Raw genomic sequence first — 144,179 nt, forward strand, 5'->3', positions numbered from 1 at the left:
TTTACAATCTATATGGAAAGCTTGGCAAATAGTGTCTGAATTTGTAAGATGGAAAGTTAATTTGCTGCAACATGGGTTTGGTTTTACTTCTTCGTCCATTTGGTGGAACATGCTAATTCAATACCAGGATCAACCCCTTGCTAGTTTTATTTCTCTAGTGCCTGCAGATCTAGTTATCAAACTTTGTATCCCTTTACAATGCAATTTCTGCAAGGATTGGGTGTGGTTAACAAAGTCTCCTTTCTATCATTTTTCTCTTAAGAAGATTTATTTATGTGTTCTTCCCAACATACCTTCAAATGCAAGACTTAATAAAAAAATGGAAATGTAGACTTCATGAGAAGATATGGAAGAGGGTAAGTGACCAAATTTGGAGATCTCGTGCTGATGCCAATGCACAAATGTTGGCTTGGAAGATCCTTCATTTTAAACTTCCTATAGGGGAGAAGTTGAAATGTTTGATTATTCAACCTAACACTTGTCCATTCTACCATGGTATTGAGAACTTAAAGCATATTTTTTGGGCATGTCCATTTGCCAAGTCAAAATGGAAGGTTGTCCTCTCTCTCTCTCTCTCTCTCTCTCTCACACACACACACACACACACACACACCTATGGTTTTGGATCATGGCTTGAGCAAGAAATCTGCTATTCTAGGGCTGGGTGTTCATGATAATGTGGTTGCTAATTCCATGAGAAACACTATTCTATTTAATATTTGGAAATGTAGGTGTTTGGCTGTTTTCTCTAATCAACTAGTTCAATAGGGGATTAAAATACTAAAGTTTTACTCAGATATCTTGTTTCTAATTACTGCACTAAGTTTTCATTTACAGGGGGTTACTAAACAACAACCCAAGATTAGAAAATTGTTGGACAGTATCAAATTTCAACTTCTCAAAGTTCATAGGAAAGATTTTCTCTGTTCTACCCAACTGCAATACTACTTTAAATTTAATTTATAAACAATGTTTGGTCATGTTCGGTAGTGCTTGGTATAGGTTGTTTCTACTATCATTGTTTGCAAGTTGCCTTCTTATGTGTTCAGGCATGTGTCATCTATTTATATTTGTACGACAATCTTTGATGCCCTCGTATTTTTTTTCTCCTTGTATTATTCTTCTGCAATATATGCATTATTTCAATAATTTTTTTTTTAATAATATAACATCAAAGGGAAAGAAAATATGAGGGAATAACACACAATGGAATTAGTTATTAACATAACATAAAAGAGAAAGAACATCCTATAGAAATAGATCTCCTTGCTATAAATTATGGAAAAGGACTTTACTTCAACATAGGCACCCTTTGCATTTGCTTTGGGTAGTTTTAATCTACTTTGGGCCTTTTGGAGGGTTATACTTGAAGGTCCCTCTTTTACTTTGGCTAATGCACATCTAAAATTAGAGATTCAATTAAACCTCTTAATCTCTATCTCATATATTCATTGTTCTCCTAATTTTTATGTTATAATATTATAAAAAATGATTCATTGATAGTCAATGAAAAAATCTTTATAACACAACTTAATACACACAACTTAATACCATTTTGATTAAAATATATATTATTTTGACTAGAAACAAACATAACACAAAACATTTATAAAGAATAATAAGATTTCTGTGAGAGATAAACACATATAAAGATTCCTTGAATAATAAGATAAAAGTGTAATATATGACAAGGGTACTTAAATCCATTCAAGTTCTAGATATAAACTATTCAATAAATTAAATATTTTCTAGAATTTGTCTTATTGTTTAAAGTTATTAAATATACCTAATATAATAGTAATATACTTTATAATTATAATATTTATCAAAACTTACTACTTTTAAAACATAATTGGATAAATTGCATTAAACTTTTGAATGATTTTTTAAATTAATTATTCTACTTATTAAAATTTAATCTAATTATATATTTTACTTTAAATAAATATTAATTTATTAAATTATCACATTTAAAAAAGATAAATACCAAATATATAATCTAACATTTTTATGGACAATAGATGTTTTCTACATATAAACATATCCCATCCAAAATGATAGTCTTCACTTGAATGTTAATGTTTGACCTTGCATCAAATTTTCACGCATAAAAAAACAATGCTTATATGAGACAAAAGGGAACTGCAAAACGGCTTATCCTTGAACAAATTAGACCTCATTTCTTGCTCATTACTTTGTGTGCATCCGTAGGGGAGTGAGGATGAAATTCTTTACTCATTTCTTTGCTTTGTTTGCTTAGTTGGATCATATATATCTATATATCTTTATCTAACGAAGATAAACATAAAATTAAAAAATATAGAAAATGTTGATGTAATTTAAACATAAAATTAAAAAGTCCAGAAAAATGTTGATGTAATTTAAGTAGCAAATGAAAACAAATTTCAAGATTTGAGTCATTAAATAATGGCAAAATAATAATAATAATAATTTGTATTGAATTTTTATTGAAAAATATTTACGTGACACTTTTATAAAGTAAGGAGAAATCTATCAAATTAAAGGTTTCTTTAGTTTATGATAAAAAAGATAATAATAATTTTTAAACTATGTTTTTTGATTGGTGAAATTGATTATTATTATTAAGTTGTAGATCTTTGCCTAAACTATCTATTAATTTTAGTTTTTAAAAGTTGATTAATTAAAATCATATTGATGTTGAATTTAAAATTACAAATTTTTACCTTTTAAATTGAATAATATTTAAATATTTATTTTAGAATAGGTAAGTTTTCTTTAAAAAAAAATTGAAACACTATTTAGATGTTTAAAATATAATCTTTGAAATTAATTTTTTTATTATAGTAAATATGTTATAAATTTTCTATGATACAAGTATTTAATCTACTATTGCTATGCTAAATTATATGAATGATAATATGATGGATTCTTGTGCTTTCTTTGAGACTATTTTACCATTGTTAGACAATTTCAATTAGTTTTGACTTACATTGTAATTGTTTGGTCAAAATAGATACTAGTTATGAATTTTTCTAAAAAGTGAATAAAATGTGCTATTGACAAAACATGGTTGGTAAAATTTGTTCTTTTATATATAAAACAAAGTTAGCAAAATTTTCTATCATAAAATAATGTTAGCATATGATTATACAATACTCTCTAGTATGAAAAAATAGACTATTACATTTTAACTTTTAAAGAGCATCAAAATAATATTTAATAAAATTTATTTTATCTTGAAAAAAGAAAAATACAAGTAAGAAGAATATTTCCATTATAAATCTTTTCACCTTATAAACTAAGATAAGATATTCATTTAAAACTTCCAAAAAAACACAAATTATAGATTAAAAACAAAAAAAACTATGCATAGGTCCCTATGCATGATAGCGAGTCTAAGAATCAGCGCAAGAAAAATTATTATTTTAAGATAAAATCTAATTAATATAAAATGAAAACCTTTTACCAAATTTGAAATAAAAATAATAATAATAAATTAATATTCAGATACAATTTCCTATGAAAATCTATACGTAATTAATACAAAATATTTACCTAATTTCAATAATAACAATAACAAATTGATAAATTTGAGGTGGAATCTCGAATTGATTAATAAAAACATTTAGAGATTTGATGTAAAGGGACCTCTACCTTAATAATAACAATTTCCAAGCGGGAAACAGGAAAGGTGTAGATTCAATCCACATATCTTGGAGTGCATTCCATAGACCTCGGAGTGCATCTTTACCGTACTATCGGTGATTTCCGACAAGGAAATTTGTGCAGATTGAGATAATTATTTAGTTGCAGGGGAGCGTTCAACCGATAAAGGAATGTCTGGCAAACCGTACCACTCACTCCACAATGCCAGAAAAAGATGCCATTGTAATGTTGTGAACAGGAGTCCACATCAAAGGTCCATGTCTTGAAGCAAATTTCAATGGATATCTTAGGTTTTTGGAAGCAACTTTCAAAGGATATCTAAGGCTCATCTGTGAAATGGCGTCTAGTACTCGTCAATCGCAAAATTTGAAAGGATATCTAAGGTTCATCTGTGAAATGGCGTTTCGTACTCGTCAATCGCCACTACCTCGCACAAAACACGACACCGCCAACATCAACACTGTCAGCAAATTCACCGGATGGAGAATATCCACTTTTGAAGTTCCATTTCCCACTTTCCCACCATTACATGCACATCTGTACACTTTACTCTTACCTGCTCAACGACTATTTACCATTCCATTCATGTGGATGTACAAACATTTCAGTTGCAAGTTCTGCGCACCCAATTCATGATTTTCCATTAATCGGACATTAAAGAGGAGTTGTTTGTCCCGGGTCTAATAGTTTTAGGCACATCACGATCGATCCTTCCCTTAATTCGGCATAAAATATAGCTTTTTATTTGATTGGGCATCGGTCTGAGGTGTTGTTCGTACATGGTTTTGACCAGGACTGTGTGTTGAGTTATGGGTTTGCTTTATTGATTTTCAAGCTGTTTTTCTCCCACCATGGAAGTGCTCAAGAAGCTCATGTTAGCGCTATTATGGGCATTTTTTCTGACCAAGATTATTCAAATGCAACATGTTTCTGGTGCAAATGTTAGCTACGATAGCCGAGCTATAGTGATTGATGGAAAGAGAAGAGTTCTGGTCTCTGGTTCTATTCATTATCCTCGCAGCACGCCAGAGGTATTCGTAGTTTACTTTATTTTCCATGAGTGAAATCTGGCAAAATTTAAAATAAAACACTTGTTATTGTAAGCGAGTTTGCATCAAATAGTTAAGAAATCCATTTATTTGAATAAATTCAAGCGGGTTTTTTAAAACTGCGTTTACATCATATTGAAGTATTGTTGGTTTGGCAGATGTGGCCTGATCTTATTCAGAAATCCAAGGACGGAGGGCTGGATGTCATTGAGACTTATGTGTTTTGGAATGCCCATGAACCCGTACAAAATCAGGTGCTAATATCTCTAATTTCTTCGGAATAAATGTTTCGTCTTAGAGAAATTTCTGCGTTCTTCCACTAGGACTTTAGATTCTGTCTTATTGGGGATGTTAAATATTGATCCAAAAGATCAGATTCTGAAATGTGAGCAGAATGTTCAGCGTTTATCCAAATCCAATTTTGTGATGTGATGTGTAATATTTTGTCCCTCATGTTAAAAAACGATCCTTGCTTTCCTGGACACAGCCTGATTGCAATCTTAGTAACAGTGGAAAAAAGTTTCCAATATATACCAAGTCTTCATAAAAACATTTTAAAACATTTAAAAGATATATCCCAATCTAGGTCTTCCATAGTTTTGTTAGTAGCTTGTATAGAAAGATATATCCCAGTTGAGGTCTTCCATGGTTGTATTAATAGCATTCTGAAAACTTCATAGTTTTGGACATATTTTGCAGTACAACTTTGAGGGACGATTTGATTTGGTAAAGTTCATAAAGACAGTTCAACAGGCTGGACTGTATGCTCATCTCCGCATCGGTCCCTATGCATGTGCAGAATGGAATTATGGGTAAGTCTCTTTACCTTCTTTGCTATACCATTTCATTTTTTCTCTGTGTTTTGGTTTTACTTTAGGCTGAAATTGCCTTTGGTAGTTTAATTTTTTTTGTATGGGTGGAGTGAAGTCAAGACAAATTGCTCAGGAAATGTGGTTCGAATGTTCTGTTGCATATTTGGTGTCAACTGTTTGAAACCGAACCTTTTTCTAAGTCCATCGTCAACATATACACAGTAACCCCAATCTATGCTTCCAGGTGCTGTTTTTTCTTAAAAAAATGCATACCGAAAGCTCCTTCCTTTACGGAATCATTATAGGCTACTGAGAAATAAATTGTTAACTGCTTTCTGTTCACATGCAGGCCCTATCATGTCTAAGGGCAAGCCTTCTCCTCTCTAGGCACTCGAATACACTCACCGCAAGATCTCTATATTTAGTTTCTCTATTCATCGTTCAGTTTTTTCTGGTTTTTTAATTTGCCAGTTTTGCGCTTTTTTCTGTGGTTCATTTTTTTCACTTCTCTTCCATACATCTGCTGCAGGGCGAAGGAAATATAGTTTCTGGAAGATGACCTTCCTAAGTGCTTGTGATATAAATGATGTCCTAGATTCTTCTAGCTTATTAGATACTCAATATTTTCTATACCAAGTGCAATACATTTCGGTATGCTGATTTAGGGATTCCCTCGGTCAAGGTCTTGACAATAATAAATTCCAAGCCATCAAAGAACAATACCATTTCAGAAGCATGGATACTCATTCAAACTGTAATTTAAAAACTGAGGCAAGGGATGTCTGTTGCACACACATCTGGTGTTGTCAACTTGACTGAAATGGGCTCTGATAACTGGCACACACACATGCATACACAGTATCGACAATCCATCTAATTTAGCTAAGAAGATTTAAGAAATGATCAGTCAAATCACATTGTTGTTGATTCAATTTGATACAGAGGTTTCCCAGTTTGGTTGCACTTCATTCCTGGAATCCAGTTCCGAACGGATAATGGGCCCTTCAAGGTTCGCCACTTTCTTTTCACGTCTTCCATCATATGCAAATGATTTTATTTTGATTTCCACTCTGCGATTTAGCACTACGATAAATGCATAAAGTGAATATTTGTCAATCTATTGGGAACTAAATTGGACCACTTTCTCCCTATTACGGTTGTTTGCTTTCTTCTGTAGACTGAGATGGAGCGTTTCACCAGAAAAATTGTGGAAATGATGAAGCAGGAGAAACTCTATGCCTCCCAAGGGGGGCCTATTATCTTATCTCAGGTCATTTTTCTATCTGTATGAATATCAATTTTTATCAGTGTCTGTTTTATTTGTCTTTGTCTCTATTCAGTATTGAACATGCTTTGAAATAAAGTAAGAAAATATTATCTTGAATATTCCCATAAATTATGCAATCTCTCAGTCTGCAATTGATTCAGTGTTAGGGTTTTTTTTCTTCCAGTCGTGTTCATATAGTGAAATGTGCATGCCTGCTACATTACTTCACTAGAGAAAGCCCATAAGAGACGAGAGAGCTGCCTAGCTTTCAGTTAATAATTATCTTAGTGCAATTTATCTAATATTGTAGATAGAAAACGAGTATGGCAACGTTGCTCAACCATATGGAGAAGCAGGGAAGCGATATGTAAAATGGGCAGCATCCATGGCTGTTGGTCTAAACACGGGAGTCCCTTGGGTGATGTGTCAACAAGCAGATGCACCTAATCCAGTTGTGAGCACATGCTTAACCTCTTTGGACTGTGCTTATATCAAGCTACTTTTGCAAACATCTTGTTTGCATGTTATTGTGTTCATATTAATATCTTTTCTTGAGAGTATTCGAATCTGGCAGCTTGAATGTAGTAAAGTGCATAGGGCAAGATCATATTACATTTATGCAAAAATGTTCCGCCACAGAGTTCACTGTGAGCATTGCATGGAAATTAAATAATGTTTTTGAGCTTTTGCATTTTCAGATTAACACTTGTAATGGGTTCTATTGTGATGCGTTCACTCCAAATTCTCCAACCAAGCCTAAAATGTGGACAGAAAACTGGAGTGGCTGGTAAAATCCTTATCTTATTAGGACTTGTATTTTTAGAAGGAATCAATTAAGAAATTGTAGAATATTTCGAGGTCTTTGGGAAAGCCATCTCCAGCTGCCTGAAGTGAATAGATTTATATTTGTGTTGGTCGATTTCAAGCGTGCACGCATTGGTATTCAAACTTGTAACATATATTGTATGCATATTTATTTATCCATTCATTGGCAGGTTCCTATCATTTGGGGATCTTGTTCCTCATAGGCCTACAGAGGACCTTGCTTTCTCTGTTGCACGGTTCTACCAAAGCGGAGGCACATTTCAGAATTATTATATGGTAGGCCTGTTTCATATAGTGAATTTATATGCTTCAAGACAAGGGCTTTATTTGTAATTTCTATTGAAATAGAGATATACTCAATGTAATAACATAGTCCAGACGTGGAAAGTACCGCAGGACAAAAAAATAATTTACACACCACATTTCCGTGTTTGCAGTACCATGGTGGAACAAACCTTGGTCGCACAACAGGAGGCCCATTTATTGCTACAAGCTATGACTATGATGCTCCCATCGATGAATATGGTAAACGTTTTATCAATTCAAGGTGTTTGCGAAAAGGTTACTAGTATGTATGTATGCTTGTGTATTTTATGTTTCTTTGTTTCTGCTATTTGGACAGCAAAATTGATCTTGTTAGAATTGCCTCCGATCATGAACTTAGTCCAACTAACCAATTCAGGCTACACATCTGTTCAACTATATAACTGACGGTAGCAAAAATCTTTCTTGTGAGTAAATGAGGAAGCCAATAGAGAAAGATTTTTCCAATTAATTGGAGACGAAGTGTTTTACGTGTAGGGGGAAAAAGGGCTTGGATTAGGTAAAAAGCTTAAAAAATGTTTCAGCAAAAATGAAGGAAAAATCCCATAGGTAAAATTTTATGATCATTCCAGATAAAATTGCCAAATTACAGGTAAAAAATTGGCTCGACCAATTAAATGGAAAAAACAAATTAATCATGATAAATCAGCAATTTTTAAAACTGTCGTAAGCATGCAAATCTGGATCAAATCATAGACTAGATAATACCTAGTTGCCCAAGCTTGCTTGATTGAATAATATTATATTATGCTAGTGATATTAAGTATGATAGCTGATGATCGCGATCCAAGGGGCAATTTGGAGGAGAGCCATGGTAGCTTTCCATTTACATAACAAAAGTGGAAATGGAATTCTATTACATTGGTTCCAAACAGAAAAAGAAAAGAAAAAGAAAAAATGGAAATTTTGAAAGACTAAAATTTAATGAAAATAGAAGACTCATTTGTTATTTCTTGTTAAATATAGTGTATAAAGTAAATAAAGCAAATGTATTAAAAAAATGCATAGAATTTTAAAAATTTAATTACTTCCAACAGAAGATGGTTAACGAGGACAAACAAAGGGCATTAAGCATGGTTTACTATTTCTCTGCTATTTCTTTTGAAATCTTCATGAGTTTATAAATTAAAAAACCTTCGTTAGAGACAGGATATTTCTGTGATATTTCCATCATTCACATAATTAAATAATAAATAAATAAAATAATAATAATATAATGTTAATAATGGTATAATTATAATTTACTAACATACTATAATATACTAATATTAAATATGAGAATTAAGTATTATTATATTAAACAATAAAATATAATATTTAGATTTATAATCTAAATAGATAACAAATATATTATGTATTATGTAATAATATTAATATTAATATTATAATAAGAAATGTAATTGATACAATCTTATTAGTATAATTATATTATCAATATAATATAATTATTATTTATGAAAAGACATGACTCTAAGAAAGAAAGAAAATTATATAGAATATTGATTTTGAGAAATCATCATTTAAAAAAAAATGGAGAATAATTTTTTGTTCTGACAAAATATATAATAAATTATTTAATTCCTAGCAGGGCACATTACAATTTTCTTTTTATATTAATCAATTTTGTATGCTACGAGATTAAACTTGGAGATTTTTTAGACATCAATATTTTAGATTATATTCCATATTCAATCATTAGGGTGGAGAAGAAAAAAGAGTAGCAAATTATAGAGAATAGTTTACTAAATGTGTTCATCAATATTTTATTTTATTATTTAGTAGATTTTCCAAATATTATGTACTTCAGATTGTTTATGCTAATTTGATTATTTATTTATAGCGTATGAGATCATATTTGTTGTGTTCTTGGATATGGTTATGGCTTTCAGCCCTTTTGAAACTCCTATTTGTTTTCATTCTTTCTAATTTGGGACAATCCCTCTTCCTTTTGTCCTCTTTTCTGTTTCCGATCTCTTTGCCCTCTTCTATTTAGCAATCATAGCTTGCAATGTTCTCTAATGGTCACATTTTCTGTTGTCCTACTTCCTCTTCCTTTTCTATTTGGCAAGCTAGTGCCTGCAATTTAGTATTTTATTTCTTTTTGGATCATGCTGTGTTATTTGAAATGTTGATGTCAAAATCTCACAGTTTAATTCAAAAGCAGACAGGAAACCCTTCTCAGGGCTTAAAATCTTACTAGAGTTTTGAGGTCCCAAAGACCCAAACCCCCGCACTCCTTGGGAGTGCAACACCAATCCCAAGACACATTATGTCTCTTCTTATTCCCTTGACTATCTGACCATAAAAGGTCCCTTAAAATCCTTTCCAATTTATTATTCTGGTAATTAAGAACAATCATATAGAAGCATAGTATATTACTATATAAATATTTTGCACAAACTGTACCCTCCCAGCTAGGGAAAGTATATGTGTCTGCCATTTGAGATGTTTCTTTTCAATCTTAGCAAAGATCCACTCCAACATATCTTTCAGAGAGGTGCTAATAGCAAAAGGGATCCCAAGATATCTGACCACCTTGGATGGTCTAGCCCAACCCCACCCTTTCTTAGCAAGCCATGCAGGAGAATTCTCAGACCAACCAATCATAGTAGATTTCTGGGGGGCCACCTTAGCACTAGATACCAAGCAAAAGAATTCTAATTTTCCAAAACATTGTCAAAATTGGCCTCACTAAGCTCTCAGGGATTAAGGCAGTGTCATCAACAAATTGAGCATTGAGCAAAGTATTATTATTGGGCAATCTGATCTCCTGAACCGGTGGTCCAAGTTTAGATGCTCTGATAGTATAGTATAACGCATCAGCAGCAATAACAAATAAAGGAGCAATGAGACATCCCTGTCTTATCAACCTTTGGAGTTTAATAGGTTCAGAGAAGCATCAATTAATGTCTATAACTGAGGCGGAATCTTAAAATAATATTTCAATCTATTTACAAAAGTATGGGGGAAAGCCAAAGGCATTCGACACACCAAGCAGAAAGAACCGCTCAATTTTCTTGAAGGCCCTTCCAAATTCTCATAATATTGTTGCTACATTCTGACCATCTTCTTTAGCGCAATGCATAGCTTCCCAACTAGTAATCAGGTTTTCTAGATTGTATCCTCTCTTTTATAAATCCAGTTTGAGTGATAGAGTGGATCTTCCCTAATACACTTGCAAGTCTCCTAGCAAGGGTCTTGACAATGATCATGTAAGACAAATTCAGAAGTGTAATTGGTATCCAATTATTGACCCGTGCTTTGTCTCCCCCTTTAGGGAGGAGTTTAATCATCCCCTAATTAATGTTTTGCCCAAGTGTAACTTTCTGAAATGCCTCTATGAACTTCCATTAACTCCTGTCCAATCAACTCAATGTTTTCAATTCCTTCAATAGACAACTCCCTAGACAACATCAAAGCATCCTCATCAGAGTTTTCTAGGCATCATCTTCATACATTTCTCCATCTTAGACATATCTTCTTATTTTCATTCTTAAGTACAGAGAGACTGGTAACAGTAAAAAAATGGCTTTACTGATTGCTTCTGGATTATTGGTGAGGTCACCATCTAAAGTAATTTCCTCAATCCTTTCTCTCTTTTTTCTAATAATTTTGACGAAGTAGTTGGACCCTCTATCTCTATTCTTCAACAATTAACTCTAGGTTTGATGCTTTGCCCCTTGGTTCTGGTATGCATATTTCTGCTGGAGTCCATTTTTGTCTTAATCGGTTTCTCTTCTAAGGAGTGGTCATGTCCTCTGTGTTGAAGACAAGCTTCCACTATATTTACTGTTGGAAGTCTTAATGGGAAAGTAAAATACTGAGAGGGGGGGGTGAATCAGGATCTACAAAACTTTTAATTCCTTGAAACAAAACAAGTACATTCACCATTCAGCCATCCCATATCTAGATCATATACCATAAACTGTAATATTGAAATAGATATAAGTATGCATCACATCTCTATCAACATGAAAAAATGTAAACACATAACACATAAGATTTGGTTACCCAGAAACCCTCCAAGGTGAAGGTAAAACTAGGGTGGGGATAACACCCACAAATCTTCACTATTGTAGCAATAACGTGTGCCAGTTAAGGCTACAGTGTTTGATCATTTCTGGTGATCTACCCTATTAAATGTTTGCCTTGTTAGGAGCTTACAAGTCTTGTTCAGTCTACCTTGATGAAAGGATTTAAACTTACAGCTAAGTAAGCACTTTGATAGGAGATTTGAATAGGTTTGTTAAAACCACTTTGTTAAGAGATTTACCTTGTTCCACTTGTTAGAATGTCTCATTACCCGATCCTTCAGTTAGCACTTTATGCCAGATTACAAATCTTCTCTTTCCTTGACTGATTTGATCTCCTTATTTGATATAATCTGTTGTTCCCTTCACTACTAGGTTGCTTTGTTTGATCTTTGCTCTTGATCATCAAACATAGCCTTTCTTCATTCTATCCTTGACCTTATCGCACATATACGATCATTCTAATGATTTAGGGCTTAACTCTTCTTAAATAGACAATTGGAGAAGGTTCTAGATTAGGATCAATGATCCAGAGTTCTCCCTTTTACCGCTTAGTCCTAATTTTCTGATTCTGCCTTCCAAGGGATTGATGTCCTTTGAGAAAACGTGTAATTACCTCCTTAGTTGTCTCCACAATCCTAAAATCTTGCATTTAAATCAGCCAAAAACAATATGTCAAAATTCGTTTACTCGACACTTGAATATCCTGACGCTTGGTCATAATTGATATTCATGTTGCCCCTCGGCTTTTGTATGCTCGACAGTAACTGATTCACTCAACATATACTATCTTTGCTTTGCTTGGCATTCTCTATCTTTACTCGACATATACTATGACTTGGTCCATATTGGGGTGCTCGACAACCTTATACTTGCTTGGCTTATACTGAAATATAAACAAGTGCATAAATACTCGACCTTCATTGGGTGGCTCAGTCACAGTGATGACCGACCAACTCTGCCTAGAAAATGACTAAATGTTGGACACTAATAGGCAACATGACTTAGAGATCAACAATTTACTTTACTCTGAAGTGCCTCTTCTAGTTTATACCTATCTTTAGCATTCTTTTCCCCTACAAATTGGAACATTTTCCTCCAAAGATTAACAAGCACATTCCATTTCTCAATAGCACACATGCCTTGATCGCAAAGCTTGGAGAGACAAGTAGCCATTTTAATAACCCCAAGGGTGTCATCATATTTGAGAAAAGATGTATCGAGTTTGAACACTTTCTTCTTCCTATCAAATGTAGTATGTTGACACCCACCATTCTCAATAGTCGTAGCAATGGGAGAATGATCAGAGATAGTGACAGGGGTAGCAATGATAGGGTTATTGTTCCTATCACAGCCAAAGGAAAAAGCCAAAGCCTCCACATATATTTTATCTAATCTACAGTAAATGTGTTGCTAATAGGCTTGATTGTTACACCATGTAAACCAAATCCCTTTAGATCCATATTTTTTTCTTTCTAGGGCAACATTCAAATTGAGTCTCCTTTTACATTTAGCCCAAAAGTATTAAAATTCATTGGTCTTTCCACTCATGTTTCAGTCCACATACCTTGTCTTCCCTAGGTTCAATCATATTAAAATCACCCAAAAGGATCCACTATGCTCTAGGAAAGTTTGTGGCCAAGCAATCCCACAGTGTAGTCCAATCTTTGTAATCATTAGGGGCATATGTATTACGTATGCCCCCTTTAACCTCTTGATACTTCAAGATGATCCAATAGACTCTATTACATTGTGAAACATCATTTTGAATAGTCATATCAGCCCATCTTGGACTATCCAAAGTTGTAGATTCTCCTTCACCTTTCTAATGATCAGTGCATAAACTTCTTGCTTGGTTCCAAATGAATTTAAATATATTCTGAGCATGGTAGCTGACAGTTTTGACTTCTTGGAGACAGATAATATCTTTGTACTCGATTTTGTTGCAGCAATCCCTAACAACTAGCTTTCTATCTTTCATCTCATACCCTTAGACATTCCAACTGGCAATATTTATCTTCATTTAGGTGTATGGTAGGGGTTTGTCTGGTTCATAAAAAGCCTATTGAAACTTTATGGCATCTCCCCATTCTTTTTTGTACTAGGTTTATTAGAATTGTTCTGCAAATGCTTTTCTTTTGAACTTCCACATAAGGTGGGAACTCATAAGCTTTTGGAGCCTCTTCCATAACACTTTCATATACAACAATCTCCTTACCAATACCTTTATCCATATTTGAGAGTTCAACATTAGGACCGTGTTCCATTTGATTACTAGCCATGTTATTGCGAGCCTGCTATGCTCTTTCACTCATAGTGGCTGATGCAAGTTTTGTGCATTGTGCCATCCTTGAACATCCCTTCCAATGGGGGTTACCTTAGATGACTTTCATATACAACAATCTCCTTACCAATACCTTTATCCATATTTGAGAGTTCAACATTAGGACCGTGTTCCATTTGATTACTAGCCTTGCTATTGCGAGCCTGCTATGCTCTTTCACTAATAGTGGCTGATGCAAGTTTTGTGCATTGTGCCATCCTTGAACATCCCTTCCAATGGGAGTTACCTTAGATGCGCCATCTTGGTTGACACAAGAACCCCAACAGGTATCTTATCAAAATCCTCATCAAATAAAGGATTGATAAGAGAAAATTTACAAATGCTGATAATATCCTCTCCCTCACAAGAATTCATCACTTCCTCACAATCCTTTTCCTGCAGAACCCTAGTAACTGGAATTTTATTAATATTAAGACCAATGTTACTATTAATGTGAGATGGGTCGCTATTATGTTAATTATTCTATATAACAACGAAGGATTCTCTCATTTTTGTTTTTTAATAGAGGGTATTCTTTTTGATTATTTCCATTCCTCTTACAGTGAAAACAAGCATTAAAATACCCAAAACTTGCACATCCCAACATAATACTACTTCAAATTCAAAGGAAATTTGTCCCAGATTATTAATTTAAGGGTTAAGTGCTATAAGAACCCTTACATTTAAATGGGGGAAGGTAACCCTCAATTCTTCAATTTGAAGAATGTTACCCAACGGTTTCAAAGTCTAAGGTGGGAAAGACCAAAATATTGCTGACATGTTCTTAATTTCGAGCCAAATAGGAGTGGACATGCCAACTTCTTTCTCCATGCCCCCTTTGGACAACCATAGGAAGGAGTGAAATAAAGACAGCCCAAAATTCTGAAAACCTTTTTAGGACTCTCTTGCATGTCACGGGATTTAAAACAACAATGAACAAACCCTTGTGCATTATTCTACATAAATTCCCAAATCCCCCCCACCAAACATTGTTCACTCAATCATCCAAAAACTTCCTCGAGGGTCAAGAATTAGGGTCCATACAAACAAAAAAGACAGAAACATTCTTAAGTATGTTCAGTTCACTTCTTACGGCTTTAATCATTTCCTCATTTGGAGTGAGGGAGTCCCTTCATAGATGAAGAAAGGTTCTTACCATTTTCCTGTCCCCTTGTCAGGGTCTCAATCGACGACGTGGCTCCATTTTGTAGTCCATGCCCTACAACCCCCAATAATCCTCTTGATTCCATTCTACCCAAGGCCACGATTCCTCGAATAAAACTAGTAGATGAAGGGCACTCAATTTTATCTCCCTCTGCCGAGAGAACGAATTTGTATGAAGGTTTCTATATATCCTTACTAACAGACTCTGCATCAACTTTTGAACTTTGTTCTACCTTAAAAAATCCATCACCTTTATTGGTATTAATGTCCTCTATACATAGATGGAGTGAATGAGCCTGGTTCGCAAGGGCAAAGTCCCCTTAAGTTGGGTGGTGGGGTGGGAGGGTTACAGAGGACACACATTGAGCATACACGAATGGGGTTTAAATGATAGGACAGAACGAAAACAACAACAAACACACAAAAACCAAGACAATACAAAGCAGGGACGACAAACACGTTACAGAGTGTCAAGAAGGCCATGGAAGAAATTGCAGGGGTAAAATGAGAGGGTGGCATAATACCTTCTCAAAGCACCCAACCTCTCTCTTATGTCCCATTTTTTCAGAGTGCTAAAATATTTGACTGTGGTCTCTAAAAAATCTGGCCTGCTAGGGCAAGAGACGTTAGCTGCTAATGTCGGCATGCATGATGTTAAATATCAAATCAATACAAAATACAATTAATAATCTTCATCTCACTCTTTGTCAAGAGCATCAAAGACATTTCTTGGGTAATTTGAACCACAAGCAACGACAATGCCATATGTACAAGCTAAATCTTGTGTAGGAGCTTCCTCATCATTTGAAGAGATTGAGGAAAGTTGTGCAATAGATGCATCCATGTCAACATGCATAGGGGTTACATCCAATTGTTTTTTGCTTGTTGGAATGTGGATAAATTATTTTTCTTTTTGGCAGCCAACCTATTGCACTTAACTGAGTGAATTAAGGAGTATGTATTCTAGTTTTATGCAAGCAAAAAATTCACAACCTATTGAAATTATTATGGTAAAATCAAAGTAACAAGAATCGGAATCGGATCGGAATCGGCAAGGCCGAATCAAATCGTGAATCGGCCATGAATCGGAATCGAATCGGCCATGAATCGGAAAATTTAAAAAACCCTTGAAATTTAGTGAGTAACTTATTTCATAAACCCTTTATCGCTGATTCGATTCACCGATTCACAAAAAATCGTTTGGCTTGAATCGAATCGCCGAATCGCGTGAATCGCATGAATCGCCGTGATTCTTGGAACTATGGGTAAAATAATGAATGTGTATATAAACAAAGATCATGAATGATCTACATATACAAGATACAAGAGAATGTTTCTATAATGAATGAGAGAGAGGAAATAGAAACATTCTTGTAGAGTGAAAAAGAAAGTTTCCATAACGAACAGGAGGAGTTTATGGAAACATTACAAAAAGAATGACCATTAGAAAAAGACGGAAGAGAGAGTTAATAGAAACTATCTAATATCGTAATACGCTCCCTTAATGGTCAATCTATCTTCAAAAATAGAGATTTGTATATCCTCATAAAGTGTAAAAGGCAGCCATGAGTTGATCAGAGAGGTTTGCATGTTCTGCAAAGTTGGCCTGTGGCTGGGATCCACCCTTCTTCCGCTGATCAGAAACAATGTGAGTCTTGCAATCTCGGATCCACCCTATTTCCTCTGATCAGAAACAATGTGACTTGCAATCTCGAAGCACATGACCAAATTTGTGGTAGTTGTTGCACCAAATTGATGAAGGGTGCTCCCCTTACTACCACAAACACATAACAAACAAATAAATAACAACAATTTGTGTGAACAAAATATGGGCTTCTTATTATTGTCGTAAATATGAAATTGCAAAATTTTGAAATACAATATGCAAACCCACATGGGCACCTTCCTTATAATAATTTGCTAAACAAAGCTGCGAACTACCACCCTGAGCTATCCTAGACAATCTATGGACATCCCTTAAATAGGCATCTTTACACTGCCCGAGAAGTTTCTAGATATCAAATCCTAACCCTTGAGACCAACTAACTCTAAAATTACATATAGAGTCGGTCCGATACTAAGTCACAATATTTGGCGAATCTCAATTATGAGATTCAAATATTGCCGAATTTTAATTTTTCCTAAGATAGTCGATGAAAATCGATTGTTATTTGACCACAAAAATTACGATTATTTTTTTTATTGCTATAAACATTTAGAAACTAGTACTCTCTGCATTTGGCAACTTTTTTTAGGGTTTCCAAACCATTCTTTCTTTGAATGTATAGAATACTGAAAACAGAGGTTTCAACAAGCCATTACAGCCCCACGGAGAGTGCACAGACGAAATTTTAAGCCAGCTCCTACAGACCGTAATCTGCAATTTTCCTTGTGCCATTGTCTGCAATTTTCTTTATGTCATCTCCTGGATCTGCGATTCCATCCTAGCGGAGGTCTTTCGTCAAATTCATCTTTGTTAGATTTATTTAGTTATAATGTAATAATGTATAAATGAAGACTTTGTTTATTAAATTTAATATTTATTAAGTATAAATGAGATCATGTATAAATGAAATACTGTTAATTAACTTTAGGTTTATTTTGTTCTAATGTAATAATATATATATTACATTTATTAATTTTAAATGAAGTTTTTTAAATAAAAAAATTATTAAGTATAAATGAAATATTTTAAAAGTATTGATATATTATTTTTAAGTAATATAGTTAATTCTTTAAATTTTAAAATGTTAAAGAGTAATAGGTCATTAGATATATATTTAATCAATCAATTAAGTTTATAGTTAATGTGAAATGAATTTTTTGTTTTAAATTATAAATGAAATATTTTAAAATATTGATATATTAATTTTTCAATAATATGGTCATCATGTTTTATACTTCATACTTTATAAATGTATCATCATGTTTAAAAAGTTTTTAAATCTATTAAATAATTTTAACTATTTTGATAATTTATGAGATATATTACATATATTTAAAAATAAATAAAATTATATAAGGCGAATTTAATTCGAATTTTTCTTTGAATTATTTCTCTTGCCGAATGTCATACGAATTTTATAGTCAACGAACTTGAACTCGAATTTGAACCTTGTGACTTAGGTCCGATATACATTTGACACTTATTTTGGAAATTTTGGTCTGCCCAACTTTGGAAGGCCATAAATTTCAAACTGTTTTCAGAATCAAGAGCTTCTAATCTACAGGGCGTGACTAGGGCAAGCTATAGTCAACCCCATTTCGGAGCCCATCTGGGGCCTCTAAGGTCTTCAAAACTGAGCCTAAGTTTTTATACCAAAATTGCACACCAAAAATCCACAATCAAGTGCTTAGAGGAAAGTGGTAGGCTCCACAAAAGAAGGGACAGCTTGGAAAAATCCCACCAGGATATTTAGTCAATCCCCCTTTTTGGTCCCATAGACCTTTGGTCTTGTGCACGTTAGTAAAATCATTTCATTTCATTTCTCCATTTTAGGGCCAATGGCCTCAAGCTGATCCTTGATGTCCTTAATCTTCAGAAGATGATCTTGTAAGCACATATGCTCATCCATAATCATGGAGAATAGCTTATTCTTCAAAAAGAAGGCTCTACTTTTATCTAATGTCTTGTGGAGATCCTTCAATATTTTTCGGATCTTTGCTACTGTCTTGACAGACGACACTGAGGCAGCTGATCATTAGTAACTGAAAGCTTAATAAGCATAACCGCTTTACGATTATGCTCATCAAAGTTCTCTTGAGGAGCATTGATTGTGGTAGGATGAGTCTAGGTACCCAAAACAAGCGCCTCAAGGTGACAGTACTCGAAGATCGTCAACATTCTTTGTATAAGACTGGTCAGAGATGTCATTGCAAGTTTTTCAATGAAAAAGCGTGAAAATTCAAAAAACGAGATGGCACTAACTTTGAGGCAGTTTGACGTGAGACCCATAAAATTTGAAGAGACACTCAAATAAGAACTCAAAAAACTCAAATAGAAACAGCTGTCAAATTTTGATTCTGCTGGCTTGAAAATTGAGGCACAAAAAACAATGCATCCAGAAAAAAGTGAGACTAACCCAGTTGAGATTTGGAAAAACCCACCAAGCTAATGCAAATTTTTTATTAATCTGCCATGAGAATTGAGGGTTTTCAAAAAAACCTTAGTCATATTTAAAAACTTGAAAAAAGTTGCAGAATTCTTGAACAAAGGGCAGATTTGAAAAAAAAAGGCAGTTTTTGCACAAAGAAAATTGTAAAAAAATTGGATGCCGAATCCTTAGTGGGGTTTGGAGGAAAAAAAGATGCAAATTTTGAACACACTCAGACAAATATTTTGAGAACTTTGAACTATTAATCTCAAAAAAAATAAATCTTTTTCGAAGAGGCCATGAATTTGCATACCATATTATCGTAAAATAATGAATGTGTTATTAAACAAAGATCATGAATGATCTACATATACAAGATAAAAGAGAATGTTTTTATAACAAACAAGAGAGAGGAAATAGAAACATTCTTGTAGAGTGAAAAAGAAAGTTTCCATAACAAACAAGAGTTTATGGAAGCATTACAAAAAGAGTGATCATTAGAAAAAGTTGGAAGAGAGAGTAAATAGAAACTATCTAATATCATATTAGAGATTGGAGACAAAGTTAATACAATATTTATAGTTATAAAATGTAATATATAGTTGCAAAGGAATAGTAATAGCACTAAAAAAAGTTCTTATTTTATTTTGTATCACCAAGTTGGGAGAGTGGATGAAACATAATGTTAAAATGTGCCTGCATGTTACCTTGAATAATAATCTTGTTGCTCTATCAGTTTTTCCGTTGTCCATTATGACTAGGGCAATGTTTTCGGCACCCAACATCTGTATTGCCTCTGAGAATTTTGGCTATGGAGTTTGTATCCTTTACTTGTCTCTCTTCTTTAAAAACATTCCCTCTTTAGGGCACACAATAATGCTATCAATCAAAGGTCAATTTTTACAAACTTCTCATTCATTAGAACAAAATTTTGTCTTGTTTTGGCCTGCAAATCTGTAATTGGTTATAGCAAAGTCTCAAAAAGGTGTTTTCCGTTTTTGCCAGTAATGTAGTGTGCACCTTCTCATATCTAGGAGGCTAGGACCTTTATAACTTGAGTATTTTGACTGATTGACACCACCATTCCCTGCCAATATGGTGATAACACTAGGTTGAGGGAGTCCGTTGGTGTAATCATAATGTGTAATGGGTTCAGCTTTATTTGGGACTTAATTTTGTAGACTGTACAACCTTAGACATAAAATCAACATATTTCTGATTTGTGAAGATGCAAATTGTTTTCATGCTTAATTCTCGTACCAAAATTTTCTATTGACTAGCACTTCTATTTACTTCTTTCGTATAGCTTAGATGAATTAATCGAAGCTCGTATTTCTTCTTTATAATACAAAATTCCAACACTAGAAAACATGAAACACAAACATGTGAAGTTATTCTTAATATGAAACAACTAGAATGCACTTATTGAGGGAAATATAACCAAGCAACACACTTTTGGTTGGACCTTCCTCATAGCTCACAATCTTCCATATGTTCTTGGTGCAGGACTATTGAGAGAACCTAAATGGGGTTTCCTTAAGGCGGTTCACAAGGCCATTAAACTTTGTGAAGCGGCTTTGGTAAATGCAGAACCTGTGTACACTAAACTTGGTTCTGCACAAGAAGTAAGTCTCATTTACTCCTTGTTTCCATTGTTCATGCACAATATATATTGATTATTCACAAATAGGAACACTAGTCATTATAAGAGTTGCAAAATAATGGGGTGTCGATGTTTTACCATAAATTGTGATGCTTCAAATCACTTGCACTCTGGGCAATTTTCCTATAATTTATGTCATTCAGACCATGTGTAGGTGGAATGTTATAAGAGTTGCAAAATAATGGGGTGTCGATGTTTTACCATAAATTATGATGCTTCAAATCACTTGCACTCTGGGCAATTTTCCTATAATTTATGTCATTCAGACCATATGTAGCTGGAATGATCTGTGAGTTTACCCTGCAATTACATGCACAGTTTAAAAGCCTGCAAGTACCAGAAAATAGTACTTGTGGGCTTTTATACTGTGCAAGTAATTCCAGGGTAAACTCACAGATCTCCAGGTATGGATTGCAGACAAGAAGTACTTGCTGTGTTCTATTCGTTAACAAATGGGAGATTTCTCCATAGTTTTCAATAGTACTGGGTGATTTCTGAGTTTTTCTCTTTTCTGTGAAGGGAATGAACATATAAATTTATGTAGTCTTATTTTCAGTTGGAAAATAATGAGATTGTTGAACATGTAAGTCAGGACATGAGCATTTGTCATGGTAAAATCTTTGTTGAGTGTTTTGAAATATTTAGCTTTTTAATTATCAGGTACTAAATCCCCGTTGATTCTTGAAATCTGTAAAATTTTGACTATCAGATATTACAAGTAAATTGTGGAGCATCTCAGTTTATGGCGTCTTTGAGCTGAACTAATATTATAAATCTGAACAGAGAGAAGTTAAACTTGAGAGAGTCAAATTTTAACACAAGTAGACATATTTAACATGTAGTGCTTGATAGCACTGACTAGACTAATTGCCTGTTAAGCAATCACAGATATGTAGACTCAATTTAGATAATTAGTTGTTAATTCAAAATGACTCTTCTATCTAAAACAAATCCATGAACAGTTCTTTGTTGTGGTTTGCTTATGGTCCTTAAATTTTGGCAACTAAATGTCTAATATAGGATTCCAAGATTGAATATATTTAAACTCATATTGGTGAATGCTGAATAGCTTTAGTATATTTGTGCAGCATAAAGAATGAAGTTTTATTGAAGTTTTATCTCCAACTAAATTTTCACTATTTACATGTCATAAAGTGCAATTATGCAATTTACATTTAAACTTAAGTGGCAATCTAATTTTAAAACTCATAGTTTCGTATTGACTGCTCATCAATCATTATAAACCTTCCATGTGCATGTGATTTTTTCTAGGCTTGTTGAAAATCACAGCATATTTATACTAAATTTGATAACATCTGATTTTTAATTTTCAGGCACATGTTTACTCAGCAGGGTCAGGAACATGTGCTGCATTTCTCGCTAATATAGACAGCAGTTCTGATGCAACTGTGACATTCAAAGGAACCTCATATAATTTACCTGCCTGGTCTGTCAGCATCCTTCCAGATTGCAAGAATGTCATCTTAAATACTGCTAAGGTTTTGATTCAAAGTCATTCCATAGCTATGATGCATCATTTATAGTAATGTTATGGGCTTATATGTGTTTTTTTGACAGCTTTTGTAAATCATAGAGTAAATTATATATCACGTTTTACTGTTTATTTGACCTGTATTGTTTTCAAGCCAAATGTGTAGGACTCTAGGAGACATGGACATTATTCAAATCAAAGTTGATTCCTTGAAATGTGCTCATGTTATCTTTTCTCCAAGTGTTTGACACATTTGGATTTTTTTTTGTACTTGAGATTTATGATAGTGTTGATCATTAGTTGTTCTGTACTGGAATGTCCCCCTTTAGATGATGCAGTTTGTTTTTCTGAGAGCCGGGCGAGTTGGGGGGGGGGGGGGTGTTGCGAAGGTCAAAAACTTGTACACTTTCCTTATTTATCCAGGCTTTAGGAAGTGTTAGAAACTTGCCTTGAGGGCTTTTTCCCTGACACTGCTTGCAAAAGGTATGTGAACAAAATCTATAGTGACCAAAGGGCATTTATTGCAGTTGAAAGGCCAAATCTGAAATCAGTTTTAGATCTCCTCTCATGAGCACATGATCACATTGAGGGTGAATCAGTACAATACAGTCTCTTACTTTTTCAACTCAACAATCGCAGTGTCATCAATTGCACTATCAATAACAGAACACAAGAACATTTGATTTGTGGAAACCCTTACAGGAAAAGACCACAGCAAAATTTTGCTAATGAAAAACTATTTCAAATTTTGTAGTCACCGACCTGTTGAAGACATCAATTCCCCCAATTTTATTTGGCACACCAATAAGAGAGGATAATGAGCCTATTGAAATTCAAAATGATACTGAAGATAAACAAGGTGAGGAACAAATTGGAAGTCACAGGACAAGCAGAAAAAGTAAAAATTGTATATACTGGAAATGAGGAGGAAGCACATGCCACCGATATGACACAGGCTATTGGTGAAACAATGGTAATAGAAACAACTGAGAAACAGGTATTGGATATTGAGAAGGGTAAGGAAAAAATAGTTGAAACAGAAGAAGAACAAGTTGCAAAAACACTACAGAGTATGATTGAAGTTATAGATCAGCCAGAGACAAGAAAGAGATAATCAAAATATGAAGCTATAAATCTTGATGAATGACCAGAATACGCTATTCTAAAGGAAGATCCAAATACATTAAATCACAAGGACAGGGAGATATATATTCAAAAGTTTAAAGAAAGGTTAGAAAAGGAAAAACAGATAAGGGAAAAGCAAAAGAAGAAAATTTGGAGGACTATTGATACATTTTCAAGTCTGCTACCAACAGTAACTGTTGACAAGGAAGAATCGTTCTCTGATCAATTGAAGAAATTTGTGGACACTATACGTAAGGATCAGAATCTCAAAGAACTCGAAGAAAAGATTAAGACGAAATTACAGACAGAAAGAGACAACAAGAATTTAAAGTGACAACTCACAAGTGTATTATCGGAAAAGCTAAAAGAGATAGAGAAGATATTAATGGAAGTGACAAAAATTTATAACAAAATGTGCACTAATAGAGATATTGATATGAAGAATGAAATTCAATTCACGGTGACACCAATTATAGACATAATTCAAAATCAAGTGAAGACAGTTACCAAAATGTCAACACTGGACAGTACTAAGGACATTACCGAAATGATAATAAGAGTCAAAAGCAATATCACTGTCTTAAATCAACTGAAGGAACTATGGAGTAAAATGTTGATAAACATAAGGAACACGTATCAAGACTTTTTGTAAGTTCCCCAACCACTTACAATTCTAATCTTTGCTAGTGCTGCCAAAAAGGGGCAGAATGTAATCAAAATTTACAGATGTGAACTAGGAGAAGAATGAAGGTCAACAAATGGGGAGAACAGATTGTGATAGTTAATAGGTATGTAGGGGGAGACAATCTTGACAGGTATAAAGCAATTGGAAAGGAAAAGTATAATGAGAAAATTTTGATAATGAGTTTTTCCATCAATGCTAGAGGGGGAGATTGTTATTTGACAAAATCCTCTACACATTATCAAAGAAGATTTTGATATGTTTGTCACTGCTGACAATATAGGTAAAAACCAAACAAGTCTTATTGGAGAACAAAAGTTATTTTCAGAAAGAATAAGGAAGAAGAGTTAGCGGATAACTGTGTTAGTTATTGGTACACGGGATATGAATAGGAATAGTAGGTACAAAGGAAGCACTATTGGAATCAAGGGGAGCTATCGGTAAGTGAGAAAACAATTTGACACATCGAAGGTATTATCTTTACAATGAAGGATAGAATGGAGTTGAACAATTGCATGATGGAAGGAAACATTTAGAATGAGTTGTAGATAAAGGTAAAAAGATTTGAATGATGAATTTGAGGAAGAACTAGGAAATGGGAATAAAGCTTATTGGGGACAACATGCAAAGTTGAAATGCCCAATGGAAGATTTGGGAAGAAGGTTTGTAAAAACCTATTTAGGGCAAGGAGCAAGGTTATAACAAAAATCAAGAATAAGGTGTAGAATTATGAGATGAAAGAAAAAACATGAGAAGTGCAAGTAAAAACAAAGTTCAAGAATACCGAAAAACAAAGTGAAGAATAGAGGAATTGCAGAACAAAGGAGTGGAAGGATCCGACAAGCTTTAGAAGAAAGCAATCACAGGCCAAATTTCTTGTTGCTTTATTCCTAATGGTTTAGCTACAAAATTGTAAAATCCCTTAATTGGGTAGTCTCCAATTGGACTTAGGAGTTCTACTTTGTAACTTATTGTAAATCCCTTAACTGAGTGAACATAAATGGGATAAAATCTCTTAATAGTCTTTAACAGGACTTTAGATATTTCTAATAGGGTATTAGACACTCCTAACAGGATGAAGTCATTCAGAAGATGATATGGATGTAAGCTCTTAACCGGGCACCTTATTACTGTAGTGATGAGTTGTGGGTACCATCCCCACCGAAGGTTTTCCCTCTAACCAAGGGTTTTTTGCGAGACCAAAATATTGTGTTGTGTGTTATGCATGTGATTGTTTATGTTCATGTGAAAGTTTTACAGTTCAGTAATAAGTATTTAGTTACAACATATTAGTGAACTAATTGGTAGTACAAAGGATATTGGCAAAACGGTAGTACGGTTTATCGGTTTATGATTAGAAAGTTGAACAAGTGTAAAACATTTGCGTGGTATGGATTCACCCCTTCCAGTACCCCACCTAAATCTTTCCAATAGATGGCTCATAAAATATAATCATAGATTGCACCTTGTAATGCAATACATAAAGCGACACAACTTGGAAGCAATAAAACTCAAGAATTGAGAAGAAAACCTATGGTAAAAGGATAAAAGTTTAACGAAAACTGAAAGAAGTAGCTTGATATACCTGGAAGGTTTAATAGAAGGATTGAATTGAGCTATTTTTACTGCAATTCAAATTTAAAAAGTGTATCTCTGACAAAGGGATACAAATCCGTGATACTTGTTGAAGTTGATGAAAGATCAACCCCATAACTCCCAAGAATCACCTGCATGCGAACACCTGTTGCAGAAAGAGAGAAGCAAAAGCTATGGAGGCTGAAATTCCTAGATTTATAGATGAGACATTCTTGATGAGCAATAAGAGAGATTGCTATAATCAAAAGTGAATGAATAAATTACAAAGAGATCAATCCTTATAAAAGAAGATCAAAACCCTAACAGGTAACTGACCTAGGTTGCATGATAACAATTAATATGTCTAAAGTTTAGCTTAAGTGAAATAGACTTAATGACTTAATAATTAAATCAATATGATTTAATTAATAAGTAAATACTTTATTACTCTAACAGCCCCCCTTAAGATAAACTTAGGGAGTAGCTAAAAACCTAAAAACTACTACTGAAAGCAAATATGGGTCTCGACAACAAAACAGGATGAGGTACCCAAGCACAACCAAATCTCTGAAAAGAGGAGAAATAGAGGAAACCACATGGGAAAACCCTACTCCAAAAAGAAATGGAAATAATGCTGAAAAGACCTAGTGAATGACTAAAGAAGCCTCCGAAGGGAATGTCCCAGGAGATAGGAACAAAAGATGATCATGAAGAACACCATTAAAGCATGAAGCTGCAAACATTGCCAAACTGCTGATTTGAAAAATCTCCACTGTATAGAACATGACTAGGTAGAGAAGACCAAGTCTGAAGAGCTGATCAATGAAGATGGAAGGTATCTTCATGGCCTCCAAAAATAGGAATTAAAGAATGTCTATATGGTAAATGATCCATCAAATGCATATGTATCCATAGGATCAAATACTGAATACATAGCTCACTTCATCAAACCAAGAAAACAATAGAACCAGTACATAGGATCAAATACTGAATACATAGCTCACTTCATCAAACCAAGAAAACAATAGAACCAACATAAACCCTCTATAATGCTGAGAGGTAAGACATGAACACTGAAACTGAATGCAATATCTCTTGCAGAAAGGACCATGAACATCGAGAGTGCAAAATTACAAACACCTATAATGGCATGTGTCATCGACACATCATGAGGCTAATGTCATGGAAGGAACACTTACTTGACAAAGGAAGATGGCGAATAATGCCAACATGAAACCCCCCAAGGCACTTGAAAATTTAGTGCGAGTACAACAAAACACAAAGATGTGCAAGATCTCAAAATGCAATAGAGTGATATTTTATCTTAGTGCGTTTGCAAATATACTACAAAAGATGTCAACAAAGATCAAAAGAGACATAAGGCCGATACAAGAGATATAACAACCCATGAAAAATCATTTAAAGCAACAAAAATTGATCTCCGGACCTGAAACAACCAAGATATTCACCAGAATGCAAAAATAAAAATAAAAAAATTGAATGAGATGTGCCTGGAGCAAAATTTGGAAAATAGAATGTTTCAAGATATGTCTCTTGGAGTGCAAAATAGAACTCTTGACTTCGACAGTTTAAACAACCATCAAAAGAGCACCAAAATTGAAAATAACCCGCACTATTGGAACAAGCTTGGAAGTAGCTTTCTAGCAATATCTCGTCTGCGAAAAAAGGAGATTGGATGAGAAGTTATGGCAAAAAAACCACAAGTAGGTCAAAAAAATGTTGGAAGGGCAAAAAAATCACCGCCTCGAGATCTGTGCAAGAATACCTCGGGAAGTGTGACAATTTTGTACAAAATCAACTTGATTTTCTTGCAAAATCTTGATTTGCGCGCTAAAAAATTTCGATTTCCGTGTAGAAAAAGCTTGATTCATGTGACCGAAATTTTAATTTTGTGCCAAAAAATATCAAACCGCTGCCTTGAGAAATGTGCCCAATTATGGAGCAATATTGTTTTTGCCTCAGATTCCAATTGCATCTAATTTGGTCAAATTTTATATGAAAATAGGGGTTTTTGGGTGCTTTGAGCTCAATGGTGAGGTCCATTTGGGCTCAAAGTGCACCATAAAAAGGTGACCCCCTAGATCCAATACAAAAAAACTTTGAAAGAAAAAAATACAGATCTGGAAGCCTAGCCAAACTTCACATAAACAGAATAGGGGCATGAAGATTTGAAGCTCTGATACCATGTTGAAGTTAATGAAAGATCAACCCCACATCTCCCAAAAATCACCTGCATGCAAACGCTTGTCACAAAAAGAGAGAAGTAAAAGCTATGGAGGCTGGAATTCCCAAATCCATAGACGAGACATTCTTGATGAGCAAAAAGAGAGATTGCTATAATCAAAATTGAATGAATGAATTACAAAGAGATCAATCCTTATAAAAGAAGATCAAAACCCAAGTAACTAACCTAGGTTGCATGATAATAATTAATAACAAACTTAATTATTATATGCCTAAAGTTTAGCTTAAGTGAAATAGAGTTAATAAGTGACTTAATAATTAAATCAATATGATTTAATTAATAAGTAAATATTTTATTACTCTAACAACACTAGCATTGAAATGATCCCATCCCTTATAGCTGGTCCTGAATCGAGCCCTCCTCAAAAGTGGGCTAGGCCAGTCAATAAGAAATAAACTTGCCTTCCCTTCGTCTTAAGCTTCAGGCTCCTCTTGGGAGGGTTCCTTATCGTGAAGGCTTTAGGGAAGCTGGCCCCAGTATGATATATGGTTGATGTTGGTATGGGGAAGGATAGGGTCTCTTGCCTTTCTTTATGGTATGGCCTCCTGCCTGCCTGTCTCTAGGGTCTCCTGCCTTTCTTTGCTTTGCTTGGGCCAAGCTAAAGAACGGTCCTAGCATTTAATATTCTTTGTATTTTTATTACTTCATTTTATATTCTTTCAGTCTTCTCCCTGCACTTTCGTAGCATTACATGCATGGCAGATAGCACCACAATTTATATGTTAAACTCTCTATTTTATTTGCTATCAATATCTCTATGCTATGGAAATGCCCTTAAATATTAAAATAGAAGTTTTTGTCTTTTTTTTTACAAACTTCCATTTTTTTTAATTCTGATTTTTCAGAAAATTTGCATACTTTTGGTTTGTGATTTTTTCCCTAAATGTTTTTTGCTGCTATGATTTGCTATCTTTGTACAATGTAAAGAAAGTTGCCATTAGCTGGAGGTGAAATGTTAATAAATATTTCTTATTTGTATGTGCTGATTGCAGATTAGCTCCCAGACCACTTCTATAGAAATGAAGTTACATTCAACATTGAGAGGTTCGAGTGCCATGCAAATTGCAAGCATAGAGGTGGTAAGCCCAAAATGGAGTTGGCAGCAGGAGCCAATAGGTGTTTGGGGTATTGGAGCATTCTCCAAATCTGCCTTGCTAGAGCAAATAAATACAACAGCGGATTCTAGTGACTATCTGTGGTACACAACAAGGTAAGAAGAACATTTTTCTACTGTTACATTCAGTTTACGTGCATCTTGTTTGCAAGTCAAGACTAAAAACAAGGGAAGCAAGACATGCTAATTTCTGATCAAGAGGATTTGCTGACAGTCCTCTACAGGAAAACAATATACATAATGCACACTAGACATTTGTTTTAGAAGTAACACCATCAGCTAATATTTACTTATATTAAATAAATAAGAATAATATGCAAATAATATTTGAAATGTTCATAATTGACTAAGCTTTGTATGCGGACAGTTGATCACTTCCGTTGTTGTTTGCTTTTCTACAATATACTAAAAATGAGTAACTTACTTTGACAGTGTACAAGTTGGTGACAGTGAAGCATTTCTTCAGGATGGGACTCGGCCAGTTCTTCACGTAGAATCATTGGGTCATGCTTTACACGTTTTCATTAATGGACAATATGCAGGTAACTAGAGGATTTGGTTATCAATCTTAAAAAGTATATGACAAATTAAAATGACCCGATTTACTCATAATGTCCTAGGAGTGCATAAGATTTTTTTGAGTCTGTATAGTTCTCCTTTTCTTCAAGCCAACTTCTCCTTTTTTTCGTGTTAGTTGATGATAAATGTTCTTGTTCCTCCTGCTTTGGTTTTGAACACACGCTAGAACCAGCTTTGCTTTCCATACGTGCTCTCCAACTAGGTCTGATCTCAGACCACTCCATTTTCATGTTCATATAGCAAATTTCCTTTCAAATTGTTACTTCTACTTGCCTATCATATGAATTCATCATTTAAAAATCAAAGCTACAAGATTTCCACAGTGCTCTTGTTCTCGATTCAATTGTGTGCAAGTTTTTAACATAAATCGTCAGGATGCAAGAGTGTAGCAAGAAAAAGATTTCATCATTTCCAATTTGTCTAGGATTCAGCCTTCCTAATAATGATATAACATTTTAACCTTCCTAGGTGCTATTGTACCTTGCTATACAACCATGCAGGCCTACTTTTGTCATTCCAAGAGGTAATACTTCCATATAGGTAACAGTTGTGAGCAGAAGATGTTTAAGGAGAAATTCCATGCGCTAGAAGCTTTATCAATTATGAAGCTAGAATGGGGTTCACGTTCCTATATCGACATGTTAGCATTGTGCCTTGCTTGGTACTTGGTTTTTTGGAGTTTTTGCTACCCTGCACAATGTGCCTTCTTGAGCATGTGGGTTTTCTTTATGTGATGCTTCTTAATTTATAAGCTATTTGATAGATGGTAGACACAAATATCTAAATAATAATTGTGAGAAAAAGGTGGTTCCTGAGGGATTTCAAATATCAGATATTTTACAGCGAGGAAGCTGGAATTGCTGTTATTATCTTCCCTTTCATTGGTCCTAACGTTCGCAGTATTTTCATTATTGTGCTAAATAGGCTTCCTCTAGCTTGCGATTGTTATCTCAGTGATTTTTTAATTTGATATAAATGTCAAAATAAAGGATCTATATATTATTTTTTAGTTATTCCTTTTGTTCTAGAGCCATCTAACTTTGGAAATCAATAATACTGCTTGAGATGTTTATTTCCTTTATATAGTATACTGAATTTAAATATGCTGTAAACCTCTAATTAGTTCCTGACAAAAACCTACAAATAACTCCCCAGCCTTCCTGGTGTTCAAATTTTTTTTTTCTGAGTATATATTGCAATTTGATATAAATGTAATAATAAAGGATCTAATTTTTTTTTTTTGGTATTCCTTTTGTTCTAGAGCTATCTAACTTTGGAGATCAATAATACTACTTGACATGTTTATTTCCTTTATATAGTATACTGAATTTAAATATGCTGTAAACCTCTAATTAGTTCCTGACAAAAACCTGCAAATAACTCTGCAGCCTTCCTGGTTTTCAATTTTTTTTTCTGAGTATATATGTAACTTTAATATTTAATTAATAGAGAAGGGACTATTCATCAAAAGAAAAAATGATTCTCTTCTCTGTGGTATTGAAATTTAAAATTGATATATACATCAAATGTTTAATGAAGAGATTGTCCCCTTTATTGCCCTAGCTAGAAAATTTTTGCCTTTTTGAAATGTAATCCCTTTAAGATCTTGTAGTTGAGAGCCTTACAAATCTATTCAACTTTTAGTATGCTAGGGAAAAATGCTGGATTTCATTCAAGGGCATACAAAGGACAAAAGTTATTTGTTCCTGTAATGAGAAAATCATATTTAAATTTAATTCAGTTAGATAGGAAGGCCACAATCTGTAATAGTAGGAAGGAACTGGGGTTCAAGTCACCCTATATGTTTCTGACATCTTGAAAGCATTGTTACCCAGAAGCACAGGTGATGTACAAGCACTCTGACTTGTACAGTAGCTCCATAAGGCACCCCCACTTTGATGTCTTGGGGAAGGTTTCGATGTAAAGATTTTAAGAGAACTATAACTGAGTTGCAAAAACTCTCATAACCCAAAGTCCCAAAGTCATTTAGCAGAGTTGTACATCCCATAAGACATTATAATGGTAAAGGTTCATTTTCAGATCATGACCAAGCTAGATGCCAATTTTGATTCTGAGGTCCCCCTTGTAGAATCTCAAAACATGATTTATTTCATTTATGAATTACCATATAATAATATATACTACTTAGAAGTGTTCTAGCCCCAATATTCAATGTCACGACTGCACTTGGACTAAAGTCTATTATGATCTTGGTGGGCGGCCTTCACTAGCTCCTCGGGGTTTTGGTGCAATGGTTTGTACCATGTGGTATCAAGCCTCCACCCAGGTTCGAGTCTCAGAGTGGGTGGCAATGTTGGCATTGCAGTGTTCGTTTGGGGCCCACTATATGGGCTCACATCCAGCCCAGAGTCTGGACTGCGGAACGTGGTGGGATGCTATGATCCTAGTGGGTGGCCTTCACTAGCACCTCAAGGGTTTGGTGCAATGGTTCGTATCATGTGGTATCAGAGCGTCCACTTAGGTTCGAGTCTTGGAGCGGGTGGCAACGCCAGCATTATAGTGTTCATCCGGGGCAGGTGGCAACGTCGGCATTGCAGTGTTCATCTGGGGCTCATATGGCCAAGGGAGGGCCCACCGTATGGGCACACATCCAGCCCAGAGTCTGGACTGCGGAGCGTGGTGGGATGTTATGATCTTGGTGGGCTGCCTTCACTAGCACTTCGGAGTTTTGGTGCAATGGTTCGTACCAAAGTCTAAACTAGATATTGTCAAGACACCTACACCTGGAGCATCTAAGGGATTTGGAAAGAGTTTAAACCAATTTTTTGTTTATAATCAACTAAATTGGGTGATTGATTAATTATATGTCACCAGGTAGGATGGTTAAATCCAGAGTTTTTGGCAGTGGGTGCAAAGGTCAACAAGGTTATACTGTTTCTTTATGTAGTCCTTGGAGTTCAGATATTAATTTCTGTCTTAGGTTACCTTTTGATTTGTGGGTGAAAATGCAAACAAAGAGAGCGCTGATTAAAACATTTTTGCATTTAATATTTATAAACGTAGGGAACACATTTTAAAAAATATGAAAGGGCAGTTCGCTCCTCATCCAAATCAAAGTCACAATTTGAAACTAATTTTTTTCATAGTTATCATACTTATTTTAGCTATTGATATATAGTTATGATTCTTTTGAAAACATTTGGTAAGATTCTTTGGAAATTTCATGTATTTTTCTTCACAGGTTGCTTTGCTGTCAATTCTCTCTCTTTTATATGTCATTGTTTGCTGACTTGTTTGTAAAAAATTCAAAGTTAGACCTAAGCTTGTAAAATATTTGTTCGTAATAGTATTCTGCGGATTCTATTTGTAATCTTCATTATTTGGTTCCCAAGCTTTTTCTCCCTTCTATAACTAGGTGCTCTTATAATCCCCATCTGTAGATTTTCTTTTTAAGCCCTTTCAGCTGCTCAGTTTCAAGCCATCTTCATTGACCATGTATAACAAGTAGTAAATTTGATATTCTTCTATAACGTAATCCAACATCAGTACGGTTTGTTAATTGTGAACTATATGAAGCTTAGTTCTACTTGGTTGAATATTTATCTCAAGCTAATGTATAATGGTATCTAGTGGGACAGGCTATGATAAGGTTTTACATTCTACCTTGCACAGAGATGTTTTTTATGCAACAACGCTGTTCTCTAATTTAACTGTTTCGTTTAGGATCATTTTGAGTACATTTATTGCTGTCTTAAATTGTAGGGAGAAGTGTAAATTTTGACTCTTGATAAATTTTTTAATGGTAGTTAGGCAACAAAGGAGCTTTTAATAAGTCTTAAAAACATCTAAACAATATAATTAGTAATTATTATGTTCTTTGTAAAGATTGCATTTTTTTGCATATAGTCTATCATTTGAATAATTTTCAAATTACTTGAACTATTCTTATAGGAAGTCAAACAGGGAGTAGCATCATGTCAAGTATCGCCCTGGAGATGCCCATTGTTTTGAAGTCTGGAAAGAATGATATTGCGCTTTTAAGTATGACAGTTGGCCTACAGGTTCCCATCTAAACTTCTTACACTCTTTCATTAACTAAATTTTCAGTTCTCTTTAGGTTTGAGGCCTTTTGTTCCTTGGATCTAAACATACTTTCTCTGGGCATCAGGACTATTATTGACTCTGTATTTTACAATTTAATGCATTTATTAAGCTCAGTATCTGCTGCTTTTCCGATTCTTCCGAATTTGAATATACTGGACTTATATATGGCACTCAGACCTCCGTTTTTGTTCTCTTAAGCTGGTATTAGTTAGTCAATTGAATTTCTAATATGTTGTTTGATTGGCAGATTAGATATGATCATGGCAGTCAATTAGAGTACAGTAATGGTAGTCATATCTTAGATTGGTATTTACTATTTAGCTTTTGCTTTGGTTTCATTAAAACAACTTACCGAGGACTTTTTTACTATTAATTTTGGTTATATTGTTGAGTTTTGGACTGAACATAATAAACTCAGCAAGTTGTTTATATTTGGCTTTGAATCGGTGGTTTTGACTTGAATTTTGGTTTTTGGAAGAATTGGAGAAATCTGACAGTTGACAATCACAATTTTGCTGAATATCACAAGTTTTGACCAACAGTTTTGACTGTGTGCATGAATTGAAACCATGGATTTGCAGCCCATGCCAAAGATCTGATACACGAGTCTTTGGCATTGCCTTAACATGCCAGTGTTGGTCATAAGACAAACTGTAGAGCAGAAATGATTCATAGCAGCATAAGTTCTCACACAAATTTTTAAATACATATGAATATCTTAAGACTTATTGAAGACTCATGTATGCTTCATCATTAACCATTGCAAACCATCCCTGCATTTATATGTATTATGAGAACCTGTTATGGGGAAACATTGACATGCAAACTTAAGTTACCTTGATACAGATAAGTTTATTTTCTCTATAGATACTGGGAGATGATAGTACAAATTTTAAGAGAAGACTTTGGATATGATACACCAGGGATACAATGTGCGTTCATGTGGGGTGCACAGAAAGAGATAATGCATACTAATACCAGGCCATTATTTTGGAAATAGATTTATTCCCTCAGAAATCCAATGTAAAACCTAATATAGCTGTTTTATACTCTATAAAATCTGGAGATGAAATACAACAAAAATATTTAAAATATATAACTGACAGGAAATCTGAGCAACTATAGAAATCTAAGTCTACAATGCTATAAAGTCAAATTCTTAATTGATTACTTTTTCGATGCTTTGTTTTTATTGAATTACCTATCAGCCTGCAGATGTACAGAGTAGACAGTCAGCAGTATCAAGCTTGTAACTGCTTTGTTTTTATCTATTAAATGATTCTTTTGAAATACTTTTATGCGCTTGTTGAACAGATGTCTTTCCTTTTTCCTTCATTTCCTTTGCTCCTTTGTATATAACTATTTAGCCTAACACATCCTTTTATAAGTTTCTTTTCATTTAAAATTATTAACACTCTTTAGCAAAAGAACTCAGATATACACAATTTGCTGTCAATCTTTCTTGCAAAGATACCTGCTTGGGTTTGTAATATGCATGATTATTTAGCTCTACAATTTCAAGAGTTTCTCAGTTTGACATCATTCACATCTTATTCGCTTCCTTCACATGCTGAAATGATGTATAACTCACATCCTTTCTTCATTCTATTCAAATAGATTCACCATTTAGTTTCGGATGATATCCATCATAGATGCTATTAAGTTTCATGTACTGAACTAAAGGAATTAGAAGTATATGCATATATTCCTTCGAAGTTTTTTTCTGACAAGAATTGTCCTATATACTTTAAGTATGTTTTGGACGATAATGATCAACTATGGTTTCTTGTGTCCAGAACGTTGGGTCATTTTTCGATACATGGGGTGCAGGACTCACTGGAGTGATACTGAAAGGTTTAAATGGCGGGGACAAAAATTTGTCCTCACAAGAGTGGAAATATCAGGTCTCATCTTAAGTCTTTGATTCTTATTTATTACATTTATGTTTGACATTAGCTGAAAGAAACATAAAAGAATAAGTCTAAGATGACTATATTTCGTATGCGGTTGGAAAATTCAGCTGAATTTATTGTGTTCAATTTTTGCATTTTTTCTTGCGCCAGTCTCTGTTTCAGTTATTCCAAATTAAAAAAAAGACTGCTTGTATGCTAATCTATCTGGAAGAGTAGATTAGAAGTTGAATTTTGGTCGTATCTTACAGTACAGTTATCTTTCAAGAATCTTTGACTTTCTAACAGCTATGTTATGATTTCACTCTGCATTGTGTTTGTAAGTGTAGATTGGATTGAAAGGTGAGAAGTCACAATTTTATATGGGTAAAAGCACAACTACTGCAACATGGGCTTCAGGATCGGACTTTCCTAAGAAACAACCTATGATTTGGTACAAGGTTAGGAAAATGATTTATTTCAATTATACATATGCTTTTCAGATGTAGATTGGAAATATCTTTCCTAGAAATGTCATATTAGTAAGCATTGGAAATGTTAATCATAGATTACATGAAAGTTTGGGAGTTTTTTCGTTTCTTGTTTTTGTGTGATGCACATGGCTAGGCATCTCTCGTTATCTATCTAGCATGTTAGAAAAATGCATTTGTTGTTTTTATACATCTGCTTTATAATTCTAGTTCTTAGGAATGTGTCCATGCATGAGATAGAAACCTGTAACTACTCTATTAAAAAAAAATGTCTCATCTGTTCATGACAATATGGTGTCTATGGGGAACTTTCTCCAAGATTTATTTTGGACAAAGACGATAGATTTATTTAAGAAAGGATATTTTACATTCATTTAGAACAAAATGACTTGGTGGGATGCCCATGGTTGGGCATTTCTTCTTTTCTACCTAGCATGTTAGAAAAATGAATTTGTTGTTTTTATACACCCACTTTATAATTCTAATTCTTAGGAATGTATCCATGCATGAGATAGGAACCTATAACTGCTTTAAGAAAATGAAAAACTTCATCTGTCCGTGACAATAGGTAATCTAAGGAGCACTTTGTCCAGGATTTTATCTTGGACAAAAAGGATAGATAGGTAGTCTATGGAGCACTTTGTCCAAGATTTTGTTTTGGACAAAAAGGATAGATATATAATAAGAAAGGAGAACTTATGTTCATTTAGAACATAAGGACTTTGTGGGATGCTCATGGCTAGACATATTTTCTTATCTATCTGGCATGTTAGAATTTTTTTTTCATTTTTCTACATCTACTTTATAATTCTAATTCTTAGAAATGTGTCCATGCATGAAATAGGAACCTATAACTACTCCATAAAGAAAAAAAACTCCATCTGTCCATGACAATAGGTAGTCTATGGAGAACTTTGTCCACAACTTTATTTTGGACAAAAAGGATGGATAGATAGTGAGAAAGGAGATTTTATGTTCATTTAGAACATAATGAATTTGTGGGATGCACATGGCTAGGCATTTCTTCTTATTTATCTAGCATTTTTTTTGATAATTAAAAGGCCATGAGCCCAAGACTGTGTTTAGATTAAAAAATTGTTAGAGATGGATAGATGTCCTTGGTTTAGCCCTTACATAAATTTCTCAGAGTAATTTAACTAATTTTAGCGCCTGCTTTTGGTTTCCGAATTTATAACTTTGTTCTTGATAATTCCTTGTGGATATGACCTGAAAAATAAACTTGGCTACAATCAAGTTGTTAGAACGAAAAGAAGTATTTTTCATAATAAAAATGAAACTTATCTCCTACTAACTTTAATTTTAAATTCAATTAGTATTTGAATAACCAAAAATATGTCACTTATTAACATTAAACTTCCATGATATCAGCTAAATTTAATATATTTATTTTGACAGTAAAAGTTCTAAACCAATTTTGCTTCTAGAACAAGTGTCTAACTTATACTTATCATATTAGCTTATCTTATTAGAATTTTGTTGATGCGAGTCGAGTTTTGTATCACTTACATAACATATTAGGATTTGACTATTCGATATGGGATATCAAACATGCAACTCCTCTCTTGAAAAGTTATTGCTCATGGGACATGAGTATAACTCCAATGTTCCTTACATTGTTGGATACTCGCTCAGTTTTATCGATGTGATTCGCTGGTAATCACGTAGGCGGCCTTACGCTATTCATTCAAGGATGACTTGGACTTTGGTGGAATGAAGGTGATGGTGATTCGGTTTGTGAAATGTGTGGAGGTAGATAATGTTGATGGTGTGATGAGGTAGTATGGGTCTGCCAATGATGATCTTGATGGGAAAGTGATGGTCGTGGAAGGTGAATGGATGTGTTCTGATATTTAACTTACTTTTCTAACTTGCTTCTCTCTAAACTTCGACTACGCAGCTACTCATTATTCTACTCCTACTCCTATGAATGGAAGGTTAGCAAATGGACGGGGATCAAACTTAATGAGAGTTGACCAGCGGCCTCACTTCCACAGGTGCAATGATTCGAAGGAATCATAAACTAGTTTGCCACACAAAGCTTCCCAACCAGCCGCTAGGATGCTAGTGGTCTAGTATTGATCCCTATCAAACATTTACCAATGCTACCATACAACTATCCATCTACTTCACTCCTACGTAGCAACTTGAAATGAAATTTACTTCAACAATTTGAAAGGATATCTAACTAAGTGGAAATAGAAAACATGCAATAATACCCAATGTTCTTAATCAACATGCAAATTGCAACAATGAAAAAGAGAGCAATTTTGGTATTATCTTCACAACAATTTCTCCAACACTTTACAAATGAGAGCAAATGGCCTTTTATAGGGGCCAAAAATACAACGGATGGTGGAGATTAAAACAAGATCAACGATCCAGATTGGATCCTCAAAACCCTAATCAGGGTTGCCACCCCATCGGCCAATAAGAAGTTGCCACCTCGTCAATGGACCAATGAAAAAAGTGCAAAAGGTAGCAACCAATGAGAAGGCACCAAAATGGTGGCCAATCAGAAATAGACACTTGTCCTATTCTAGAAGAAAAGGGAAATTTGCCACTTGGGCTTACATTAGATGATCTTCTAATATAACTCTTCATTTTTCTTTCATTTTCTTAGCTAAGGCAATGAACTTAGCTAGCCTTTCATTAACTTCTTCCATAGGAGGACAAGGTGTGTGCTTCGCCCTGAGTTCCGTTGACTTTGCCACGCTGCTCGCTGCTTGTAGTATCCTTTCGTGACCCTTCTCATATTCTTTTACAAATCTAATAAAAGCATTGAGAGAGGAAAGGGTGCCCAAATGCTTCTTCCTGATGACAACCTTTCCCAACTCATCCAAACTCGATCCAAAATCTGTCTCATTGATATCCTCTTCTCTAATATCCTCAAAATCAAGTGCCACCCCAACGTCGCATGTACAATTGCACTTTTGTATATCCTCTTTGCCAAAGGGGATTGCCCTTCCTTTAGTCTTTCCTTTATTCGTATCATATCCACTGTACCAATATTGGTGTCGGTTATTTTCTTCATTTTCGAAAAGAAGGGTATTTTGGGCATCATATCCTCTTTGTCTTTCTTAGTCTTGTCTGCTTGGGATTCTTACTTGCACTAACATCCTCCATGCTCGTTGCCCTATTACGGGATGGTAGAGTGGTGGACCAGAAGGCAAGTAGAACCAAGGGAAGCAATCCTAAGACTAGAACGAAAGAAGGATGTCATCGTAAGGACCCCTTGCAACTCTAGATGATGAAAATTCACCTTAACCAATAATCTTACAACAACTTTTCGGAATTAGGACTTGACCTTATGAACTTCAAATCCCTTGCAAATTAGAAATTTATCATGCAATTCACTTCCAAATAAAATTACTCAACCCAAGGCAAAAATTGCAGCCTCTTGCAAAAATCAGAATTTTATCTCCCACAAAATTTGGCCTTCCACAAAATTCGCCAAGCAAGAAGAGTGCAGTTTTGCTCTTGCAAAATTGCCAACGCCTTGAGAAGGAGAAGTGAGAAGTGAGGAAGAAATGGGAGAGAGGCCTCCTCTTATACCCAACTTTCTTACTCCCTCCAAGCTAGCCGACTTGGACTGTGAGAGAAAGAAAAAAAAATAATTAATGCAAAATTATGACCCACAATTAAATACTTAGCTAAATATTAATTTTGCCAAAATGAAAATTGTTTTTTAAAATTGCCAATAGTTCTAAATTGCAAAAGGAAATTAAATGGTGCCTTGGAGATGTTAAATATTTCCATTTAATGAGGATTTAGTAATTAGTACATCATTAAAATTGGATTTTGGCTAACCAAAAGCCATTTTTCAATATTAAATTACCAATTTCATTAAATGGCAAAAAGTTTTCAAGGCAATTTTAATCTATTAAAGCCAATTTTTTGCAATTTCTCTCCAAATCGATTTAGCTAAGCAATTTTAGCTTTTTAACACAAATAAAATTATTTCTCTAGAGCCTAAAATCGATTTTGCAATTTTATTTCACGATCACAAAAATTATTTTTTTTCACAAAAAAAAAATTAAGATTTTCCAAAAGACCAAATTTAACAAAAAAATCATTTTTTGAAAATTATCCAAATTTATACAATTATATCCAAATTTTCAAGAGAAAATGTCTAAGTGCAAAATTTACAATTATATCCCGCCAAGTTGGAATTAACTTTGAAATTTGTTCGGTGTAAGGATACAATTGGTGGCTCTGGAAAATCAAGTTGAAACTGAGTGACAAAAAGCTAAGTCTCTCCCCGAGGCGTGAAATCTTCAAATTTGAAACCTCTGGACCGAAAAATTGTTAAGGTAAGGCAATTGAAAAAAAAGGGGGTCCCTAAAATTTTGGGGCGATGGTGTGAAAACCTCACAACAAATCTTATCTCCATTTGCTGCTTTGTTAGCGAGATTATCTGCTTCTGTTTTACTATCCCTATAAATATGTTTTATGATTGTTTTTTTGAATTGATCAACAATGGCTAGGGCATATTAAAGTTTAGAATTAAGGATCCAATTTTAAGTCTTTTTTTTTAATGCATTTAGGATAATTTGCAGGTCTCCTTTGATAACTAATTTGTTGATACCTATCTCTCTACTTAGAGTTAAGCCTTCTATCTGGCCCTCTAATTTGGTTGAGTTATTAGACATTATTCCTAAAGGTTTGATGCATTGAGTAAGGCATGCTCTGTTATCCAAACAATTAATACATCTTAAGCTTGCTGGTCCCTAATTACCTCTAAAAGCCACATCAATATTTAATGTTGACCATCCTGTAGGAGGAGGTTCCCATTTACATTCTTTCCTAGTGATTTTGTTGCATTTTGTATATATAATTGGTGGATATCTCTGGTTCACTGAAAAAGAACGACAAGACATGACAAAAACAAGACAAGAACACAGATGCAACGAAACAAAGACAAGTTGGAAAAAAAAAGCAACTAACCCACTATGATACAATTGTAGGGGTTACTTGCTTCCTTTAGATTTGGTAGAGCTTTAAGTCTAGACCATTGTATAACAATGGTAAGACTTCTCCTGTTGGATACGCCAGCTTGAAGCTGTTGCATTTGTTCACCTGGTGTATCTTGAACGAACCCTTCCACAGGCTTTTGAACTTAGAATGCATCTCCTTTGGCTTCCTTTTTTTATCCTACAACAAAACTAGGTCCCCTTCTATGAATTTTTGAGGCCTTGCCCTCTTGTCAAAAATTTCCTTTACTTGTGCCTGGTGTTGTTTAATATGATCCACCATTTCTTCTCATTCTTCTTCTAGCTGAGTTAGGTACATGATCCTCTTTTCCAGTCCACCTTGTAATGTGTTATCCTCCACTAGAGCTTGCAACTTACAAATGGATAGTTCGAGAGGGAGGGGAAGGTTACCCTTTGTCCCATAGACCAACTCAAATGGGGAGATTCTGATTGCCCTCTTGAGAGTAACCCTGTATACTCACAAAGCTTCATGTAGATTTTTTTTTCAACTCCTTTGATTATCAATTTTGAGCTTTTTCATGATATTTATCATGTTCTTGTTGCTCGACTTGGCTTTCTCGTAGCCTTGCAGGCAATAATAAGATGAATGGCTCAAATAGGCTTTGTAATCATAGCAAAATTCAACGATCTTTGCTAAGGAGAAGTATGTAGCACTATCCATACAAGCTTTAATGGGACACCGAATCTCACCGATATACACTCATTCAAGAATTTGCACACTACCTCTGAGGTGGTTTTCTTGGTGGGCTTTACTTCAACCCATTTGGTTAAGTAGTCAGTTGTGGTTATGATATAAGTGTGACATGAGTTGGAAGTTGGGTTGATTGGTCCTATGAAATCTACTCCCCACTGCTAGAAAGGACCTTCAATCACTATAGGCTTCAGTGCAAGGGCAGCCAACTGGGGTTTTCTACCAAACATCTTGCACTTCTCGCACGATGACACCCACTTGTAAGCATCTCTGAACATCCCCGGCCAGTAATAACATTGCCTCAATATTTTGAAGGCCGTAATAGAAGAGGAGAAGTGCCTGCTGCATGCTTCATCATGAAAAGCTCGGAGTAACTTTGTTACTGTTTGTCTATGCATCTGAGGAATGTTCCATCAATCGCTTTCTTGTAGAGCCGGTCTTCCCAAATTGGGAGTGAGACCATCCGAGCATTCTTGGTATGCAAGAAAGTATGCTATATTGGAGAACCATGGATTTTGGACACTTTCCATTAAGACTCTAGGCTCGTTCTCATCCTCTCCTTCCACATGATTTTCCGCAATTGCTCGACACAAGCCATTTCCACTGATCAACTTGGTTGGCTTGATATCAATGTCATCCTCCGTTATCTTTGTCACCCACGCACCTCAGGTATTGCATCCTACATCTTGTTGTGTGAGTATGCTTTTTTACTATTGACTCAGACACATACAATGGCATGAGAGTGGAGGATATAGAACTTGATGTTTTTCAAGGCTCGCACTAGTGCATACAAATGCTCTTGTACATGCGAGTACGTGAGCTTGTGATCTTTGAAGGGAATGCTCATAAAAGTGATATGAGCTTGTACTCCATACTCTTGCACGAGGACAACTGACAGAGTGTGCTTTGAGGCATAGTAGTAAATGATAAACTCCTTAGTATAATTCAGATGGACCAAGACAAGAGCCATTACAATGGTGCTTTTGATGCTGTCAAATGCTTGCTTACCGGAACCACTCCATCTGAAGTTCTAACTTCCTTCAATCATATCCATTATTCACTTGTTGATTTTAGAGAAATCTGGGACGAATCTTCTTAGGAAGTTGACTTTTCTAAAGAAGGATTTAACCCCAATTGTGTTGGATGGGAGACTTAGTTGTTGAATGGCCCGAACACTATCCGGATCTATTTGGATCCCCTCTTGTGATACTATATCTTCGAGGAACTTCCTTTTTATCCCTTTGTCAAAGATTATTGTTGACACAAAAGTTGCAATCCTTGCCCACTGTGTTATCCCCGAGCGACCTTGTGTAAAATGGAAACAACCTCCAAGTGTGGGATTTGGGCTCTTAGGTTGAATCTCTAGAGAAGCCCAACTTCCTTACAATCATGATACACCCAATCTAAAACTTTGAGGGAAAATAGTGAAGGAATCCATGAAAGTAAATGTCGAAAGGGAAAAGGGGTGATGCACCAGATTGAAACATGGTTACTACCTCTTCCTATAACTGCACTACACATTAATGAAACAACCAAATATATACTATTCTCAACTCTAATCTACTTTCCAAGAAATCTTATGCAGGTTAGAATTGATCAAATGTTGAAAGGAAATATAATTTTCACTATGCAGCGATTGCCAACATGTTAAACACAACATATAAATCAAAAAAATAGAAAAGAAACATTCACTACAAGGCACATACATGCACTAGATAGCAGAATGACAAGAAGAGGTGAAAAACAAGATATTTCATTAATGGAAGGCAAAGGAATACATTTTCAAAGCATAAGCTGTTGGAAAAGAACTAGAGAAGAACCCACGAAATAATGTATAAACTTTGCTTATGTAGGGTTCAAACTTTAGGCATAATCCAAATTTTACATTTTTAGTTCAAACCCCAACCAAAGTGGAGTTATATTACAGAGGAAAGCAATAAATGAATATCAGAACAAAATCTGATCTTTGAATGCAACTTGCTCTTGGAAGTGATAGGAAAAGCCAAAATGAATGCATCCGACTAGTAGAAGAATAAATCTAATAGATTTGATCCCTACAAGCAATAAATAAGCATGGAGTGTACTGACATCGTGCATACAAGGCCCAAGGAGTCACCCAAGATTAAGAACCGACCTTGGTAACGTGACATGGCCGCAAGAAAATTCAATTCATGCTGCTGTCATAAAATGCGGGAAGGGATAACACGAAGCATTAACCCACCTGTGTACACTTGTAAAGCTGACTTGTTGACCTTCACCAGTCCACATACCAAAATCTATTGTGAAAATGCAAAAGAAAAATTGTTCAATGATCATGAAGAAAGATGCACGGCATAAAGCCTTGAGAAACATGACATAAGCATGGGATCACAACACCTATCAGCAAAGAAAAGCTCCGAAAAATCTGATAGGGCACAATTCCTCGTGAAAAAGAAGCAAAAGAGACTGCAAGAAGGGATAACACGAAATGTTAACACCTTGCCATATGGCGTAATTCTAGAACCTTTTTCCTTGAGAAAACACTACATTACCATGACGACAAGAATGGAGACACGTGGCAGAACAAAACTTGAGAACATGAAAAGTTGACTCCCGCTATGTAGACCCAACTCCATTAACCGTCAAAATGATGCAAGATGTGAAGGTTGGGACATTTAGCAATAGCGCGAGCATTAAAGCATGAAGAATGTGACCTTACCACTACTTTCTCGAAATGATGATGTGGGGCAACAAAAAACATGGGATAACATGAAATGTTAACCGCAAATGTTTCTTGTTAACCCACCTATGACATATCTAGTTCATTGAAGATTTCTTAGAGCAATTATCTATGATGCGCTGAATGGGGGCAAAATAGTCAACAATTATCTTATGCTCCTCCTATCCATAAGGCTTTGCCTTTTGATTTCTTCTTTACATTAATGGCATCATTCTTCCTATCTATAACTCTCCCTTTTTGAATCTTTCTCTTGGACTTCAATGGAAAATAATCTTCATCTATCTCTAGTTTGCCTTTTACATCAAGCTGAAGAACAATGCAATTATTAGCTCCCCCTAAATTCGTACTTCTCCTTATGAGCTTAGTGATGCTACTTGTGCACAAAGTGCATTTTGCACGACTATAGATCCTTCCTTTTTTTTGTTATCTTGCTCCTTTTTTCCTTCTCTATACTCTACTAGGCTTTCAATTTTTTGGTCCTAGTTTCCTTCATCTCGTGCTGTGTATATGGTTTCACAAAACCACTTCCACTATATTGTGTCATATGTTCATAGTTATTATATTTTTAGTGTGTGACATTTATAATCTATTGAACAAACAAGTGAGCTATGATTCCTTAAATGAGTAGATATATTATATATAATTTGTACTTGAGAATCTGTGAGGTCTTCCATTCTTGTATCAACCATAATCTCATGCGATGAGCAAAAACTATTACATGCATAGAAATAATCATGGAAAGAATTGTGGAATCTAGGCTTATGGGCTTTTCTCGGAGAAAAGGACTTTTTAAACTTGTCCTTGCTTACGTTTGGCGAATTGTATGATTTCTGTATCACATGGTTTTCTTCCTCCTTGCTTCTTTCCCTTTTGATAGGGTATTTCAGCGCTTCAATATACCTCTTTCTGAAGCTAGCAAATTTTCTCTGTCTGAAGCTAGCATATTTTCTCAATGGGGGCTCTTTGCTTCAGTTGCTTGCAATTTGGCGCTTGAGCCTTGTCTGTTCTTCTACTACAGCAAACCTTCTCTCAAGGTCCTCGTTAACTTGGGTTTGATTAGGGAGTGAATGAGAGCTTGATAATTTGGGTCTTCTTGTTGAGGAGAAGAAAAACAAGAATAATCTTTTTCTTATTGCCCTTGTTTGACCTCCATTTGCTGCTGCATATCAAACTCCTCCCTCTGTATTTTCCTAATCTCATATTCCCACTCCTGCAACTGCTCACCCGCTTGGCTTTTATAGGCCAACTACTCACTCTGTTGATGAACCTCAGGTTGACCTTCTCATTGTGTTCATGAAACTTCAAGTCCACATGCCTTTGGAATTCCAACATCATGCCTTTAAGTCATTTATATGGGGATGTTGGGATTGGAGGAGCAGGGGTGCAGGGATAATATGCATATTGGACATGTTGGCCATATGGTGATGAAAAAGAATTTTGGTCATTGATAGTATGAGGAATGAGGGATAGAATTTTCATGATATGGGGGAGAATGATAAGAATTTCTGTGAAATGGGTCCATGATTAAAACTAAATAAAAGCTACAAAATCATAGAAAATCTTGGAAAAAGATCAGAGATGATCTTTACATACCAACATTGTTTTTGCTTGGAACCAATAAATTTGCACTTAAAGTCGTCATGGTGTTTGATGAAATGCCTCCAAAGGTTGATGGCATTGAGAATAACACCAAAATTCTAAATGAATTAAGATTGAAATGGCTATCAATGTACTTATGAAACTGAAATCTTGTTTGTCCCACCAGGCGTGCCAAAAACTGTTGACACAAAAGTCCACACCCGTCTGATGTGTTATCCCCGGTCAACCTTGTGTAAACATGGAAACAACCTTCAAGGTGTTGGACTTGAGCCTTGACGTTGAATCCTTGAAGAAGGCCAACTTCTTTACAATCAGGCTGCACCTAAATTAAAACTTTGAGGGAAAAGTGAGAAATAATGCATGGAAGCGAACGCTGAAAGGGAAAGGGGTGATGCACTGGATTGAAACATGGTTACTACCTCTTCCAGTAACTGCACTACACATCAATGGAACTACAAAATATACACTATTCTCAACTCTAATCTACCATACAAGAAATCATATGCAGGTTAGAACTGATCAAATGCTGAAAGGAAAGATAATTTTCACTATGCAATGATTTCCAACAGGTTAAACACAACATACAAACCAAGAAAATAGAAAAGAAGCATTCACTACAAGACACACACATGCACGAAATAGCAAAATGACAAGAAAAAGTAAAAAACAAGATATTTCATTAATGGAAAGCAAAGGAATACAATTGAGAGCATAAGTTGCTGCAAAAAAACAAGAGAAGAACCCTCAAAATTATGTACAAACTTTGCCTTTATAGGAGTTCAAGCATGTCCCAAATTTTACATTTTTAGTTCAAACCTCAACCACTGTGGAGTTTATTACTGTATATGAGCAATGTTAGTATGCTAATAGAAACCAAATTTAAATAAAGCTTCTACAAACTAAACAAAATTCATAAACTTCAAGATAGACTAAGATGAACTCTCAATTGAGAATATGAGCCATTAATGGACTCTCTCAATGAGAAGCTCTCTTGTTGAGTGGCTTTGTCTAAATAGATAGGATGTATGCTCAAGCTTGGGCTTCAAATGGAGTTGGAATTTGGGTGTGAGTGTATGGTTTTGATGTAAAATGGCTTCTCAAAATGGCATTATGACTTTACTTCATGGATTGTGTTAAAATGGCTTGGGAGAGGATTCCTTAAATAGGCAAAGGGTTTGAGGGATCAAGGGCTAGGATGCAAGGATGAGAAAAAGCTTATGGAAGGCTCAGATTACATGAGAGGAGAGCACATGCATTGTGCTTCCTTACAGCCAATCAGGGAGTGACACATGTCACAAAGTGAGAGGATGGAAGAAAGGGGAAGGATGAGTCAACAAAGGAGGCTCAAGGGATAAAATCTTAATAAAGACCCTCATAATGACTTGTAAGAGCAATAAAAGGGCTTGAAAGTGTCATTTATGGCCTAGTGGGCTTCATAAAGTTTTATGGTTGAGATATTTTGAGGGAGATGAGAGCAATTTCGACTTGGGCTTGATTAGGAGGGTTTTAAGCTTGCTTAGGCTTGTGCAAATGATTAGAGGATGGATTAGGATGGTTTAGGATTAGCTTAGGGATAGGCAAGTGGATGGCATTTAATGAGGGTGGGTGAAGGAGGAGATATTTGTTAACTTTGGCTTGGGTTAGTAAGTCTTAACCCATTTTTAGGGAATGTGACAAGGTTAGGAGGGGATTAGGATTAGGTTTAAAGACATCTTCTAGAAGAGTCTAGACTTTGGATGAGGATAAAAACTTTTTAGAATAGTCTAGAACTTCCTAAGATGAGGATGAAGACTTTCTAGAAGAGTCTAGAACTTTTTAGGATGAGGATAAATTAGATTTTTAGGAAATAAATAAAGTTTTATTTATTTCAAGGGTTTGGGTTGAGGAGATATTTATCAAAACATTTTTAATAAACATGAGGATTAATATTTAATCTTAATTAAATATTTTGAGTTGGGATTACGGGTAGGAAATGATGGGATTAGCCTTTAATCAAAATTAAAGAAGGATTAGAAGATTTTGGAAGAGGTTAGTGGTCTTAAGGAAATTGGCCAAGTTTTGGGCAAAAAATAAATTTTTAATTTATTTTGGATTTTTTGGTCAATTTATTAATTAAATAATTAATAAATAAAGAAATAACGTTTAAATAAGATTTAAACATTTTTGGGAGGGATTCCTTAATTAAGATAAAGGGATTTAATAGCATAAAAATAAATAAATAAAAAAAAAAATTAATTATTAATAAATGATGATGTCATCAGAAATTTTTCAGAAAATAAAAATACTTTATTTTCTAAAGGTTTTTAGGTGTCTACATTTTGCCCCTCTTTGATGTGATGCCGCAAGTGGCATGGCATCAAAGATAAGAAAATAAGATGCCTAAGGCTAGAGCAGAAGAGGAGAGAATGGACTGTGAGATGCCCCCTCAAGAAGGCGGCAGGGAGAGAAAGCCAGGCTCGATGGCTTCTTGAAAAGTACAGGAATCACGGATGAGCAAGGAAACTCAGATTGGCAAAGAGAAGGGGCTGAATTAGCTCAAACTCTCACTATGGGAGAATGATAAAGGAGAATCAGATGCACAAGAGGAAGCAAGCTTAAGACTTTAGGGAAGGTGGAGGATGAAAGAGCGGAGCGCTATAAAAAGGAATCCAGGATAGGGAGATGGATGAGGGGATTATAAAGCTGATGCAATAGGATTTCAAAGAGTCAGATTGGCGGAAGATGGGTTTTGGAGATCCCTAGGACTAGGATTGTGGATCTCGAAAGATGAGGCTTGGTAGATTGATTTGGATCGGTGGATCCCTAAGACTAGGATTGTGGATCCCTAAAGCTAAAGGTGAGGAGTGATTCAAAGAGATACTGATGCATAAGCTGGGGTAGGAGAGACAGATGCTGGATATGGATGGGGGATAATGGAGATGAAGGAAAACCATTGAAGCTTTTTGAGCGGGGGGATACTTCAAAGAGAAGTACCACCATGTAGTTGAGCACTATATTTGCTATAGGACTGTTGGTTGATTGCCAAGGTTACTAAGAACATCAAGGCCTTTTCACCAACTGTCCAGAGGACTGACAAACTGACTTAAAACAAACACGCAAGGATTGCCCCAGTATCACACATGAATCTCAGAGGAAGCAGTGTGGAAACGACACTGGGTAACCCACAAGCAGAAAAGAAAACAAGCAAAAGATATGATCAAGACCTTACGCTCTGATTGCCCCATTCGCAGCATACCATGATATGGAAGATCGTGGCAACCTTGAGGAGGGAACAAGGAGATTGCTTGGAAAAGATATTTCAAGACCCAACAGGGAAGAGTCCAAATCAAAAGAAAGCGAGAATCCAAAATAGAACTGTTTGCCAACGAGATGGGTAGGACGAGGTACTAACGGACCAAGATCAGACACGAGGAAAGCTATATCCTGCAAGGACCTATCGAAGAGCACCTAAGCTGGTGGATTTGGATGAGTGATGCGTCTGGCAAGCTGAACTAAGAAAGATAACACTTTGGTGACAGGAAATCTAGCTAAAGGATGCATTGGAATAGCTAACCAAGATGTGCGATGGGTGCAAGATGCTGATCAAGGACGAACTGACACGAACACTGGATAGATACAATGGTACTAAGCTAAAGAGGATGTACAAGCTGATGGATCAAGATATGTACAAGCTGAAGCTGACCAAGATAGTTACAAGCAGGCAAAAGCTCAGGATGATAGGATAGCGAGATGGCTCAAGTCGGTGCAAGATGCAGAAGCTAAGGATGAGTTGATAGCGTAAGATATGAATGTGCAAGGATGCATCCAATGATGATGATAGATCTGCGACCAAGGATGGGGACAATGCTCGGGTTGGTGGTAGCTGAGCTGATAGATGGCGCTAGAGTGAATGGCTAATGAGAGGATGACATTGGATTTGCATGAGGATAGCCTAGAGCGAGATACCAATGACAATGGAGGATGGACAAGAATCTCCAAGGAATATAGTGCCCCTAGTCAGAAGAGGACATGTGAAAGGAGGTCTTACGATGGATGTGATAGTATTGAAGCTAGGATGGAAATGATGAAGGCGCTAGGGAGATGGATGATAACTGGGATGATGGGGTGAGGTTGCAGAAGATAAGTAGTAGCGATAGATAAAAGCTGGAGGATGAAAGATAGGTGGATAAATTGGGAGATGGAGCTGGATGGCAAGATGTGACTAAAAGAATGAGGATGATAGGCTAAGCTGGGGATGGCTAGATTATGCATGACGCTTGTTTGCCAAGTTTTCATCATGGTACTTGTCCAAAGCGCTTGAATTGCCAAGTTTTCACCAGTGGACGCCTTATTTTTCTTTACTTTTTTTTTTTTTGACTTTTTGACTTTGGACTTAGCTGGAATGATTTTGGCTTTCTTCAGCTATTTTTGGCTCATAGATGTTGGTAGGATGGATGAAAAAGGATTGGATTGAACAAGTGGAATGGTGGGTGGGAGTTTGACAGATAATGGATCGAAGACATAAGGCTTGTGGGTAAATGGATGAGGAAAATGGAAAGATCATCATTGGCACACATCTTGAGAGGTGATAAAGTAGTGGGAAAGATGGTTTTGAGCGAGGTTGAGGAGAAAATGGAGGAAGAGAAAGATAAGGACTAAAAGTAGAGTTGGAAGATGGAGGATGGGAAATTTAGGATAAGAAGCATATGGACTAAAAGTGGATTGGGGGGATGAAGGATGCTTATATGGGGATTTGGATGAAGGATGGATGGATGAGGCTCTTTGAGTAGCATGAATGGATGCCAATTGAGATTTTTCTTTGAGATGCATTTCTTTTATGAGCATCTTGGGTATCCACATGATTTTTGAATTTTTTAGCTTGGGCTTTTGTGGCCTCTTGACTTTTTCTTTGATTGGGATTAAATGTTTCTTGTTTTGAACATGTATTTTAGAAGGGACATGTTGAGACTTGGATTTTTGTGGATTTTTGGATTTATGCTTTTGTATTTTGGCATCCAATATGCTTCTATTAGCCATGGGATGGGAACAAGAGCATGGAGGAGATGGAGGGATAATTGATGGAGTGATAGGGTTTAAAGGTTGGAAGGGATTCAAGGGTGAGTGGATTTGAGGGGATGGAAGGATAGATTGGAACATAGGATATGGATGGATATAATTGCCCAAAATGGATGGAGGGAAGGAAGGATATGGGCCCAAAATAGATGGAAACGGGGAAGGTGTAGGTCCCAAAATAGATGGAGGGGATAAAGGATTCATATTAGGTATGTAAGGACCCAAAATGGATGGAAAGGGTGTGGGATTTAGATAAGGGATATATGGACCCAAAATGGAGGGTTGGAGATAAGGAGTAGGATGAGGGCCCAAAATAGATGTGGAATAAGATGGATGGGAACTTTGGGGTGGAGATGGAAGGACTTGGGACCATGCAGGAATAACGGGGATACCAACATCTAGAAATACATTTTCATTTCTTTTTTCAATAGGATGTTCATTATTTGGAACACAAGATGTGAGTCCATTACTAGCTGAAGGATTTGGAGCTTCGGATATGATAATTAGTTCTTTTTCGATGGATCTATCATCATGGATTATGGGAGATGTATGATCATGAAGAAGAGGAGATGGGAGGATAGGATCTTGAGTTGGGTGGGCTGAGGGAAAGGGATCTTGAGATGGAGTAAGTAAGATGGTAGGATTTAGATATGGAGGGGATGGTAAAAGTGTATCATGTAGGGGAATAAGTGGGATGGCGAGATTTGCTGTTCTATCGGAGGATATTTCAACATGCTTTTGGACAAGATCTTGACAGGAATGGATGGGAGTGGATGCATGAGGTTCATTATATGGGATTTGGATAATGCTTGGAGGAGGAGATGTGGATGGGATTTGGAGCGATTCGATGGGTGGTGGGAATTTGATGCTTGCGGGAAGTGGAAGGATTTTAAGCAACTTGATGGATGGTATGGGGATGATAGCTATGGGAGATGGGGGTGATATTATAGATGGGGAAGCTTCATCACTGACTACTTGACATAGTTGGATTATATGACATGTCTTATCCACTGTTGGAGGCGGCTTTTCTTGTATTTCCTCTAGGAGATTCCTTGGAGACTCGTGTGTTGAAGGTGGAGGTGGTGGATTGATAGGAATAGCTGGTGTGATGAGGGTGGAAGATTGGAAGCTTGGTTGATTGGGTGATGGAGGAGAAGCTGGGATATCAGATGACATGACTAGATAGTTTGGAATAACTCTTGGATTTTGGGGGATGGTTGGTGGAAGGCTTCTAAAGCTCTCAAGATACCTGTCATAGTCAACAAGATTTTCATCATCATTGGAATAGGATGTAGCGGGAGAAAGGACAACACGACCAAACACATCATGATAGGTTTGAGATTTCATGTTTTGATGATGAGTTGGAAGGGGATGGGGTCTTGCATATGGATGAACACGGAAGCTCATGGTTGGATTTGGATTAAGCCTAGATTTTGGATTGGCTGATGAAAGATTTCCTAGGGAGAGTCAAAGCTGCATGATAGACCTAAGGAGGATTGGCTAGAGATTTTTGGCTTTCTTGTGGATGGAAGACTTAAAGGATATGCTATCAAAAAGTGAGAGTTTTGCTTTCCTATGCGCTAGATTTGGTGGTGGCTGTGTCAACTTGAGGATAGACTAATGATCCTATGGGCATGACATGAGATTGACCACTTGTGGGTCCCAACCTTTAGCTTAAGGTGATAAGGGATGACAAGTGACAAGGCTAGATTACACTAGACAAAGCTCTGTCAGAGGGATAATCTTGGAGAGATGGGCTGATTGGTAGGATTGATTGGATATCAAAGTCTGGCAGAGTGACAACAATTCCTTAAAGGCTTGGGTGATTTTGGATTGGGTTGTTAGCTGGCTGGGGGGATGATTTGGATGGACTTTGGATTTTGGGATTGTTCTAAAGCAAAGAACTAGATAGATTTAGTTGCGGCGGGGGAGCTTGGATGATTTTCTGATGAGGCAGTGACTACGCTAAGTATGCCTTGAGCTGGGAGATTTCTGCTTTTCTGTGATTTCGACCAAAATTGGCAAACATTCATTCAAAAGCTATGAACAAACAAGCAGACAAAAGTTTTGAGTAAGCACATCAAACACACCAATATCCTAGGAAGCTTTCTACAAGGATGAAATTTGTTATAGCTAGGGAGTCCTCGATATACGCAAGGTACGTGAGGCCCAAATCCGTAGATGAAACCAAAAAGATGTCACACAACCGAGAGGAGCGGTAACCCACTTCTCCTCTTTCACTTCTCAAGGGTATAAAGTTCCTTGAGGCTTAGCCCGAGTGACAAAATCTTGATTCCAAGAGAGGCGTCTTTGGATTCACCTCCCGATTTTTATACTCCGCCGGAACGCTGGAGTTGAGGTCGTCCCAAGGGGTGATGAAATCCCCAAGCAGGCCTCCTAAAAAGTGTAAAACAAGACCACATACATGATCTTGGGCTTTAAAAGACACGTTTATTCCAATTGATGATTTAGATTTTGTAAGCTATGATTGAAGACACTTGTGATTATGGCATACAATGTTCATTCCAATTTGACAACGTTGTTAGCATAATGGAAGTCGATAGATCGTCAACATAAGAAATGCGAGCGTCATTGAAAATGCGCCAAAACCATGCGATGTTCATTGATTGTTAGGCATTCAAGATTGAGTGTGAGTTTGTTTTAAGCCCAAAACAAAGATATGTGAAACTCGATTTCTCAAGCGCGTGCCCGGAGGCCCTCCACGTCAAGAGTTTTGTTCAATTTTAATGTCCAAATGAAGTGTTAGCGAGCCTAATGTGCATTCAAAGAATTTTCTAAGTTAGAAAAATTAATAAAAACACAAATAAGTGAAGTTTGATCTTTGTGGAGTACTTAACACCCTCTTAGGTGGACCCATCCCCATAGATGGTGCTGAGATTGCAACCAATGGTTAAATTGATGGGTGATTAAAGAGGGTGAGTCCAACTACAAACTCACTTAAAGCGTCTTTATTTGGTTTTTATAATTTAGGAAGTTTCTAGAATGTAAATTCTTTTTATGCCCCAAAAGATGATTATTTGATCAATGGCATTCAAGATTGGATTTGTTGTTTTAATCATGCATTCATAAAAAAAAACAAATTTGATTTTAATCCATGACACTTAAGAGTGATTTTAGCAATATGCTTTCGAAAACAAGTGATTAAACATTCAAGTTTTTTTCCTTTGAGCATTCAAGATTGAGATTTTGTGTGTTGTTTTAAGAACTTTGAAGTGCTTTGTTTTAACCTTAGATCATTCAAAGATTGTTTTGGACTCAAAAGTGAAAATGACTTCTTTGGATTTTGGTTTTCATTCAAGATTTTGTATTCTAGTTTGCATATTTTAAGCCCAAAAATGATATTCCTAGATTGTTTTGATGCATGAAAAACCTAAGAAACATTCAAAATTTTGCAACAAGACATTTGTTTGGAACAAATAACAAAGCTTTTAGGACAATTTTTGGCAACCATTTAGGACTCTTAGTTTTCATGAGATTTTTAAAAGAACTTTAAAATATTTGCAAATGAGGTTCATTTTATTCTTGACTGATGCTTTGAGTTTGATTTAGATTTTAGTGTGTACTTAGTGTTGATTTTGAACCTTTTGAAATGGAAACTTGAAGTTTTTTTTAAATTTCCAAAAATGAAGTGTTCCTAACTTTGCATGAATGCATCTAAAACCTTGATGTTGCAAGGATGCAAATGATTGAATTGGTTTAGTTTCACTTGTTAAAAGGTTTTTTTTTTTTTTTGCAAATTTTTAGTTTTTAATGGATTTAAGTATGATTTAGGGGTTCATTTTAAGCACTAAAAAGAAGTGTGTATGATTTTGCTTCCTTAAAAAAAAAATGGCCAAGATCTCCCACAAGAAGAAGAAGAAGAAGTAGATGGAATAAGAAGAATATAGACAAGAAGAGGAAGAAGAATTCCAAGTGCTTTGTCCACCTATAAGCTTGAAAAACCTGCAAATACTATGAGATAGACTATGAGTTCCTTTGTCTTCTTCATGCTCATGTGGACTTACAAAACCAATTTATACAATCTTACCAATCACAAAAACAAGCAAAATTAGCCAAAATTAGCAAATGACGTACAAAACTTGACTAAAAAAGCTAATGAAGATGACCCATGTGGGGTCCCACCGGGTGTGCCAAAATGTATATGAGCAATGTTAGTATGCTAATAGAAACCAAATTTAAATAAAGCTTCTACAAACTAAACAAAATTCATAAACTTCAAGATAGACTAAGATGAACTCTCAATTGAGAATATGAGCCATTAATGGACTCTCTCAATGAGAAGCTCTCTTGTTGAGTGGCTTTGTCTAAATAGATAGGATGTATGCTCAAGCTTATGTTTCAAAAAGCGCTTCAAATGGAGTTGGAATTTGGGTGTGAGTGTATGGTTTTGATGTAAAATGGCTTCTTAAAATGACATTATGACTTTACTTCATGGATTGTGTTAAAATGGCTTGGGAGAGGATTCCTTAAATAGGCAAAGGGTTTGAGGGATCAAGGGCTAGGATGCAAGGATGGGAAAAAGCTTATGGAAGGCTCAGATTGCATGAGAGGAGAGCACATGAATTGTGCTTCCTTACAACCAATCAGGGAGTGACACATGTCACAAGGTGAGAGGATGGAGGGAAGGGGAAGGATGAGTCAACAAAGGAGGCTCAAGGGATAAAATCTTCATAAAGACCCTTATAATGACTTGTAAGAGCCATAAAAGGGCTTGGAAGAGTCATTTATGGCCTAGTGGGCTTCATAAAGTTTTATGGTTGAAATATTTTGAGGGAGATGAGAGCAATTTCGACTTGGGCTTGATTATGAGGGTTTTAAGCTTGCTCAGGCTTGTGCAAATGATTAGAGGATGGATTAGGATGGTTTAGGATTAGCTCAGGGATAGGCAAGTGGATGGCATTTAATGAGGGTGGGTGAAGAAGGAGATATTTGTTAACTTTGGCTTGGGTTAGTAAGTCTTAACCCATTTTTAGGGAATGTGACAAGGTTAGGAGGGGATTAGGATTAGGTTTAAAGACATCTTCTAGAAGAGTCTAGACTTTGGATGAGGATAAAGACTTTCTAGAATAGTCTAGAACTTACTAAGATGAGGATGAAGACTTTCTAGAAGAGTCTAGAACTTCTTAGGATGAGGATAAATTAGATTTTTAAGAAATAAATAAAGTTTCATTTATTTCAAGGGTTTGGGTTGAGGAGATATTTATTAAAACTTTTTTAATAAACATGAGGATTAATATTTAATCTTAATTAAATATTTTGAGTTGGGATTAGGGGTAGGACATGATGGGATTAGCCTTTAATCAAAATTAAAGAAGGATTAGAAGATTTTGGAAGAGGTTAGTGGTCTTAAGAAAATTGGCCAAGTTTTGGGTAAAAAATAATTTTTTTATTTATTTTGGGTTTTTGGGTCAATTTATTAATTAAATAATTAATAAATAAGGAAATAATGTTTAAATAAGATTTAAACATTTTTGGGAGGGATTCTTTAATTAAATATTTTTAATTAAGATAAAGGGATTTAATAGCATAAAAATAAATAAATAAATAAAATAATTAATTAATTAATAAATGATGATGTCGTCAGAAATTTTTCAGAAAATAAAAATACTTTATTTTCTAAAGGTTTTTAGGTGTCTACAATTACAGAGGAGAGCAATAAATGAATATCAGAACAAAATTCGATCTTTGTATGCAACTTCCTCTTGGAATTGATAGGAAAAGCCAAAATGAATGCATCTTTCTGGTAAAAGGATAAATCTGTCAGATTTAATCATTTCAAGCAATAAATAAGCATGGAGTGAATTGGCATTGTGCATACAAGGCTTAAGAAGTCATCCAACATTAAAGAACCATCTTGGTAATGAAGTGCGACCACAAAGAAATCAAATCATGCTGCTGTCATAAGATGTGGGAAGGGATAACATAAAGTGCTAACCCACTTGCCTACAACTATAAAGCTAAATTATTGACCTTCACCAATCCACAAGCAAAAATCTGTTGTAAAAATGCGAAAGAAAAAATGTTCTATTGACCTTCACCAATCCACAACCAAAAATCTGTTGTAAAGATGTGAAAGACAAAATGTTCTATTGACCTTCGCCAATCCACAAGCAAAAATCTGTTGCAAAAATGCGAAAGAAAAATTGTTCGTTGATCACGAAGAAAGATGCACACCATAAAGCCTTGAGAAATGTGACATTAGCATAGGTCCACAACACTTGTCGGCAAAAAAATGGCCCAAGAAATCTGACATGGCATAGTTTCCCATGAAAAAGTAGCAAAAGAGAGCGAGGGAAGCGATAACATGAAATGTCAACACGTTGCCACGTCGCGCAATTTTGAGATCTTTTCCCTTGAGAAAAAGTTGTACTACCACAACTACTGGAACAAAGACACGTGGCAAAATGAACTGTGAGAACACAAAAGTTAACTCTTGCCATGTGGACTCAACTCCGTTAACCATCAAAATGGTGCATGATGTGAAAGTTGGGACATAATGGCAATAGCACGCGCAAATAAGCATGAATAATGCAACACTAGCACCACTTCACTGGAATGATGAACCGTGGCAACAAAAAACATGGGATAACACGAGATGTTAATTGGAAATGTTTCGTGTTAACCCACCTGTGACATATCCTGGTCATTGAAGATTTGTCAGATCGGCTATCTGCGAGGGGCTGAATTGGGGCAAAAATAGCCAACAATTATCTCATACTCCCCCTATCCTTAAGGCTTGACTTTTTTGATTTCTTGTTTACATTAATGTCATCATTCTTCCTTTTTTTAACTCTCTTTCTGAATCTTTCCCTTGGACATCAATCGAAAATAATCTTCATCTATCTCTAGTTTGTCTTTTACATGAAGCTGAAGAACAATGCAATCATTAGCTCCCCCTAAATTCGTACTTCTCGTTATGAGCTTAGTGATGCCACTTGTGCATAAAGTGCATTTTGCATGATCATAGATCCTTTTTTTTGTTATCATGCTCTTTTTTCCTTCTCCACACTGTAGAAGGCTTTCAATTTTTTATGGTCATGGTTTCCTCCATCTTGTGCTGTGTGTATGGTTTCACAAAACCACTTCTACTATATTATGCCATAAGTCCCTAGTTATTATATTTTCAATGCGTGACATTATAATCTATTGAAGGAACAAATGAGCTATGATTTGTTAAATGAGTAGATGTATTGTAATTTGTACTTGAGAGTCTGTAAGGTCTTCTATTCTTGTACCAACCATAATCTTGTGCTATGACAAAAAACTATTACATGAATAGCAATAATCATAGAAAGAATGTTGGAATATAGGCTTATAGGCTTTCCTTGGAGAAAATGACTTTTTGAAGTTGTCCTTGCCTACTTTTGGAGAACTGCATGATTTATGTATGACATGGTTTTCTTCTGCCTTGCTTCTTTCCCTTTTGATAGGGCATTTCAGGGCTTCAATATACCTCTTTAATTTTTCTTTATTTGACTTCTTTGGTACATTGTTGGAGTATTCTTTATCGGCCATTTGATTCTTTGTAGCCAATACTAGTCTTAATGGATGGTAACCTCTACCCATTGATGATATCTTCTAAGGTTTCAGTACTCTCGTCAAATTTGAGACTTTTTATCAACTTGGAGGATGTGTTTTCCAGTTCCTTTCTCAAGGAAACAATCTTGTACTCCTCATACAATCTTCTTCCTTTACTTCAATTGGAGTCTCATCTGTTTTTCAATCCTTTCCCTTCTTCAATGTTAACTTTTAGATCAATGATCACCTTTTTAAGATTTTTCAAGGCTTCATACTAACTCCACATTAGATTCATTGTCCTCTTGAAGTTGTAGCTCTAGTTTTTGATTTAAGTTTCTCAATTTCCTTATAGACACAATGGAGTTGTTCAAGATTCACTTCATCTTCATGATTTTCCTCTTCTACATTCTGTTCATGTTCTTTTGACGTCTTTTCTTCTAATTTTATCTTTTCTACCTTTGACACAATGGTCTTCTTATTGAAGATATCGTCTTTTGTTTCTATTGTCAAGTGTGTTCCATTTGCCACCTCATCACTTTTGTATTTTTTTTTTCTCTCATTAACATTTGATTTTGTTTGTTGATCAATGTTCTATTTGGATTTCTTTTTTCTCTCATTAACATTTGATTTTGTTTGTTGATCAATGTTCTATTTGGTATTTCCCTTTTCCGTATTTCTTTTTGTTATTGCCATTTGTGCTCCCCGAAAGTAAAATATTATCAATCATCATTCTTCTTGGGTGGATATTTTGCAACCGACAGTTTTGGGTAAAAATCCAGTCGTAAAATAGGATGACCAGCCACAGTGTTTGAGACAGAGTCTCTCCTACCTTAAAGGGAAGGCTCCCTCTTCTCATTGTTCCTTGGATCAACTCAAGGCAAGCAAAAAGTTGAGAGATTTTATAAAATGGGTGTCACAAATATTCTTTCTTCTTATTTTTAAGAAAGAATCCACTTGCTCGTGGAGCAAGTAATGGGCAGGGGAAATCTCTAACCACACTTCTATCAAGAGCTGGAAATAGTGATAACGATAAACCTTCACTAACTCAAAGGCTAGCTGAAATTGTACCAGTTTGGCCCCAAGTCCGGTCGTACTTTTATATAGAAAAACCTTAGAATTAGGGCACAAAGAGACTTAAAAGTAAGAATAATTAACTATTTTGGGAATTAAGAAAGAAGTATAAGCTATAGACAAGGCTTCTAGCTATATATTTTCACAACCACTCCCAGTCAAAGCTTCGGCTCCAATTGCTTCTTAAATCACTATGCTCTTTTGTTGAATACACAATAATAACATGAATCAAGACAATAGGCACAAATTACAGTCCAAGCTTCTAATTTGCTCTATCACAATTGCTTCCAGTCAAAGCTTTGAATTCAATTGCTTATTTTATTCACTTTTCTCCCAAATTCGTATTACACAATTAAAGTTATGCTTGCACAAATGTGACAAAGCTTTCTTGCATATAACAAAAGATGATTTTTACAATGCAGGGGCACTCCTTTATATAGGCACAAGAGTTGAGAAAAAGGTGGAGGAAAAAGTGGGAGCAACTCAATCAACTTTGACCTAGTCTAATTAAAAGAGAAAATATAGGGTTACATGCAACTTCACGTGCAACTCGCATTACATCTTTTCATGTACATGCAACTCGTATTACATGTAATTACACATTTTCATGTAATACATGCTCTCCAAGTACAGATATGAAAGAAGAAGAAAGAAGGGGGAAAAGAAGGAAACAATCTTAGGGATTGTTCTAAAGGACCTTGTACTTGACGATGCAATCGCAGATGATCATAGGATCGAAAGTTCCTGTACTTTGTATCGCTGCATTCACCTTGATAACCATGGTCTTGCGTCTTTTGATAATCTCTGATTCTCTTGATGAATTGTTTGTTGTTATTTGAAACACTCAAGTCGTCATGAATTCTCCTTTGTAGATTGGCACATTTCGAATTCTTTGACACTTTGAAAACCTTCTTGACAATGTCTGGATGTAAACTCGGAATAATTTTCCATCAACATCTCCACCTTTTTTCGTTTTGTTTTGAAGTAACGTGCATAGTGCATGGGAATGTGTGCAAGTGGAGATTGTTGATTTTCAAATGCGACTTAGAGCTTTCAAGATGTCATTGCATGGAAAATGGATTACATGTAAATGCAACATGTAACGGGAGATGAGATGTGAATGCGGATGGAGGATGCACTTTACATAAAAATGCAAATGGAGGATGAGATGGAAAGCATGGAAAGATGCAAAAACATGTATTTTCTCACGGAGGCACAAATGCATATGGAGGAATGGAAATGGAAAATGAAAGAGGGATAATGAGCTTTATAGTCACTTTTGGTGAAAAGGTGAAGTCAAAGTACATGGAAGATGAAAATGATATCTTTTTGACTTTTCAAAAAATGACTTTTGATCAAAATCGGATCTTTGAGATGCAATTACACGTAAGGCATTTCATGTAATCTTGTTGTGCGAGTGGATATGGAAAGTGAGATGAGAAAAAATGGAAGCAGAAAATGGGATTACATGCATGTGCAGATGGGGAATGAGATGGAAAACATGTAATCACTTTTGTCGGATGAGATGTGAAGTGTTGTGACATGGAAGATGGAAGTGAAACGCGATCATACTTTTATATGAAGTGAAACAACAAGCAGTTTGTTCCCAAGAACTTGGGACTTCTTCGAAGTGGAGAAAACCGACAAGCAAGCACAAAGCACAAAAATAATCTTTGGAAAGTGACTCAAACATGTTGAGAGGCAAAACACTTTAAATATGCATGAAAATAGCAAGATAAGCATGAACTGATGAGCAAGTTTGAAAATGTCCACTTATTTAGAGGTTAAAGAGCCAGAATAGCAAGAATCATAGACCAATTCTTTTCAAATATGAATTCTCAAACAATAATTTGACTTTTTCTATACTTGTATTGAACAAAAATTAATGAGCAATGAAGGGTCGAATTTGACATGAAAATACCAAATACATTGTCTCCAAAGACATTAGCATGCATTAAAACTCAAAAACACCCCTCTTGATCCAAATGTATGGGCTGAAAATTCATTTAAAAAGTTTTTTGAACAAAAATTGTGATTTTTTAATGCAAAAATCTGAGTCGTTTTTACAAAAAGGTGGCCAAAAAATGCATGTTTTTGAGTCATTTTTGACTTGTGAATGCAAAAAAAACTTCCCCAAATGTATATACATGGATCAAAATGCAAAAAAATGACTTCAAAATGCATAAAAGTGGATTAAAACCCCAATTTTTCAGGCATTTTAAGCAAAAACGTGATTCATAGAAGGCATGAAACAAAACGTTTTTGACTTTTAAACACCAAAACATTAGTCACAATGTAGTACAATCTCAAAAAGAAGCCAAAATGATTTGCTTCGGAGTCAAAACATGTAACAAAAATGGATTTATTTGCTAATTTTTCCAAAAAAGTGCCCTAGAATGAAGCTTTGAAAAACATTTTGGAGCTTAATAAATCCGTTTTAAATGCAAGATAAGTCATTGCCAACCAAAAAGGCCTTCAATAGAAGAAATCTCATGCAAATCCATTGAGAAAATCTCAACTTATGATCAAAATCGAGTTCTTGGAAGGCAAAAACATGTGTCATTGCATATATTAAAACACGTTTTTTTGACCAAAATTAGACCTTTTTGTGTTACTTACATATTTTAAAATGTGCATCTCATCAAAATCACATTTTTTGGGTGCTATTGCATGTTTTAAAATATGTCTACAAGCAAAATCAGACTTTTGAAGGAGGATGCATGTTTTAAAATGCATCTCACTTTTTAGATGTTAAAGCATGAAAACTTCACTTTTGATGCAATAGCATAAAAAAGTCCACTTATGATGGACTTTTGATATAATGACATTAAAAAGGTCCACCAAATTAAACTTTATATGCAGTGACATATAAAATGTCCACTTTTGATGGATTTTACATATTATTGCATATACAATGTCAACTTATGAAGATTTTAAGTCATTTAATTCACTTAAAATTATAAAAATGTTGCAAAATGGGCTATAAACAATATTTATATATCATATTTAGAAATATAAAATATAATCATCATTTAAAAAGTTACATTTAAATAAACATTTGATTTTTAAAGCAAAAAATTAAACTAAAACTATATAGTTATATAGTTACTTCAAGTGAAAAATTAAAAAGTAACTCAACTTCAAAGGGCCCTTGGTCTACTGGTGAAGTTGAATGGCTCAAAGGGCCCACCAGGGATCAAGTCTTGCTGAGTGCAAGGTCCAAAGACATCAAAGGGATGAGGTTGGATCATGCCCCGGGCGAATTTGGCAGCGTGGATGCTCCTAAGTCCTCTTAGTTGAGGTTTTAGGGATGCGTGGGCTCGTATTGGGTACCTAAAATGTCTTTGTAGATGACTTCCATAAAAAAACAATTATAACATAAAGTGCACTATAGTCACTTTAAGTTAAAAATTTAAAGCTAAAGTAACTTAAAAACATAACAAAAGTGAATATAAGTTATATTTATCAAAAAGTAAAAGTCAAATTGAAAATATAACATCATATTTTTAATTCGTGCTGTTGCATCCAAAAGGTCCACTTTTGAAGCACTAGAATGGGCATAACTTTTGACTGATAACTTCGATTGACCTTTAGGTTAGATCGAATCGAAGGGAAAATCGAAAGACATGACATAAGCAAAACCAAAGGACTAAAAACCAACAAAAACAAATTCAAAAGCAAAGAAAAGGATGATGAAGGCTTCAAAAATCAAGCAAAGTCTTAATAAAAAGCAAAATGAAAAAGACTTGACGAAAGCCTTCAGTAAAATGATTTGATATACAAATTGAAATGGATGGATCGATCAACATTAAAAAATTGAATATCAAATTTAAGCTTAGAGAAATGTGAAACTTGTTTGAAAAAGTTTCGTACTGTTACCAACATTTTGTGGTGACAAAATGCAGGACAATAATTCTCTACAAAATCAAAAGTCTGATTGAGATATTCCATCCCTCCTTAAGGTGTCCGAAAATATGCTCAATGAAAATCCCGGGAGTAAACACTCACTGAGTCACTGGCAACATTTAGCATTTAGTTCAGAAAAGAAAAGAAAAAATCACTTTGAGATTACAATGTCGTAATCAAGCCAAAAGAGAAAAACATATTATCTCTGAGATTACAATGTTGTGACCAAGCCTATAAATAATATCCGCCACATCTCTCTCTGTCATTCCAATAGTAAAGCTAAACTCTTTTTTGTAGAGTTTACTAGCATCTTTTAAATGGCTTCTATCTTTGTTATAAAGTGCTTACTAGGTAGATTAGCTGAAGATGTCCAACTAATCTGGTGGTTTCATGAGAAACATGTGGTATAAGAAAGTTAGAAAAGGGATCAACAATTTGTGAATGCTCTTGAATGCTTTTAATTGGCTCGTAGGAATCCAGTGTTCTTAATGCTGAAATGTTGGAAAGTGGAATCATTCTTCACATGCGATTGTGGCATTTACTAAAGCACTCGTGGACACAGAAAATGATACGTTCCGGTGTCTAGATTGTTACAAATTATGATTTCATTCTGAAGATATTAGTTAATCAATTATCAAAATTGAATTCAAAAGACTGTATTTTGGCCTTTTTTTTCTGCTTCACATGTCACTTTTGAAAATGTTGTGCAATTGAGTGTAGTGTTCTATTTACTTTGTAAAATAGATGCATTGAAAGCTAGTATTAATATGCCATTAATGTGTCGTCAATTTCATGGCAGACCACTTTTGAGGCTCCAAATGGTAATGATCCGATTGCATTAAACCTCCTTGGCATGGGCAAGGGTGTTGCTTGGGTGAATGGGCAGAGTATTGGACGATATTGGCCGGCTTACATTGCTCCTGCTAGTGGTTGTACTGATTCCTGTGACTATAGAGGAGCTTACAGCTCTGATAAATGTCTAACAAACTGTGGCCAACCATCTCAAATATTGTAAGAAAGTCCAGCCATCCTTTACCTCTATCAATTGCTCATGCTTACAATCTTACTTTTGGAATAAAAATGTAAATTTAGTTTGCGTAGCATTGATATACATAAGTCATTCTCTTTCATTGATATTTTTAACAAGGGTTTAGAAATATATTTACCAACCAAACAGCTGCTTCCAGCTATCACGTTCCTCGCTCTTGGGTTCAACCAACCGGTAATGTACTTGTGCTCTTTGAAGAAATGGGCGGAGATCCTTCTCAAATCTCATTCACGACAAGGACTGTAAAATCTTTATGCTCCCATATATCCGAGGCACACATTGCACCTGTGGATTTGTGGGAATTAAGTGCAGAGAGTGGATCAGGAGGGACTAAACCAAAGCCACAACTTCGTTTACATTGCCCATCATCTGGACAACTCATCTCATCCATCAAGTTTGCAAGTTTTGGAACACCCAAAGGGAAATGTGGTAGCTTCATTCATGGGCATTGTAAGACCGATACTGCAATGTCTGTTGTAGCACAGGTATTAGTTCTTTCCACCTAATCCTTCTATCAAAATTTTAAATCATCTACACCATAAGAATTTATCAACACCATATCACATTAAAGCTTCACTTACGATTTTTTTTCTTTTCAATGCGGTCATTGCAGGTCTGCATTGGACGACAAAGTTGCTCAGTGGAGGTTTCAATAGACAAATTTGGCGATCCTTGTGAAGGAACTAATAAAAGTTTGGCGGTGGAAGCCATCTGTTCCTGATAAGGAAAATAGGGTTCCTGTTGATCCTGAATATGTGAATATTTATTTAAAGATAAAAACTCCCATATAGCCCACTGCTTAATTATTGATTATTGATTGGCATTGACGCTAGCTTTGGTCTTTGAATAATGTTAATATTGATTAAAAGATCAAATCTCTGTTATAGCGCAATGCTTAATTATTGACTACCATTGATGCTCGCATTGACCTGTGTCAAGTAACTGACCGAAAGCTGCATTCAATGCGCATAAATTCCGTGTAGAGCACATACAAAATGGAATCGATGATTTCAATATATTCCTAATCTAGAATTAGCCTTTCAAGAGCCACATGTTCTGAATGACCTCATAGTTCTATCGATTGCTTCCAAATTTTAAATTTTATATCTTATTGCACGCAATTAATTTTATTGGACTGGGAATTTCTTCATATTAATTTCATATCTATTTTATGACAAGATTATATATTAAAACTAATATTAGATGTATACAGCCAAATCCTCAAGAAAGATGGTGGACCAGCATCACACCCTAAAATTAGTCTGGCAAAATTAAGAACAAAAAAAAACACATGGTGTCAAAAAGGTTAAAAGCTACAATAGAGTAAGTTTATGTTTCCATAAAAGAAACAACCACCGATTTGCTAGAACATTAAAAAAATAAAATTGATATATAAAAGCTTCAAACGCATATTGCCAAATGGTTATTGCCCATTAGGTTTCTCTTATCTGCTACATTGTAATTCCTTAACTTTGTCCTTATGCTCGGATTATACAAGCAACATTATCACCATCTTTAGGTTCTTGGTAGGCTTGATTATTGTAAGCTCTAGATGGAGATTTCCTTGATCAAGAGGTGCCCAATTATGGTTTCAAGAGGATGTGTAGGACTAAGATTGTTGTCTCATTGGTAAAGTGTTGGCTCTTTAATGTTTGCCTAAGTGGTATGTGAGGACTCTAAGTAGTTCCATAGGTGGTGATTTTGTTGAAGACAAAACCTTGATAGTAGTGCAAGGGGTGTTACCCTAGAGATCCAACAAAATTCGTAATTGCTAGTTTTCAAGCGCAACCTTGTTAGCTTGATTTTGACTAGGGATGCACAAATTCTAAACACATTAGTAATCATCAAACACTAAGAGTGGATAGAAAACTATCCACACTACAGTGAACAAAAATAACATTTTAATTTTTTTTAGATGCAAGAAAAATCTCAATCTAGAAGAATTTTTCACATTTGGGAATTGTACTCAATAAGGAAATCAGCCAGGTGATTGAATCACATCACATCATTCCCAAGTGTTTGAGCATGATTAGAGGATAAGTAAAGATGATGGGTATTTGGTTGCTTGCAAAAAAATACATCTTAGATGAGGAATGCCAATATGCATCAAAGACTTGGTGTTGCAAACACAAAACAAGTTGAGCAACTTTGGGCTCTACAATGCTTCACAAATTATTGGGATTTCTTTTAGCCTAAATGAAGTTGGGGATTGTGGATATTGTCTTCTAATCAATTTTGAAACCATAGGTAGGTGAGGAGAGAGCCATGTTGATGACAAAGATGAAAAATTGATGTTTATTCATTAAAATGATGCAAGTCTTTATATATGTGATAAATTGTTGATAGTATACCATTGAGAATTGATATGACAAATAGTATACCATTGGTAATTGATACAATGTTATTAATATTAGTGCTGTCATTCCCACCTTAATATATTGATCTTGGAAACATCAATTTCACTTGCCCTACAAACTCCCCTTAAGCTTAAATAACAAGAAGTTGATTATGATTACATGAGTACATATTTTGAAAAAGTCTTCTCCAAAATAAGAAAATCCTGAACCAAGCAAGGCTTCATCAAACTATCTCATGACCCACATAATGATGTATCTTATTTGTGTTATGAAGCTTTTGAATCACAAAGTCTTGTATTTTTCAACATTGATCCCTTAGATATATGACAAATCTCCATCATTGCCTAGTGACCACGAAAGGGTATAACTATTTATAATATGCTTTCAAATTCGTTGGATAACTTTTACTTATTAAGCTCAATACTAAATGTTGAACTTGTCTTCAAAATGAATCCTCATAACACATGCATTTTAAAAACTTTTTTCAGCATTAGAAAGAAAATCTAAAGGAAGCAATAAACTTAACCCAAAAATGCTTCTATAAGACTATACCTTGTGAACCTTTTCTTAAAATAGAAACATGTATTATCTCTTGTTTTTTATTGACCATTTCTTATTGCTTGGTGAATATAACACTTTGTCTAATTGAAGATCTTATGTATCTTCTTTGGTCCTTTTTTCCTTTGCTAGAAGATTTGAAATCATATCTTCTAGAGTTTGTGATGTGATATGACTAAGCGCAAAAATAACATTATTGGTATTTTGAAGGAAAGTTGCATAGCAGGATGGCCTTTAACATCGTCATTATCTATTGGACTTTACCTCTGTTAGCTTCCTCATGAGTAGCCTCAAATTTCTTATATGTGCTGACATTATGATTCCATCTTCCATTTGGCATCTGAATGATTGAACCTTTATAGATAAAATTGCATTAACTATTTTTATCCAAACAATGTGTTCAGATTATCCCAAATATTTGTAGATGGTTTATCTAAATCTATATGATGTATTTTGAAGTCCGAAACAACAAGACATATAATATCATTGGCTTTATCATCTCTATTTTTCCAACAATTTACTTGCATTAGGTTTTTTTTCCCTTTCTACTTACTACTTCTCACAAACTCTTATTTGGTAGTTGCATTTAAATTTTATTCTCCAAGATTGAAAGCTGAAACCATGGTATTTATATGTAGGAGATATTTACTACAACAGGTCAAATTTCTTATATTGCTACCAGGACTCCACTATGTAATTTTTTGAGATAAACACATTGAACTATGTTCCATGAGTAGTGGTTGACACGAACCATCTCTCATGATAATGATTGGAACACTTAGCACTCATTGGATTTAGGTGATGCTCAGATAGATGATTGGCCCATGTTTCATGAGTAGTGGTTCTGATAAACCCATCTCTCATGATAATGAATGTAACACTTAACACTCTTTTGATCTAGATGATGCTCACAAAGGTGATTCATGTAACACTTAGGACACATTGGATCTAGGTGATGCTCACAGAGATGAACTACCTTTGGGAGCATCACCTAGATCCAATGAGTGCCAAGTGTTACATTCATTATCATGAGAGATAGGTTCGTGTGAATCACTACTCATGGAACACATATGTGAGCTTTACCCATATCCAATGAGTGCTAATTGTTCCATTCATTATCATAAGAGATGGGTCACATGAACTACTACTCATGGAACACGAGTCAATGGGTTTGTCTCAACATTCTACATAGTTGAATCCTAATGGCGTTATCATAACTATAATATGTATCTAATGAACTATCCATCATAGAAAATACAAACTAAAAAATATCCTTGTTCTCTAAAATATAAATCACTTCACCTACCACAAGTCTCACACTTTACTTGATTCCAAATTGAATCTATTGGTATCTCATAAACTTAAGAACCCAAGATATAAATATGATAAGAAAAAATGAACTATAGGTGCGACCTCAAATTTATAATTCTGCTCATCTATGTTGATTGCATAAAATAACCAAGTTTGCCATGTAAACTAATATATATATTTGTAATATGTTGTTGTGTCTTTATGAGCAATAAATAGAAAAATGAGACTCTTTTATCAAAGATTCAAGCTTATTGTGTACATATTTGATATTGGGGAAAAGAAACAATAGTGGTTATAGATAACTTCATGTGCTTAATTAATATAGAAAAATATATCAACTTTGAATTTGATTGTGTATGTCTATTTAGTATCAACATTTTAGATTACACTCCATGATCTTTCATGAGGATAAGAGTGTAGGACATGTAATAACATGTTTAAAGCTAAGGTTTTGACTTGTGGGTATTCACAATGCACATTGTAGGAGTTGTTATGTGTGGAAGGGTAAAAAAGAGGTTTCTTCAAAGTGAACAAATACATGACCCCCATTGCACTAAAATTGTTTACTCAAAATCACCAGTACTTGTGGACAAATGTCCCAATACTAGTTCACATTTTTCCAATACCTAGTAGTGCACAAATGGGTCAATCATTGTTGAAAAAACTAAAAAAGGAAAGAAAAATTGTCTAAGTCCTAGTACATAAATGACTCACTATTGTATAATTGAAATAATTTTTTTGTGAATGATTATTGGAGGGTAATTATAACAAAAAGTGAGTGATTATTGGGCCCATAATTGCTATTGGTGCATTTCCCCTCTATAAAGAAGAGACATTGTTTTTTGATAGAGGGTTCAGACGTGCGAGGCAACCCAACAAGGTACAAAGCCTGTGAGCTACCAACTAGCGAAGGCCACCACAAACAATTTAGGGACCCGATATAGGCCAACTTGTGCTTGAATCCTCTTCGGCTTAGAGCCGAGGATTGAGGGGCATCCATGACATCATAATCACCCGAGGCATGATCACGGCCTCATCCCTTATGATGTCGGAACCTTGCACTCATCAAGACTTGATCCTTGTTGGGCTATTTGTGAGCCATTCAACTTCACTAGTAGACCAAGGGCCTATTGACAAAAACACAGAGACATTTGAATATGGAATGAAATTGCAATGTTGTTTGAACCACATGCTTGAATGTTGCGATATTGACCCCTTTGAGTTGTAGTCAGATGATAATTGCATAATGCACATACAGATTTAGTGGTGGATGATTGTAATATTGCATTAGAAATGCGCTTTGCCAAGATGTTGGATATAGAGCACATTGTGAGAAAATAGGATGACATCTATTAGAACTATACCTTGTTGTGAAGGTAAATCTTAAAATGTGATATTGTTGTAGGATTCAATTGTGTAGACTTATCAAATGTGAAAATGACTTTTATGAGGAGAATCCATCAACAAATATTTTTGTTTGAAAGAATTTTTTTGAAGTCTTAGAGAACTATTAGCAAAAAATCTCAAAATGTGATATTGTTGTAGGATTCAATTGTGTAGACTTATCAAATGTGAAAATGACTTTTATGAGGAGAATCCATCAACAAATATTTTTGTTTGAAAGAATTTTGTTGAAGTCTTAGAGGACTATTAGCAAAAAATCTCAAAATGTGATATTGTTGTAGGATTCAATTGTGTAGACTTATCAAATGTGAAAATGACTTTTATGAGGAGAAACCATCAACAAATATTTTTGTTTGAAAGACTTTCGTTGAAGTCTTAGAGAACTATTAGCCAGAAAGGTACATCAATTTATAAAAAGGAACACAATTCATAATTTATATAATTCGTTTATTTCCCTAGACAACGTGTATATGCTTGTCAACAAAATTGGCCAACTCAACATTCATTTGTTAGTTTTTCTTAAAAAATGATAAAATTTATGTTTGCTTTAGTTTTCTTTTAGAAAACGAACACATAATTGAATCCAAAATTACATCTAAAAATCCAAATGATTATAACACTAACTGAAATATAAAATTTTGTTAACCAACAAAGACAACATTTTGTATGGTAATTACGACATCCCTTAAACATCACACACTAAGGAAAAATTTAAGCTTTGATAAAATAAGTCAACTTTGACTATTTAACACTTTTAGTCTAGGAATAAAGCTTAGAGTGCGATATTTAAGTAGTCTAGGGAACTGCATATCAATGCTCGGGCCCTCCTTATTTATTGTTATTAGAATATAGGTTTGCCAAATTTAAGGATTTTGAGAGAACAAGAATAAAACCCCTCTCTTTCCCTATTCTCTTTTGAACTAATGAATTGAAGATGCACAACTTGTTGATGTGGCCAAGCTCTCAATTCAAACTTGGTCTATTGCATTTGATTCATTGTCTGCATTCCTATGCCACCTCCAATACACATGTGTTGCATTCTTTATTTTCAATTCACCATGCTAAAACTTTGATTCTCTAAACAAAGATATCCTTGACTCATTTTGCCCAAACCTGTGGCAACTAAAATATTTCAATCATACAAGTGATAATCAGAAGATATTTTTAACAAAATTGTCAAATTTATAAATAATAATATACAAAAAATTTGTTCTTATGAAAAATATAGAATACTTAATAATCATAAAATATGAGTCAATAAAAACTTTTACAACTGAATTTTTGATAGTAATATACAATCATACAAGTAATAAAATGAAAGTGCGATAAGACCTACTTTGAAGAAAGCCCTTCAGGATTGCCTCCGTACCACTCCACACAAATCAACTTTCTTGTTATACATTGGGCTTTGAAAACACATTGTAGAATAAGTATCATGAGTACCCACTACCTAACATATATTTAAGGGTATAGTATTTTCTTCAATTCAAATACTTACAAAGTGTTCGTATGTGTGAACATGCCCTACAAACACCATATTCAATTTCATAGAATACAACATTTCCTCCATGGATTTTCAAATCTCTTCTCCTTCTCCCTAATGAACATTGTTGGTGTTGTACCAGGGTGCCTGTAACACAATTATAAGCCATGGTGTTATTTTTCTATGCACCCTCACATGATTTGCTGTATATCATCACCACAAAAAACCCTTGTTATCAACATGTATAGATTTCATTGTTTTTAGATTTGATTGTGTAACTTTTTAGAATTTTAATGTTTTAGATCACCCTATTTGATCTATCATAGAATGCTAGATAAGTAATGTTTTGGATTGTAGTCTGCAACCCATAATCAAAAGTTATTTTTCTAAAATATTTTCACAATAGATCATGAAATGTAATCCAAAACATTGATCTTATAAACACTCACACAATCAAAGTCACAAACAATATGATAATTATACCTGATTAAGCGATATTATTTCAATAAGTAGTATTGCAATCTATTTTTATAATCCCCTTTAAAGTATATTTATCAAAGAATAAGAATGGGGTTAGCTGCATACACGTAACCATTTGTATACATTTGAAGAAGGGCCGAAGTGTGCATAGGAGCCAAGCATCATACCATGAACTAATCCTTCAACATCAAAGGAGTAGACGAGATTTGAAGTTGGTATATAATGTCTAACTGTAGGTGAATTAAGCTATGATATATAATCATTTATAATTTGTGTATTTTTAAACAAGAGATGTCTATTAAACATAATCTAAATGATTTGACATCTAATTTTATATTTTCGTAATAAATTTAATTTATAGTAAAAATATTATTTAAACTTTTTTTTTTTTTTTTAAAAAGAGGGGTAAACGCTTTGACCTGGAGCTATGAACCAGTGAGGCCACAAATGGGGGACCTCATCCCCATGAGATTTGAACCTTGATGGCAAGAATAACAATGCAACAACTTAACCATCACAACATGCCACTATTGGCAAAATATTATTTAAACTTTATATTTTTGTTTCTCTAGGTATTATTTGAAGTCTATATCTTTAATTTTTATTATCTAGCATTAGATTGTATAAGAAAATTTGTATTTTATATTTCATAATAAAATAAAAATTTCATGTTTCCTTTTCTTTAAAATAAAAATTATTTTTATAGAAATATCATTAAGATTTATATTTAACATTAAATCAAATCTTTTATTTTATATTATATAATTTATTTTATTTTTTCGCATTTTCCATTAATCATTAATATTATGTATGATATTTGATATTTGGGTGGGTCCAAGAAGTTGAGTCCCACTTTTTAAAATTTCTTGTCACTTGATGTCCAAATTTGAGGCACATTAAGATTGAATCTCAAAAAAATTCACTAAAACAAAATGTAGTGCTTGAATTCTAGTTTTCAAATATATAATTTTTTGGAATACTCATATGTTATACACTACATTTTGGTAGGCATGTTCAGAAATCACATTTTCAACATGTCTACTTTAGGATCATACAGTACACGTGTACGACCGTCCTTTTTTGGAGCAAAAAATATATATTTTGTGATTCATTTTGGGGAAAGGTACCTAACACACCAAAGATTGATGATAATATTTTTCCTTATTTTTTGATTAAATGTTCATTCTTTTATAAATTTTTATTTGACAATAAAGTGGATTTTGAGAACCTTTAGTCTACGACCACCATAATTTGATGAAAACTTCACCAGTTTTCAATTATGATTTTTGTTTATATTGATGACATATAATTCATTTTTCAAAAAATGTAAAACAAAAAAAATTATTAAAATTTTAGTTAACCATAATATTTAAAGTTTATGTACCAATATGGCTTGATAAATATTGTGACAATACTAAAATAAATCATATCACTATAAAATTTACATTTCTAGAATCTAGACAAAGGGCACTATAATGGGGTTTTGTTTTGTCAAAAAATTCATTCGAAAAATGCTCCAAAAAGTTACGAAAATGCAGAAATTTCATGTTCTTATGCCGTAGCCAAATTTTTGTTGGCACAAGCACAGACTTGCTCCTACCAATCCTGTCCCGAGCCAAAACTCAATGCAACACATGGATTGTGAAATTTGAATTTTAAGAGATAGGCACATGTTTCAAAACGGGTACCTAATTCTAAAAGTGGATAAAATTGAGGTTTTAGGTGCAAAAAACATAATTTTAATTTTTTAAAGAAATGGGTACCTGTTTTGAAAGTAATGACTATCCGATTTTTGAATTTAGGATCATGCATCCAAGCCTAAAGCATGTACTTGTTTTTTTAATGAACAGGTGCCCATTTCTAGTGACAACGTTTTTTCCTCAAGGACTTCCACGGTTTTGGTACTCAACTTCTTGCATTTACCCATCTAATTATTAACATTTTATGTTAAGTATTTTTTAAAAAAGTCAAACTTAATATTTCAAATTAATAAAAATATTTTTTTTTAATCATAATAGGCATGACTTTAACTTTATAATTCTACTCATCTATGTTGATCGAATAAAACAACAAAGTATGCCATGTATACTGACTCATACATATGTAATTTGGTGGTTTGCCTTTATGGACAATGAATATAAAAATGAGGAGATACTTTTATCAAAGAGCCAAATTTCATCGTATACACATCTGATATTAGGAGAAAGCAACAATAGTAGTTATAGATGACTTTACATGCTTAATTAGTATAGAAGGATATATTGGATTGTAACTTATGGATTTGGTTGTGTGTGTTTATTTAGCATCAACATTTCAAATCACTTGGTTGTGTATGTTTATTTAGCATCAACATTTCAAATCACTCTCTGTGATCCATCAACATGATGAGAGAGTATAGGACATGTAACATGTTTAAAGCTAAGATTTTGACTTATGGGTGTTAACAATGCACAATATAGGAGTCGTTATGTGTGGAAGGGCCAAAAAAGTGGTTGTTGCAAAGTGAACCAATACATGACCCCCATTGCACTAAAATTATTCTCTCAAAATCACTAGTAGTCATGGACAAATGGGTCAATCATTGCCCAAAAAAACTAATAAAAGGATTTATTATTATCAACTACCAGTACACAATGACCCACTATTGTATAAGTGAGATTATTTAAGTGAGTGGTTATAGGGAGTGTCCCTATGACAAAAAGTTAGTGGTTATTGGACCCAAAGCCATTTTTGATACCCTTCCCCTATGAAGTAGGAGAATTTGACTCTGGAATGGAATTGCAATATTGTTTGAATCGCATATGTCTAAATGTTGTAAGATGGACCCCTTGAATTTTACTCAAATGATAATTGCATAATGCATGTACAAATTTAGTAGCAGAGGACTCTAATGTTTCATTATAAATGTGGTTTCTAAGAAGTTGAACATAGTGGTTAAGCATAGTGTGGGAAAAAAGGATGGCATCTACTAAAACTATAGGTTATTGTGAAGGTAAATGTCAAAATGTGATATTACTGTAGGATTCAATTGTGTAGAATTAGCATATTTGGAAATGAATTTTATAGGGAGACGACATCAACAAATATCTTTGCTTGAAATAATTTTGTTGAGGCTTTTTTTTTCAAAATCTATAAAAGTTTATTATCTAATAATATTTTTTGGACTCTATAGTTTTGTTCTAGTATAGGGGAGAGGGGTCTATAGTGAGCCACCCTATATTTGCACTCCCCAAAATCTATCTTAGATATTTTATTTTAAGAAAAAATTGTACAACTGCTAACATGTCAAGTCCCCTACTTAAAATAAATGATTTCAGTTCTACACAGTCATATATTATGCCATATCACACTTATTTATAGCTAATGTAATAAAAAAATTAAAAATAAAAGACTTACAATTAATAATGTACTAAGTCATACTAATTGGTGTGTTTATGTAACACTACATGATTGACTACTTTTTCAAATTTAATGAACTCTTTTTATAAACATGCATTGACTTGACACTTTTAGTGTTCCACTTTTAGACTAATTGGTGTTCCACCCCATTTCCACCCTTGCCCCCACTCCTCTTTTATCTCATCTCCTTGGAGAACTATTAGAGAGAAAGGTACATCATTTTAAAAGTGACACACAATTCATAATCTATATAACTCATTTATTTTCAAGGACAACTTGTATGCTTGTCAACACAATTGACCAACTCAACATTCATTTATTCATTTGTTAGTTTTTATCCAAAAATGATAAAATTTATGTTTACTTTAGTTCTCTTATGGAAAAAAACACACAATTTAATTCAAAACTTACTACCTCTCAAAATCCAAAATATTTATAACAACGATAGAGATATAAAAGTTTGTTATCCAACAAAACAATATTATGCATGGTAACTATAGTTCAATGCCTAAGCTCGCCTATTTTATTAGAATATAGGTATGCAAAACATAAGGATTTATAGAGAGTAAGAATAAGCGCTCTCTTTCTATCTTCTCATTTTAATTAAAGATGCACAATTTGTTGGCGTAGCCAAGCTCTAAATCCAAACTTGGTCTGTTGCAACCAATTCACTGTGCCACCTCCAATACGCATGCATTACATTCTTTATTATCAATCACCATGCCCAAACTTTGCTTCTCTAAATAAAGATACCCCTGACTTGTCTTGCCCAAAGCTATGGTAACCTAAAAATTCCAATCATACAAGTCATAAGCACAAGATATATTTCAGAGTAAGATAATTATCAAATTTAAATATAATAATTTATGAAAATCTATTCTTATGAAAAAAAGAAAGAATACTGAGTGCTATATGAGTCAATGATTTTTGACTTAAAAATTGTACAACCAAATTTTTATAGTAATATACAATAATACAAGTAATAGAATGAAAGTGTGGAAAATGGTGGACCTACTTTGAAGCAAGCCCTTCATGATTGCCTTCATCTCCAACTGTAGTATGAAAAACTCCACATGAATCAACTTTCTTGTTATAAACTCAGCTCTAAAAATACATTATAGAATAGGTATCATGAGTACCCACAAAATCCTAACACTTTTGTTGTAAGTGTTGGAAAACATCCACGTAAATAATTAGTTGCAACTAAACTAAAGTTTAGTTCCCAACTACTTAAGATTTGCAAGTAGTTGAATTTTCTTAAATATGTATATTCCCTATAATTTTTGTAATATTTGGACATATCTTCATGTGGACCGGGCCTTCTCTCCTCATGCACCTATCCATGTTTAGAGTTAGTTAGGATATAATTTGATTTAGTTGTTACCATTTCAAATTCTAGAAGTTGTAAAGCCCTTTATAAATAGAGGCAATGTAGTTGCACAAATCAATCAATGAAAATGCTTTCTTCTCCAATATGTTGTAGAAATTATTCTTTGTTTATGCTAATGTGATTCATATTTCTTTATTTTTTATTTTCTCAACATTGTATCAAAGCACCAATGACTCTTGGGTTGTAGTAAATTTTGTGTGTGTGAAATTCTAATTTTTTGTTGTAGGTTATAATTTGATTGAGCAACATCAAAGAAAACTTTGGGTGAAAGCCAAAATGAATGGTTGAATGGATTATTGTGTTTGTGAAGCTACTGCCTTAGAAAGGAGAATAAATAATTCATGAAAAAGGATTGCAAAATAGAATGGAAGATTGGTTCTTGGTATGTCTGTCTATGGCTGCATCAAGAGGAGAATAAATTGTTGGAGGTAAAATTATATATTTCGTTAATGCTGGTACTCAACTATTAAGATGGGGACCATATCAAATAAGTTTGTATCTAAATTCTCTTTAAAAATAATCATATTCATAACAAGCTGAGGAAATCTAAAATTTTCACTATCATAGAAGTGGATATAGTTGTGATTGTTTATGTGAAGTGAGGTAAATATACTACTGTAACTATTAAAAATTCCAAAAAAATGTTGTTTGTGGATTAATTATAGTGGGGAAGCAAGGTAAAAGAGTGTTAAAGGAGAATGCATGTTTAATTTTTTCTATAAATGATTTAGAAGAAGAAGTAAAGAAGACAAAGAAAGAAAATAAAGTTTAATTTGTGAGAATAATTCTTTGAAAGAAGAAGTGACAAAATTAAGCAATGATATGGGAGTAGAAAGGTGTAAATTTTTAAATGAGATTGTGTTTACATAGATACAAATGAAAATCTTATAAGAAAAGTTAAAGTTGTTTGATGATGTTAAGAAAAGAAAGGATGGATTAGAGGAGAAAATGAAGAGACTATAAGAGGAGAATTACTTGTAAAAAGATGAATTAAATCAACCACTCATTGTGAGAAACACATGTTTGAAGGACAAGTTTATATGTGATGTTTCATGTAGTACAGACAATTTGGATTTACCACTCAATAAGTGTGAATATGGTGAAGTTATTTGTGATAACGAATATGAAAATGTGGCATCAAATACTATTAGTTGTGATAATAAAAATGTTGGTTGGAATATCATGAAGAAAATGATAAAAAAATGAAAATATGAACAAGGAATTAGAGAGCCTATTGAGACAACAATAAGACCAAAGCATGAAGGACTAGGATATACAATAGATAAAAGAAATGATAATCCTGGAGCAAGATTTTTTTTAAAATGTAAACAATATATGCAATGTTTAAATCGTAACAAGAAAGGACATAAAAAAGACAAGTGTTGGGATCTACATCCATGTAATCTTTGTGGTTTAAAAAGTCTTTAGGAAAAGACATGTTAGAATAGAGAGTGTAAATTAAATTCTATGGAAAAATGGACATTGGATGGAGCTATGGATGAAGTTGGAAAAATATTACAAGTATGATCAAGGGTTTGTTTAAATACAAATGTTAAAGTATGAGAAATAATAAAAATCTATTAAAGTGTGAATTCTCAAGAAGGATTACAAATGGTTGAGCAAATTAAAATCATTTTCTAGAAATACATCCATGAAAAGTGAGATTTCATAAAGAAGGAAAGCTTAGAGATAGTTTCCCCATTATTAGGATGATATTCGTGCCAAGTCTCTGAAGAGTTTGTAGTAAGCTGAAACCACTTATTTGGGTGAAAAACCTAGAGCAAAAGTGATTGTATTAGTTGGGGGAAAACCAAAATGGTTATGGGCGATTCAGCTAAAAACCCAAGGCATAATGGAAAGAGGAATAAATTTTCCAAAGTAATAGTGATAAGGGGAACAAAAATTCTATGTTGTAAATGAGTACCTAAGAAGGCTTAATGTTGGGGCCCATCCTATTTGAATTTTTTTATTGTAATAATTTCTCCCACATAAAGAGTCTTTAGTGGTAGAAATTATGGGGGAGCGTTGGAAAACCTCCACTTAAATAGTTAATTACAATTAAACTAAAGTTTAGTTCCCAACTGTTTAAGATCTGCAAGTAGTTGCTTGTTTTCTTAATCTACAAATTGTCTATAATTTCTACTTAGACACATCTTCATGTGGACTGAGCCTTCCCACCTCATGCAACCGTCCATGTGTAGGGTCATGATTATGATTTTTTTTTTTACCATTTCAAATTCTAGAAGTCGTGAATCCCTCTATAAATAGAGGCAGTGTAGTTGTATAAATCAATCAATGAAACTCATTTCGTCTCCAATCTATTGTGGTAATTTTTCTTTTTTAATCCTATTGTGATTCATATTTCTTTATTTTTATTTTCTCAACAATAAGGTTATTGTTTTTATATTGATTGGAATACTTACAAAGCGTTCATATATATGAAAATGTCCTACAAATACCATACCCACTTTTGCAAAATACAACATTTCCTCCATTTCTTTTCTCATGTCTTCTCAATCTCCCTAATGAATAATATTGGCATTGTACCAGGTGAATACAACACAACTATAATCCATGGTGCTCTTTATTTATCCACCCTTCCAAGATCCACCTTATATCATAACCACAATAGAGCCTTGTTATGAAAGCAAATAGATTTCTACAATCTATGGCTAAGTTGCTAAATCATGAAATTTTTGGGATAATTTTGGGTGCAAAATGTACTAAAATTGGGAATAAATCTATTGCACGTATATATCTAATTTTTTTTTTGTGATTCTAGCTTGATCTTTAAGATATTTTAAAAATATATATTACTAATTAGTTATCTCTGAACTTATCTATCATTAGACTCTAGTTTGAACTTTTTTTGACACTCAAACCTAAATTTTAATTAGAATGATATGTTTCAAAATTTAAAAATTTAAATAAATTTTTTAACATGTGTATTGGTATATAATATTATAAAATTAATTTTCTTTATATGTGTGTGTATATATACATCTACATATACATATGTACATGTACATAGAAACAAACACACACATAGATACAAACACACACATGTACTAAAAATGTATCTATATATGTGGTAAAAATGTATCTAATCCCCCCACAAAAAAAGAAAAAAAAGAAAAGAAAAAAGAAAAAGGCCCCCTTATCCTTGTAGTATTCTCACCCCCATTCTACAACTTAGATTTATAGGTTATTTAATATATTGTTTTTAGATTTAATTTTGTAATTACTTATAACATTAACATTTAGGATCGCATTTTGATCTATTATCAAACATATGGAGAAGTAATGTTTTAGACCACACTCTATGATCTATCATTAGAAATTACTTCTCTATCATTCTAATGATAGATCCCAAAATATGATCTATAGAATGAAATGTTGAAACATTCACATAATCAAATCCACAAACAATATCCTAATTAAACTTGGACTAAAGCTTATTTAGTATTTCAATAGATTGTATCTATTTTTATAGTCCCTTTTAAAGTATATATCAAAGAATGAGAATGGGGGTTATCATACTTGTAGCTATTTGTATTGATCTAAAGAAGGGCCAAAGTGTGCATAGGATCCAAGCATCATAACATATACTCCTACAACATCAAAGGAGTAGAAGAGATTTGAATTTGAGACACTCTATTCAAATGGTATTCTCCATCTAGAATTGTATTTCACCATGTATGAAAGCTTGTTTCCCTTTTATCTTCTCAATTTGGTGACCATCCATGGCTCGCGGCTCACAAAATGCTCCACCAACTCACCGAATGAGTCCTATAGTATCTAATTTTTATCTACATAGGAAAGGTCTCTAAGAAAAAGGAATCCATCATAATCCACCTTTACAATGTGGATTTTGTCCAATATGTCTGTCCCGGATTAGCTACAAATATTATCAACATCTAATTATTATCTTCTTCTTAGAAGAATGAAGAAGTGAATGAAGTGATCAAATTTTCTTCTTAGGAGAATGAAGAATTAAATGAATACATAAACAATATTTATGAGGAGAAAACTTAGAATAAAAAATGATCAAAACAAAATGAACTTAATAATATAGATAAGAAATGATAACATAGACAAAGGATATTACACATAAAACATGGATATCTTGAATGCAACATCTTTTCTTTGAGTTTCTATAATTAGGGTTTGGTCTATTATTGAAAATATAAGGACATAAAAATAAATTGTTATATCAAAGAATTTAACTTATAGGAGACATGGAATCTATATTCAAGAATATGGAACCCCTCTTCGACCAATGCGTAGGGGATGAAGGGTCAAATGAAGAAGATTGGAAAATGGTAACAAGAAGAAATCAGGGAAAGAAAAACAATAGAGACTTGTCACATGTCTTTCCAACAACTACTAGAAGTAAAAATAAACCTAATGTTGGTGCCAAGATGAAAACACTAGGAAGTTAAAAAAGATAGCTTGGTTTGGAGAAGCATGTAAGAATATAGCAGATGACACACAATTGACCATCCAGGAGGTTTGCTCCAACAAAAAGAAATGAAGATCACATCTTGGAATATTTGTGGCCTTAATGGGTTAGGATGTACTTAGAAATATTATTAGGGATCACAAACATGATCTTATTCCAATTCAAGAAACCATAATAATTAAGGAAACAATGGAGTCTATGAAATTTGGAAAGAATTTTGAGATTGTAGGTTCCAAATTTAAGGGAGATTTTGGTGGCCTTGTATTTGTTTGGAATTCCAAAAGTTCAAATGACAATTTATTTTTGAAGGTGACAATCTCATGTTAACTAAGTTTCTTAATACTAGAGATGATGATAGCTGGTACGTGTTGAATGTCTATGCTCCTAGTTTAAAAAGAGGTAGAGCTAGATACATGGACAAGATTAGAGCTTTGTCTAATAGTTTTTTGCGTGGAAGGTGGATCTTAATGGAAGACTTAAATATCCCTCCTAAAATTTAGGAGAAAAAAGGAGGGTTAGATGTTGATATAGACAACATACTTGATCCCATGAACTTTATTAATGATCTGGCTCTTTTAGATGTGGATCTTCAAGGGGCATAGTTTACTTGGTCAAATAGGTAACTAGGTGAGGATTCCATCCAGGTAAGATTTGAGAAAGCCTTGATCACTCTTGATTGAATTTCTTGTTTTTCATGCTTTCTATCTGCTTTGGCTAGAATTGGTTTGGATCACTTCCATATTTCTCTTATTTTAGATCTATTGAATAATAAAATAAACTTCCATTTTAGATTTGATAAAATGTGGATTGGCCACCCTAGCATTTGGGAAAAGATTTAGTAGTGGTGGTCCATGAAAGTTGAAGGTTCAACTATATTCAAAGTTTCTAGAAGACTTAGAAATGTTAAAGACAAGGTCAAGCTTTGGAACAAACATGATTTTAGTAATATCTTTGAGACCAAAGTTGGGATATTGATGGAAATCTCCTAGATTCTAGATTCTATTCAAACTTTCGGGTGAAACCATGAATCCATTGAGATTAAGAAGGCTGTACTTGCTTCTTATCATGATATTATCAATAAAGAGAAAAATTTACGGAGATAGATAAATATCTATCTAGTTACGAGAGGGGGATAGAAATACTAGATTTTTCCATCTCACTACTCTCAAACATAGGGTGGCTAACCATATATCTAGATGAGTTAAAGATTATACAATTATAAGAGAGGAATCCAACATCATTATGGAAGTGTAGAGTTTTTTGTGGATATTCTTTTTGCATATCTCTCCTTCTCCAAGGAGACCCAAGACTACCTCCTACATAATATCTAGACGATCATCAAGGATGATTTAATTAAGAGGTTGATTTCTATCCCTTTAGAGAAAGAAGTGGAATTTTCTACCTTTTCCTTTTAAAGAGATAAGGCTCCTGGTCTAGATGATGTCCCCATGTTCTTTCTTCAATAATTTTGGAGTATTATTGAAATAGATGTGGTGAAGGTGGTTTAGGATTTTTTTGGGTCCAAGAACATGTTGAAGGATCTTAATGCTACCTTTTTGGTCCTCACCCCTAAGGTGGCTAGAGTAGAGACCATGAAAAAATTCTATCCTATTAGTCTTTGCAACTCTTTTTATAAGATTATATCCAAGTTTCTTACCTTGAGGCTTCTAGAAACATTGTCGATTATATTTTCTCCTCAATAATATGGTTTTACCCCTGGAACACATATTGTTGATTCCATTATTCTCATTTATGAAGTTATACATTCTCTTGTGGCAGATGGTAATCAGGGTTTCTTGTTGAAACTTGATCTATCAAAGGATTATGATAGAGTGGATTGGACCTCTCTTCTAAGAATCCTTGTAGCCTTTGGCTTTGATAACAAGGTTTGCAAACTTATTTCAAAATTGGTTTCTACTATCTCCCTATAATTTTGGTGAATTTTTTCCCACCGTCCTTCTTCTCCAACCTATAATGAGTTTGAGACAAGGAGACCCCCTACCACTTATTCTTTTCATATTGCTGCTGAGTTCTTGGGAAAATTGATTTCTTCTGGCATTAGACTTAATTAGCTAAAAGGCATCAAGCCAACCTAGGACAATGAAACTTTTTCAGATCAACAATTTTTTGATGTTAGAATTCTTTGAGGTGAGGATACCATTAAGGAAGATAAGAACATAAAGGAGGTTCTAAACCATTACAATCAGGAGACTGGACAATTCATTAACTGGAACAAGAGCTCTCTATTGTTTGTTAATACCTTGGTGGACAAACAACATGGGATTGTAGGTATTTTGGGTTACAAAATTGCTACTCTTCTTTCCATCTACTTGGGCCTTCCTCTTGGGTTAAAACTACCAAAATCCTTTTGGAATGACCTTTACAGTAGATAGAAATTAGGGGATTTTGCTGAAAGTTGATCTATCAAAGGATTATGATAGAGTAGATTAGACCTTTCTTCTAAGAATCATTGCATCATTTGGATTTGATAACAAGGTTTGTAAACTTATTTCAAAATTAGTTTCCACTACCTCCCTGGCAGTTTTGGTGAATGGTGCCCCATCCTGATTCTTCAAACCTATAAGGGATTTGAGACAAGGACACCCCATATCACCTATTCTTTTCACTATTGCCGATGAGTGCTTGGGAAGACTAATTTCTCCTAACATTAGACTTAATCAGCTAAAAGTTGTCAATCTAACTTAGGATAGTAAAACTTTTTCACATCAACAATTTGTTGATGATACGATTCTTAGAGGTGAGGATACTGTTAAAGAAGATAATAACATAAAGAAGGTCCCAAACTATTACTACCAAGAGAATCTCTAGCTCACTAATTGGAACAAGAGCTCTCTATTTTTTTTAATACACAAATGGACAAATGACATAAGACTGTAGGTATTTTGGGTTGTGACATTGCTACTTTTCTTACCATCTATTTGTTCCTCCCTCTTGAGTTAAAACCACCAGACTCCTTTTGGAATGGCCTACTAGAAAGATTTAATAGAAAAATAATAGGGTGGAAAGGTGTCATTCCTAGTCAAGTGAGAAAGGTGCAACTATTAAATCGACTCTCCAAGACCTTCACACATATGCACTTAGTCTATTCTATATAGCTTCCAAATTTTATGAATTCATAGAAAGTATTCAAAAAGGTTGTCTCTAGTCTGGAGCTGAATATCATAAAAGGATGCCACTGATTTCATGGGAGAATGTCTTTCAGCCTAAGAAGTGTGGGGGTCTTGGGATGAAGAAGATTCAAACGTCCAATTTGGCCTTGTTAGCTAAACAAGTTTGGATGATATTTCAAAGTCATTGGGCCTAGAGTAATATATTTGTTTCAAAATATCCATTTAACCATCCCCCTTTTCAAGAGTTTCTAGTTTCTGAGGACATCCCTAAGGGATCTTATATTTGGAATGGGCTCTTCAAGGCTAGATAGATTGTGGCACTGAAGGTCAAATAGAAGCTAGGAAATGGAAAGTTTGTCCATTTTTGGGAGGATAATTGGATTCCTCTAGGTCCTTTGAAGAATGTTGATTTTTACAAAGATTGGAAGGATCATTGCATAAGGAGATTTGGAGTTACAATGGATGACTACTAAAGGGATTAAAAATGGATCAACTTGGGTATTGTTCTCACCATTTGACCTCTTAAGCTTCTTTTATCTTCTATCTTCCTAAATGGTAATCATGATTATTTCATCTAGGAAGCTTCCCCCTCTAGGTGCTATTGTATTTATTGTAAGGAAACTCAGGTGCGGAAACAACTTCCTACACTAATCTCATAAGGAAAGTATGGTGCAAATCCTTTGTTTAAAATCTTCTACACTTATAGATTCAATAACATGTAAACAACATTATAGCAACCATCCATGCATACAGAAAATAGATAGAGAAAGAAACACATAACACAAATATTTGCTGGTGGGGAAAAACCTTTCGGTAAAACAACCCCACCCCTCTAGAACTTGAACAATGTATTATCTTCAACACAAGATTACAATACACTTGCAATGCAAGTTCAACATCAACGATAGAAAAATTCCAGCAGCATCTCAGTACCTGCAAACTTCCATCTATCACTCTACTGCATTACAACATGCAATGAACATCTTAAGACCCAATAAAATACCCACAAAGAAATTGGGCATTTTTCATGGCTCAACCACCAAGAAACATGCACAATGCCACATGTACATCCCATACCAAGAAAAGGGCGTCCATCCCTTGAATAGGCAATGACAGCTTGTCATAGAATCCGCCAAAAATAGCGATCACAAGAGAAGTGTAAGAGAATCTATCATACCAACATATTTTTGGCATATTCTCTTACACACACCAACCACTCTTTCTTGGGCGCCCAAATAGTCCTCATGTCATAAGATGCTCTTACACTTGTTATAGCATATTCCTTAAATAGCTCTTACGCATCATAGGAATTTGTCATAACCATTTCAGCCATGACCTCCTTCACACACTTCAAGATGCCGACACATGTAAGTGATCAACATGCCAACTAGACATGTACACTCACATTACATATTATTTGCAAAAATACATTTTACAAAACAAATAATAATAAGAATAGGAATTATACAAGGTTGAGACACCTTATTCCTAACATTCTCCCACTTGTCGAACACCTTGTAAGAGCAACAAGGACATAACAGGAACTAACCGCTATAGGCCGAAAGGCCCATAGACTCCGAACACCATCTGAACTTCTCAGTGCCCACTGGTTTCGTTAATGCATCTGCAACATTCTTCATAGTATCTACCTTCTCCAAATTTACCTTTCCATCTTCCACCATATCTCTCACAAAGTGAAACTGCACATCAATGTACTTCGTTCTGGCATGGAAAGTTGGATTCTTTGCAAGGCAAATAACACTCTGACTGTCACACCAAATAGTAATTTGTTCTGCATCAACATCAACATTAGAACACAATCTCTTAAGCCAAATGACTTCCTTACAAGCATGAGTAGCAGCCATGTACTCAACTTCTGTAGTGTACAAAGCAACCACAGGTTTTCGCTTACTCATCCAACTGATGGCACCACCAAACATAGTGAACACATAACCACTGGTGGATCTGCTGCGATCAATATCACCTGCCCAATCTGAATCCACAAACCCATGAATACAAATTGAATGCGGAGATCCAAAAGAGTTACCATGATAACATATGGAGTAATCTGATGTACCCCTCAAATATTTGAATACTCGCTTAACTGCATCCCAATGTATCCATCCAGGATTAGCCATAAATCGACTCAAGACTCCCACTGCTTGGGCAATGTCTGGTCTAGTACAGACCATAGCATACATAAGACTGCCAACTGCACTAGCATAAGGTACTCTACTCATGTCCACCACCTCACTAGGAGATTTTGGACAATCATCTACAGATAGCTTTGTTCCCACAGAAATAGGAACACATAGTGGTCTACAATCTGCCATGTTGAACCTGTCCAACATAGACTTCACATACTTGCTCTGACTCAACCAAAGTTTTCTATTAGACCTGTCTCTACTGATTTCCATACCCAAGATATACCTCGCTGCCCCAAGATTTTTCATCTCAAACTGTGCTGACAATTGAGATTTAAAATCAGAAATCATACCCTTACCCTTCCCAAACAACAACATATCATCAACATATAATGCAACAATAAGAAGGCGATCATTTTCAACTCTGAAATAAACACAATGATCTGATTTCGATCTTACAAATCCAATTGACAACACAAAGGCATCAAACTTAAGGTCCCACATCCTAGGAGATTGCTTCAAACCATATAGAGATTTCTTCAATTTGCAAACAAAGGATTCTTTACCTTTAACAATGTAGTGCTCAGGCTGTGACATATAAATCTCTTCCTCCAAATCACCATGAAGGAAAGTTGTCTTCACATCCATCTGTTCTATCTCTAAATCATATGATGCAGCAAGAGATAACAGAAATCTAATGGATGTCAACTTTGCAACAGGAAAGAATATTTCACCATAATCTATTCCCTCTACCTGTGAATACCCCTTTGCAACCAATCTAGCTTTGTACCTTTCAACACTGCCATCTGCACATAATTTCTTCTTGAACACCCATTTACAGCCAATAGGTTTTCTCCCTTTAGGCAAAGGTACAAGGTCCCATGTTTTGTTTTTCTCTAATGAAGCCATCTCATCATCCATAGCCTCAATCCAGGAACCTGCATCTTCCATGCCCAAAGCCTCTTTCACAGATCTAGGCTCATTAGTGTTAGTAATCAAAGCAAAAGCACAACTCAAATCTAACATAGAATAACCAAACCTTTTTGGTTGCTTTCTTTCTCTCGTGGATCTCCTCAAGGGCTAAGGTTGAGGTTGTTCTTCCTCTTCTTCTGAACTGTCAGAGCTGCTAGAGCTCTCCTCATCATTAGACCCAACATGGTCTCTCTGTTCAGTCTTCTCAGGGGTAGGAGGCAACTGAACAACATCTTTTTTCTTTTCTTTTTCATCTGGTTGTAGCACAATAGGAGAAGATGTTAGCTCTCTAAAAATAACATTTCTGCTATACAACACCTTACTAGTCACAGGATCCCAAAGCTTGTATCCTTTCACACCAGTACTGTACCCAATGAAAATACATTTAACAGCTTTGTTTTCCAACTTAGATCTTTTCTCCTTTGGAACATATGCATAAGCTTCACAACCAAAAACACGAAGATGTCTAATTGAAGGCTTCTTACTAGACCACATCTCCATGGGTGTCTTACCAACAAGAGCTGATGTAGGAGATCTGTTAACTAGATAGCAAGCAGTGGCCATAGCTTCGGCCCAAAACCTTTGTTCTAAACCAGCTCCACTAAGCATACTCCTAGCCTTCTCCATCAGTGTCCTGTTCATTCTCTCTGCAACTCCATTCTGCTTCGGGGTATAAGGAGTTTTCTTATGCCTCTCGATACCTTGTTCTTTACAGAACTGTTCAAACTCTGCTGAGCAAAACTCACCACCATTGTCAGTTCGCACACACTTAATCTTCTTACTAGTCTGATTCTCTACACGGGCTTTAAATTCCTTGAATCGACTAAAGACTTGTGTTTTACTTTTAAGGAAATAAATCCATGTCCTTCTACTGTAATCATCTATGAAAGATACAAAAAATACAGACTTGGAGATCGAAGGAACTTTTACAGGATCCAAAACATCAGAAGATTTGTGAGAACTCGAGTAAAACTGAACACGATTTTGTTTACCATATACACAGTGTTCACAGAAGTCGAACTCGAGATTGCAATCATTTAACCCCTCAACAAGATTTTTGTTTTTCAGGGTTCTGAGACCCTTCTCACCAATGTGGCCAAGTCTCATATGCCACAACATTGTCTTTTCTGCAGGAAGCTTTCCTTCCAAAGTGTTTGCATTGCCATTGGAACCTTAAACCACAGAATTCTTCACTGCTCATTCAGATGGTGAGGATGAAGAACTGTTACATAGAGGAATACATGCATCTAGCTGAAACAAAGTACCTCTCCTAGTACCCTTAGCAAGCACCATCGATCCTCTAATCATCTTACATCCTTCTTTCGAAAAACAACTTGCACACCTACATCGTTCAACATACTTACATATAATAGGTTTCGTGCTAGACCTGGAATGTGCATAACTCCATTGATTCCCTTTACTCGTCCATCAGGAAATTTGATAGTGACCCTTCTGCGTCCAACTATCTTCAAGTGAGAATCATCACTCAAGTACACCTTTCCACCATCGAACTCTTCATATCTTGAGAACCAGTTTCGATGAGAGGTCATGTGAAAAGATGCACCCGAGTCAACCAACCACACATCATCAAATGCATGGGCTGCCAAAGCTACAATGAATGCATCGCCATCTTCTTGAGATTTTTTAGAACCAAAATCTGAGGCTTTCTTCTTCTTCTTAGGCTCTTTACAATCTTTACGGAAGTGCCCAGTCTTTTCACAGTTCCAACATTTTGCCTTGGACTTATTGGAAGTCTTTGACTTCCCACGAGATTTGGATCTACCCTTATTGTCAGACTTATTGTCATTTTTCTTTCCTCTTTCTGTGGATCTCCCACGAACAACATGGGCTTCTTTTTTTGAAACGGAAGCCTTTTTCCGCATCTCTTTTGATAGCAGCGAAGAAACCACATCATCCATTTTGAAGGTGACTAATGTACTTTCGAGAGCCATCACAAGATGGTCCCATGAATCCGGTAAATAACACAAAAGTGTGTAGCAACGATCCTCCTCCTCTAACTTGACACCAACAGATGTCAACTGTGCAACCAACAGATTAAATGCATTTAAATGATCCGTTAAGGATCCACCTTCCTCCATTCGCAGAGAATACAACTTCTTCCTCAGGAACAACTTGTTCACTAGAGATTTGGCTTGATACATGGCCCCAAGTCTTTCCCACAAACTATATGTGGTTTTCTCATCTAGAACATTTAGAAGGACTGCATCAGTTAAACAGAGTCTTATGAGACCCTTAGCTTTACGATCTTTGATATCCCAATCTACTTGAGTTATAGTTGCTGGTCTTGTAGCAGTTGTAGTCGCTTCCCATAGGTCACAATCTATCAACATGTCTTCCATCTTGAGTTTCCACAACTCAAAATTAGTGCCATTAAATTTCTCCACCTCCATTCTTCCACATGATGAACTTGCCATCTCAATCTGCAAATAAGATTTAGGATGCTCTGCACAAGACTCCCACTCAACTTGAGATTAGCTCAAAAAACCCTACCCAAAAACTAGGATCAAAAGTTGATCAAGCTCTGATACCACTTGTAAGGAAACTCAGGTGTGGAAACAACTTCCTACACTAAACTCATAAGGAAAGTATGGTGCAAATCCTTTGTTTAAAATCTTCTACACTTATAGATTCAATAACATGTAAACAACATTATAGCAACCATCCATGTATACAGAAAATAGATAGAGAAAGAAACACATAACACAAAGATTTGCCGGTGGGGAAAAACCTTTCGGTAAAACAACCCCACCCCTCCAGAACCTGCACAATGTATTATCTTCAACACAAGATTACAATACACTTGCAATGCAAGTTCAACATCAACGATAAAAAAATTCCAGCAGCACCTCAGTACTTGCAAACTTCCATCTATCACTCTACTGCATTACAACATGCAATGAACATCTTAAGACCCAATAAAATACCCACAAAGAAATTGGGCGTTTTTCATGGCTCAACCACCAAGAAACATGCACAATGCCACATGTACATCCCATACCAAGAAAAGGGCGTCCATCCCTTGAATAGGCAATGACAACTTGTCATAGAATCCGCCAAAAATAGCGGTCAGAAGAGAAGTGTAAGAGAATCTGTCATACCAACCTATTTTTGGCATATTCTCTTACACACACCAACCACTCTTTCTTGGGCGCCCAAATAGTCCTCATGTCATAAGATGCTCTTACACCTGTCATAGCATATTCCTTAAATAGCTCTTATGCGTCATAGGAATCCGTCATAACTATTTCAGCCATGATCTCCTTCACACACTTCAAGATGCCGACACATGTAAGTGATCAACATGCCAACTAGAAATGTACACTCACATTACATATTATTTTCAAAAATACATTTTACAAAACAAATAATAATAAGAATAGGAATTATACAAGGTTGAGACACCTTATTCTTAACATTTATTCTACTTACCAAATAATGGTTGGTGATCTAACATAGACTCCTTGTTGGGAAAGAGCTTGGATTTTGACCCTCATCCCCAAAATTAAAATATTTTTTGGATCCTCCTTCAGAAAATAATTCTTACCATTGATAATATTTGTAAAAGAGGCTTCCAAATTCCATACATGTTTTGATAATGTGTGTTTCACACATTGCATAATATTGTTATATTATATTATATTATTTTATTATGTAATGTTGCACCTAGATGGACATGGAACATGTAAAAATTCCCATGGGATATACTAGATGATTTGTATTGTAACATTGTGATAATATTTCATGTAATTTTTTAATATTAGGAAAAAGAATTAAAATTCTAATATTAAATATGGGATCAATGGGTTAGGTAGTACATGGTTTTAGCACATGGTTTGTGTAATACCACTTGGTGGTTTGTGGGACTTGCTGCTAAATAAGAAACCACAAGGGTAGTTGTAGAGACAAAGAGAAGAAGGAAAAAAAGGAAAAAGTTGAGCGGGATAAGGCTTGACAGGTTAGCCAAGGGAGCATTTGTGAAGGTTGGAAGCATGGCATGGGATGTGTGGATTCATGCTTGCTCAATAGATTGATTTTTTGTGGCTATGGCTTTAAAGGTTTCCATGGTTGTATTGCAATGATACTTTTTTTTTAATAATACATGGTGATGAATGTTTTTGGAGGCTGCGTTTTTCCCTCAGTAAGGGTTTCCTGGGGTATATCTTGTGTCACATTTTTTTAGTATGTTGTCTTTTCTCTTGCATGTGGATTTCAATTGCATATTTAGTTAAGATCTATTATGGGATACGTGGAAACAATTATATTCTTTATTGCAAGTTTCCTTACAAGTGGTATCAAAGCTATAGTTTTATTATTGTAACCCTAGATTGAATCCATGGGAATGCATGATTGGATAAAATAAAGAGCAAGATATATGAGTTATTTATTGTATATATTAAAGTTTTGGGTTTAGTATTATGATGGGATATTGGTAGATATTTGGGCATATGAAATTGTTGGACAAAAGAGTTTTTTAGATGTTTCACTTAAATGAGGGTTTAGGGGGAGCTTTTAGAAATGAACTCCTGGATAAGGACAAACCTTACCATTGGATCTGGGTCAACATTTCCATTAATTTTGATATATAATATGCCCTAGTTTGACCATGTTTACAGGAAATGAAAGAGTTTTTTAGTTAAGTCCTTGATGGCAGTCAAATTTAATCCTGTTAGAATTTTCATCACAAAAAAATGCCGTGAAAATGGTAAAAGGACCATCTTAATAAAAGGACCATAACTTTTTCTTAGGATATCATATTTCAAACTTCTTACATGTGTTAGAAAGCTAATTCAAAGCACTACAAAGTGGTGTAGGTTTGGTTATGTGATTTTGAAATTTTGTTAGGTTTAGATGTTGTTTATTTTGAGTACAAAGTGGGCATAACTTGGGCATACAGAGATGAATTTTGGACTTCGAGTAGTCAACGGAAAGATCTTGAGGATTTATACACATTGGTTTAGATTTGGTGTAGGTTTGGTATGGTGTATTTGGTGATATATTGATCTGAACATTTAATGATATATATTGACTATGATAGCATTTTGAGTTTATGACATTGTATGTTCAAAGATTTATGATTCAATGTCATTGTATACTCAATTCATAATTCTGATTGATCTTATGATGCTATGATTATCAGTGTTTGACTTGGATATGCATGATGACTTGTTAGGTCTACAAGTTATGCAGTGTTGTAAGCAGTCTATACTTACAAGTTGCATTTATGGCTTGGTTATGGATTGTCTTTTTTCTTTGATCTTTCGTTATTGATGCATATTTAGTGGTGGCTTGGATTTGGGTTGGCTATTCCCTAAGTCACATGATTTGATAATTTTTCTTCATGTAGAAGGGATGAGATGTTGGTACCAGGTGCAGTCATGGTGGAAAATTGTGGTTGGCTATTTTATGTTGAGAGTTAGATGCTTGGTTCATGGATGTGATCATGGTGTCATATATTTTTTCATGACATGATTGGATATACACGTACATCCTTGATGTTCATTGGTTTGGATTCCTGATTTGGCTATGGTGGTATATCTTGTTGGTTGAGGATCATGGTTATTTGGTTTCTTTTGAGGAGCTCATGATGTACACTTTGAGTTCCTTGATGGTTTGATGCCTTGGTTGATTCTTATGGTTAGAGGATGGTTTTTTTCATCATGATGTCATGGATAACTTGGATACATGATTAGTGGGAGCTTGTGATAGTGATGCGGTGACAATACATGACTAGTTCCTAGTTTAGTTTGTATCTTCCTAGTTTGGAGATCTTGGTTTCACTTGGTATTGACACTTTGGTTGTGTGTATAGATTTGGAGGATCTTCATGTTGGAGATGGATTTTATGATGCTATGGATGACTTGGTACCATAGTTGAGTGGGAGTTTTTGGCATTGATATATTTATTTAGTGTTCGCAGATGTTGAAGTTAGTCTTAGATCTTGTTGATGTAGAAGCATCTTTGACATTTTCATGGTGTACTTGTTATCTTCATGGTATGTGAAGATGGTTAGATCTTGAGGACTCATGGAGTTCTTGGTTATCTTCATGGTGTGTGGAGGTAGTTCTTCATGGCATGTGGAGATGGTTTTCTTCATGGTGTATGAAGATGGTTGCATATTGAGGACTAAAAGGGTTCTTCGTAAAGGTGTGGTTTATGATTTCATTTGACATGTTATCCTTGGTGTTAGGATGTTTTCATTTTATGTCATGGTATACTCTTGATATGCATTTAGAGTTTTGACATGTTATACTCTGTTCATATGGAGCATGTTATCTCTTTTATTGAGATGGTTAGATCATGTTGCAATGTTTATGTTCCTAAGGCCATCTTTGACATTGATCTTGGTTTAGTTTCTTGGTATTGAGTACATTGATCTTAAGATGGATACTTCATGATATTGCTATGTTGCATTTGGAATTGATATGGATTGATTGGTTGCAAGTGCTCATGGATACTTAGAGATAGTGGTGATGTTGATTTCTCTTGGATTAAAGAAGTATTTGTTGGGACAATTAATGGTTTCAATAGGATGCCCGAGGGACATTCACCTAATATGGACTAGAGAGGAGATTGTTCTTGGATGAGTCTTGGTTGGAGACTTAGATATCTTGATGAACATTCTCATTCCCCACTCTTGGTCTACTTAGTAGTCTTTTACTTGAGAGGCATAGCCCATTGCTTCTCTCAAGTGCATTATATTTATGCTTGTCTTTCATGGATATGGATCTTGAGTTATGGTACATGAGGTAGTTCTGGAGGGTTCATTTGAAAGATGGTTTAGTATTAGTTATCTCCATGTGCATATGTTGTTACACTAGTCGAGTTTGGGAGATGGTTTTATATTGGCATATTCCTTAGAGTAGGAATGGTTTATGAGTTTGATTCTATTGTGAGAGGCTTGCATCCATAATTAGTTATATGGTATGGTTTGGGTGTTGTTGGCGCTTCTTGGTTTGGGTTTTATGGAGGAGATCATACTTGCACAATTTACATCTAAAAGTGTGTGTAGAAGGATATTATATAGGTTATGATTTGCATGGTTTCTCTTTGGTTTTGGTTATCTTCCTGGATGTTTAGGTTTTCTTACATTGGATTTGAGATTGGTTAGATATTGTGATCATTGGTTTGTGCTCATGTATGTCATGTGAGAGATGACACGGTTATTCCTTTATCTCTTTCCTCTGTTGGCTATGGAGAACTTGGGAGAGCATTGGATATTGGTTGTGAGAGTTGTTATTGTAGATTATTTGTTTATGTATTGTGGATGTCCTTGAAACTACATGGATTCGCTTCTTTGAGATGTTGTGAGTGGATTGGTTATAGATTTGACATTATCTTTTTGCAATGGAGCTTCTTGGTATATATGTGGAAGGCATTGCTCTTGAGGTTTGTGATTGCAGGTTACACATTGGATATGTTGGTGATGTGAGATTCACTTGGTATACCTTTGGAGATATAGATAGTTGGATGGGTTTGACACTTGTTGTGGGTGCTATTTCAGCTATGGATATTTTTGACAACTATGGATACATGTGATTACCTTTGGATTAGGTTTTTTATGCTTGGCTTTTCAGTTGGTATAGGATTTTATGATCTTTTAGTGTGACAGGTTGGGTGGCTATTTCTTTGGATGGCTTCTATGTATGTTTAGTGGTAGTGACATAATAGGAGGTGGGATCATTCATGTTTGAGATGCTGAATACTTTGATTTTGTTGTGGGTATCTAGATGGAGCACTTCATGTACTTTGATCCATGATGGTGGATGTGCTAGGAGAGGTTGTTCCCTTGTTCATTTATGTGGCTATAGATTGACCCTATATAATGTATACAACAAGTGGGAGATTGTTGAGATAGTGTGTGTTGCACACATTGCATAATATTGTTATATTGTATTATTTTATTTTATTATGTAATGTTGCAGCTAGATGGACATGCGACATGTAAAGATTCCCATAGGATATACTTGATGAGTTTTATTGTAACATTGTGATAATATTTCATGTAATTATTTAATATTGGGAAAAAAATTAAAATTCTAATATGAAATGTGGGGTAAATGTGTTAGGTAGCACATGGTTTTAACACATGGTTTATGTAATACTACTTGCTGGTTTTGTGGGACTTGCTACTATATAAGCTGCCACAAGGGTAGTTATAGAGATCAGGAGAAGAAGAAGGTAAAAAGGGAAAGATTCAAGTGGGAAAAGGCTTGACAAGTTAGCCAAGGGAGCATTTGTGAAGGTTGGAAGCATGGCATGGGATGTGTGGATTCATGCTTGTTCACATAGATTGTTTGGTTGTGGCTATGGATTTGAAGGCTTCCATGGTTGTATTGCAATGATTTTTTTTTGAATAATACATGGTGATGGATGGTTTTGGAGGCTAGGTTTTTCCCTTAATGAGGGTTTCCCAGGGTATATCTTGTGTCACATTTTTGTGGTATGTTGTCTTTTCTCTTGCATGTAGATTTCAGTTGTATATATATTTCAAATCTATTATGGGTAATGTGAAAATGGTTATATTCTTTATTGCAAGTTTCCTTACACATGTATTCTTTGTTTCTGAGAAGTGGAGACTGTGAATCATCTTTTTATTCACTTTCCTTTTACTAGATATAATTTGGCCTTTCTTGCCAAATAGTTCCAACATGTCACAAATCTCTCTTGTTGGTGTCTCTGATTGCTTCTCTTAATGGTTCCCTCCCTGTTTGGCCTCTAAGGATTTTCAATTACTATGGTCTTTATCTCTCCCTCATATCTATTGGGGTATCTGGAAAGAAAGGACCAATAGGATCTTTAGAGACAAAGTGACCCCTCCAAAGGTGGTCTTCTCTAAAATTGAAAATGCTTTTGCTAAGAACCTTAACATCAAAGACTTGGGGATTGGTTTGAAAGGGACTATTGAGAACATGTTTTTGGGGAACCCCACTGATAAAGAAGAATGGAACCTAAATGGACATTCTCTCTAGAGGATTGATGTAAGGCTAACTTTAATATGACATCTAAGAGAAATCCTGGGCTAGCAGAGTGTGGGGGAGTTATAAGGAATCATCATGGTCATTGTCTTGTAGTGATATCTCTCCCCTTGGGAAATTAGACTAACCATTTTGTTGAGGCAATGATCACACTCTGGATAACCAAACTTGCTAAGGTGCAAGGGATATCTAAGTTATGGTTGGAAGGAGACTCTTTGAATATAGTCAATTGTTTTAATGATATCTCTCAACCTTCATGGAATATAGATAATGTCACTAGGAAGATCGTTAATATTCTAAATTCTATGGAGGGATACCATATCACCCATGTGTACCATGAATCCAACATGGTTACTAATGCGAGAGCAAATGTGGTGGTTAGGAGTGAAGAGAAGATGACATGTCAAATTGACGATGGATTACTAATGAATGTCATATCTTGCATTGATTATGATATAATTAATGGGAAATAAGGTTTGATTATTCATAAGGATGGGCACATATAGAAGTGATGTTTTCATGAATTTGTGATGTAAGGATGAGAAAAATGATTACATTTGGTATTATTGCATCTTTTTCTCACACACTTTTAGGGTTATTTTGAGGGATTTTGCAATTCTCATTTCTTCGCATTGTATTGAAAATTATTTTTGTGGTGGCTTTCTACATTTCAATAATTTCAATTAGGCCATGGGGGAACAACGTAGATGTCAAGAACTCCAAATGTGACAAATAGAAGTTTTTTTAAAAATAATTAATGAATGGCCAAAGCCTTGATAAATTTATTAAACTTTAAAAAGGAATACAATAGTTGAACTCTGTTCAAATGGGCAGTGGTAGGAACAAATAAAAGTTAATAACAAAGGTTTTGCAAATTTTGGAGAGGGGTGGTCTTACCACTTTCATGGTGTGGCTCAATAGTGGTAACCTGAATGTTAGTCAACTATTCATGTACAAGTGGAATGTTGGTATTCTAAACTTGGGTGGCATGATGTTAGTGAATAGATTCTCTTTTCAATTATTTAACAAATTCACTCTATGCCCAAAATATGGAAAAAAAAAATGTTCACAGTAGTTGAGAAAACCTCATGTTATTTGGTTTCCTCTCTGTATTTTAAAGGTACAACTTTCTTATAATTTTTTTAGGGAATTCAAAATTATCTTCACACTTTTACTAGAAAGTGCATAAGGATCTCTCATGTACTCCTAGGTAGTGAGGTAAGAATCAAATCAAACAACAAAAGAAACATTCATCAAACTATACTTCCATAGAACATCTATTTAAGAAATGAATAACATCACAAATTGATATTAATCACTCAAGCACCTTAATTGAAATGAACTTACAACAAGTACAAAAATATATATCTTGAACCAATAAACCAGACTTCACAAAGTAACAATGATTTAAACACTTTGAATGCCAAGTTTCCAAGCTGAATCCAAGATGATATATATGTATATTAAACTTCCTACATGTACACAATCATTAAAAAAGCAAAAAATCCATATCTATCTTTTGATTATTGTTTTAAGTATCTACTTATCAGAATTTCTAGCTATCTCTTTTCTAACCCCTAATTAGTTCAATGCCCCAACATTTATAGTTTTCAATACAAATCTGAAAGACCTCCATCAAAACCCAGTCATTTCTGTTTAAAAAAGAAACAATTATGAATAAGAAAGCAATTATAAAATAGGTGTCAAAATGTAATTGAAAACAACTATCTTGTTCAAGCCTCATCGCAAGTCTTCTCTTCCTTGCCCATAGTCTGTCACACCAACTTCTTGCTTCTGAAATTTTTCATGAATTCATGCATTGCATGGGAATGTAGATTCTTCGAACCTAGTAACCGAGCCCTACATGTGTCCTTTTTCCATTTGAATTATTTTTTCTTTAGGCTTTGACGTGGCATGAGATTCTTATTGAGACACAACATGGATTTGAATCCATATTCTCGTCATCGAACTAAAAAATCCCTGTAAGGTTTACTATATTCATATCTTTAAGGAGTTCCTCATGCATTCTAGTAATTTTTCTCTCGATGCCCTGCATTTCTTTGTTCGCCTCCTTATAAACTAATTCTTTCCAACCCATGTTGTTTTTCATGATAAACAACATCCAGGGATCTACATTCTTTATTGGATTTTCATTCAGATACTTGAGTACTCTAAATTTTTCAACTTCAGTTACCTGTATAACAACCACCTAGCACTAACTTTGCTCAATTTTCCACCCTGGTACCAAAGTTTGAATTTCTCCCAATAGAATCTCTCCTTTGGCATAAATAGTGGTGAATTCCAAAAAAAAAATTATTACCTTCTTTAATGATGGCATCCACCCAATCTTTCATAGAATCTGATAGCAGTTTCCCCCTTTGCATTTTCTTTACCAGCTGTTGGCTTCCCATAGAATTTGGGTCGAAGGATTGAGGGGCTTGAACAACCAACAATGTACCAAGATTCATCAAAGAATTGATATACATGACCATAGTCATCACTATACCCTTAAGTTCCTTTTTCTCTCTACTATCCTTCTTAGATTGAGTTAACATATGGTCAGCATAAAATTTGAAAAAGTGATTGCTAGTGCTTCTATTGATGGTCCCCAATTCGACTGAAGTGAATTTGAAATCTCCATTGTCAATCTCCCTGGACTCTATTTTATGTTTGTAAGTGGCTATTTCAGCTGTTATCTTTCCAGTCACTAGATCTTTGGTTAGATGGGCATCCATTTTCAAATTTTAACTTTTGAACCTTGAGCAACATACTTGGTTACAATGTCTTTCACATATGTTGAGACTGGTTGTGGATTTCTTTTCTTATTGATCAAATTGAATAACCATGAAGTGATAGTACGGCTTACAGAGATTGCCTGAGCATCTCTGGTGGGAGTCATGAACCTTTGCTGATCCACCTTTGGGGCCTTGATGAACTGTACATCACCATCTACACCATCTGAGAAGTTGAGACCATCATTTGAATCCTATCCCTAAGTTGACATCTTTTCTTTTTAAACCTTGTGTTGCTTAAGGGCCTCAGATTTAGCTTGAGACCTGATCCTAGGAGCCATAGTTTGTATGTGAATGGGCATCCTCTTTTGCTTACCTTGAGCCAACACACTACCTACAATAGGAGATGAAAGTTGGATGTTAGCTGATGATGGTTCAAAAAAAGAAACCACCCTTGAAGAGGGTTCACTGACAACTTTCTTGCTCTGTTTCTTTAGCCAATCATATATGCAAGTGAATATAAATCTAGCTTTGAGATTTATATCTTCTTCCTCATCTTGATTCTAGTCTATTGCTAGTGATTTTGATTCATTGGATTCTTCCCAGTCTGGTTCAACCATATATGAGCCATCTTCAATCACCCCTTCCATTTGAAACTTTAGCCTCAGGGAATCAACTTGTTGCAATGTTAATATTGAATGGTCCCTTCTCAAAACTTCCTCCTCATCTTTGCAATCTTTCCATAAATCTTCCAATTGTGGAATTGTCAACAGGTGACCTTTGAGGCCAAAGACCTAAACTACATATCCTTTACCATCAAAGTTTCTTCTACTATGATAAGAACCAAAACTAAATCCAACCAAATTACTCCCAATAATAGAAGCATTAATCATACTATTACATACCAAATAACCTAGTTCAATAGGAAAGGCTATCTCCCAATGCTCCTGTGGTAAGTTATCCTTGATAGTAGAGAATAGCTACCTGTAAATCTAAGCCAAAACAAAGCAGTCTAAAGCATATCAAAGAAGTTTCATAGGTTCCTCTTCAAATCCACCTATTCTCAAGTAAGTGAACTTGGGAAACTATATGAAATAACTTCCATATTGTTGAATCAATCTTTGAGCTTCAAAAGATAATCTAGGCATTGGTGCTTCCTTCAAAGATACATACACATTTTCCATTAACACATCATGAACCTTCCTGAAAGTCTCCAACATTTTGTCCTATTACAATAGAGGGCAATATTGAAAAATCGTTATCTCTTCATTTTAGACTCCATGAGGAAGAGGGATAAGATCACAAACACAAGCAATGCAATAAGTCAAGTAGGAAGCCATATAGAAATTTTCTCTAGATTCTTTGGCATGCTTGAGTTGCACCCTTAATGAACTAGCGATAATCTCCACCCAGTCCATCCATTGTTCTCCCTTCAAAATGATTTCTATATATCTATACATCCATTCTTCAAAGAGTAAAAAATCAGCTAAACCTTTGATTCTATGCAATAGCACCACAAGGTCATGAATATGAGGTTTAAGGTGATCCTTGGTGACAACTTTAGGTAACCTAGAACCCCCACCATAGTTGGTTTTAGTCCATTTTCTAGCGAGAGTATTATAGAATTTGCTAGGGGTTTCTTGATATTTATCCAGGGATTGAATAGGGGAGAATGCAACAAAAGAGCTCTTTGGTAAATGCAGTACAAAGGTAATAGTTTATCTTGAAATTGAGAGTACTGTTGCACCATCTTTGTTCATAATGCTTTTGCTTCTAACATCATAATGGTTAATACAAATTTGAAGTGATTTGGGACTCAGAAGGGCTGGGGGAAAAGCTGTGGCTTCAACCAATCCACTAGTCAAAATTTCCATGCACCCATTTGATTCATTAGCATACTCAAGAAAATTTGCTTGCAAATTCTCCAACTTAACACCTTCTAAGTTTGTATCACATATGATGGGCCTTTGACATTCTAAACTTGAAACATTGCCAAAGAAATTTAATACAGACTTCATCCTTAATCAAAAATAGCAAGGCTTCAAACTAATTATCTTGGGAAACATAGAGATTGCAGAACAAAAACAAGAGTTTCTATGTTTCTCACCTATAATCTGCCAAAAAATAATGGTTTTCCCTTCCTTCCTTAACAACTTCTCCTTCAAACTTTCAATTCTTTGCACGACAAACTAAAAGGGAAAGCTAAACTTATTTTAAGAAGGAAAAGTACTTACATGCAAAAGTACAACCTCATTATGAGGCATTTATGACAAATCACTCCTTTTTAAGGTTTACACATCCGAAGGCCTTATTACATAACCACCTCATTTAATAATTCCTTTTGCAGCTATATCAATAAAGATTAGCCTTATTACGACATCCAATCCCCTTTTTGGCTAAAGATTTTCCACTTTTCCTCATAATATGATCTTTCACATTGGGAATAAAAATGTCCTTTTAATTATTACTCTCTGAAACAACCATCAATGCCTTACGAAATGATGGCGCATCATACATCATGATCCACTTTCACCAAGAAGCCTCTATCATTGTACGACTTTGAACTACTTTGAACTGAGGTTCAAAGTGATTCAAAAGTACACCTCATCACTTTGGCATGCGTTTCCTATAAGAAAAATTGTTAGCACAAAAACCTTTTGTTGAACTACTTTGAATTGCTTTGAACCAGAGTTGAAAGTGGTTCAAATGAAGAAACAGTGACAGGAAGCATTCGAGACTTTGTACAACAATTTGAATGATAACGAATACATGGAGCGACAAAGGAAAGACTTCAACAACTGGATGAGAAAAAATTTAAGGAAAGGGTTTTAAAAATAGTGACTCATTGTATAACTAACAGGGGCTCTGATTGGGGACTAGGTATGTAGAGTACAAAGAGAACTCAGAAAGCTAGAAACATAAACAAACCTAACCTAACACAAAATGAAAACAATAAGAAAGGAAAAAAGGAAACAAAACAAAAAGCTATGTACATGACTGAGAGTTTCACAATGCTCAGAACTTGATTAACTTCAAATCCTACCCATTGTAGGTAAAGGGCAGAACTGTACCATCTGGATAACTCAAGCGAAAAGTATTTGGGCCAATGACTTTTGAAATGATAAATAGACCCTTCTAGAGGGACTTAAATTTTTCATGTGTTCCCTTTGGTTCTTTTCTTTTGTCCTAGAGAAGCACTTCATCATTTTTAAAGAAATCATGCGATTTGGCTCTCCTATCAAAGTATTTGGGCCAATGACTTTTGAAATGATAAACAGACCCTTCTAGAGGAACTTAAAATTTCCATGTGTTCCTTTTGGTTCTTTTCTTTTGTCCTAGAGAAGCACTTCATCATTTTTAAAGAAATCACGTGGTCTGGCTCTCCTATAAGAAAAAATGTTAGCACAAAAACCTTTTGTTGAACTACTTTGAATTGCTTTGAACCAAAGTTCAAAGTGGTTCAAATGGAGAAACAGTGACAGGAAGCATTCAAGACTTTGTACAACAGTTCCAATGATAACGAATACGTGGAGCGACGAAGGAAAGACTTCAACAACTGGATGAGAAAAAATTTAAGGAAAGGGTTTTAAAAATAGTAACTCATTGTATAACTAATAGGGGCTCTGATTGGGGATTGGGTACGTAGAGTACAAAGAGAACTCAGAAAGCTAGAAACATAAACAAACCTAACCTAACACAAAAGGAAAACAATAAGAAAGGAAAAAAGGAAACAAAACAAAAAGCTATGTACATGACTGAGAGTTTCACAATGCTCAGAACTTGATTAACTTCAAATCCTACCCATTGTAGGTAAAGGGCAGAACTGTACCATCTGAATAACTCAAGCGAAAAGTATTTGGGCCAATGATTTTTGAAATGATAAATAGACCCTTCTAGAGGGACTTAAAGTTTCCATGTGTTCCCTTTGGTTCTTTTCTTTTGTCCTAGAGAAGCACATCATCATTTTTAAAGAAATCACGCGGTCTGGCTCTCCTATTAAAGATTTTCTTTACCCTCATCTAATGCTTAGTGATGTGATCAACAAGATTATCTCTTTTACCTTCCAACTTGTGTAGATACATTGCCCTTTTCTCTAGAGAGTCTTTAAAGAATTGATCTTCAATTACATGTTGTAATTTAACAACAAATAGCTCTAATGGCAATGACAATTTAGCTCCAATTTCGTACACCAATTCAAATTGAGCCATGCCTATAGCTCTCTTAGGGGTAATTCGGTCGACCCATAATGCTTCATACAATTTCTGATGCCAATTTAGGGGATTATCATACACCAATTTTTTAATTATAGCAACCAGATTCTTGTTATAGGACTCTGCCTATCTATTCCCTTGTGGAAAATAATCTGAGGAATGGGCTAGTGATATATTGTGTTCATAACAGAAGAGACATATTTCCTCAAATGAAAAATAAGTTGCATTATCTGAGACTATCTTTTGGGAAATTCCAAACCTGACAAAAATATATTCCATTAAGAAGTTGCATACCACTTGAAAATTGGCCCTTTTGGTTGGGACAACCTCTACCCACTTGGTGAAATAATCAGTTGCTGTTAATATATATGTATGTCCAACACTTGATGTAGGACTCAAGGGTCCAATAAAATCAATACCCTATTGGTGAAAAGGGTCATCAATGACTATTGTCCTAAGAGCTAAGGCTGCTAGTTGAGGGAGACCAGTGAAAATTTGACATTTATCACAATTATTAAAGAATTTGTAAGCATCTTTGAACTTACCTGGCTAGTAGAAGTAGTTCTTGAGAATTTTGAAAGTAGTTACTATAGATGAGAAATGTCATCCATAGACATCTGAATGATATGCCTTTAACAATTTTTCCAATTTTTATGCATCTACACACCTTAAAAAGGTTCCACCTATCCCTCTTTTATATAAGATGCCATTTGATATTGGAGAACTAGGAGTCTGTAAGGCTAACTAACAAAACAATAGGTGTTTCTCCAGTATTGTCAAGAGGTGCATCTTTTCTCTTAGCCATCAATTTACATTACCTGCACCCTCTCACTAAAGAAGTAGGCTTAATGGTTAATTCATATTCTTGAACTTTAGTTACCCATACAACCCTTTTGTTCATCCCAACTTCTTGCTGAGTTAATATACTTTTCACTGCTGTTTCTAGCACATACACAACTGAATAGGAATGCAAGATGTAATACCTAAATTGTTTCAATGCTTTCACCACAACAAATGCATGTTTCTTTGTTCAAGTATAATTTAACTCATGCTTCTTTAATGGAATGCTCATGAAGGCGATTAGAGCTTCATTATCCTGATCGTCCTTTTGAGTCAAAATACTAGACATGGAATGTTCAGAGGCACAACAATAAATAATAAAATCTTTTTCAAAGTTTGGGCTTACTAGCATTGGAGAATTTGAAATAGCTATTTTAATATCCTCAAAAGTCTTCTTACCTTCTTCTTGCCATCTGAAAGGGTGCTTTTCACTCATCATATTCAACACATGTCTCACTTTTTCAGAGAATTTAGGAACAAAACTTCTTAAGAAATTAATTTGACCAAAAAAGGACTTCAAATCACTTCTGTTAGTGGGTAAGACTAGCTTTTGTATTGCTTTCACCCTCTCTGGATCAATTTTATACCATCCTTAGAGACAATATGCCCAAGCAGTTTGCCTTCTTCTACAAAGAACACAAATTTTTTAGGATTTAGAGATATACCATGTTGTCTGCATCTATTAAGTACTTGTTCAAGGTCTTTAAAATGACGTTCCCTCTTTTTGGAGTACACTGGAAAATCATCCAGATATAATCTTGTCTCTCAAATCTTTAAAAGAGGAAGTCATGGCTCTTTGGAAGGTTTCTCCTGTATTGATTAAGCCAAACGATATCTAGTTATAGGAAAACATACCCCATGGAGTGATGAATGTCATTTTATGTTGATCCTCTAGTATAATGCTTATTTGATTGTATCCTAAATAGCCATCAAGCATTGACATGACCTCAGATCTAGCTACTGTTTGCAAAATATGATCCATAGTGAGAAGTACATAATTGTCTTTGAGACTCGCTTCTGTTCAGGTTCCTAAAATCTACACAAATCCTTATTTCACCATTTTTCTTTCTCATAGGAACAATGTTTGTTACCCACGTTGAATGATGAATTGGGTATATTATGCAAGCCTTTAACATTTTCTCGACTTCTTTAAAAATGGCCTCAGATACTTTAGGATTATAATTTTTGAGCTTTTTCTTGAAAGTAGTTGCTTCTAGTTTCAACACTATATGATGTACAAATTCTCCATTTCTAAAATTCTTTAGATCTTCATAACTACAACAAAAGACATCTTGATATTGATTAACAAGTTCAGACAACTTCTCCTTCTCTCCTTTGGAACATGTATTACCAATAGAGATCAACTTGGGATTTTCTTCAATTTTGATGTTGATTTTATCATGCTCCTCTGCTTTTTATCAGAATCAACATTCCTTTTTAGGGCATTGTCATCCTTTCTTTCGAATAGGTGTTCTAGAGAAATCAATCCTTTAGGAATCTGATTACCCTTAAGTTGAATAATTTCCCCAAATTTAGCTAATTCCTCCCTGATTGATTTACCATAATGGTTAGACCCCTCAAAGAAGGTTTCAACAAAATTTCCAGCACATTCAATGAACTCTTTCAATTGTGTATCGTCATTAAAAACCTACCAATGATTAATATTTTCTGGACCTTTAGACCTATTCATCATTTTAATCTTGTAGGTATCATTTTTAAATTCTGGGTGTGGTAATAACAAGGATGCTAAAACAACTAAAGAATCAACTTTAGTGTTTTAGGATTGAGGTATGGATGCTAAAACAACTAAAGAATCAACTTTAGTGTTTTAGGATTGAGGTATGAATTCAATAGAAAATGCTTCAAAAAACTCAATTTCAGCCCAAACCAAATTTCTATAATGCTTCAGCTTATCATTTTTAATAGAAAATTGCTTTCTTACCTACTTTACAATAAGTTTAGCATCACCTTTCACCCTTAACTACTTCACTCCTTTTGTTTTGGCTTCTTGTAGACCTAGAAGCAATGCTTCATATTCTGCAGTGTTATTGGTATTATGAAAGTCTAATTTAAAAGAGAAAGGAAAAATATCTCCTAAAGGTCAAATAAGAACAACACCCGTGTCTGAACCTGAATTTGAACAACTTCCATCATATTCAAGAGTCCAGAGGGCTTCTTTGTAGCTTACTGATTCACTTTCCTTATGTTGTTCCTCATGTAATATGACATAGTTCCCAAATTAACACTCCTTGTACAATATCTATGCTTTAAGATTATCTGAAGGCAGGACTGTATACTTATTCTTTGGCTAGGGTTCTAGTTTTATCCTCCTCTTCCCTACTAGAATATAAGCTTAAGACCAATCCATTTTAATTTCCCCACCCATATCTTTATAGAAAGTCTTGCTAAGCAACATTCCATAGCTGGCTGGTATATCAACTTCAAGAATGGTAAGCTTCAATCTTTTCTCTAGGCAGGAATAGATGATAGCATGTACATCTTTCACTTGACCAACTAGAGGTACTTGCTTCCCATCCATAGAATAGCAACATCCAAAGATTTTTGTGAGCTCCAGACCAAGGGCTTTTGCAACAGTCTTGGGCATAATATTATCTGATGCTCTAGAATCAATGATACAATTACTGAGTTTTTGACCATTCAACAACAATGATATATAAAATAGATTGGGCTTCTTTCTTTCATTTCCATTTCAATAGAATTAGCAACTGCTTCATTGTAAGGAGTATCTATTCTACATTTTTCAGATACAAAGATAGGTTCATTCAAAACCTTTGAGTTTTCAGTCATATGATCAGCAAATTGTGCATTATTAGTAGGACCTCCTTTCATGTAATGTCCCCATTTTGGAGGTAATATGATTTAATTAATATAATTAATTTAGTTGTCCAAAATAATGAATATTTTATGAGGATGACTAATTAATTATTTTAATTAAATAAATAAGTGGTATTAAGTTAATTATTAATAAAGTTATCAAATAAATAAATATTAAAAGGTAACTTTATATTTAATTAATTTAATAAAGTGACTTGAATTATGAAATATTTTATAAAGTCACTTAATAAAATAATGTTCTAGAAGTTGCAGGAAGAAGTAGAGAAAAAATAAAAATAAAATAATATTATAATATTCCTTCGAGAAGGTGACTTGAGAAAGTTCAAGGAGGCCGACCTATTGAGGAAAAAGAATAAATAGGCATTGAGGGCTCATAGTCTCTCATCCAGGTTTGTTGTTGATGTTGATATTTTTTGATGTGCATTGTGGAGCCTAGGCTTTCTACAGTAGTCACAATTGGCCATTGAGAATGAAAACTCTCAATTGGTACACAATTTTGAGGGTGTGAAAGATCACTTGAATTATTGCAGATGAGAGGAAGATACTTTAGTCTTCTATTTGTGCTACATTGAGAAAAATATTTGAGTACAATAGCTGATGTATTATTGTACTTTTCTAAAAAAAGGGTTGCTTCTTCATCTATTCACAAGGGGATTTCAATCCAACCAGGTTCCATTGCATATAGTCCATCATTTCATTGTATAAGCATAACTTTTAGTTATAGTTGTAGGAGTGCATTTTCATACCATCATACCATATATTTGTAATTCTTGTAAATGCCAAGAGTCTTGTCTTATGGATGAGCATTGTATTGGATCATTGTGTTGTAATACGAGACACTAATTTGCTAGTCATTTGTAGTTGTCATTGAGCAATTCTATATCACTTGTAGTCAGCTTAGTAGTTTGCATACCAACTGTCGACAAAATACTAGTTGGCTACAGGTGATCATTTTTATGATTAGAATTCATAGAGGCATTCAATATTGTCAGAATAAGTTGCACATTCATGTTAGGTCATTGTTTAATCAATTTAGAGTCATTAAAGAAAACTAAAATTTTATATCAGTTATATGACCCTTGTATGCAAGTGTTTAATAGAATTTCTTGAGCCTTTATCAACATTCTAAGATCAGATTTAAGTAGGGTTAGTACAGTAGTATCAGAGCGATTTTTTGCGAGCCTGATAGGGTTTATGCAACCACTATTCAATTTAGTTTACAAAAGCAAAAACAAAAGGGCTCTATTTATACAAGGAACTAGCACAATTGAGAACATGGCCAAGAGACATTCTCAAAGCCCACCCAGAATTGTACGAGATGATGATACTGTACAACGTTATGATAGGCTTCTATAGTCAATAGAGGCAAGTACATAGGCAATGATGGCTATGATGCACCATTTGATTGGGAAAAATAGGAGAAATAATCATAATAATGACTAGGATGATAGGAGCATAGCAGGATCACAACATAGGACATGGTCTGGAACAACTGACAGACCCACACGTCCTACATACAGGGAAGAAACTCTATCACTCACACCTGATGCTATGGTAATAGATATTGTAGATGAACTTCGACAAGCGAGGAATGAGTGAGATTCATTACCAGCATATGTGCAGGATGAATGGACATTTGACAGGTATCTAAATTATGGAACTACCAGGCAGAAGTAGGTAGATAAACATAGTGAGTTGCAACAGGTCACCAACAAGTTGGCATTACCCACATTTGATGGTAGTGGGAAAATGACTGCTCGTGCTTGGATTCATAAGGTGGATTCTTTTCTCTCTCTGAAGACTATGAAAGAATTTGAAGCAGTGAAGTATGCCACTTTACACTTAAATGGGGTAGCTCATGATTGCATGGCTAAAATGTGGGCACACTTCTATGAGTCATTATATCCAAGATTGCTCAAGAATGAGGTCTCAAATGGCAGCTCATAGCTCTCTATTCATGGAGTGTAAGGGTTTGTAATGGAGGCCCTCAGTTTGACCTAGTTTGTGCCCATGCAAGTACACCATGAAACAAGAGATTCAAGGATCCAATATGCATGCAAATGTAGATGAAAACTAATCTAAATGATAGCAATGCAAAACAAATGCAAGAAAGGAAATCATATAACAATGCAATACTAATCTATGAAAACAAATATGGATCTAAGCTAATATGCAAATGCAAGGATGAAACCTCATGATGGAAGCAATGGATGTAAGAGAAAATAAGGCAAGAAGATATAAGTTCTCCACAAAAAGCTTTATTATTCAAACTCCTTCAAAAATCACTCTCCAAACCTGCAACATAACAAGAGCATAATAATCGATGTTCAAAATGAGAAGAGGGTTCTCCCTTATAAAGAAGATTGGATGATCAAGATTAAGAGGGAAAATGATTTAATCAAGGGTGGAGAAATAATGATCTATGTGAAATAAAGATGCACTAATAAGAAAAGAGGAGTGGTTGAGAAGAAAGTGAAAAGAGGATAAAGATAAGTCCCACTTAGAAATATGTGCATTTACGAGTAGAGAAAATAAAATTCCACCAATGAGAAAATAGGAGTGATTGAGAAGAAAGTGGAAAGAGGATAAAGATAAGTCCCACTTAGAGATATGTGCATTTAAGTGTAGAGAAAATTAAAAAAAAAGATTTATTTATTTATTTATTTTTTTCCTTTTTCTTTTTAAGTGGGGATTATTTAATTAAAAGGGAGCAAGTTTTTTTAATTAAATGAGAAATATTTAATTAAATTAAAAGAGGGGTTTTTCTCTTAATTAATTAAATTTAGATGAATTATTTAATTAAAAGAGATGTTTTCTTTTAATTAAATGGGGACTTATTTTATTTAATTAAAAGGGAGATTTTTTTTTAATTAAATAAGACTTAGGATAAAATGACCAACCTTAGAAATGAAATAATCGATTTTGACTAAGGAAATTGATTTAATAAAATATTACAAACCATTGATTTAGAAAATTGATAAATTGAATAATGGGGGCCCATAGTCTAGGCGACCATTTTAGGGTGCATACATTTGCCCCTCTTTGACTAATGTGTGATCGATTTGGGAACACATATAGTCAAAGAAAGAAATTGAAGTGTGAAATCGATTTGGGATCACAAAACAACCTAGATGTGTGGTTGATTTAGGAACACATCAGGACAAAGAATACAAATAAATTTTGACTTAAAAAAGTTGAGGATAAAATTGATAAAATTGAATCAAGGATTGAAGTTGATAATTACTACCCCCTTGTGATCAAAATCAAAATGAGATAGAGGAGAAACAACAAGTTGATAAATTTGATCAAATTAAACAAAAGATAAAGTTCTTGATGTAAGATGAAAGATATAAGAATCACAGAATCAAGGTAGATCATCAAGCATGAAATATTATGCCCCAAAGGTGAATTAGAAGAAAAGAAGTGGGGAAAAAGAAAATGGAAGATAGAAGTTTGGAAGATATGAAAAGAATTACAAATTTAAAAAAAATAAAAACACCCACAAGCATAAAGCAAATAAAAACATGTCCCACGCCCCAAGTCCTCTAGCTATACATCCTGGAGAGACTTATTAGACAAAGACACTTAACAAAAATCAATAACAGTCAGCACACAAAGAAAAGATCATGACATAAGTCAAGCATTAAGTGTTGCATTTAAAATTTAAGTGTGTTAACTGATACTGAGTTCTGAGGATAAGGATCAAATGCTTACAAGAAGGGAAGATCACATGACAAAACTAGGTAAGACCAAACCGAAAAGTGTTAAGAAACACTCAATGTCAACAGTTGTATTAAAAAAATACAATTGGGGTGGTGTTAAAAAATACCGTTTGTGCAGTGTCCTAAAGATGAACGTAGCTAAGAGACCAAAGCTAACATAGTTATGCCCCCTAGATAATGACCAATTGAAAACCAAGGTAACAAGGACAAGGCATGATGGAGAAAGGCTAAGTGTTGAAGACATGCACTAACAAATAGGGGTGCAAAGGCCTCAAGTAGCGCCCATTTTTAAGTTTTCACCACTTGAATTTTTTTATTTTTATTTTTTTAGGACTTCTAATTATTTTTAAAAAAATTTTTGCTACCAAGGTGCCTATTTCCAGGTTTTCACCAAGGCACTTGTTCTTATTTTTTTTGAATTTTTGATTTTTTTTATAGTATTTTTGGAATATATAATTTTTTTGGAGATACATCAAAGTGCCTATTGCTAGGTTGTCACTAAGATGATCTTTTTTTGAAGACGTTTTTCAATTTTAAAAATTTTTGCAATATTTAATTTTTTTGGATTGTTGAAATATATCATTTTTTTGATTTTTTTTCAGGATTGATAAATATGTACAAAGATGCCCTCAGATAGATTGAGCATCAAACTCTCAAGAAAGATCACATTGTTTAGTCCCAATGTCTAACAAGGTAGAGGACATAATGGAGCAACAAGCTAGTGGATATGATGGATAAGCAAAGACTAGTGTATGAAGCAAGTGAAAGTGATCTTCAAGGATTGACTCTTCAAGAGTACCCAAGTTAGGGAAAAATTGTCATGTAAACCACATTTAGACAAGAAATGAAAGGCTAATATAGGATAATTCATGAAAGCATAATGTAAAAGTGGGAAAGATTTAGTCCAAAGGAGTAGACATGTCAAGAGGCTTTATAGCATTGTATTTTACTCTTTTTTATTAGATCAAGACCAAAGGGAAAATGGGAAAAAGATAGAGAAAAACTAGAATGAATGGAGAACAATATATATGAAGGCTAAACATGAAAGGAATGAAAACAAGATCATCATATGATAGCTCACAAGATAGCCAAATGTTTGTGTATAAATCAACATTGTCAAGATCAAAGAGAGAAGATGAAATGGATGAAAGATGTAAAAGAACTACGCATGATGCCTTATTGTCAAGTTTTCATCATACTACTTATCCAAAGCACCACAAGGGAGTGGTTTTTACCATAGGATGAATTTATTTCTCTTTACTTTTGCTACCAAGGTGCTTGATTACTAGGTTTTCACCAAGGCACATTTTCAATTTTAAAATTTTTTTCTTTCTTTTTTTTCAAAATTTTTCATTTTTTTTTCATATTTTGGAAAAAGTCAAGCTTTTTAGATAATGCTCCTTGAAAGTTTAAACCATGACGTGAAAATGAGTTGAAATGACATGCTCACAGATGCTAACAAGGAAAGGAAGATGGAAGACACAAATGGAGGATATGGCTTTATGCAAAGTGAGTGAGATTGAAAAATGGAAATGAAGGCAGGATCAACATTAACACACACTTTGAAGGGTGGTGAGAGGATGGAGAAAATGCGAATGAAGGAATATATGAAGGAACATGGTGAGTGGATAGAAGAGGTTGCAGTTTAAGCAGATGGAATGGAAGAATGTTTTTGGAAGAAGATGAAGTAGAATTCTTTGGAAGCTTGTATGTCAACTTCAATTGTTGTTCAACAATAGACTCTCTTAAGAGATACTTTGGAATCCATATAGCTGTAGGCCTCTTTTCGTTTCTTTTTGATGATTTAGAGATAATATCATCAATGATAGATTTTGGAACCCATACCTGTATTATAATTTTTTTCTTAGATATCTCTTTTTACTTAATGCCCCCATGTTGATTAGAGAAGACATGGTGGTCTCTTTTTTATATGGATTCTTGAATTACTTCTTTTTCTTGTATTGAACATTCATGTTACTTCCAAAAGACTTGGGACTTGTGGAAGAAGAAGGATGATATGACTGGTTTAGGTGAGTGGGTGGATGAAAAGGATTCAAGGATATGCATCTACATTGATCTTGAGGAAAGATAGGAGAGGGAGGGATGTAAGGACTCAAGATGGACGAAGAATTAGGAGAGTTGGGAGGGGAAAGTGAAGGGACATAAGGACACAAGATGGAAGGAAGATGTGAAGCATTTAGTATTGGTGGGGGAGATCTAAAGATGGATGTGGAAGATGCAAAAGGGTAATGAATAAGTTCATCGACATCTATATGACAATCAAGGACATCAACATCTTTAGAGTGAGCATTAGGATTTTCAATAGGATCATGAACATATTTAATAGGAGAAACTTCTTTATTAGGAGTAATTAAAGCTTGAGAAGACATAGGAAGAGTAGAAAGTGGAAGGGAACATGGAGTGGTAGAACAAAAAAATGGAAGACTTTGATCTTGACAAGGATCTTTGGATAACATAAGTGTAGAGTTTCTCTCTTGATTTTCAATAGGATCAATATTGGAAGTAGCAACACCATTTTTAATAACCTTAATGGAAGTATCATCTTTTGAAGGTGCAACTATATTAAGGTCATTTTGGTTGTTAATAAGCTCAACGGTGTAAATAGCAGCTTGATCTTGCTTAGGAGAAGAATTAAGACATGGTGGAATGAATGAGAAAGGGTGTAAGGGATCAAAAGAACCATGAAATGTATCAGAGATATCATGAAAAGTATAGGATGACATGGAGGGTTCTTGATCTTGATCTTTCTTTATATTCTTTTGTTTATCATTTTTAGAGTCCTCTTGACATGTAGCTGTTGGCGCTCAAAATTGAGTTCTCATTTTGAGCGTCTATTTGGAATTTTGAGTCAAATCAAGCCCCATAAATGCATTTGTACCTGGCTGTACCTTTGAGCGCCATGAGGTGTTTATGTTTCTAACTCCTTCCATTTAGCGTGTCCACATATTCCATGAAGTTAAACTGTTATTCTGAGTCATTTGGCGAAGTCCTGTTTTGAGCAATTGTCAAATCTCCATTTTTCACCAAAGTGTCAAACAACGATAGGAGGCTGTGTTTGCAAGTGAATATCTTGCACCCAAAAATATTTTGTGATTTTCCACTTTGAGAATGTCTAGTGTCTATACCTGAGAACCTATTTTTTTGATTTTGAGTCATTTTGAGATTGTTTGACTAGGTTTTGAATCCCTCAAACTTGGTCAGTTACTGTTTTCATGCTTTTGCAATTAATTCTAAATTCTGGGAAACCCTATTTGACATGCTATAATTTTGACCCAATTGACCAAAATGTGAAATTTATTTTTGTGTTGTATTGTAGAGGTCAAAGACTTGTTAGGTTTCAAGTTTTAGCTTATGAAAAATCTGTTTGATCAGTTTTCAAACGCGATTCCAAACATAATTTCTATCTTTTCACTGGTGTTAGCATTTGAAGATTTGTTAGAACCCCTGTTCGTGATGTCGTATCTTGAAATTCATGATTGGTAAGATTGAATGAATTGTACCCCTATGTTTTCCTTTGAAAATACTCCAAGTGTGTCAGTTTTTAAGTCATGAAAAATCCATTTGCACACTTTTCCATGTCAATTCCATTTGCAAAAATTGATTTCCTACCATTGTTTAAATTTGCAAAATCCAAGTAGCCTACATTTACTACTCGCCATTTGTGTCCTATTATTTTTCATGAGCCCAAATCCTAGATTTATACTCTCCTCATGATAGAGAATTAATGTCTCAATTTTTGTGCTCCTATGTGTCAGTTTACACAATTTTCAAAGCCAATTCCAAATCCGATTTGTTATTTTCTGACTTGTTTACTTGCAGGTAGTTCTGAGAGGTGAACTTTGACAACAAATATCTTTTGACCAAGAATTCTTCATAAGACAAGATTAGATGGGGTGCAAGAGTGCGGAACAAAGAATTAGTGTGCCAGTTTTCAGAGCCCAGTCAGAGATTTGGATGAGTTTTTAAGGCCAGTCAAAGGACCCTCTGGCATTAAATTGGCAAGTTGAAAATAAGTGGTAAAATATGTTTTGAATGATTGTTTAGTGATTGAACTTGTTTCCAATCAGTTTGAGATTATCAGTGGATCAATTTGATGGTTCAGGTGTTTGAAAACAAAATTGTTTTAGTCGGACCCACTTTGGGGCCCGACTAGTATCAGACTGATAAAGACATTGGGGTTTTAAAATCTCTGTAAAAAGATTATAATGGTTATTATTATTATGTGTTTTGGGTGGGATAATCAAGGTTTAAATATTTGACATTTTTTTGAGAGAATTCGGCAAATGTTACAAGTTTGGCATTAGTACCTGGAATCCTATGCCTACAATGACCAAAGCAGTTGTGGACTTCTCCTTTGTTAACATTGCTAAAGAAATGCAACAATAATTGGTGATTACCTTGCTTGAATGCTAGAGTTTTGTAAGGTTGAAATTGTACATCAAAATCATGTGGGTGATTGGGGTACTCGGTTTGGTATGTTGATTGAGTATTTGTTTGAAAAGTTGCCTTATTGGGAGGAGCTTGGTGAACTAGCAATTGGTATTTGGAAGCATTTGACGAGGATTTAAAAAAAAAGATTGATGGATACTTCAAAACTCATAGCCTACAAAACTTAGCTGAGCCTTTCCTCAAAACATTAAAAACATACAAATTGATTGCTCTCACAAAACACAAAGTATGCTCTAGCTACTACATCAAACAGAGTATGATAAAAGCTAGGAGTGTCTCTGGTTATACATTTGGTGTCAATTACTCATGCTATCCTCAGCTGCAAATAGTTGCAATATCCATTACTCCACCTTTTGGAAACTATACTCACCTCAAGAAAAGTAAACATTTTTTTCTTCGTAATGATTAACGAAAACTTCAAAAGAAGCATGACAAGGGCGAGGAGATCGAGAGGAGGAAGAAGCAGCAAATATCGATGATGGAACAATCTCCTCGAAAGCATATTCCATTATACAAAATGCATCAAGATTAAAAGAAAAGTCTGATAGTTTCATAAATCATAGAGAAAAAATTCTAAACAAATGGTAAACATTTCCTTTGGAAAATTATACTTTGTGCATGAATGATAGCCATCTCTAAAATAAATCAACCACAAAGAAAATGCACAAAAAATGCCTGTGATGAATTACTATCCATGCGAGATATTGTCTTGAAAGCTCAGAAGCCAAGTATTGGGGTAGTTTGGAGAGCAGATCCAACATGCAGGCACATTAAAATGAAGATGCAACTGCAATCCATGCCTCGCAGGGGACTCCACGCAACCACAAATGTAGCCCCATACATACAAAGAGGTACCCGTGCTAAATGAAGAGGAGCATCTTATTATATAAAAAGGGCACGTATTAAAAAGCCAAGTCGTTGCAAGCAAGGAAATTAGTGCAGATGAGTGAAAAAGGAGGAGAACTCGCAACAAGCCAAAGAAGAAGCCATTTCAAATGCATGAGCAGGGCAAATAAGATAAGAACACCAGTAGACTTAGAGGAGATTGGAATTGTTTTAAAAGAAAGTTGAAGCCGTAACAAATAACAAGAAAGACCCCACACAATTTTGAATAGAAAGGGAGCTGCAGATTAAGGTGGCTTTCAGAAAGAGAAGTCCCACATTTTAAAGGGAAGTCAAATGATGAAAGCAACCTATGAAAGAATAGAGCTGGCACCATGAAAAAACAAAGCATCCAGTCTCCAAAGAAAAGTACCCATGCTGCAAGCAAGAAGCCATTGCATAAAACAAAATAGAAGACCCCATGTAGATGGTAGGAAGAAGCTGCCAAACTGGAGGAAGCCGTCTATAAGAAAAGATAGCATCCACACATGAAGGGGATGCCTCACGCAGAAAGAAGCCCACACATGCAAGAAGGGAGACGTCTTTATTAGCAAAAGCAGGGGAGTTTTTTTTAAAAAAGGCCTAAGGCATAAGCAAAGGAGGATCTCACGTTGGAGAAATAGGGAAGAAGATGCCAAGTGAGCTTTCACCACGCATGAATGAAAGGAACACAAAGTCGCAGCTAAAACAAGAGGAGCAGTCACCATTCAAAGACAGGGTTGCTGTTAATGCAAGCAAAGTTTATTTTGTTTATCCCACATTCTTTGTGGAGGTGCATTTGAAGTATTTTAAATACTTCTCATTACATAATGGTTAATGTCTTAAGAAAGGCACTTTTTGAAAAGGCTATTGCATGCGCGGGGTCCCATTGATGATGTCAGCCGACAGGTCGTCAAATGTTAAATTTTGAATAAACAAGTGCATATGCTGATGTGGCAACTACGTACTGAGATTACGCCACATGGACGATCTGATGATCATCACTATGTCACCAAGTGAAAATGCTCGCCGGATAGCCCTAGCAACTTGGAAATGATGATGTGGCACAATGAGGTTGCATTGACATGGTGTTAGATGAGGTCACCTGAAAACTCCAAAATCTGGCACCTCGCTACCTTGCTAGCCAAACAATCTAGGATTTCTAGCTAGCAACATAGCGAGTTGCCGAAAAACATCAAAGTTTGGTGCAGTTTCAATGTGGATCCTACTCAGGTATCAATGACCAATCGCAAGGTGCCACATGGCACAAATTCCAAGGCAGACTATGATGTGGCAGTAGATATCTCAGGAGCACGAGATCATGACACGTGGCAAATCAAATGGTTCTCGCTATGTCACTAAAGAAAAGATGCAAGAAAGTTAGTATAGCGACATAGTGAGTGCCTATGTGGTGGGACCAAGTAGTGATGATGTGGTGCCCAGGTGATAGGGTCTAATGATGAAGCAACAATGCGCCAATAATGTAATGACACGTGGCAACTTGGTCAAATAGAGTTGACCCAAAATGGAAGATAAGGCTAAAAAATTAAATATTTTGTTCAAATGATATTTTTGAATATCTTCTTGAATCACGTGCAGTCAGGTTTTAAATAAAGTTTTAAACTTTGATATAGTTTGAACTTTGTAAAAGGTTTAAATTTTTTTAAAATGTATGCAAAACCATGAGACAGAGACCTAAACTTCAAAGGGCCATAACAGGGACATTTTTAAATCCAAAATAGGCATTCCAATATACTACTAGAACTAGGAGAATCCAAAATTTCCATTTTTGAAGTCAAATTGTGCACAGGTCTTTATCGGTTCATGCTGTAGGTCAATTTGTAGATTTTGGGGCATTCTCAGTAGAATGGGTGTTTTTCATCATTGAGCATTAGAGTTTGTTAGAGGGCAGTTCTAAAGGCTTGGTGAAGTTTGAAAGTGAAGAAAATCAATTCTGAGATGTTTTCTTAGCTTCTTGAGGTTATTGTAACTGGTTTTTTACTTTTACTGTGGTTTCATTTTAACACCAAAATTAGTTACATTCTTTCATCATGAGATTTCTCAGATATTTCTTTCTAGTAGAGGCCAAATAAAGGGATTGGATTTTTAGTTACAAAGAGAAGGTAGGGAGAGGCTTTTCATCTTCTTGGGAAGGAATTATGAGGGTACATGTGTCAATTGCAGATTCAATCCGAGAATGGCTTCCTTCTTATATTTTGTTTCCTCCTTCTCTTTTGCAAGGTTGTTGGAAGTTTGCTCTGGGTAATACCAACAGGGTTCCAGTTCTACTGTTGAAACCAGGGTTGTTGATGATTTTGCTTCCTGTTTATTGAGCTAAGTTCTAGCAGTGAAGGCCACACACCTATTTATGTGCAGATTTTCATTTCATGTCATGTATTGTCATTCTGAGATACTAGAAATTGATGCTAGATTATGTGAAGTATCTTGAGTTTCATTTAGTTTTACTAGTCTAATATATTCAGTCTTTCCATGGATGAATATGCAAAAGGGGATTTACATGAATTATCTAAGTTCTCTAATTCTGTCTCCTCATTCTTCATATTTCATTAACTTTGAGGTTAAATGGATAAGGTTCATTTGATTTAAGGCAACTTGGATGAGTTGTGTATCAGATTTGTTGTTGCTTCTAACTCAAGGAGTTAGGTAAATGCTTTAGTGTTCTGATAGGGTTTCTAGGTGTATGAAAGGGATATTGCATAAGAATGGGATTGGGAATTTCAGTTGACAAACTTGATTGTAATGCAATCTAGTTAGGTCATCTCGCTGGTAATGACTCTATGTTTCAATGGATAAGGCACTGATCACTAAATCAGATGCAAGAAGATCATATGAATGTCATTTGCACAAAATCTTTTATTCAAATAAATTTAGTTTTTCATGTCTTGTAGTGGGCTTAAAAGAATTAACCCTCACTCAACTTATGGATTTCATAGATTGCAATTTGCTACTATAGATCTATGTTATGTCATGAGTTATTAGGATAAATAAGGGGTTTTCATCTGTAGCAAATAGATTCAGGGATATGTTTTGCACTGGTACGATATCAATTGAATCTGAGGTCTACCTACCTAGGTTTAGCAGAGCCTGAAGTAGAAGAAGGGTCATGCCTTATAGTTGGCCCAAGACTGTAGTCAGGTGCATTCATCATAGGAATTTGCTAGCCTTAGATGCATTTGTTTGGTTTCTTGGTTATTTGTAAAACTATTAAATCAGGAGCCAACAAAATGACAACTCTGCTAGGGAGTCTATGAAAGAATTCATTGATAATGAGCTAGAAATCTCTGATACATTGTGCATATTCAATTTTGTATCCAAAGTTTCATGCACCCCAATACATTTTATCTCTTTATGGTAGTATGTTGTGAGACTTGGATTTAAATTATGTTTTATGAATGCCATAAGTTTGTATTCAGTCAGTTCGGTCTCTACAAGTGCTGTTATACAGTTTTAGAGTCAAAGGATTGATCAATATCTTTTTCTCTTTTCAAAATATTTGAGGATCTGTAAGTTTATCCTATGCTGAAAGTCTAGTTCAGAATTAGATTAGTGGTAATCTGTGTTTCAAAATATTTTCTCACATTTGTGAGTGGCGACTCTATCTCTATAACTAGTGGCATTTAATTATATGTGTATTTTGTTGAGGGGTTTCAGCACATTCTTGGGCAGATCTAAATTTGTTGTTGAAGTTTTTGTTTGAAAGGAGAGTGTAGTTCTGATCTGATGGTGTGGAGAAGTTATGTTTCAAATCTATTTAGAGATTTCAAATTTGAGATAAATCTGAATAGGGTTTCTTCTATGTGCTGTGTTTCAAATTAGTTAGTGATTCTATTCAAATCTAATTCAATTCATGTCTCACTTAATGTGAGTGGTGACTCAAAGTTAATCTCTGTACTAGTGTAGTTCTATGCATGCATTGTGACTAGTTGCTGCAGTAGAAGAGCCGATTCGAAGAGGTTGAAACATCTTAAATGGTTGCGAGATTTGTGGTGTGTTGATTCAAAAGGTTCAGTAAGGATTTGATAAAACTTTGGGTCTACTGTTGTAAAAGGTAGACAGAGAATTTTCAGCCATCCGGATCTTGAGGTATTCTCATTTTCATGTCTTCTCTTTTCATGAAAATTGATTGTGAAAGGTGTTCTCCATCAAGTGAATTTTAGCACTAAGAAGAGGAGAATAGTTTTAAGGTTTTATACACTTCATTAGATCAAGTTTCAGTCAGTTGTATTTAAGTTTGTGAAGTATGTTTGAAGTTGAGATTGGTAGAAGGGTATAGATCTACTACAAATTACAAAACAGAATTATGGGTGAATGAGTTTCATTTTTTTTTAAGGATGTCAAGGTTCATTTCACCTGAGATGCAGCCAGTTAATGGAATTCCTAGATCCATTTCTACCAAAAGATATATGCCATTAAATTTCAATGGTATTTATGGTTTCTCGAATGTCATTCCTAATGATGTTAGGAAATGTTTACCTAAGTTTAATGGGGACCATATTGTTTCAACTAGTCATCATGTTGAATTTTTTAGTGATTTGATGGGTGACTATGAGATTGCTCATGAGGATGTGCATATGAAGCTATTTGTTCAGACCTTAGAAGGTGATGCTGGAGACTGGTTTTTTTACCAGCGTGTTTTATTTCATCTTGGAGTCAGTTGCATTCTGCCTTCATGGAGCAATTTGGAGAATGGGTAAGCGTATCTGATTCTTATGACAAGTTCTTGAAGATTCACATTCAGAGTGATAAACTTATCCCTCAATTTAACATCAGATTTGCAAGAGTTTTGAATGAAATCCCTAAGAGTTATAGAACCGATGATCAAATGTGTTTAGCAGTGTATTTTGATGCATTTGACAAGAAAATAAATTATCTACTAAGGGATAAAGAACCACAAACGTTATATTAGGCTTTTGTGACTGCTAGGGATATTGAGAATAATATGAAGTATGGATTGATTAGAGGTCATTTTTCTATGAATGATTGCCAGTATAATGTGTTTGAAATAAAGTGGAACATAGTGTTGATACTTTCATTCCAAATCAGAATATCAACACCCCTACTGTAATGTATGATCAGATTGAAAATTCAGATAAGAATGTGTGTGTAGAGAAGAGTGAGTTTATTGCAAATAGAGACACATATGTTCATTATGCTATAGTAGTAGGATATATCTCAGACTTTGATAGGGTTCAACATTATGTTGATTTTATGAATCAAGGTTTAGTTACAACAGTAAGTTCTTCTCATGATAATTATATGTATGATGATGTAACTAACATTTCAAAATTTGAAGTTGCTAAAGCTAGATCTCAGTTTTGTGCAAGTGAGAAGGTTGAAAGTTATCTCTTTGACCATGAACTTAATGTTGCTGATCCGACATGTAATGGAGAGATAACACATGATGAAGAATGTAAGTCACACTCATCTCAGTCATAGTCAGAAGAACTAAGCTCATATGTTGATAATGTTTCAATAGTAGAGGGTAAGATGGATTTTCTTGATCAGCAAGATAGGCAAGAAATGAATTATCTTATTGAGATATTGCATCATGTTGAGAATGTTATTAAATCTGAATTTGAAAGACATTCATATCAATGTGAGTATGATGAAGCTGAAAGGCATCTTTCAAGTGATAATGAAGTTGCTGATCCATTGTATTATGAAGAAGTGTCATATGAAGGAGATGATGAGAGTGGTTACTTGAATCAAAGTGAAGAAAATGACACTATATGTTCACCTTCACATGAGTCTAATGCTGATTGGGAAGAAGAAAGCAATGATGGTAGTGAAAATTCATCCAAAGGTGAAGGTATGGCTTCTTTTTCTGAATCTAAAAAGGAAAGTGTATCTCAGTTTTTGCATCATACAAATCAGTTAGCTAATGAAGAATTTAAGAGTGATTTGTCCTCAAGGTATGAAGATAAAGAAATGTTGAGTCCGGTTAGTGTTAATGATTTTGAAGACTTCAGTAAAGGGTTGTCAAGTGATTTTACATTAGACAGTCAAATTTCAACATGTAGTAAGGGGTTTAGGAATGAATTAGGGTTTGTTTGTAATGGTTATCCTAAAGAAGATAATGAAGAGAATGTTATTATTGACACTATATGTCTAGTAGAAGAAATAACAAGTGAGTCTTCATATAATTCTAACTTTTCTTCATACGCTGAAAGTCTCCATGAAGACAAGATGGGTAATGGTTTTAAAGTATATACTAATGTTTTATATGATGAAAATCTTGGGGACGATGAACCCATCTTTTGTCCAAATGTTCAAAAAGGATCACTGCATGGAGTCATTAACCCATTGTTTGAAGAGGACATGGAGGTTTTAGGTTTAGTGGGATTAGATGCAAATGGTGATACACTATCATATTGCTGTAGTAAATCAGACTATTGTTCTTCCATTTATGATATTGAATCTTCTAATGATGCTGCATTTTGTGAGTCTGAAGATGAAGTGTTCGATGGAGTTGATTTTGAAGAGAAACTGGCACTCCATGGTAAGTCCTATGATGATTCAAATGGGGTAAAAACTAATCAGCACTTCGATTATGGAAATACATCAGAAGGTTATGAAATGTTTTCAAATTGTGATGATGATGTTATGTGTGAATATAAATATGATTGCTCATTTGAAATTCAGCTGGCAACATTTAAGGAAATGAAAAGTCAAGGTATGAGTGACATATATAATTCATTTCATGAAGTTGAGTATAAGGCTTTTGTATTTCCATTTGATGATGTTCATGAGTCAGTTTCTAGAGATCAATTTCAGTTTGATGTTGAGATTCATGAGCATGTTGATGTTCTTTTTCATAGTGAGCAAGAGGTTAAAGTTATGCCAAGTTTTTACATGCACTATGGAAATAAGGGTGATGATTTTGTTTTGCCAAATGATTCAGTTCATGATGTGTATCTGATTGGTGAAACTGATATGAGAAATAATTTTAGTTTACCTCATGAGGAAAGAAATGAAAATTAGGTATATGATAGAGGTAAAATTTTTTGCTGAAGTTTGGTGGCCTGAGGTCATCATATGTACATAATAGTGGTAGTTGTTTCCTATTTTCAATAAGGTTGTTCGAGAAGTTTTGCTGTCAGGTGTGTGGTCTGCTTTACCCAGACATCTAAATCCTTGCCATGCCCGCAAGGGACATGCATCCCCAGACAGAGGCACTATTGGTGCTCAAAATTGAGTTCTCATTTTGAGCGTCTATTTGGAAATTTGAGTCAAATCAAGCCCCATAAATGCATTTGTACTTGGCTGTACCTATGAGCCCCATTAGGTGTTTATGTTTCTAACACATTCCATTTAGCGTATCCACATATTCCATGAAGTTAACTTGTCATTCCGAGTCATTTGGTGAAGTCCTGTTTTGAGCAATTGTCAAATCTGCATTTTTCACCAAAGTGTCAACTGTGATGTCCCCAGAGTGGGCCCCTAACGGAAGGTGATGTAGGTCTGTCCGTGCGGTTTGTCGCTACCACGTGTTCGGGGTCCTTTCCAACGAGGCTATCTTGGGGTTGCCCCCTTAACGCGGGGAGGTGCTATTTACTAATAGTCTGGGCTTTTGGTGCAACGATTACTAACTTGGTATCAGAGCCGGAGGTCTCGAGGTTGAGACCCGCTGAGCGTGGTGGGCTGTGATGTCCCCAGAGTGGGCCCCTAATGAAAGGTGACATAGGTCTGTCCGTGCGGTTTGTCGCTACCACGTGTCCGGGGTCCTTGCCAGCGAGGCTATCTTGGGGTTGCCCCCTTAACGTGTGGAGGTGCTGTTTACTAACAGTTCAGGCTTTTGGTGCAACGGTTACTAACTTTACTAAGGCACAAAATCAGCAAAAGCAGTATGCAGATCAGAAGAGGACTAAGCGGACTTTTGAGGTTGGAGACATGGTGTATCTTATGTTGCAGCCTTATCGTCAATCCACTCTCAAGAAGAGTGGTGCCGAGAAACTCAAGCCATGATACTATGGTCCATTTAGGATTATCAGGAAAGTGGGAGAGGTGGCTTATGAGTTAGACTTGCCGGCGGAGAGCAAGGTGCACAATGTTTTTCATGTGTCACGCCTCAAAAAGGCGCTAGGGCATCATATTGTGCCTTCTACAGTACTACCACCCTTGAATGATGAGGGAAAACTTGTTTTGATACCAGAGGCTATCATTGATTTTAGAGAGAGGAACTTGAGGAAACGTACCATCCGAGAATATTTGGTGAAGTGGAGGGATTTTTCGGTAGAGGATGCTACTTGGGAGAGCGAGGAGATTTTACAGCATCTAGAGTTGAGATTGCTTGAGGACAAGCAATTTCAGGGAGGGCGGACTGTGATGTCCCCTCCTAGCTAGAGACATCACTTTAGCTGGTGATTAGCCTATTAGAGACCCTCGTAGGCTAATAAGATTGGATAGAGGGTCACCTTGGTGTGGAGATCCTCCAAGGACCAAAGCAGAGTACTCTTCTGGGTTGCCAGAGTTTGTTTATGATGAGTTTTCGTTTGAGTTTGGCTTGGTCAGGCTATTTTTAGCAGTTTTGGAGTTATAAAGATAGACCCCTACTATTTTTAGAAAAGGGGTATGGTCATATGCAGTTCTATCATGTTAGCTCCTAGTCCAAACGACATTAAAAAATGTTGAGTAATAATGGAGATATTAATGTTTATTTAGTTAAAATAAACATTATTGGTTTTGAGCCTATATTGTTAAGTTATAATATATAACTTAAGTGAGGGTCATAATATCATAAAAGGGGCCATTGTTTCAATTAATTGTGGGTCCAAGCTTATGGAAAAATTAAAAGGGATTTTCTAAGTTTTAATGTAATAACATTTTTTATGTTATTATTATATCTTTTATCCCACATTGAGCGTGGAGACTCATTCTGGAGTTGAGGAGTCCTTATAAACAAACCTTGTCTTCCTTCAAGAGGAGGTTATGAGAATTGCTTAAAAACTTTGCCTTGTGAAATTTCTTGAAGTTGTGGCAACAAGGGTTTCTACAAGTTTGAGAAGAATTCAGACTGTGGAGGACGTAGTATCTTCAGAGTTGATACAATTTGAGGGTGTGAAATATCACTTGAATTTTGCCTGTGAGTTGACTTCATTCTGGATTCAATATTGTGTTTAGTAGGAAAGAATTGGATGAATCTGTTACAGGTTGGAAGGGGTTATAACAGCAGCTACAGTGCTGTGAACAATACAACGCTACAGTGAATTAAAAATCAGAGATTTAATATTGTGGTTTTTGATAGGCGTTGCCCAAGGAGGAAGCAACCAGCAGTGTGGTTGCGTATCGGAGACAAAAATCAGGTTTTTTTTCAACTATTAATGATGATGTTTTTAATGTATGCTTCCAGCAATAAGTATTGTACAAACATTAGGAGCCATCTGAATAAATGAATTTGATTAGCATTATAATCAGATTTGAGTTATAATTTGAGGTAGATTAGTTTTCAATATTTGTATTTTCTTTTCATCAACTCAAAAACCCAAAAACAGCTTAAAACATTCAAAAACAAACCAAAAACAATTATTACACCTAGGGAAACAAACAGTGATCAGCGTAGAGCCTATTTGGGGTTCTTTGCAATGGGGTTTTTGAAATCAAATGTCAGAAACAAACTAAATAAAAATTTGGAAACTTGTTTGAGGTTGTTTGTAACTCTATACAATGTTAGAGATTTTCCTTATGATAGGTCATTGGCCATTTGGAATTCCACACATGAAAGACAAGGCCTTTGCAACACTTTAAAAGATGGTGGTTCTACTTCTATTGTTGACTCCAACGTAAATAATGAATTTAGGTCTCAAAGTCAAAATGAAGATGAAGATTTTACAGATTTTGAATACCTGATTCAGAATGAAGAGGAACCTATTACTACTAGTTAGACTTTAGTTTCAGGATCTGGAGTCCATATGGGATATAGAAGCATCACATTTGAGATTGAGTCAATGAAGTGAATCGTGATTTAGTAATGTAGCATTTAGTTCCAAGGAATTTATAGGTATATTCTACTTCAGTTCTTCCATATTCAGTCATATTGCAATTACAATTTACAAAAATTGAGTTCAAGATTTTTGTTACTCTATTGTTGACATTATGTTATTTTTGTACCTTTCTCTTGATTTGAGTTCAAGATTTTTGTTAGTTTTTACTCTATTCATATTGTTGACACAATGTTATTTTTGTATCTTTCTCTTGATTTAGTTGTTTGATAATAAAAAAAGAGATAATAGAGATGTGTGCAAAGGCCATAATATCAGCACAGAATATGACACTTTTCATTAACATTAACATCACAGAGAACTACTGACTACAAAACATAATGGAAAATTGAAATACATAGAGTTGGAACAATATCTACTCTTAAAGAAAATTATACTTAATCTAAAAAATAACTACAGATCAGACCATTTCTAAGCCTTGGGAACTCATATTTATATCACTTGAGTAGAAACAAGCTTTAGGCTTAGAAAGGTTACATCACAAGATCATTACAAAACAAAAAAGATAACAACAATTAAGATAATCTTTACAGTTTGTTGAAACCTTTTGTGACATATTTTAACAAAAAAAGGGGAAACAATGATCATTAAGCCTGTCTTCTAGTTCTAACTGCAACATTACCCATAGTGGATGTACCACAAAGGTAATGTAATCTATTATGATGAACGACTTCTCTTTGATATTCTTCATCAACGCTTGTCCTCCCATTGATTCCCCAGGGCCACCATCTTTTCTGCTAATCATCTTCTACTGAAGGGATTGCTTTGATATCTGCTATAACCTCCCATATGGCAATATCTGTATCCACAACAGGCCATGATGTATTTCTAACTACCTCTAATTCACTGATGTTTTTAGTCCATCTTGCATCTATGATGGCTTTACTCTCTCCAGTAATTTTGTTCGTCTCTGCTTCAATTTTGTATGCCATATCAATCATATCATATACAAATTGATCACTTGATTCACCTCTTGAAAATGCTATAAATCTTGGATGGTCTAATATTAGATCAAAAGATTCAGACCACTCTTGCCAAGATTTTATATACCCTTCATTTTTCAAAATTGTTGGAATGAAATTTGGGGTACCCAATGGTATGCTTTTCAGTTTTCCCTTTACTTCTTCGATCTTAACAATGAAGAATGAATTCAATTCTTTAACTTGATGTATCATTTTCCTTATAGGAACAATGATCTCCTTAGGTAGTTCCTTTTTCTGTGTGAGTAAAGTAACTAAACTATCAAAGAATTGAATGTATGGCCCCCACTGGGCAAACAATGGAGATAATAGTGATAAAGCCTCAGAGCATTGGTATTCATTACTCTACAGAGTATTGTACATATTATGTACATTTATAGAGGCTCTCTTTAAAGCAGTGATTCTATGAATCAAAAACTATTTCATTGTCCTGATCTTTGCATCCTTGCTAATCTCAAACTCATCCACATCCATATGTGTTACTGGATGTGGTTCTTCTGCTATCTGGTTAGATTGAATATTCTGGTCTTGTACCTACCTTACTCTTAGTGACCTTTCTTTTCTTTTCAAATATTCATTCTCCTTTTTTTATTCCTCCAAAGCATGTTGCAGAACATATTTTCTTCTCATTTCCGCTTCATACTTCTTCCTGGCATCAAGGTACTTTTCATATGTCTACACCAGTTGTTCTTGTAGAATATCAATCTTGTTCTTGCCTAGCATAGCAGCAATGTTTTGGAGGTTGTAAATTTGATCTAAAGAAGTTGAATGTGCATTCTAGAAAATTGTATTACCTGTCGGTGTCTCTTTAATTTCCATCAGGGTAGGCTTCTCTGATTTCGGAGCTACACTCCATATAGTCATTGTATTAGTATCTATATTAAATCCTACCCCTTGCAATTCACCAAATGGATTAATCTCCTCATAAGAGATTTATTTTTCTTGTCTTCTCATTTGATCAAGCAGGACTGATGAACTAATATCCCATCCTAGGAAAACTATCATACCACTCCTTTGTACCAATTCCCTAGCCTCCTCTACAGTGAGGCTTTCACTGTTAGGATCATAAGCTTGGAGCTTCTACACCATTTCAATCACTTTTTCATCTGTGTCTCTAGGTTTTACATGCAAAGAAAGTTCATTCTGTTTGAGTTTATACAAAAAAATTTTGAATTCTTCACTCTTGATAAAATCATCATCCTTCATGAATTCTTGAGCCTGTATAATTCTGTCATCCAACATCATGGACTACAGTTGTAAACTATTGGGTCTCCTCTCCAGTTGAGTAGCTTGATCAATTAAGAACTTTTGTCTAGCATCATCAAAATACCTAGTTCCTTTTGGAAGCACTTGTAAGGCTTTCTCTCTAGCCTTTTCTATAACCTCAATCAAAAAAAATTACTTCTTGCCCCTTTTATCCCAATCTGAAGGGCCAGGCTAATCTTTTTCGTCACTAATTTCCAATAGAACATCTGCCTTTAGAGAAGAAGGGCTTACCCTATCTCTAGCACTTTGAGGAACTTGAGCCATAGTGTTATCAAACTCCTCAATACACTTATCAATTTGTTGAAAATAGGGTAAATCAGAATAGAAGCCCTAGAAATTAGGATCTACTTTCTTCATTTCTTCCTCTACTGAGAGGATTTATCTCCACTTCTGCATCCTATCTACATAGACATCTTCATCCAATTGATCCCTAATGACATCCTCTTCCCAAATTTTCCTTCCAATGATGACATTATAACCCCTCATTTCTTTAAGAGCACTTCTAACAATGTTATATGGGTCATAAACCCTAGTGGGGGCAGTGGGGAAATTTAACTCTCTTAGGAAGGCATCAACTTCCTCAATGGCCTCTTTACCAATTTCAAAATCCCCTACTTTGAAATTTCTACATAGAAAAGACCCCTTTTTAATGGTTGGCCCTAGATATTCTCTATTCATGGATAACAACTGCCAAAAAATTTCCACTACACCCACCCTCTCCGGTACATATCTTGGCAAGAAATGAGGGGGTTGGGAACAACCAAAAATTCTAATCACTGTACAGTTTGCTAACAAAAAGGCACTACCCCAATCATGATCAATTGGTCCCTCATCATCAAAGCACATAGTTAGTCTAACAATCTTCCTAATTAACCCAAGTAATCTTTCCAATTTTGAACCTAACATCCTATGAATAGTTGCAACAAAATCATTATAAAAAGAGAGGGAATTAGAAAAAGAGTAGAACCTCTGCCATAATCCTGTCCATCTTTGAATAGGAAATGCCTCTCCGAAATTGTCCAAAGCTTCAATGAAATTGGAATCCACATGGCCCATGTTGTAGAAGAGGATGAGATGCATAAGCAACGAGTAATGTAGAAATTTGAAATTGCCAAGATCACCTTGTTGAGCTGTCACCATTTGCTAATGAATACTATCAGTAATGAATGTTCCAAAATCATACCCCACATTAGTATGTGGGTCCTGAATGTCTAGAGCTATCACATACAATGCTGGGGAGGAATCCATGGAACCATATACTCCCATTAGTTTGTTCAATCTGAAAACTATTTTCTGAAAGTATGCACAGAAATATGACAAGGCTATAAAATCAGTAACCTTTTCAAGAATTCTCCTTTCATCTTGTTTTCCCTCAGGATATGTCACAAAATTGCATGTTTTGTATAGAAACCTCTCTATTTCTGAAATGTTGCTTCCAATTATTCCAAGTTAATAGGAACTGACATGGGACCCTACAAATCGAATGCTTCAGCAAAAGCATCCTTACTTAACGTACAGAGAATGCTCATATCCTTTCTAGGAAAGGACCGAGTGGTTGGATTATATGCATTTACCAGTACCTTGATAAGGTCAACATCCACGTATACCTCTAGCATTATCAACTATCCTAGGTTCTTCATCCATGGATTTGAGATGGGAATCTTCTGCACCCTATTCTTGTAAAAGTACCAAAATAATTCAGTTCCATTGGTGTCTGGTAGTTGAGCATCTTTACAGAAGCTGCAAGCATCTCTAAATGCATGGACATTAGCATTTTGAGCATTGGAAGATTTAGGGAGAATCTTCAACCATTCTTCTACAAATTTGGCAGACAATGAAACCTTGCTACCCTCTCCAGTGCCCTTCTTTACTGATGTCTGCTTCTGCCATTCTGATCTTACTGCAAATTCTTGAATCTTTTTTCTCTATTAGCTCTAGATATCTAAGAATTCTAGTTTTTTGCAACTTTGTGATGGGCCACGACATTAAATTGTTAAATTTTAATGGCTTTAAAGTTTAAAATCTTACACATGCATGGATATCTATTATCGACCACTACCAGTAGTAACTACTGCCTTTATATCATTTTCCTTAGAATGTCAACTCATCAGCTGTCCAGAATCAAATAATAGATTTGAAAACCTATTCTTTTGTACTTTCAAAGTTTCAAGCTTTAAAAATACATTGTCATTGTACAATCTTATGAGTTGCAAAACCCTTCTTTCTATGCTCTGTCACAATCGGTTCAACTTAACCTTGAAATCTTTTCGCAAAACTGTGAAACCCTTCTTTTTCTTTTCTAGGGCTATCGAAATCGTTAAATCAAATATTCACTTTATCCTTGTAACCCTGCAATAAGCCTTATATCTTCTTCTAATGAGATTCCCATTTTTTCATAGCTTCAGAACTTAAATGTTTTACATCACGTTGTCGCAATTGTCAAAACCCATTTCCTTCTAATCGGTGCAAAGTGGAAAAGACTGCTTCATCTTAACTTTTCACGACTTTGCAGGATGACATATCTTTTTCCTTTAATTGCTGCAAACATGCTAAAATGGCCGGACTTAACTTTTTACTGTCTCACAACCAACAGACTAATTGCTTGCATAAAACCTCTGATTATGCGATCTCCCATTTTGCGATTGCCAGAAGTCCTTTCCCTTTAATCGCTGCGAACATGTGAAAACTACCTAAATTCACATTTTGCGGTCTCACAACCAATAGACTAACTACCTACATAAAACCTCCGATGATGCGATCTCCCTTTTCATGACTGCTGGAAGTCCTTTCCCTTTAACCACTGTGAACATGCAAAAATTGCCTGAATTAACATTTCACAGTCTCGGAACAAATAGACTAACTGCCTAAATAAAACCTCCGATGATGTGATCTCCCTTTTCATGACTTTGTAACATAAAAGTTCATTGAATCACCATCATTTAACTACTACTGTTGATGCCACAAAATCTCCTTTTCACAAAGTTGCAAAGTTAACTCCTCATTTATCTTTCCAACCAATGATGATGCGATCTCTGCCCTCCTCACAGTTTTGCAGTAGACAAACAATTAACTTTCACTTTGACAGTGACATTATGATAGACGTGTTAAAGCCTTTCTCGCAATTTTGCAACTGCCAACTTCAAGTTGATGAAACCCTTTGCAAACCTCCGATGCCATCAACTTCACATATGTTTTTTTTAACCTTGAATATAATGAAATGATTTGCCCAAAAAATTAAAATTTTACTAATTTTTTTTTTTTTTGCTAATATATAATTTTTTTGTGGTTTTAAAATAACACAATTCGTCCTAATTTTACACATTGTTTGAGAGACTCTAAATGTTTTGCCAATGGAGATTATTATTTTTTATTTGTAAACTATTTTTTCGCCACAATTTTTTTTTTTTTAAAGGTGTTTTACACCTTTTGCCAAGTTTTTACACCTTTTCTAATGGAGGGGTTTCTTAAAGTATACCCTGCTCCTAACATCTTGCACCATTACTACCTTAGGAGGAATTATAGATAGTGCTCCAATAGGGTCATTTATGTACACAACTTTTGGTATAGGTCAAAAATCAAGTTGTTTGACCTTATTGGATACTAACTGGACCTCAAATGACTCTTTCTCATGGGTTTTCCTAGAACTCGAGGCCATTTCCACAATCTAGGGTTTAAACACAATGAAAATTTGAAACTGCATAGCTTGACACATTAAATACCTTGAATTCGATGAACTTGTGCTGAATCTATGTTGAAATCTACTCAAATGCTTGAATCCTTGCTTTGAAGTTGTTCTACACTCTTCTCATTCTTTTCTCTTTGATCGCGATGGTGAGAATGATTTAAAATGCGACCATATACCTTTGTTTCATAGCATTTAATACTTAGTGTGTTTACAACTATCCACTCAGCTTCTAAAGCAATTTTTCATTACTTGGCTCCCATTGATTTCCAAACACTCAACATATACTAAAGTCCCATTTACTTGGCTTCAATATAAATTTCCCTTCGCTTGGCTTCCACTACTAACTTGAATTCTACTACTTTTTTCAAACAACTCGGCATATGAAGGCAATTTACTCAGCATCCAAAGGAAACTTTCCTTGACAACATTGTCAAAACTTTAACTTTGCATCTTCATTCATGCTGATCTCTACTTTGTAGTACCAATTTAATATGGGAACTTGTGTATGATATAACATTGAATATCAGTCCCACACACCTTCTTCTACTTAGTTGGATGAACTGTGACCACTTGATCTTTTGGGTGAAGTGATCCCTCCATTGGATGTGCTACCTCCATCTCTTCTCTTCCATGTACTATTCATCTCTCCTCTAATGTGTTCAACATCAAATTTTGGTTTCCCTTTGTTGAACTCAAAGTTGGGTGCCTTTGACTTAGTTGGAAAATACTTCCTAATGTGTCTTGTCTTTAGACAATTGAAGCAAGTGGTTTGGCTTAACCACCTATTGTAGTTGCCACTAAAATGTGTTCTTATGCAATTCTCAAGAATGTGTCCATATTCCTGATAGTAGTGATAGCTCTGCCTAATATTGTAATCCCAGTTCTAGTGATGTTCATGAATTTTGGTCTTTGTTGGTTCGTTTGGTGACCACATAGGCTTTGATCTACACTCAAAGGCTCTATGTCCATACTTCTTGCAATTGTAGTAGTGACCTTCAAATCTTGGTGTTCTTATAGTTCTAGTCTTGTAGTCTTGTGTTTGATGACCTTGCTTTTTGCAGTTGTGATAGTTGTAGACACCTAAGAATCCTTTAGAAAATAAAGTATTTTTATTTTCTAAAAAAATTCCCTTATGACATCATCATTAATTAATTAATTAAATAATTTATTTTTCTGCCATTAAATCCCTTTATCTTAATTAAAAATATTTAATTAAGGAATCCCTCCCAAAAATGTTTAAATCTTATTTAAACATTATTCCTTTATTTATTAATTATTTAATTAATAAATTGACCAAAAATCTCAAAATAAATAATTTATTTATTTTTTCCTTAAGACCACTAACCTCTTGCAGAATCTTCTAATCCTTCTTTAATTTTGATTAAGGCTAATCCCATCATTTCCTAACCCTAATCCCAACTCAAAATGTTTAATTAAGATTAAATATTAATCCTCATGTTTATTAAAAATATTTTAATAAATATCTCCTCAACCCAAACCCTTGAAATAAATAAAACTTTATTTATTTCCTAAAAACCTTATTTATCCTCATCCTAGGAAGTTCTAGACTCTTCTAAGAAAGTCTTCATCCTCATCCAAAGCCTAGACTCTTCTAGAAGATGTCAATCCTTATCTTTGATCCTAATCCCCCCCCCACTAACCTTGTCGCATTCCCTAAACAAGGTTAGCCAACTCCTAAGCTAATCCTAATCCCCCTCTTCTAATCATGTGTACAACTTAAGCAAAGGTTAAGACTTGCTAACCCAAGCCAGAGTCAACAATCTCATCCTCCTCCTCACCATCTCTATTTATGACCCAAACATCTCCATTTATGGCTCAACCATCCCTCTTTATGGCTCAATCTCCCTCTTTACTCCTTTGACCAACCCTTATCCTATCCTCTCACATCCAATCATCCTATGACATGTGTCACTTCGCTATTGGCTCCAAACAAGCACAATCCATGTGCTCCCCTTTGAGTGCATCTTGACCCTCCCTCACCATCTTACCATCCTTGCATCCTGACTGTCCATCCCTCTACCCCTTGGCCTATAAATAGAAGCCTCTTCCTTCACTAAAATCATTGACTTTTCAAGCAAACTGATAATGCTATTTTGAGAGCCTAAAAACTACCAAATAACCATCATAATGTTGAAACCCCTCCATACCTTCATTGTTGAATCATTCATCCACACCCATATTTGATTATCACTCATCCACTTGTAACTTGAGCACATCGTGAATATACATCTGCTATCCATCCATAGCGACCTAGAAGCCATCACAACACCATTCCTAGTCACAACCTATGGCCTTTGAAGACCACCAACACCACTGCACTCATTCATTGGGTTCTAGCCATTGTAATAAAACATCATCATATTAAGTCACTATCTAATCATGCATAGTCCACACCCATTGGATTTTCCATGGTAGCAGGTCAATTTTTTGTGTGCCTATGACAGCTATATGGCCATGAAATTTAAACTTGCACTTTGATGATGTCAGTATGACATCATTTCTACATGCCTTTTTAAGCCTTGAGAAGCAACATTTGGTGTTTTGCTTATAACTTAAGCATACAGACTCCATTTTCAAAAAATGAAATATCATCGAAAAGCTAGTTCCGAGCCCATCATGATGGTATTGGTTTTTATCATATTTTGCAGCCTTTTAGATACTTATTTTCATTATCAATGACTAAGCTTTGGTGATTTTTGCAGGGATATTTGCTAAATCATGCATTTTTGGTTGAATACTTCTATGAAACCACTAACCATGTTTCTTGCAGGTTCTCCTTACATGGTTTAAAGCTCTTGAAAAATGAACTTGAATGTTTAAACACTTTTCTTTGAATGCATGTTCCTGAAATCAAATCTTGAATGTTTAAATACTTGTCTTTGAATGCATGTTGCTAAAATCAAATCTTGAATGCCATGGATTAAAGTATAACATTTTCATTAGAATGCATGATCAACACACTCTTGGATGCTAAAGGTTAAAAAGAATGAATGTGATGTGCATTTGATTTTGGGTATTAAAGAACATTTCAAATCAGCACACTTCAAATTTGGTGCTTAAAATGAACTTCATTGAATCTTGAATGCTCTAAAGTGAAAATGTTCTTATTCCCTCCTTTTTAAAAGCTTTCACACGTGTGATTTACTTTTGTTGACTCAATTTTACTTTTGTTGGCGACGTTGTCAAGTTGTAATCAATATCTGAATGCTAATAATGTGTGTCTTCAAGTTTTATGATAGAAAATCTAAAAGCTTCACAAATAGAATGAATCAAGTGTCTTGCATGTATTGAGATTGTTCCTTTTAGCACATCTTAGACTTCTCTCTTTTCATGCAAAATAAGACCATTAAAATACGTGACACATGTACCAAAAGTTGTTAGCAAGACCATCCACAACAACCTAAGATTGCTTCTAGTGAGTTCATCCACCTCTAGGAAGCACGTCCCCTTTGGTGAGAAGCTCAAACCAGTAAATAGTCTAGCTGGTATATAAATGAGGGGAAGGGTAAACCTTCTCGCTCCATCTCTTTAGTTTGGGCTGCATGTTTCTAGGTGTAGCCTGAGGTGGGAAAACTTTCCCATGATTTTAGCATGTCCAGAATAGACCCTTAAGTGGATCACAACTAGTAAAAACCATTGCAGAGACTCCACAGACCCATTTACAACCCTCTTAGTCTAAATTATCTCACTTTTCTTTCATGGTATGTTATTCACGGTGCAACGAAAACAACATCCCTCGAGATTACTCACCATTGTGCTCCCCTGGTAGAGGCATAAGGCCACTTGGGTTTTATCTCCAAGGGTCGTTGTTCTTGCAAAAGGGGAACTTCTATTTGTCATGCCTTGAAGGTTCTTTGATGTGTGTCCTTTGTCAATCAACTCTTGTATTGACTCACCTCTTCAATTAGAGGGAACTATTGCACTAGAACTAGGAGATATCAAGCTATGGGCCGTTGAATAGCATATGAAAATCAAATTATGACAGTAGGGATAAAGTGTGTGTTTGAACTATCTTAAATTGTGCTCAAGACCTATGAAAAACATTTGTTGAACATACACAATTCAGTGGTTACTATCAAAAAAATCCTTTTGCTAAAGAGATCAACTATTTGTATTTCTCAAAGTTGCTTTATCCTTTGAGAAATTGCTTGCTCATTTATCCCCGTATTAGAAGAGAGAAAGTTTCACCTTTTTCATCTCAAAACAATGGTTGTTAGCAAGTCCATTTGCAACAACTGCTTGTCTCGCTGGTCCAATTTGTCCATTTTTCTCAAAATGATTTACTTATTCCCTCAAAAACACAAGAATCACTAAGCAAAACCTAAAGTTATAAATACTTTGTTGGCCCAAAGTCTTGCTCTTTTTCAAAATACTTTGCCATTTACCCTATTTGATCAAAAATATCACAAATTTTATCTTTGAGAGACCTCACCTTCATATATAAGAAATGGTTGTTAGCAAGCCCACTCACAACACCATACTTTTAGTTTACCTTTTGCCTATACTTATTACCTAGAAAATACCCCACCAACCCAAAGATTGCCAAGCTAGAACAAATTAAGAAAGACAGAGCAAACGTTGCATTACAAAGCGAGTGGGATTACAAGATTTAGAACCTAACTCTCCAACGAGGTGTCAACCATAGCCTTATTAATAACTCTCACGTTAACTACTTTGATTAGGTCCATGTTTTTCCACACACATGTATGTACTTGTTTCCTTGTAGGTTTAGTCTCTCTATTAATTCTTCATCCCATCTAAACATTTGGTATAATCATCTCCTCCACTTTTTGGCATCAAACCTTAGGTTTTTAGAAATCCTCCAAATCAAGCATCATTCAACCCTAGAATCCTCCATTAGTTGCTCCATACTTAGAAACATTTTTTTGCATCACCTCATTAATATTTGTCTCCCTAAAGAAATCTCCATCCATCTCACCATCATAGTTGTCCTTAAACTAAGCATTGTTTCAGATAAACTGTCGCTTGTGTCCCACATCACCTTAAGAAAAAGGTTGGGCTACACACTTGATCCCATTTGTCTTCCCAATGGTCACCAAGCTACCTTAGGGTTTGATATCGCTACCACATATTGAATTTTACACTTAAGGGAAACATAATCTTCTCCATGTAGTAGCATATCATCTAGATTCCTAAAAGTATCATATACACTTAGCATCATCCCTCTTTTCATTTTCATCATTAGGAAAGTCATCCTTTCATGCCACCCACCACTCATTTTGGTAAGAACAAAAGGAAAAAAGACATGGATCCTAGTCATAGTAATAATGCATCTCGAGCTCAGCCATACCCCATAGTTTCCATGATGCCACCAGATCCACAACCAAAAATCCCCAAAGAAACAGGTTCCTCCATAGACATGGATGCTTTCATGAACCAACCTGGTCCTGCCACCATTGTTAATGCCATCATAGATCGAAATAAGGAAACCATCATGGAAAATTTCTTAAGGGATAGTGTTGGTTCCTTTGAATTTGGATGTCCAACACCTATCAACATTTCAAATCCTACACACCTTCTATTTGGGTGGCAACCACCAGTTGCAAAGTCATTTGTCCTTATCAATCCTTTCTTTTCACTCAACAAAGGATATCAACCATGTCAGACAAAACCTACAGACTTGAATATACCCTCAAGTTGGTGCCTGGTCCCATTCCACAAGACACCCATCCCATCCTCACTCAACCCTTAGTACATACTACATCCCAACCAACCTCATGTGTATCATCTCCCTCTATTTCAACCACTCATTTCCCTACTCCAAAAAATCCACTATTTACATCCATCAACACTACCTTTTCACTTCCACCTCACAGCACACCTAGTCTATTTACTACTCAAATGCCACCACTAGGGTTAAATACCTCATCTTCCATCCCACCAAACATCACTATCAACCCCTTTGTGGCTAGCCAAAGCTCTTCAGCCTTATTTCCTTTGGGACCTTGGAATGTTGCTATAGCACAAGGACTCGTCACTAGTTTTCCCCATAGCACTGTAGCCATGTCTGCCCCTCAGACACTTTCATCCACCTCTTCACATTGTTATTCACTACCACCCATTACCAACTATTTCTCCATGCCACCTTTGGGAAATAGCCAAACCACCCCACCATTGTAGTTCCCTATGATGAATACTCTACCATAGATTAATTACCTTGCACCTATTCATAATCAATCATACTCTCAAGCAGGAGTGTAACCCACATATATTGGACATGGTATGTATTCCCAAAGCATGGCACAAGAATTACCCACCTTACCACCCTTTCAACTGCAGTCTTCACACCAGTAGTATGCTCAAGCACCCACACAAAGATATCTCATAGGGCAGTAGCCTCATACTTATCTTCCCCACCAACAAACTTCTCAGCAGATGCAACAGTATACCCAAAACACATTCCAACAACCCATAACATTCATCCCACCAGCTGTGCTACTTATTTTTCCACAGACACCATATGGCAACTAGGGTTTTCCATATCAACCTTTAGATCTTGGCATGTATCCTACACTAGGGGCACTTGCTCCCCCACCTATAAACTTTGACTAGGAAGGGATGAAAAATGCTCTCAAATCCCTCAAAGATGGGACAGACTCCAAAAATTTCAAGTTTGAGAATGACTGCTCATACCCGTTTGAAAAAACCATCACGATGACACCATTTCCTAAACATTTTGAGATCCCCAAGTTTGAAAAATTTAGGGGGAAAAGTGATCTAGTCACACATGTTAAGGAATTCTATATGCATTTTCAGGAGGTAGCCTATAATGATGTGTTCCTCATGCAGCTCTTTCCCAAAAGTTTATGAGGCCTAGCCTTGGAATGATTTTTTCATATCCCTCAAGGCACTATTAAAACTTTTGCTAATCTTTCTGAAGCTTTTGTGGCTCAATACACCCATCTTGTTGAAACTGAATTATTTGTCATGGACCTAGTTCATACTAAGCAAAAAGTGGGAGAAAGCCTTGTAGAATACTTGCAACATTGGCAAATACTCACAACTAGGATTTCTTGTACAATCCATGAGCATTATCTTGTCAAAATGTTCATAAAAAATGCACACCCTAGTCTCGCCCATCATATGGTTATGAACTATTTACAGACATACAAAGAAATTAAAGAAAAGGGGATGGGACTTGAACAAGGCCTCATTAAGGATGGTGTTATTATACTTTACAAGGAAAACACCCAAGACCGAGGACCAAACAATGACAAAACCCGATACTGGAACAAAAATAAAAACATGATGACAAATGGTGCCACTGACACCCGACAAGTTCATATCGTTGGGGCAGCTACCAATGTTCTTGCCATTTTTTGTCAGCAACAAACCTATCCACAACAACCCCCTCTGTATCACCCACCACCATTATAGAGCAATCAAAAAAAACCTTCTCATCATAATCAAACCAATGCTATCACACTTTCAGCAGGTACTAAACCCCATGTTCAAAGACAACCTCATGTATACACGCCATTGGGGGAACCTCTTGATGCAATCTTTGAAAAACTAGCTAAGGATAATCTTATTCGACATCCACCAACACAACCCTTGGAACCCAACCAATCTAGGGCATCCTAGTATAAAGATAATGAGTTTTGCAAATTGCATCATGTTAAAGGACATACCACCCTCAAATGCATGCAACTTAAGGACTATGTCCAAGACCTAATTGATCAAAAGGAAATCATAGTGGGGGCACAAACTTCACCTAATGTAGGATTAATGATGTATCAAAATGATTTCCCTCATCATAACACAAACCTAGGAAAAGCACCTACAAACCCTCCTGTCAACAAACTGAACAATACTCAAGGCAAACAAGGAGATAACCGAGACAAGTCTCAAAACTATACCTTGGCGTATTTAGACTATGGAAGCCTTATTGGTTGCATATTATAGGTTGAGCCATCCATCAACGTCATTAACATTAAGGGCCCAGATACCCAATGTGCAGTTGCTACTCATCGAAATTGACTCAATATAGCTGGCCCACCTATTTCTGCACCATCAAGACCACCTCCATCTAGAGCATCTCCATCAGAATCATCCTTATTATGGCCACAATATAACATCTTGGAACACCTTGGAAACATGTCGGCCTAGATCTCCATTCTAGATCTCTTACAAACAAGCCCATTTTATCAAGAGATCCTCAACAGTACTCTACATGAGTCATGCATCCCCTCTGAAATAAATGCCACCGAGTTTCGCAACTTGGTTGGCCATATTTCAGCATCATGTGCGTTATCCTTCAAATCCATTGATATCCCAGTAGTTGAATAGAATCATATCCTTCCACTACGCATAGCTATTATGGTTTCTAACTTTGCCGTTAAACGGGTCATGATAGATAATGGATCAGCTTTAAATCTATGTAATTTAAAGTTCATCAAATAGGTAGGATACACTGAGGTAGATATCATTAATGAAGTAATCACCATCAAGGCATATGACAGTTTGGAGTGCACCACTGAAGGAACCATCTTGCTCCCTATAAGAGTTAGCCTAGCCACTCAAGAAACACTTTGCCATGTAGTTGATCTCAACCTTCCATACAACATCCTCCTTGGTCGCCCATGGATTCATGCCATGAAGGCCATTCCATCCACATATCATGAGCGTATCAAATTTCCACATAATGGCACTGAGATAACTATCTATGCAGATCCTAAACCCTTTGCTTATTGCAATGCGGTTGAAGCTTCATACACCAATCATTGTCCTAGGATTGAAGTTGGCCACATCGTGGCCAGTTCATCTGGCACCTGCCATGATCCAGACACCATTTTAGCCTCCACTCTTTCCATGGTTAAGATTAACTACCAAGGTTGTGGTGAGTATAGTCTTATAGATGCTTTTGCTATTAGTGCTCTACTACTTGATCCCCATACTCAAGGATGCCCGACACATCAAGGGCCTAGACCAGAAACCACCTCTTGACTCCAAAAAATGGGCCCTACCACATTTATTACCAAGGGTACTCTTGATAGAGAGGAAAATGCTCTAGACATTAACACATGGCTATACAAAGAGCCCCCTCCTAAAAGTGAAGCACTTCTTGATCACTTTAAACAGAAATATCCCTTGTCACATTGCTTGGCCATAGAGAAATGGGATGATCAAGGAGGTGGTTTAGGCCACCAGAAATAAGGTATGAGACAACCTATAGAAGCACACCAAGGGAAAAAAACCAAAGGCTTGGGCTATGGACTCCCCGTAACTAGGGGCACTACAATGGAAGGCCATGCCTTTATGAACATCCAAAACACTCTCATTGAGGTTGAAGACATCCCTGAGGAAGTTGAAAAGAAAGCTTACGATGATATTTTCCTTGACAAAATAATCCTTGGAGCCTCTATGCTCTGCCAATGATCCTTGAATCTCATAGACCTCCCCCTCACTCACCCCAAACTCATAGATTGGGACCAACCAAGCGTCATTCATGTTGACAAGTTATCTATTGAGCACGCGCTCCTTAAATTCATGGGGGCAAAGATACCACATAAATGGCTGCCACCACCATTGGCATATGTCTACAAGCTGGATCCCACAGGTTACTTCGGGGAGGAGAAAATCTCCAATCACAAAACAGAAATTAAAAAAGAAACAAAAAAGAAAAAAATCAAAGGAAAAATGTCCTCTGGTGAAAACTCCTCTGGAGCATCATTAGATAACTCAAAAAATGAAATAAAAATAAAGGATGTATCTAATGGTTAAAATCTTTCTAAGGTGCCTGTAGATAGAGATTTCATTCTTCCCCTGCAAGAGCATATGCATCTTATCTCTTCAGTTTTGATAGAGGAAACTCGGCCAGTAAATATTAGTTTGACAGAGATCCCACATATCACATACATTGTAGCCTCTCTACCACCTGAACAAGTAGATCTTCTTATTGAGGTTCTTCACAAAATTGTGGGGCACTTTGCATGGTCATATCAGGACATGCTAGGGTTAGACCTCAAACTAGTCATACACCATTTGGCAGTGGATCCAGGGGCCAGGCCCACTAAGCAGAAGTTCCATAAGATGCACACCAAAGTTGCTTTATTGGTTAAAGCAGAGTTAGAAAAATTTTTGGAGGCCAAAATCATTTGCCTAATAGATTATTCTAAATAGATTTCTAACATGGTACCTATTACCAAGTCTTCTAGTGATATCATAATCTGTACTTATTTTAGGGATCTTAATAAAGCTTGTCCGAAGGATGAATTTCCATTACCAAATATCAACATGATTGTGGATCTCACTACAAGTCATGAACTCTTGTCACTAATGGATGGTTTCTCTAGATATAATCAGATTCATATAGCAGAGGAAGATCATCATAAAATAGCATTTACTACATCTTGGGGCACATTCTGCTACAATATGATGCCATTTGGGCTAAAGAATGTCCGGGCAACCTATCAACACACCATGACGACCATCTTCCATGACCTAATCCATAAGATTCTTAAGGATTATGTGGATGATATTTTAGTAAAGTCTCTCAATGCTCTTGATCACTTATTTCACCTCAAAGAAGTGTTTAATTGATTGGCAAAATGTTGTCTCATGCTGAATCCAAAGAAATGTGTCTTCGATGTCACCTTGGGCAAGCTCCTACGCTTCATTGTGTCACAGTGTGGTATTGAGATTGACCCTAAGAAGGTCAAAGCCATCATGGATATGGCTCCTCCTAACACACTCAGGCACCTTCATTCTTTGCAAGGAAAGCTCCAATCAGTCTAGCAATTCATTTCTCAACTTGTTGATAAGTGTCAAACTTTCATTGACCTGCTTAACAAAGATCAAAATTTCAAATGGGACTCAGCTTGCTAGTGCAATTTTGAGCTCATCAAGCAATACTTAGCTAATTTGCCTATTTTGGTTCCTCCAGTTGCAAGGTGCCCACTCATATTGTACATCATAGCTACTCCCACAACATTAGGTGCTCTTCTAGCACAACATGATGATGTAGGAAAGGAACAAGCTATTTATTACATAAGCTAAACATTAGTGGGCTATGAGCTCAACTACATGCCAATGGAGAAGGCATACTTAGTAGTGGTGTTTGCCACCCAGAAGCTATGTCATTACATGTTGAGTCATACTATGCAACTAATATCAAAGATTGATCCATTGAAATATATGCTCTCTTGCACAGTACTCACCAGATGCCTGGCGAAATGGGTTATGCTTCTCAGTGAGTTTGACATTCAATATGTTGATAAAAAGGCCATCAAAGGCTAGGCTATTGCAGATCACTTGGCTGATGTACCCTTAGTTGTAGATCACCCACTCATCA

At 35.1% G+C, this 144,179-nt stretch overlaps 1 protein-coding gene and 1 pseudogene across 4 annotated transcripts; one reads left to right on the forward strand and one right to left on the reverse strand.

The window, feature by feature from the left end:
* The first annotated feature begins 3,841 nt into the window (after nucleotides 1-3,841).
* Nucleotides 3,842-66,165, forward strand: LOC149528157 (beta-galactosidase 8-like). 4 transcript variants are annotated; one of them, XR_016358745.1, is made up of 19 exons: nucleotides 3,842-4,679; nucleotides 4,856-4,951; nucleotides 5,397-5,509; nucleotides 6,452-6,518; nucleotides 6,687-6,779; nucleotides 7,087-7,230; nucleotides 7,475-7,563; nucleotides 7,772-7,877; nucleotides 8,039-8,126; nucleotides 21,044-21,162; nucleotides 22,535-22,699; nucleotides 29,333-29,550; nucleotides 29,887-29,996; nucleotides 33,946-34,055; nucleotides 35,895-36,002; nucleotides 36,338-36,448; nucleotides 64,867-65,078; nucleotides 65,245-65,600; nucleotides 65,729-66,165. XR_016358745.1 is itself a non-coding variant. In XM_089809975.1 (19 exons), exons 1-19 carry the CDS (start codon nucleotides 4,500-4,502, stop codon nucleotides 65,834-65,836), a joined length of 2,583 nt encoding a protein of 860 aa, XP_089666101.1. In that variant the 5' UTR covers nucleotides 3,842-4,499; the 3' UTR covers nucleotides 65,837-66,165. The 4 variants fall into 4 exon arrangements, 3 of the variants coding, with proteins under 3 accessions (XP_089666101.1, XP_089666102.1, XP_089666103.1); XM_089809975.1 differs by having other exon boundaries at nucleotides 65,255-65,600; XM_089809976.1 differs by lacking the exon at nucleotides 22,535-22,699 and having other exon boundaries at nucleotides 65,255-65,600.
* Nucleotides 66,166-71,665: 5,500 nt separating this feature from the next.
* On the reverse strand, nucleotides 71,666-99,937 carry LOC149528158 (purple acid phosphatase 22-like; annotated as a pseudogene).
* Between the last annotated feature and the right edge of the window lie 44,242 nt (nucleotides 99,938-144,179).

This window comes from Cupressus sempervirens, chromosome 11 (assembly GCF_028749045.1).
Source record: "Cupressus sempervirens isolate cs-2001-9-10 chromosome 11, ASM2874904v1, whole genome shotgun sequence".
NCBI lineage: Eukaryota > Viridiplantae > Streptophyta > Pinopsida > Cupressales > Cupressaceae > Cupressus > Cupressus sempervirens.

Bases quoted from the DNA above. Each gene is read 5' to 3' on its own strand.
- LOC149528157 (XM_089809975.1), top strand. From the start codon at position 4,500: ATGGAAGTGCTCAAGAAGCTCATGTTAGCGCTATTATGGGCATTTTTT. The intron at 4,680-4,855 runs GTATTCGTAGTT...TTGGTTTGGCAG, and splicing joins ATCCTCGCAGCACGCCAGAG to ATGTGGCCTGATCTTATTCA. The intron at 29,997-33,945 runs GTAACTAGAGGA...CTATTCTTATAG, and splicing joins CATTAATGGACAATATGCAG to GAAGTCAAACAGGGAGTAGC.